Source organism: Bos mutus, chromosome 24 (assembly GCF_027580195.1).
Source record: "Bos mutus isolate GX-2022 chromosome 24, NWIPB_WYAK_1.1, whole genome shotgun sequence".
Lineage (NCBI taxonomy): Eukaryota > Metazoa > Chordata > Mammalia > Artiodactyla > Bovidae > Bos > Bos mutus.
The window spans coordinates 50,420,324-50,564,502 of NC_091640.1; the positions used below are offsets into that span (position 1 = coordinate 50,420,324).

The 144,179-nt window shown below is 40.9% G+C and overlaps 2 protein-coding genes across 4 annotated transcripts; both read left to right on the forward strand.

Annotated features, from left to right (window-relative positions):
• Positions 1-46,120: 46,120 nt before the first annotated feature.
• Positions 46,121-104,414, forward strand: ME2 (malic enzyme 2). 2 transcript variants are annotated; one of them, XM_070361509.1, is made up of 17 exons: positions 46,121-46,624; positions 48,806-48,958; positions 56,959-57,078; positions 63,878-64,011; positions 66,600-66,749; positions 69,130-69,205; positions 70,831-70,992; positions 71,291-71,394; positions 73,993-74,102; positions 74,200-74,297; positions 74,594-74,707; positions 77,086-77,200; positions 79,719-79,861; positions 87,021-87,123; positions 95,741-95,811; positions 96,358-96,456; positions 101,593-104,414. In XM_070361509.1, exons 2-17 carry the CDS (start codon positions 48,860-48,862, stop codon positions 101,758-101,760), a joined length of 1,866 nt encoding a protein of 621 aa, XP_070217610.1. In that variant the 5' UTR covers positions 46,121-46,624; positions 48,806-48,859; the 3' UTR covers positions 101,761-104,414. The 2 variants fall into 2 exon arrangements, with proteins under 2 accessions (XP_070217610.1, XP_005896971.1); XM_005896909.3 differs by lacking the exon at positions 48,806-48,958 and having other exon boundaries at positions 46,124-46,624.
• Positions 104,415-112,924: 8,510 nt separating this feature from the next.
• ELAC1 (elaC ribonuclease Z 1) lies at positions 112,925-130,856 on the forward strand. Of its 2 annotated transcripts, none has more exons than XM_070361510.1 (4): positions 112,925-113,061; positions 119,623-119,787; positions 125,661-126,128; positions 127,762-130,856. In XM_070361510.1, exons 2-4 carry the CDS (start codon positions 119,631-119,633, stop codon positions 128,226-128,228), a joined length of 1,092 nt encoding a protein of 363 aa, XP_070217611.1. In that variant the 5' UTR covers positions 112,925-113,061; positions 119,623-119,630; the 3' UTR covers positions 128,229-130,856. The 2 variants fall into 2 exon arrangements, with proteins under 2 accessions (XP_070217611.1, XP_005896972.1); XM_005896910.3 differs by lacking the exon at positions 112,925-113,061 and adding an exon at positions 113,087-118,085.
• Positions 130,857-144,179: the final 13,323 nt, after the last annotated feature.

Genomic DNA, 144,179 nt, shown 5'->3' on the forward strand with positions numbered 1-144,179 from the left:
CCGCTAACCTTGTCCCGCTTTGGCTTTTGAACAGCTGCACAGCCAGACCACACTTTCAATTACAATAGGAAACAATAAATGTTCATTGTTGTTGTTACAGTTATTAGCAATTATGAGAACTGGTGAAAGAGTAGGACAAGGTAATTCAGACTAAGACAAATGATAGGGAGTTTATAGACATGTGTCCTTACTTCAAAGTAGAAATTAAATTTACTGTATTTCAGTGTATCCTACTTGTTTGCTTGTACACATGCCAAAACCAGAGACACAGCACATCATACAGTGGAAAGAACATGGACTTCAGGGTCAGACTGTGCTCACATCCCCGTCTTTTACTTCCTGAAACATTTGGGTGAATCATCTAACCTCTCTGAGCCTCAGTGTGCATGTGTGCATAGTTGCTCAGTCATGTCCAACTCTTTGCAACGCCATGGACTATATAGCCTTCCAGGCTCCTCTTTCCATCAGATTTTTTAGGCAAGAACTCTGGAGCGGGTTGCCATTTCCTCCTCCAGGGGATCTTCTTGACCCAGGGTTCGAACCCGTGTCTCCTGCCTCTCCTGCATTGCAGGCAGATTGTTTTACTGCTGAGTCTTCAGGGAAGCCCCGAGCGTCAGTGCATTCATCTACAAAATGGAGTCATAATAAACTTGTACGATTGTGCTGAGGATTTAAAAAAACCCCTCTCTTCTCCTTCTCTCGCAGGCTGACACACTCTCCCATGCGAACAAACAATTCTTACCCTATAGGAGCCCTTATCACGTTGTACCATATTATCTCCCCCACCATAGTGTAAACATCTTAATTGGAGCGAGCCTGTTTTGTTTGCCTTTCAATCTCTGGTATTTAGTGAGGTCCTTGGACGTAGCTGGTGCCCAGCAAAAGCTTGCTAGCTGACTGAATGAATCACTGAAAAGGCAGAAAAATACAGTTGATAGGAAAACAAAATTCATTTACTCCCCATCTTCCAAAACAAGTTTAGTATCTCTTACATAAGCAAATTGTGTTGTATGTTGAGATTTTCTCACTGTAGGAGATGGAATCTGATTCGTGCTTCATCTAAATCTTCACGATAAGTGGTATTACCATGCATCCCACTATATTCCAGTGTCCTCTGGGTTCTGTGTTATCTGACCTTGCTTCTAAACTTTCTGCTGAATGGAAATCTTTTCTTAAATTATCATTACACAAATAACACACAATCACAAAAAATCATAAGTCTGAAAAAGTTAAACTAAAAATAAAACTAAAACACTCCAAATTCTACCAATAAATTATTATTAATATTTTAGGTATAAGCTTCTAAGATTTTTTTTACACAACCTTATTGAACTACAATTCATTACATTGTTGTATTAGCATTAGTTTGTATTGCTAATTGTATTCTTGTATTAGTTTGCTAGGACCAGATATCAGTTAGGGTTCTCCAGTGAAACAGTAAAGGGTGTGTGTGTGTGTGCGCGTGTGTGTGTGTTTGTGTGTGAGAGAGAGAGACAGAAAGGGAGAGATTTGTTGATTAATTTTAAGGAATGGTCTCACACGATTGTGGAGGTGCAAGTCCAAAATTGACAGGGCAGGCCGGCAGGCTGGAGACCTGGGGAAGAACTGCAGCCCAAATGCAGTCTTCTGGCAGAACTCCTTGCTCAGGAAGGTCAGTCTTTTGTTCTATTAATGCTTTGATTGACTGGATGAGACTCACCCACATTAGGGAGGGTAAACAGCTTTACTCAAAGTCCACCATTCAAATATTCATCTCATTCAAAAACACTTTGACAGAAAAGTCCAAAATAATGTTTGACCAAATGATTTTATTTTGGGGGGTTCCAAAATCACTGCAGATGGTGACTGCAGCCATGAAATTAAAAGACACTTACTCCTTGGAAGGAAAGTTATGACCAACCTAGATAGCATATTGAAAAGCAGAGACATTACTTTGTCAACAAAGGTCTGTCTAGTCAAGGCTATGGTTTTTCCTGTGGTCATGTATGGATGTGAAAGTTGGACTGTGAAGAAAGCTGAGCACTGAAGAATTGATGCTTTTGAACTGTGGTGTTGGAGAAGACACTTGAGAGTCCTTTGGATTGCAAGGAGATCCAACCAGTCCATTCTGAAGGAGATCAGCCCTGGGATTTCTTTGGAGGGAATGATGCTAAAGCTGAAACTCCAGTACTTTGGCCACCTGATGCAAAGAGTTGACTCATTGGAAAAGACTCTGATGCTGGGAGGGACTGGGGCAGGAGGAGAAGGGGACGACAGAGGATGAGATGGCTGGTTGGCATCACTGACTCGATGGACATGAGTGTGAGTGAACTCCGGGAGTTGGTGATGGACAGGGAGGCCTGGCGTGCTGCGATTCATGGGATTGCAAAGAGTCGGACACGACTGAGTGACAGAACTGAACTGAACTGAACTGAAATATACGGGCACTGGCTGTCCTGCCAAGTTGACACTTAAAAGTAACCTTTGCAGGCAGCCATGACAAAAATACCACAAACTGGGTGGCTTAAAGAATAGGGATTACTTCCTCACAAATCTGGAGGGTACAAGTCTAAGACTAAGGTGTTGGCAGGGTTGATTTTTTTCTGAGGCTGCTCTCCTTGGCTTGCAGATGACCGTCTTCTCCCTGGATCTCCATATGGTCTTTTCTCTGTGTGTCTGTGCCTTAATTTCCTCTTTTTAAATAGACACCAGTCATATTGGACTAGGCTTCATCCTAGTGACCTCTTTTTAAATGAACTGCTTCTTTAAAGACCCTCTCTCCAAATATAGTCACATTATGAAGGGCTGAGGGTTAAGATCTCAACAAATGGCTTTTGAGGGGGACATAATTCAGCCTGTAGTGGTACCATTTTGAAACTGGGCAGGACCCTGTGGGGCCCTCCTGGTACAAAAAGACTTTCTGTGTCCCCTGTTTATTGTTGGCAAAGAAAAGGCTTCAGCCTCCTAGACCTTCCCTGAGTACCAAAAGGCAGATTCAAACAGTTGTTAACCAGGAACTGAGGGGATGCAGAAAGAAAGGAAGAGTCGTCAAGAAAACAGTAGTGCAGCAGTAAAGCAGAGTCCTCTGAACTGTGGTGCTGGAGAAGACTCCTGAGAGTCCCCTGGACTGCAAGGACATCCAACCAGTCCATCCTAAGGGACATCAACCCTGAATATTCATCGGAAGGACTGATGCTGAAGTTGAAGCTCCAATGCTTTGGCCACCTGATGCAAACAGCTGACTCATTGGAAAATACCCTGCTGCTGGGAAAGATCAAAGGCAGGAGGAGAAGGGGATGGCAGAGGGTGAGATGGTTGGATGGCATCACCGACTCAGTGGACATGAGTTTGAGCAAGCCCCATGAGATGGTGAAGGACAGGGAAGCCTGGCGTGCTGCAGTCCATGGGGTTACAGAGTCAGACATGACTAAGTGACCGAACAACAAAGCAGAGTCCTAGTTCCTCCTCAAGCAACATACAACACATCTCCAAGTTCTTCCACAGGAACTGAGGCCCCCACCCCTACTTGGTGGAGGATGGTAACCACATGCTGAGACCTCAGACCAACAGAGGGCTGATGGTTGGGATTCCTAAAATCCCATTCTGTTACTTCAGGACCAACCAATCAGAAAAATTCACATGCCCTGCAGCCCTCCCTGAATATTTTGCCTATAAAACTCTTCCTGGAAAACCATCAGGGTGTTTGAACTTTCTGAGCATGAGCTACCCATTCTCCAGGCTTGGCCCTGAGATAAACCTTTCTCTTCTCCAAACTCGAACAATTTTGGTTTGCCTGGCCTCATGGTGCATCTGACACACGAATTTGCATTCAGCAACAATTCAGTTCACTCACTGAAAGTGTATAATTCAATATTTGTTTTTTTTTTTAACATATTCACAGAGTTGTACAACTGAACTCTGGTCCACTCCCCTGCTGCACAGCAAAGTCAATGAGCTGACACTGGATTGTAGTGAAGGAGAGTACAGCGTTTATTTGTAGGGCACCAAAAAGCCCAGACACCCTGAGATAAATTTCAGGGAGAGTTTTTTTTTTTAATTAATTAATTAATTAATTTGGCTGCACCAGGTCTTGGTTGCAGCATGTGGAATCTAGTTCCCTGACCGGGGATTGAACCTAGGCCCCCTGCACTTCGAGCTCAGAGTCTTAATCACTGGACTGTCAGGGAAGTCCCCAGGGAGGGGTTTTTAAAGGCAGCATTTGGAGTGAAGGTGGCAGCTCATGGACTTCCTTTTGATGGGTTGGTAGTGAGGTAATGGGGTGATATTTGGGGAATGATTACCATCATTCCCCATTCTTCAAGAAAAAAAAGATAACCTTTTTCTTCCAGTTTGGTCTGGTGTCTACGTGCTTCTGGTCGGCAAATAGTCACCATTCTCCACTTGGGTGGGTGGTGGGGGGGTCTTAGTATCTGCAGAACAGCACAAGGATATGTATCATATTGCTATGTATATCCCTCAAGGTGGAACTAGGACTCTATTTCATTGCCAAATGATTGTCATTTCCTTTTTTGCCTAACTGCTTTTCTTTGGTCTCTGTGTTCCCTCACTTTCCTAATTAGTAACAGACGTGCCTGCTCTTTGGAACTCAGGGAAGTACTGGGAAACTAAAACCTTTTTCCTACAAACGAGAAACAGAGGCACTTTTGTATCTGGGAAGGCTCCATGGGGTCCTGTTTGGTTTCACAACCATCACCGTAATCAAATATAGACCAGTTTTATCACCCCCGAAAGAATTCCCATACCCATTAATAATTGCTCCCCATTCAGCACCCCCAGTAAAGGAAGAATCTAAAGCTCTATTCATAATTAAGGAAATGGAGGCCTGGAGATTAGTCCAGGGCTAGAATCTAGCTGAGGAAAACCACAGGGCTTCCTCCCAGGGAGGAATTTGAGATACTGATAGACAGCCACCTGTTCAGTCATACTCATTTTTCTAAGTGCCAAAGTGAGAACTGATATTCCCAAGAATTTTCCCATCTGTCAGTAAATCCCACGGCTATCCCAGCTGTATGATTGTGGAACTAGATATCTGCTTCTTGTACTCATGTTCATCAGGGTGTTACAGTCTTTTGCTTAAGCATCTTGTTTATCCCCTCTTAGAAGCAGGTACAAAGTGCCCTTCTCAGAGAGTAAAGAGCCATCCAAGTCTGAAGCACGAGCTACCCACACACCTAGGGTTTAGTTCATAACATGGATGTCAGCAAAAAAAAAAAAACACATGATATTAATTGTTCAGAAGTGCTGCCACAATATCCCCACTTGAAAAAGGCAGCCAATTAGTTCTCTTTACATTCTTTAGAAAGGACGATGGGAAATGCCACAATAAATTATGTCATGGGTTACACAGTTTTTTGGTTGAAAAACAAAATACAAGGAAGGGGGATTTCCCTTCTAATGATGTGCATCCCTAAGATGCTAGTTTCTTTAGACTTTTTGTCACTTTTCCTTACTAAAGTGACTTCAAGCACTGCACTTAGCAGCCCCATCAAACTTCTAGCCCCATAGGCTTCAAGCATTATCTTCAAAGACGTGCAGTTTAAAGATTCCCACCTAGTACACTACTGTTTTATAAAACGAACAAATAAGTAAAATTATTCTGGGGTGATGGGGTCTCTATAAAAGAAAGCATGGTAGGAGACAAGTTTATATACTCTGTCCACAGTACTCTGTCCACAGTGGGGTGGGGTAGGTACCAGATTGCAAAATAGCTTAATAAACCCAGAATCAGCTCTGGTTTGATGGCCAAACTAGGCTAAGGCCGAATTCCTATCAGTGAGCTAGGCTTATAGACACTTGCTTGGATTTTGCTTTGCAGTGTAAAGATATTTCAGACCTAAAATCTGATCTCTGGCCCAATAACACTGTTTTTTTTATGACCATGTGGCAAGCAAGACTTTAGTTCCCCTACCAGGGATCAAAGCCCTCCACAGTGGAAGCTCGGGGTCCCAACCACTGGACCACCAGGGAAGTCCCATCAATTTTGAATCAAAAGTCAGAGCATGGTCAAAGTTGCTGATATACTCCTGTTTCAATTCATGCCCCTTTTAGTGTGACAAGCCAGTCCACATCCAGATTTCTAGCTCTTCAGGTCCAAGAATAGAACTGGAAATGTGCACCACCCTCAATGTAGAAAAAGACCAGGATTCTACAAAGGTATACAAACTCTGCCCAGCCATATACCTCTCCCTCAGCCAAAACAAAGAGAGCTTGTCAATTTTTGAGATGTAATCAAAAAGGATAATCCAGAACTTACATGCAGATTACGTGTTTGCTTCTCTATAATGTAATTATCTATTAGTAATAAAATAAGTTACCATTAGCAGCATTAATTGACTTTCATATGAATTCATTGAAATATAAGACCCTGAATGTACAGACAGATCCAGGTCAACAAGAAGAATTACAAGGACCCAGAGTTTCTTCCCTTCAACTTAGGGAAAAGGTTTCTTTCCCAACACCCCTAGCTTTGTTGTAATGCCATTACCTATTTCTTAATCACTTAAAATTCCAAAAGAAGTACCTTTGACCCACTTTTCTTTCTTTTGTGGCCATAATCCCTTTAGTCATCAATTTCCAAGCATTATTTCCTTGAAAAGTCTCACATCCTCCCTTCTTTGGTCCTCAGTCAGGGCAGGTCCTCAGTAACTACATGCTGCTCACGTCTTGCCCCAAGCTCCTCCCCATCTAATCCGCTTGGTACATCCATACCAGAACCCCTGTAATGCCATCTTCATTGAGTCATTCCTCAGCACAAACACATACAATGGTGGCCCCCTGGCACCTCCAACTTCAGCCTGTAATCCCCTACCAGGTTTTTGAAGTCCTTCACAAACAAGATTCCTCCGCTAGACTTGCTACTCTTGGATGGCAAGGGTGGTCTTAACGATCCCCCATTGAAACACAGAGTAGGCAGGGAGAAAATTCCAGCCAAATGAACCACCAACAAACCTTGAAGTCCACAGAGTAGGTCATACCACCCATTTGACCATAATTACTGGGACAGAGAGTTAATGAGTAGTGTGGAAGTTTTGCGTTTATACCGGTGAGAAAGCACAGGAAGGGCATTTTGACAGGTCAGTACTTTGCCTGGTCTTGTAAGCGCTTGCAATCCTTCTCTTGAGTGCAGAACAATAAAACACAATTATTTCATGAGTACTTTTAAATGGTAGTATAGGCTCAGAAGAATTGATGTCAAATATTTCTTAAAGTTGACTGCAATGTGGTGATTTATAGGAATAATATATGTTTGGTCTTTATCCACAGCTCCCCAAACCCTTGGAATTTCCTGAGCAATAAGAGCAATGGGATATTTGGTCTCTTGTCTTCTGCTCCTGGAAATACTTCAGGGAAGTTGACATTTAGATCCCACTCAAGCATGGGACTGGCTGCCAGGAAAACTGACCATGCGTTCAGAGGGTTGGAACTTTCAGTACCACCCCCATCTCCACTCCACGTTTCTCATTTCTGGGGAACATGGAGGGGTCAGAGGTTGAATCACTTGCCTTTAGTCAATGATTTAGTCAATCATGATAATGCAATGAAGTCTCCATAAAACCCCAAAAAGGACAGCTTCTTGATTATTTTGGGGGGAGCTTTCATGTTGGGGAACCAGAAAACTTCTCTGTCCCCTGAGCCAGACCCTAAACACGTCTATCACAGAAGCTCATTTGTTCAGGACTTCTCCTTATGTATTTCTTCATCTGGCTGTTGATTCATGTCCTTTAATATCCTTTTATAATAAACTGGCACTCTAGCAAGTAAAATGTTTCTCTGAGTTTTGTGAACCATTCTGGCAAATTAATGGAACCCCAGGACGGGGGTGTGGGAACCTCTGATTGTATGGCCTATCAGTCAGAAACACAGGTAACAACTTGGACTTGCTCCTGGCTCCTGAAGTAGGGGGCAAGCTTGTGGGACTGAGCCCTTTACCTGTGGAATGTTATTCTATCTCCAGGTAAGACAGTGTCAGAACTGAGTTGAATTGCAGGACACCCCGCTGCCGTCCACGACTTGCTCGCTGGTGTGGGGAAATCTCCAAGGACTCTGGATGGAACTGGGTCCAGAAACCCTCTTCATTTACTGCACAGAATTCAAGGCTGTGGTGAATACCCTGTCTGACCACAGAACACTGTTTTGTTTGATCACATACCCTTTCACACAAATCAGATATACTATAAATAGCACCACTTGAAAATATAAAAATAAAAGAACACATCACTGGGGAGATCACTTAACATTTCTAGGCCTCAGATTCCTTATCTAAAATGAGTTTGTACAAACCGGATGATCTCTGTGTTCCCTTCAATTTTGATGTTATTTGATTTCATATGCTAGACAACCATCTTCTGCTCCATAAATTAGTAAGTTAATTAGCTTGAGCATTTAGTTTTAAGAGCACACAGGCCAGTAAACTCCTGTATCTCCAGTATATTTCTATGGAATATTCAGAGGGTTGGAAACTATTTATTTTGATAAGGGAGGAGGTTTTTTTTAATTTTGAGCACAACCATGCTGCCAATCATTACCATCATATCATTTTAAGAAGACATTTTAAAGCCAAAAATTTAGTCTCTGGATAAAAGATAAACCTTATGTTTAAAACATTTATTTTATTTTTAAAAACTCATTGCAACCTCTTTATTTGTCTCATTTCACCACAGACTAAGGAAAACTTAGTCACAGACTGATATCTGTTGTCATCCTGACATCATTTCTTTTCCTCTGTGTGACCTAGAATGTATTAAATCCAGCTTCCCCATCTGCACATAAGGGTACAAGTAAATCCACCATTTCATCATCTATAAATATAAAATATAAAATTTTGGCATTGGAAGATGTATTAAATAGAAGAACCAAAAGACATATTCCACCCCAATGTTTATAGCCGCACTATTTACAATAGCCAAGGTACAGAAGCAACCCAAATGCCTATCAACAGATGAATGGATAAAGATGTGGTATTACACTGGCGCAAAAGTAATTATGGTTTCGAACCTGAATTTGAAATCATTATAACTAGGCTCAAACACACTTTATTAATCAAAATAGGAGCCATTACAATCAACACATTTTTTAAAATTTAATTTAATTTTATTTTTAAATTTTACAATATTGTATTGGTTTTGCCAAATATCAAAATGAATCCACCACAGGTATACATGTGTTCCCCATCCTGAACCCTCCTCCCTCCTCCCTCCCCATACCCTCCCTCTGGGTCGTCCCAGTGCACCAGCCCCAAGCATCCAGTATCGTGCATCGAACCTGGACTGGCAACTCGTTTCATACATGATAGTATACATGTTTCATGCCATTCTCCCAAATCTTCCCACCCTCTCCTTCTCCCACAGAGTCCATAAGACTGTTCTATACATCAGTGTCTCTTTTGCTGTCTTGTATACAGGGTTATTGTTACCATCTTTCTAAATTCCATATATATGTGTTAGTATACTGTATTGGTGTTTTTCTTTCTGGCTTACTTCACTCTGTATAATAGGCTCCAGTTCCATCCATCTCATTAGAACTGATTCAAATGAATTCTTTTTAATGGCTGAGTAATACTCCATTGTGCATATGTACCACAGCTTTCTTATCCATTCATCTGCTGATGGACATCTAGGTTGCTTCCATGTCCTGGCTATTATAAACAGTGCTGCGATGAATATTGGGGTACAGGTGTCTCTTTCAATTCTGGTTTCCTCAGTGTGTATGCCCAGCAGTGGGATTGCTGGATCATAAGGCAGTTCTATTTCCAGTTTTTTGAGGAATCTCCACACTGTTCTCCATAGTGGCTGTACTAGTTTGCATTCCCACCAACAGTGTAAGAGGGTTCCCTTTTCTCCACACCCTCTCCAGCATTTATTGCTTGTAGACTTTTGGATCGCAGCCATTCTGACTGGCGTGAAATGGTACCTCATAGTGGTTTTGATTTGCATTTCTCTGATAATGAGTGATGTTGAGCATCTTTTCATGTGTTTGTTAGCCATCTGTATGTCTTCTTTGGAGAAATGTCTATTTAGTTCTTTGGCCCATTTTTTGATTGGGTCATTTATTTTTCTGGAATTGAGGTGTAGGAGTTGCTTGTATATTTTTGAGATTAGTTGTTTGTCAGTTGCTTCATTTGCTATTATTTTTCTGAAGGCTGTCTTTTCACCTTGCTAATAGTTTCCTTTGTTGTGCAGAAGCTTTTAAGTTTAATTAGGTCCCATTTGTTTATTTTTGCTTTTATTTCCAATATTTTGGGAGGTGGGTCATAGAGGATCCTGCTGTGATGTATGCCGGAGAGTGTTTTGCCTATGTTCTCCTCTAGGAGTTTTATAGTTTGTGGTCTTACGTTTAGATCTTTAATCCATTTTGAGTTTATTTTTGTGTATGGTGTTAGAAAGTGGTCTAGTTTCATTCTTTTACAAGTGGTTGACCAGTTTTCCCAGCACCACTTGTTAAAGAGATTGTCTTTTCTCCATTGTATATTCTTGCCTCCTTTGTCAAAGATAAGGTGTCCATATGTGTGTGGATTTATCTCTGGGCTTTCTATTTTGTTCCATTGATATATTTCTGTCTTTGTGCCAGTACCATACTGTCTTGATGACTGTGGCTTTGTAGTAGAGGCTGAAGTCAGGTAGGTTGATTCCTCCAGTTCCATTCTTCTTTCTCAAGATAGCTTTGGCTATTTGAGGTTTTTTGTATTTCCACACAAATTGTGAAATTATTTGTTCTAGCTCTGTGAAGAATACCGTTGGTAGCTTGATAGGGATTGCATTGAATCTATAAATTGCTTTGGGTAGTATACTCATTTTCACTATATTGATTCTTCCAATCCATGAACATGGTATATTTCTCCATCTATTAGTGTCCTCTTTGATTTCTTTCACCAGTGTTTTATAGTTTTCTATATATAGGTCTTTAGTTTCTTTAGGTAGATATATTCCTAAGTATTTTATTCTTTCAGTTGCAATGGTGAATGGAATTGTTTCCTTAATTTCTCGTTCTATTTTCTCATTATTAGTGTATAGGAATGCAAGGGATTTCTGTGTGTTGATTTTATATCCTGCAACTTTACTATAATCATTGATTAGCTCTAGTAATTTTCTGGTGGAGTCTTTAGGGTTTTCTATGTAGAGGATCATGTCATCTGCAAATTTTGCCAATAAGAAATAAATTTGTTTATTCCTGTAGCAAAAAAATCCATGCCTCAGGATTCAATGAACTCTTGGAAAGTATTTTCTGTGTGGAAAATGTGAAAGTATTTTCCCTGCAAAAAGGTGTTGAGATGCTTGAAGAAGTGGTGGTCAGTTGGCAAGAGGTTAGGTAAATATGGCAGATGAGGCAAGCCTTGTAGCCCAATTTGTTCAAGTTTTGAAACATTGATTTGCAACGTGCAGTTGGGAATTGTCACGGAGAAGAACTGGGCCCTTTCTGTTGACCAATACTGGCTGCAGACCTTGCAGTTTTTGGTGAAGCTCATCCATTTGCTGAGTATACTTCTCAGATGTAATGGTCTCGCTGGGATTCAGAAAGCTGTAGTGGATCAGGCCAACAGCAGACCATCAAACAGTGCCTGTGACTGCTTTTGGCGTAAGCTTGGCTTTGGGAAGTGCTTTGGTGCTTCTTCTTGGTCCAACCACTGAGCTGGTGGCCATTGGTTGTCATATAAAATCTGCTTTTTGTTGCACATAACAATCCAGTCCAGAAATGGTCTGTTGCTGTTGCATAGAATAAGAGAGGATGACACCGCAAAATGACAATATTTTTGATTTGTGGCCAGCTCATGCAGCACCTACTTATGGAGATTTTTCACCTTTCCAATTTGCTTCAAATGCTAAACGACCATAGGACGGTTGATGTTGAGTTCTTCAGCAACTTCTCGTGTAGTTGTGAGAGGACCACCTTCATTGATTGTTTCCAGTTGGTCATTGTCGACTTCCAATGGCTGGCCACTGCACTCCTCATCTTCAAGGCTCTCGTCTCCTTTGCCAAACTTCTTGAACCACCACCGCGCTGTATATTTCTTAGCAGTTCCTTGGTCAAATACATAGTTGATGTTGTGATTTGTCTCCTCTGCTTTATGACCCATTTTGAACTTGAATAAAAAAATTGCTTGAATTTTCTTTTTGTCTAACATCATTTCCATTGTCTAATATATATATATATAAAAGAATTAGCAAGTAATAATTCATTAGCAAAAAAACATAAAGCAAAAAATGTGCATTAAAATGATGTATAACATAACCACATTTATTTAAGAATGTATTCCAATATCAAATGTGAAATTTCAACAATGCAAAACTGAAATTATTTTTGCACCAACCTAACATGTATACAATGGAATATCACTCAGCCATAAAAAATGAAACAATGCCTTCACAGCAACATGGATAAATCTGAGACTATTAAGCTTAGTGAAATAAAATACTGCATGATATCACTTAACATGTGAAATCTAAAAAAATAATACAAACAATTGTATATGCAAAATAGGCTCACAGATGGAGGAAAAAATTAGTGGTTACCAAAGGGAAGAGAGAACAAGGGACAGGCAAATTAGGAGTATGGGATTAAGTGATATAAACTACTGTATATAAATAGATAAGCAACAGGAATACAGAACAGAGAATTACAGCCATTATCTTGTGATACACTTTTTTTTTTTTTGGCTATAATGAGTAGATTACTGCCTCGCAAAGTCCATAATTGAGGTCCTGTTAACAGTAGCCTCTGTAAACTCATTTCTTTCTAACCTGCAGCTGATATAGAAAAAAAGGAGGATGTATTCTGTCCGTCAGCATAAGCAGAGACAGTGGAGACCATGTTCCAGCCCCAGTGGCTGCCAGCAGACTGGACACCTGCATGTGATGAAGGGATGGGGTTCCAGGAGGAGCTGAGAGGTGCGTTACATGTTCAGATTTGAAAAGCATCAAACCACCCCTCCAGCTACAAAAACACCTTTGAAAAACATGACATTATCTTTTAGAGTAAAAAAAAAAATTGTCATGCAGTCACTCAGTCATGTCCTTCTCTTCATGATGCCAAGGACTGTAGACAGCCAGGCTCCTCTGTCCATGGGATTTCCCAGGCAAGAATACTGGAGTGGGTTGCCATTTCCTTCTCCACTGTGATAGGTTTAAAGAGAGAAAACCTCTTTTACAGAGTAAACTCTGTAAAAATACTGAATCACTGTGCTCACACCTGAAACTAATATGATGTTATAAGTCAACAATGTTTCAATTAAAGAAAACAAGCAGTAAGGTTAATTGGGCCCATCCATCCATCAGAGTGTGTTCGCATTCTTTCTGGTGCACCACCACCAGTTATCCTAACAAACAGTTGACAACTGGGCTGTTCTCGGATTCCCAAAGTAAGAATGGAACCATAACCACAGACAACCCTGAAAAACGCTTATTTACCATCAGCTTCCCTGTTACAAATCCCACATCTGCTTTCTGTACTCTGAAAAGAGACTGAGAAACATAAACTTGGTTAAGTGTATGCATTCGGTCTAACACAGAGAGAGGCCCCATCTGCACACGCTTCAGTTCAGTTCAGTCCAGTCACCTAGTCGTGTCCAACTCTTTGTGACCCCATGGACTGCAGCACACCAGGCTTCCCTGTCCATCGCCAACTCCTGGAGCTTGCTCAAACTCATGTCCTTTGACTCGGTGATGCCATCCAGCCATCTCATCCTCTGTCGTCCCCTTCTCCCCATGCCCCCAATCCCTCCCAGCATCAGGGTCTTTTCAAATGAGTCAGCTCTTCACATCAGGTGGCCAAAGTATTGGAGTTTCAGCTTCAGCATCAGTCCTTCCAATGAATATTCAGGACTGATTTCCTTTAGGATGGACTGGTTGGATCTCCTTGCTGTCCAAGAGATTCAAGATTCTTCTCCAACACCACAGTCTAAAAGCACCAATTCTTCAGCACTCAGCTTTCTTCACAGTCCAACTCTCACAACCATACATGACCACTGGAAAAACCATAGCTTTGATTAGATAGACCTTTGTCAGCAAAGTAATGTCTCTGCTTTTTAATATGCTGTCTAGGAATTATAAAAGACGCTTACTTCTTGGAAGAAAAGTTATGACCAACCTAGATAGCATATTCAAAAGCAGAGACATTACTTTGCCAACAAAGGTCCGTCTAGTCAAGGCTATGGTTTTTCCAGTGGTCATATATGGATGTGAGAGTTGGACTGTGAAGAAAGCTGAGCACTGAAGAAGTGATGCTTTTGAACTGTGTTGTTGGAGAAGACTCTTCAGAGTCCCTTGGACTGCAAGGAGATCCAACCAGTCCATTCTAAAGGGGATCAGCCCTGGGATTTCTTTGGAAGGAATGATGCTAAAGCTGAAACTCCAGTACTTTGGCCACCTCATGCGAAGAGCTGACTCATTGGAAAAGACTCTGATGCTGGGAGGGATTGGGGGCAGGAGGAGAAGGGGACAACAGAGGATGAGATGGCTGGTTGGCATCACTGACTCAATGGACATGAGTCTGAGTGAACTCTGGGAGTTGGTGATGGACAGGGAGGCCTGGCATGCTGCGATTCATGGGGTTGCAAAGAGTCAGACACAACTGAGCGACTGAACTGAACTGACTGAGGATGGTCACAGCTTTTCATCCAAGGAGCAAGTGTCTTTTAATTTCATGGCTGAAGTCACCATCTGCAGTGATTTTGGAGCCCAAGAAAATAAAGTCTCTCACTGTTTGCATTGTTTCCCCATCTATTTTCCATGAAGTGACGGGACCAGATGCCATGATCTTCTTTTTTTGAATATTGAGTTTTAAGCCAGCTTTTTCACTCTCCTCTTTCACTTTCATCAAGAGGCTCTTTAGTTCCTCTTCACTTTCTGCCATAAGGGTGGTGTCATCTGTGTATCTGAGGTTATTGACATTTCTCCCAGCAATCTTGATTCCAGCTTGCGCTTCATCCAGCCTGGCATTTCACATGATGTACTATGCATATAAGTTAAATAAGCAGGGTGATAATATACAGCTTTGCCCTACTCCTTTCTTGATTTGGAACCAGTCTGTTGTTCCATGACCAGTTCTAACTGTTGCTTCTTGACTGGCATACAGAATTCTCAGGAGGCAGATAAGGTGGTCTGGGATTCCCATCTCTTGAAGAATTTTCCATAGTTTGCTGTGATCTACACAGTACATGTTTCACTTGTCTCTAATTTTCAAGGCTTAATTCAAATGTCCTCCCCCTCCAGGAAGTCTTCCCTACCCCTTCCAACCAGAAGCAATCTGCCCTTTTTTGAATTTCCTCAGTCTTGTTTCATACTATTTTATCTCACTTTTCAGTTTCTTCCAACTTTGTATTTAGTATTATAGTGCTATGCTATGCAAGTTGCTCAGTTGTGTCCAATTCTGTGCGACCCCATGGACTGTAGCCCACCAGGCTCCTCTGTCCATGGGATTTTCCAGGCAAGAGTACTGGAGTGGGTTGCCATGCTCTCCTCCAGGGGACCTTCCCCATCCAGGGATCGAAACTGCATCTCTTAAGTCTCCTGCATTAGCAAGCAGGTTCTTTACCACTAGTACTACCTGAATATTATAGTAAAAGATGTAAAAAAAATCTTACTTGCTCTAGTCAGTTGTAAAGTCCTTGGTGTTGAGAATAAAGTCTTTGGACTTCATGTGTAGCTAGGCACATGTAGCAGAAGATCCTACAGGAAATGGATTCTCAGTAAACTCAGGGAAGAATGAAGCAAGGGAAGAAGGAAAAACAACAACAACAACAACAAACAAACAAACCTTTAAGTCTGTAAGCTAAAGGAGAGGACTTTCTACCTGGAGAAGTCCTCTAAGGGAGTATTCAAGAGAAAGTGAAGAAGCAGAAAAGGAAAGAGAGTTGTGTTAAAAAGCCAACAGATGAGAGAAAGAGATTATGTCTAAACAAACAAGGGGCAGAGAAAGTGGGGGAGAGGGATGCAGCTGGGAACATTTTCTTAATGGAAGATACTTTGTTTCATGACCTTCCCTTCTCTCCTCCTGCTTTTCCAGTCTGCTTGCTCAATGTGTTGACTTACTACCAGAAAGAAGTTAGAGCTAGGCATGTATATGGGCTAACTGCAGACAGGCTTGCACTCTGAGAAGCCAAGTTAATTCCTTGCCTAGAATGTAAGGACTACTCCTCTGAGAGCAATCAACTGACTCACTCAGGAATTTTTCTCCACTGCCAATGAGCAGATTCGTTCCTACAAGGAAATCACTGGAACATCTTGTTCAGCCAAATCATTTCTTCTTCAACAAAGTCCAAGCCAGTTCTCACAATGCCAGGCTGTCCCTTGCTCACCCGGGATTTTGTCTGGATAGATCATCTTAGCCTGGGTCAGCAGGGGGTAGGACAGAACCTTCTGTCTTAGATAGAGGCATATCACCCACATACTGCTATGGGATCATCCTTGCCAACTCAGAGCTATATCCATTTGACACTAGCTTCGTTTCAACCATTGAGCCTATCAGTTCAGGTCTGGTCTTAGAGCCCGCACCTCAGACTCAAGTATCCAGAACAGAACCCTTCGCCTTTTCATGCATTGTTTGCTTTTCTTCCTGATTCCTCAAGCCTTGATTTAACATCACTCTCCCAAGTCAGGAAGCCTTCAGATCTATCTACTAACCAGCCCTAAAGGCTCTTTCTCTCTTGGGCCTAATAAGATATCAGGATCTCCACCCATCTCTGCTGTAAACTCCAGAGATGAAGCCAGAGTTCCCCTCCTTATGCAAAAGTTGCCACTTAAGCCAATATTAAGTGAAAAAAAAAAAGGAAAAAGAAAAAAAATCACACCTACCATATAGCACTGGGAGCTATACTCAGTGTCATATAATCTACAGTGGAAAAGAATCTGAGATAGAATATATATATATATATCTACATATTTACCTGTCTATATATCTGAATCATTTTACTGTATACCTGAAACTAACACATTATAAATCAACTCAGTTCAGTCGTTCAGTCATGTCCAACTCTTTGCAAACCCATGGACTATAGCACGCCATGCTTCCCTGTCCATCACTAACTCCCGGAGCTTGTTCAGACTCATGTCCATTGAGTCAGTGATGCCATCCAACCATCTCATCCTCTGTCGTCCCCTTCTCCTTCCACCTTCAATCTTTCCCAGCATCAGGGTCTTTTCTAAGGAGTCAGTTCTTCACATCAGGTGGCCAAAGTATTGGAGCTTCAGCTTCAGCATCAATTCTACCTCAATAAAAATTTCTTTTAAAAAAAGATAATGACTATTCACCTGACACAAAACAAAACAAAGCTTAAGCAATTTTTCTAGGAAGAGTTTTATAGCCACTCCCTTCACAGGAACACTAACTATCTATAAATAAACAGTGCATAGTTTCAGTTCAGTTCAGTCACTCAGTCGTGTCCAACTCTTTGCGACCACATGAATCGCAGCACGCCAGGCCTCCCTGTCTATCACCAACTCCCGGAGTTCACTCAAACTCATGTCCTTCGAGTCAGTGATGCCATCCAGCCATCTCATCCTCTGCCGTCCCCTTCTCCTCCTGCCCCAATCCCTCCCAGCATCAGAGTCTTTTCCAATGAGTCAACTCTTCACAGTGCACAGTTTACAGTGTTCAAAAGTCACAGCCTTAGGGAGCTCCCAGGCTCTGTTTCTAGAGGCAAAGCTCACCACCCAGCCCCTTCCTCTGGCTGGATCTTCACCCCAGGAGTGGACAGGGCTCACAGAATAGTTGAGCTGTCCTCTATCAAGAAGTGGTTTGCATTTCTAAGACTCTCCTGTTCCATGTCTCTGACCAAAGAGTGATCACTTTCCTTTTTCTTAGGTCTATTTTTTTAGCTAACTAGTCTTAAAATTTAGAATCATTCCTCCATCTCCCGCAAAACTGCAAGCTCTATCCTCTGTCCCTTCCTTTCCATTCCATCCCTATTGTCCTGGTTTAGGTTCTCTTAATATTAATAGGTTAACTAGTCTAGCTTATCCCTCTGCCCTCCTAACTGATCACTTGATTTCTGATATCATCCCAGAATGATACTTCTGAAGCACATTTTCATTATGTGACTACTTTCACTCCATGCAGGTATGACCTCTCCTAAAATGCTCAGCAACTCCATTGCTTACAGAACAAGGACACGATTACTGAGCAAGGCTTCCACATTTGAGCCCCAACCTGCCGCTCTTATATTCTCATAGTCTACATTCTGGCTACTGGAACAAGATATAAGACTTCAAATCTCTCTCTCTGTCTGGAATACATTTTTACTTATCAAAGTCCTAGCAATCCTTTACACAAAACCCTGCACATGGGTGTTTTATAGCAACTTTATTCCTAACCAGGGAATCTTGGTTTGGGCCCTGGCTAGGGGGTCCTTTCTCTCCTACCAGTGGTGTCGTGAAATATTACTGGCTTTTAATCTGTTTTCCATATATAATGAAACCTCTTCCCTCAAACTCATTATGACTCACAGCAACTTGGTAAATTGTAACTTGGTAGGCAAAACTGAGACATTTATCTTTTCAGTGTACCCAATCCCTCCAGAAATTGGAAACTTAGGTTCCCAGCAGCCTTAGGGTGAATAAGAAAGGTCACCACCTGACAGCTGCAGGAATCTCAAGAGATTTGGGGGAACCTGAAAAGAGATGGATCCACCCAAATCTACAGAACCTGGAGGCAAAGCCCTTGGCATGGCTTTTGAGAGGCCTTTTAAAAGTTCAGTCTGAGCAAACAAGTTAATCTTAATTTGGCTATATTTGGCAAAAAATGAAGGTAATTTTAGAGAGAAAAAGATTATGTTTCAAAGGATATTAAATTCTAGTTTTCTTAGTTGGGGTCCATATCTAAGACTCACCTCCCAGCTAATTCTTTGTTATGTAACACAATTGTAAAGTTTAATTATTAAAAGATAATTTGTTTCTAAATTTGTTTCTGAAGCTTATCACAACGATCTATCTTTGGATAAAAATCAGATGCCCCACAACCTGCAACCAGGAGATTATGCATACTGGAAAGGGCATAATTTGAAGAACTGTCTCCATCCTAGCTAAAAGAACCCTTACTGGGAGAAGGAAATGGCAACCACTCCACTGTTTTTGCCTGGAGAAACCCATGGCCAGAGAAGCCTGGCAGGCTACAGTCTGCCGTGTGCAGGTGTCACAAAAGAGTCAGTCACGACTTAGCTACTCAGCAACAACGACTGGGTACTCTTCACTAGCTTATTATGAATTCCCAGTAAGAAAGGGCCTCTGCCCTGGGCTGGGCTATAGAAAGGACTGCTGACCTGAAATGACACCCGTGTCAGTGGAAGAAGACAGCAGCGGTAGGGAGCTGAACCCGAAACCCAGACCAGGCCTGTAAGACCCATCCTCCCAACTCAGCTGAACTGTTTCCCAAATGTTTGTCACCCTGTAACATTGAGTGGTATTGCTTTACTTCTAATCTTACTGTTGCCCCCAGTGTTTAGGATAAAAAGAAAATTCTCTAGTCACAGAATGTGTACTACTCATGACATGAATCGCTGCTTGCTTTAAGTCCACTGCTAAAAGCCCACGTAAAACGTTTGTGTTATAATCAGGTACAATCGATAACATGCATAGCCTATAAATTAGCATACCTCTGAGCTTCTTCACAATGTCTGATTGGTTTTCCCCTAAAGTGGATAACTACACAAATGTGTAAACACACACACACACACACACAAAGAAGACCTACCTAGCACCAAGGGACAGGATGGACACGGGACAGGAAGTAATCACCCTGGGGTCAAGGGATAAATATTGAAAGATTTGCAAACAAAAGGGGAAATGATAGAAGAAATACTCACATTCTGAAGTATAGGGAAGTCCTTCTAGTTTAACTTGAACTTAATAATGACCAGAGCAGCCTGTTTGGTGGCCCACTGATCATGCTTTGTACATCTGCTTTGGCTCTTGAGGAAGGGAATGCATTTGAAAGTCAAAATGGAGTGGCTGTGGTTCAGGCATCCAAAGTGGGGCTGTGCGGCCACTGTGGGTAAGATTTTGGACGCATTGTATGGCTGAGGACTTGAATTTTCTGAACACTGTTGGACTTGGGCACACTACCAGTTGCTTTCAAGCAGTGTCCCCTGGCAGCTGGCAACTGAAATGAAACCTTATGGTCTCAAAGTCTCCTCGTATAAGTATTAAAATTTTTGCTTTAGATTAGATTTCAGCATAAAAATAAGACATATGTGTAATGGCCATAGCTCCTGTTATGTGTATAATACCACTTCAGAAGTTAAAAGCTAGTTTAGATAAAATTAGGCAACTGACGACCTGGCTACAACAAAATTTCCCCAGAAACACCAGGTCCAGATTGAATTTCAGGCTTATTTTCCTGAATTCCTCAGGGAACGAGATCTGTTTTCCCAAGATTTATTGGAGTTTGTGTTGTCACGCTTCCTTCTCCTTTTAACTGGGTCTAGTGCACCAGAACGGTTGACCAAGGTGCTCAGATCTTAAGCACACATTCTCCCTGCTCGGCGTGCACAATACACACTACTTTCCTTCGCCACAGCCTGGTGTCAGCCAGTTGGCTTTGCTGCACCGTGGGCAAGTGGATGCAAGTTCAATTCGGCAACAAAACTAACTGCATAACATCACAGTCATGGATAAATGTTACTCATTTGCACAAACCCATAGAATGTACAACCACCAAGAGTGAGCCTTAATGTAAACTATGGACTTCAGGTGAAAACGATGTACTGACTTTGGTTCATCAGTTGCAACAAATGGACCGCTCTGGGGTCCGGGGATGTTGATCTTGCATGTGCTGTGCAATGCGTAGGGTCAGAACGTATGGAAACATTGTATCCTCCTCTCTGCTTTGCTGTGAACTTGAAACTACTCTAAAATAAACAAAGTCTATTAAAAAAACAAACCTGAGCAATCCTTCAAGGCTCAGAAATAATGACGCTACTTCCCAAGCCTTCCTTGATTTTCACTACCTGAAAAGCTTTCTCCCTGCTCTGTGCTCACAGCATTTCCACACACCTTCTCCAGAGCACTCACCTGTTATTTGTATTACAGTAACATGTTCACATCCTATTTCCTCTTCCAAACCACAAACTCCAAAGGCCCAAGAAAGAACTATTCATTTTTTTTTTTAAATTTATTTGACTGCTCCAGGTCCCAGTTTCGGCAGGTGGGATCCTCGTTGCCTTATGCAGGATCCTTAGTTGAGAATCAGGATCCAGGTTCCGGACCAGGGATCTAACTGGGACCTCTGCATTGGGAGCACCGAGTCCCAACTACTGGACCAGGGAAGTCCCTGATTTTTATGTCTTTCAACGTCTAACACATTTCCTTACATAAATTTCCTTAAACACTATTTGTTAAGTCCTTTAATACACCAATGTTGAGTTTCATCAACAACTTTGTGTGTCAATAAATAGCTTTCAGTTCAACCTACAAACACTGGGACTTTTGCCAGGAATTATGTTAATCATTTCTCATATAACTGTACTCTCAGTCTAAAGGTTAATCTATACAAAGATAAACTTAAATAATAATAAATCCAAGTACGTTCCTGATAACTGTATGCTTATCTGGCATTTTACATAAGAACTGGTTCTTTTGTATTCCCTGAGTCAGAGAAGGAAAGGAAACCAGACAGATAAGGAACAATTTAAGGTCCCAGCAAATGAAGGATGAGATTAGATTTAGAATTTTGCAGGGTTGAAGGAAAGGTTCTTGCTGAGCTCCCTGGTGTGCCAGCTGATGAAGCAGCTGACTGAAGGTGCCGATTGATAAACAAGGTGATTTGACCAGCATCTTGCACATAACGCTAAAGAAAGGTATCTAGCGGGCAGACGACTGTCCCAGCAGTATGGTACGTTCTGGGTGAGTTCTGGCCCGGCATTCAGAGGAGCTGGGTGTTAGCTGGTCCTCACTCACTGAAAGGGCTTCAGGGGACACATTTACTCACCTGTCTGAGTCTCACTGCATCTCCAGAGAATGATGATGGCAGACTGAGCATTAGATCGCTCTAATGCTGCGATCTGGAGCAATCCCTTTGCTTGACCAGGTATTCTGAGTGAGTGACTTTGTTGCATCTATGGGAAGTATGAAGGGAGACTAAAACTAACACAGTTGAAAAAAATTAACAAAGTGGGGGACAGAATAGGGAAGAAACAAAATAAGCTCCACTCATGGAGAGTCTGGAGAGTTGGGCTATAAAATCTGACCTTGATACAGGAAAGGGGAAGAGGGCAGAAAATACTGGACTTCAGACTTTTACAAAACCTCCCTTATCTCATCAGATCTTCACAGTAAGCACCCTAAGAGTTGTGTGAGATAAAGGGACGGTAAGCAGGTTCATTTACAGGTGAATAAAATATTTCAGGACCCCACCCCAACGATAAAGTCCTTGAACAAATCTTGACAAGCCCCCTTCTGCACCTTTAGGCTCCTGTAATTTGTACTGGCTTGTTGCTGGTGCTGGCTTTACTCTGTGACTGCCTGGATTCCAGAAAGATGAAGAATCAAAAAATAACAAATAAAATATTTGCTAGACTTATGACTTGAAGTTGATTGCTTCTTCCCGCTACTCTGACATGGGGACATAATGTGACAAAAGTGTTATTTTTTGAAAGATAAATTAGACAACCATTAGTGAGATGGAAGAGCTCTGGAAGAGAAGGGAGACAGAAATGTGACCAGCAAATGTGACCAGGTAGGAGTTGTGGCAATTCCTGAAGGCTAGAGAAGGCAATATAAAGAGAAGGAATTGGGTCTTGGTGATAACTGGATTATAGGAGATGAAGGAAAAATATTCAGATTCGACTGTTATCTATTGAGCATTGATTATATTTCTTGTTTTATAGTTGGGTAGGTGCTTTCACATGCCCATTTAATTTGCTCTTCAGAATGACCCTGCAGAAATAAGTTTTATAAGAGATATTGAGGAAATCACCATGGTCTATGGCTAGGAAAGGATAGAATTTGAATCTAGATGTCTTAACTCCGAGTTCCATGTTCTTTTCAACACATTATGGATCTATGGGACTTCCCTGGTGGTCCAGTGGTCAGGCATCTGCCTGCCAGTGCAGAGGACATGGATTCTATCCCTGATCCCAGAAGATCCCACATGCCGCATGGCAACTAGGTCCATGTGCCACAACTACTGAGCAATCTGGAGTCCACGTGCCACAGCTGCTGAGCCTGTGTGCTGGGACCACTGAAACCCACGCAGCCTAGAGCCCATTCTCAGTAACATAAGGAGCCCACGCATCGCAACTAGAGAAAGCCCTCACATGCACAGAAGCAAAGACCCAGTGCAGCCAAAAATAAAAAGCAAATAACTTTTTATAAAAAGACATTATGGATCTAGAGAAGCGGGATTTACAGAAACAGCACAGCTGGAGGAGCGCCCACAGAAGGGACACACACTGGGTTTGATTCTGGATCCATGAATGTGAGCCATGGTGGGACATCCTGGAGATGTTCAGTGCTGACCTGGCTCACAGTCTTGCTTTCCATCCCCATTCACTTAAACGCAGTCCCTCCCCAGAGCCCGGGCCTGCATTGCACCTCTTCCCCGGGTCACACTGGATTCAGCCATTTCAAGCAACTGCTCCACCCAGTTACCCTAGCTGCTGCCCATGACTGCCGAGCCTCCCAGGTTTGCGGTTTTCTCATTCCCATTCAGTTTAGTTCAGTTGCTCAGTCGTGTCCAACTCTTTGTGACCCCATGGACTGCAGCATGCCAGGCTTCCCTGTCCATCACCAACTCTGAGAGCTTGCTCAAACTCATGTCCATTGAGTCAGTGATGCCATCCAACCATCTCATCTTCTGTCATCCCCTTCTCCTCCTGCCCTCAATCTTTCCCAGCATTAGGATCTTTTTCTAAGGAGTCAGTTCTTCACATCAGGTGGCCAAAGTAGTGGAGTTTCAGCTTCAGCATCAGTCCTTCCAATGAATATTCAGGACTGATTTCCATTAGGATGGACTGGTTGGATCTCCTTGCAGTCCAAGGGATTCTCAAGAGTCTTCTCCAACATCACAGTTCAAAAGCATCAGTTCTTTGGTGCTCAGCTTTCTTTATAGTCCAACTCTCACATCCATACATGACTACTGGAAAAACCATAGCTTTGACTAGATGGACCTTTGTCAGCAAAGTAATGTTCCATTACATATGCTTTGACTTTCTGGAAATGTTGGTCCCTTGCTCTTTCTAATCTATTTTTCTTTTACTTTTCTTGGCGCCTCCATCTCTTCAAATGGCCCCAGACTCCTCGGCTGATCATTTAGATCCTGCTCTTACCAACACCTTTTATTCCCTTGCACCCTCTTCCTCTGTAGCATCTCAAACAACACTGCAAGCCTGGCTCAGTGTTACAATCTGCTTTGCTGCTTACTTAATTACTAGAGAAAAATGTCTTAATCTTGCAGAGAACACTTACAAATCCTCCAGCTTCAGCTGCACCCTCAGCAACTACCTCAATCCTTTCCCTGTCTGGTTTCCCTGTCAATTGTTGTTGTTATTTAGTCACTAAGTTGTTTCAAACTCTTTTGTGACCCATTGGACTGTAGCCCACCAGGCTACTCTGTCCTTGGGATTTCCCAGGCAAGAATAACTGGAGTGGGTTGCGATTTCCTTCTCCAGGGGATCTTCCTGATCCAGAGATCGAACCCAAGTCTCCTGCATTGGCAGGTGGATTTTTCACCACTGAGTCACCGAGGAAGCCCCTCCTTCTCTCTTGCCTCCTGTGTTACAGAGAAAACCTTAAGAGCACCTTTCATGCTCTCCCTGTCACCCTCCCACCTAGAAATGTATCAACACCCACTCCCTTCCTTACTGCGTTTCCTCCCATGACAGAGAATGGACTGTCCCTTCTGCCCAAGGCCAGCCCCCAGCCTCCTCTGCTCCCTCACAAGCTACACGCCATCTCTCTTCCTCTGCCGGCTCCTTTCTTTCAGCTTCTAAACGTGCTCCAGCTTCTCCTCCTAGACCTCCCCTGCCCTCAACATCCCCTTAGCTGTTGCCCAACTTCTCCGCTGCTCACCCAGACTGCTCGAGAGTCAGTCTCCACTTCCTCACCTCACACTTGCCCCTCACCCTGCTACAGCCTGACTTTCACCTCCAACCAGCTCATAAAACAATGTTCTGAATTGAGAGAGTTTTTATCTTCCTGGACCTCTCTGCTATATTCTGTGTGTGTGTAGCAAAACACGCATAACATAAAAAGTACTGTCTTACCATCTTTAAGTGTGTAGTTCAGTAAGTAGTAAGTATATGCACAGTATTGTGCAACCATCTTGTAAAACTGAAACTCTGTAACCGTGAAACAACTCCCCATTCCCCTCAGCCTCTGGTAACCACTATTCCACTTTCTTTAAATCTGACAACTCTAGAGAACGTATATAAGTGTCGGTGTGTGTGTGTGTGTGTGTGACTTATTTCACTTAGCATAACGTTCTCAGAGTTCATCCATGCTATAGGATGTGTCAGAATTTCCTTTCTATTTAAGGCTGAATACCATTTCATTGTGGGCTTCCCTGGTAGCTCAGACAGTAAAGAATCTGCCTGCAATCACAGGAGACCTGGGTTAAATCCCTGGGTTGGGAAGATCCCCTGGAGGAGGGCATGGCAACCCATTCCAGCATTCATGCCTGGAGAACCCCATGGACAGAGGAGCCTGGTGGGCTACAGTCCATGGGGTTGCAAAGACTTGGACACGACTGAGTGACTAAGCACAGCACAGCACACCATTTCATTGTATGAAGAGACCACATTTTCTTGATCCATTCATCTGTTGATGGACATTTCAGTTGCTTCGACCTTAGACTACTGTTTGCTGCAAACACATGTATGAAAATCTGAGACCCTGCTTTCCATTCTTTCCGATGCCCAGAGAAGCGGGGTTGCTAGATCAGATCATCTGCTCCGTGTTTAAAGCCCATCTTTTCCTCCTTCCTAAAGCTCTCTGCTCCACTGTTTCTGTGGACACCGTCCTTGTTGTCACATCCAGTTCTCTTTGTACCCCGCTTTCTCCATTTCCTTTCTGGCTCTCCCTCTGCCTGCCCTCGGGGTCTGCGCCCATCAGGATCCATTCAGAAAAACAGAAACTGCCTTTCAAAGAGAGGGTCTTTGATGCAGAAAGTCGGTTATAGAGTCAATGGAAAGTTGGGAGGATGTGAAGGGGGATGTCAAGGTAGCCCAGCTCAAAAGCCACAGGAAGCCACTCCCACTCCCAGAACTGGGGAACAAAGGAAGAGATGAGGTGAACCCTCATCGTCGTTGGGGCTCAGGGTGGGCCTCCCAGAATTTGCCACCGTGGCATATTATTTTGAATTAAAATTACTTAAGAAACAGGCTATGGGGACGTCCCTGGCGCTCCAGTGGTTAAGATCCATGCTTCCACTGCTTGCAGGTTCTACCCCTGTTCGGGGTACTACAATCCTGCCTGTTCCAAGGTGAGGCCAAAACAAGAAAGGAACAGCCTATAAGAAAAAGACACCTGGGCACTCCTCCCTAAAAGCAGGAAATGAATCTCCCCTGTGAAAGGTGCCCTCCTTGCACCTGGAAGAAGGACGCCCTCGTTGCCAGAGCTGGGAATTCAGGCAGACAGGTCTGTATCCACAAACCCTGTTACTTCTTTAATGTACCACCCCAAGCCCAAACTCTGTTTAGATTCTTCGCTAATTACATACCCAAAGTCTAGGTTTCTTTGTCCTGTCAATTCTTCACAAGTTTATCATTTATCTAAAAAGTATAAACGTGCTTTGACCATGTCTATAAGACCTCCATGCATAAATTGAACCTGTTTTGGTTTTTTTTCCCCCCTCCTATTAAACTCTGTTATATCCGTTTTAATTATTAGGCCAGCCAAAAGTACACAAGAAGGGGGAAGTGTCCCCTCCCCCACATCCCCAAGGGGCGACTAGAAGTTCTCAGAAGGCCCCTTCCATGCAGTCCAGCTGGTACCCGGACGCTCACCCAGGGTGCTCAGTGCTGAGACTTGAGTAATAATGGTAACAATTAAAAGCAGAAACTCCATTCGGCCCACTTCATGCTTCCCTGTCTCCCTTTAGTGGGTCTCACTGGCAGAAGCCAGCAGGAATCCAGCTGGTAAGGGAGGCGGAGGCGGAGGCGGAGGCGGAGGCGGGGGGTGGGAACCGGAAGTCCCAGCTGCAGGCTCAGCTAGCACAGTCTAGAGGGCAGATGTGGAGCTGGAGACATTGCACAAGCGCTGAGCCTGGGCTTCGAGCCTGGGCCCACCATTCTCACTAAACACACTTGAGGGGAGGCTTTTCACTTTTCTAGGAGTAAACTCTTACGTGCTGCCATGCCAAGCTAAGTTGCTTCAGTCCTATCTGACTCTTTGCAACCCTATGAACCTATAGCCTGCCAGGCTCCTCTGTCCATGGGATTCTCCAGGCAAGAACACTGGAGTGGGTTGCTATGCCCTCCTCCAGGGGCTCTTCCTGACCCAGGGATCGAACACGCATCTTTTAAGTCTCCTGCATTGACAGGAGGGTTCTTTACCACCAGCCCCAGTAAACTCTTATGGTGACACCCAAACTTGTCTCTTTCTACTGAACTTCAGACATGTTTTTTCCTTCAATTGCCTGCTAGAAATCTCCAGTGCAGTGGCTCACAAATTGAACAGGCTACAAACTGGACTTGTCATCTTTCCTCCTCAGCCTGCTTCTAACCCTGTTCTTTGTCTCTACCAGGCCCCACCTAAGCCCATTAGCTCATCCAGAAGCCTGCAGTCTCCTCCTCTCAATAGCTTCTTTGCCTCTCAGATATCTCTTCAGATCCTCCCTCCCTTCTGCTCCATCTCTGCTCCATGGTCCCAGTTTGGGCCCCCATTCGGTTCCCCCTGGAGGATTCCATAACCTCCTCAATGTTCTGTTTCTTCTTGCCCCCCTTAAACTTACACAGTTGCCTAAGTGGTCCATTCAAAACCCATGTCTCTCCCTTCCTTTAATAAACTCTTTGGGGCTTCCCTGGTAGCTCAGAGGTTAAAGTGTCTGCCTGCAATGCGGGAGACCTGGGTTCGATCCCTGGGTCGGGAAGATCCTGTGGAGAAGGAAATGGCAACACACTCCAGTATTCTTGCCTGGAGAATCCCATAGAGGGAGGAGCCTGGTAGGCTACAGTCCACAGGGTCGCAAAGAGTCGGACACGACTGAGCTACTTCACTTTCTTTCTTTTCTTTCTTTCAGTGGGTCCCACTGTCCTTCCCTCCTCTGGCCCTGCCTCTCCTCCCCAGCATCATCTCTTGCCCCTGCTCCCCCATCCTGTACTCTGCTCCAGCAATTCTGAATTGCCCGAGCTATGCTATTTCTTCGGAGAAGGCAATGGCACCCCATTCCAGTACTCTTGCCTGGAAAATCCCATGGATGGAGGAGCCTGGTGGGCTACAGTCCATGGGGTCGCTAAGAGTCAGACACGACTGAGTGACTTCACTTTCACTTTTCACTTTCATGCATTGGAGAAGGAAATGGCAACCCACTCCAGTATTCTTGCCTGGAGAATCCCAGGGATGCGGGAACCTGGTGGGCTGCCGTCTATGGGGTCGCACAGAGTCGGACACGACTGAAGAGACTTAGCAGCAGCGGCAGCAGCATGCTATTTCTTGGGCTTCCCAGGTGGTGCTAGTGGTAAAGAACTGCATGCATGCTATTTCTCATCTTTTGTTTGCTCTGCCTGGAAAACCTTTCCTCCTCCATGGCCCCTTGGAGCTAATGCTGTGTGGCATTAGGGAGCTTAGTTTCCCAACCAGGGCCAGAACCTGTGCCCCCTGCATTGGGAGCACAGAGTCAACCGCTGGACCATTAGGGAAGTCCCTTCATGAATTTCTAAGCCAGTTTACCTCCCCATCTTAAACACTCTCTGGGACTTTGTGCTTCTCTCTTTGGAGAAAATATCTCAATTATAAAATTGTATGATTGTTTAATGTCTGTTTCTCCCACTTAGTAGCTGACAAGCTCCACAGAGGCAAGGACTAGGCTTGTCTCGGAGTCTTAGTGCCTGACTTGATAACCAGCACATAGTAGGTCCTTGCTATGGTTTGTTTCTTGCTATGGTTTGTTGAATGAATGTCAATTAATGTTTGAATTAAAATTAATGTTTTCCTTTAATTTAATCCCTATATGAGAGGATGGATGTTCATTAAACTTATTGTGGTAATCGTTTCATGATGTATGTAAGTCCAGTCCTTATGCTGAACACCTTGAGTTTACACAATGCTGTGGGTCAATTATATCTCAGTAACACTGGAATAAAAAATAATATGACACAATTAAATGAAAGTAATGTTTCCTCACCCTTATCCCAGATGGGTTAGGTGTGTCCTCTCTGTGTCCCCATTATACATGGTTCTTGTTCAGTCGCTCAGTCATCTCCGACTCTTTGTGACCCCATGGACTGCAGCACACCAAGCTTCCGTGTCCTTCCCTGTCTCCCTTAGCTTGCTCAAACTTGTGTCCATTGAGTCGGTGATGCCATCCAACCATCTCATCCTCTGTTGTCCCTTTTTCCTCCTGCCCTCAATCTTTCCCAGCATCAGGATTTTTTCTAGTCCGTGGGATCACAGAGAGTCAGATGTGACTTAGTGACTGAACACGCATGCAGGCACTCAAGAAAAATGTTTACTGAATGAATGGAGCCTCTTGAGGGGAAAAGAATAGGATCAAAAGTGGGAATTCATCGTAGGACCCAGATTTGTGCATCATCTCAATGGGTTACATTTAAGATTGAACTTTTGGGGTCAACCATCATTGAGGGGAAGGAGGGAGAGGAGATAGCAAAGGCAAGGCCAGAGATCCAGAGGGTTACTGTGCCAGGGACGTTAAAGAAAAAAAAAAAGAGTTTCAAGAAGGAAGGACAAGTCTGCTGGGTCATGTTTTGCTGAACGAATAAGGAAGTTTAGGACTCAAAAAAAAAAAAAAGGGTTTAATTCCCCTAAAAAGAGGAAGTTCTGCACAGTTTTTAAAAACACTGTGGAAATGGAAGCCAGATTTATGAAAAAGAAGAAGGGAATGGTTTCCCAGGAGAGAGCAGAGACGTGGACTGTTTCTTGAAAGGGCTTGGCAGCGTGGAGGCGAGGCCAGCTCCCCTATTTGGATAAAGTAAAAGGAGCTCCCGAATACTCCCTCTCATGTTTTCTTCTCACTTCTCCTTTCTGTCCTTAGAAGTACAGAATGGGTTGAATTCATGACAGAGAGTTCAATTTCCCATTTCTTGCTGTTAGCATATTGTTTATTGAATACTATTTTCACTGCTGGCATAAAATAACATTCTCTTCCTTCCCCAAACTTACATAAGGACTCTGGTGACTTTTCATGTCTATTCAGAAATTGTGAATGAAATCTAAAAACATAAAGTCTTTTTTTTTTTTTTTTTTTCACAAAAGGTGCTAACATACATTTTTCTACCAAGAAAAAGAAAATTGAAAATGCTTTTAAAAAATATCTTCATGGACTCTCTAAAAAACATATTCTAGAGCAGTTTTACTCCAAGAGTAAGAATGTGGAGAATAAATTACTTTCTTAACATGTCTAACAGTATGTGCCTCTGGCAACAGGGAGAGACGTGAACAAATGCCTCTTAAGAAGGATCAGAAGATGACAAACAGGAGTTTTCTAAATTAAACACCTTGGAGGCTGGGAAATCTAGCCAAGTTTCAACCTGAAAGCAACCTCTGCAATGCTGGCCAGATAAATCTGCCTTTGAGTCATAAGGCTGAATCACCAGAGTGAGGGAAAGCCCAGGCAACACTGTCCCAAGCAACGCTCAACAGGTGACAATGGAGGGAAATTTACTGAAAGTCACCAAAGACCTTTTGACAGAGAATGTCTCAACATAACTGTGAAATTGGAGCTCTGATGAAAGAAATTGCTACAGGAGACTATTTTCCAGTAATGAGAGTTGAACTCATAAATTGCCAACAGGTGGAATGAGGTTCCTAGCTGAACTCATACAAAGGCAGCCTTACTGGGAGTATGTGAACTCGGACTGAGAAAAGTTTATTCATTTTCAGCAAACTCTACCTGGAATTTAGCATTCTTTTCAATTATGGATGTAGGTAACAAACTACTAGGATTATAGAAACCATGAATTTTTGTACCGCCTTCCAGCTATTGCAGGCACTATGTAACATGATTTACACTCATCATTACTAGTTATTCAGCCTATCACTAGATTTTTATTTAATGCATTATAAAGTAGCATATGTATCATAATGCCAGAAATTTGAGGTTTAAAAATATTTTGTAGCTTTATTTCATTATAATTAGATCTTCAGTGACTCCATGTATTTCATTTTATGCATTAAAAAAAAAATTCAGAGGAGTCTGTAAACTTCACCAGACTCTCAATGCTGACCATTACACACAAAAGATTAAGTACCCTGGCCTAGTACTTTATGAATAAAGCTTATGGTTCATCATTTCTAGTTTCAGGCACAAAGATATGGACAAGATTTATACCATTTGGTGCCTTAATAAGTTAGAATCCAGATACAATTTTTGCAAGGTTGTGTTGCTTAGGACTGGTCATTTACTCCATGTTGTTCTGTGCAACTTAATTTTGGTTCAAGTGTAATAAAGGAAAGATGTTCTACCTCCCTTTGGATGCCTGTTAAGGCAGAATGTTCCCAGTTAATTGCTGGAACTGGTGTAGACCCTGACGTGAACCATCAGAATGGAATCAAATCTCCAGAGTGGTCCTGGGGTCCCCCAGACATTCCTAAGGCAATGAATGGCTATGGAAAGAACACCTAGAATTCCCAGGCCAGGAGTGCAGCTTGGTGCTGGTGGTGATTCATTCTGGGAAGCATTTCAGAATGCTAGTAAGTCTAAGGTCAAAGAGCACTGGAGGAGAGGCAGCTAGGTTTCCTTTGTGGTTAGACCACATCTTGTTGATGTAAAAAAAAAGGTGAAATATCCAACTTAACAATGTCATAGCTGTTTTAGGTTTCTGATATTCCATGTACCAAGCATTCATCATTTATTGTTCAGTAGGAAAACATATTGGATAATCAAACTCTCTTTATGAATTCAGGTTCTGTAGTTACCCTCTTGGCCAGAGAAATCTTCAACACTTTATAGAAATATGTCCCTGTACTGCCCCCAAGAGATAGAACCGCAGAGCTAGCTTTTCATCCCATGTAGTCAGAGAAACATGAAGCCTGCCTGGTCTATTAAGGACCTGTATACAGAATTATACTCAAGATACCAGGAACACTATTTGGATAATCAAGGCTAACATTCCTAAGATTTTGTTCCTAGACATCACTCAGACTTTGCATGCATCCTATTCCATGCAAACATTCCACCTGGTGCCTAGCTCATAATTACACATCTGGAGAATTAACAAAAAAATTGCACTGCTCATGATTTAAGCATTACAAATCCTCACTATGAGAAGGAAAGACTAATTGCGTTTTCCCTGGCTCAGGAAATATTTGAAGGTATATAAAGTAACACTGGCTTATTATTCTATACTTAGAAATGATAGAAAAGCTATGATAAACCTGGGCTTCCCAGGTGGCGCTAGAGTAAAGAACTCACCTGCCAATGAAGAAGATGTAATAGATGCCAGTTTGATCCCAGGTGGGGTAGATCCCCTGGAGGAGGGCATGCCAACCCACTCCAGTATACTTTGCCTGGAGAATCCCATGTTCAGAGGAGCCTGGCGGGCTACAGTCTATAGGGTCGCAAAGAGTCGACATGTCTGAAGCAACTTAGCTCACATACATTCATGACAAACCTAGACAGTATATTAAAAAGCAGAGACATCTCTTTGCCAACAAAGATCCATATAGTCAAAGATATGGTTTTTCCAGTAGTCATGTATGGATGTGAGAGGTGGACCATAAAGAAAACTGAGCACCAAAGAATTGATGTTTTCAATTTGTGGTACTGGAGAAGAATCTTGAGAATCCCTTGTATTGCAACGAGATCAAAACAGTCAGTCCTAAAGGAAATCAACCCTGAATATTCATTTGGAAGGTCTGATGCTGGAACTGAAGCTCCAATGCTTTGGTCACCTGATGCCAAGAGCCAACTCATCGGAAAAGCCCCTGATGATGGGAAAGATTGAAAGCAAAAGAAGAACGTGTTGGCAGAGGATGAGACGGTTAGATAGCATCACTGACTCAATGGAAGTGAATTTAAGCAAACTCCAGGAGATAGTGAAGGACAGAGGAGCCTAGCATGCTACAGTCCATGAGATTACTAAGACCCCCCCATTCACAGCAACGTGAGTTCACAGAATCTAGGACTTCAGGAGTCTACTGTGCTTCTCAAGTGCCAATGTGCGTGGAGCCACCTGAACCTGTTCTAACAAGCTCCCAGGTGATACCAAAGTTGCTATTCCTGGAGCCCTCCCTTAAGGGTTTATAGACAATGATGGTGCCAGGACTAGGATTTAGAATAAGTAACACTTAGCAGCAGCAGCAGCAACAACACCAAGCAACCAGCTCAGGAAGATCTTAGGGGCAGCCTTAGCAAGACCGAATCACTTTGGATCACTTAGAGGGTATTTTCACAATGACAATGACAGTAGTAAATTTTTGCCTTACTCTTTCCAGGTTTCTTGAAAGTCCTAGAGAAAAATAAATTGTGATGCAATATCATCCATAAACATCAAAATGCTACTTTTCCTTGGGGGTAAAGTTTCTTCTATTATTAATAAGCCTATGATATTAACCTCTCTGTTCTTCACAAAGATTTCCAGAACTTTCCTTAAAATATTTTGGTAATGATGCTAAGTCACTTCAGTCGTGTCCAACTCTGTGAGATCCCATAAATGGCAGCCCACCAGGCTCCCCGTCCCTGGGATTCAAGACACTGCTTATTATGGTATTAGTTGACTCTTTCAGACAGTCTGCAAAGTTAGATTTATTTTAATTATGTAAGGAGTTGTTGTTAGCACTTTTTTGGAGGTAATTATCATCATTAGCATGTCATTGTATTTTGGGAATAACAAAAACATTATTGTTTCTTAATGATAGTATTTACCTTCAGCAAACGTTTTTATGTCTCACTCCCAGACTAGGCTAACAGGTTTGTTGCTACAGTGTCTAACACAAATATCTTTTGTGTTATACTGTTTACTTTCTCTTGTATTTTTAAACAGTTTGCATTTTTAATAACCCTGATTTATTGAAGGATAACTCCCAGTGCCACAGTCAGAATTCATTATTAATACTGCCTATTCTAAGAATTGTATTTATACAACTCTAACAAATAGAGTTGTATAAATCTAGTGATTAGGACAGTCTGTTTTTGCTATAGATAATGTGCCAACCTGAAACCAATGATGCTGCTCACATATATTCTCATTACAAAGAGACTGACCTTCCATAATTCTCTGGAACCTCAACAATATGGATTTCCCTTATGGAAACATGGGCTTCCCTGGTGGCTCAAACAGAAAATAATCTACCTGCAATGAGGGAGACCCAGGCTCGATCCCTGGCTTGGGAAGGTCCCCTGGAGAAGGAAATGGCAACCCATTCTAGTACTCTTGCCTGGAGAATCCCGTGGACAGAGGAGCCTGGCAGGCTACAGTCCACGGGGTCGCACAGAGCCGGACACGCCTGAGCGACTGACACTAGCGCTATGGAAGCACACTGCGGTGCTGGGGTGCAATCCAGCTGCTCCAGAGCGCGCCCTGGCAGTCCAGGGTGTCCAGTGCTGGGGCCGGGCTCATCCCCGGTTGGGGAAGAAGCCGCTTGGCATGGCCTAAAAATAAGGAAGTAAATCAAGCCACTCTATTTCCATGGCATGTTTTTCCAAGCATTTTTCACTGATCTGGAGAAAGTGGGCAAATGTGTATCCATCTCAAGACAACTGGCTACACACCTCCTTAAACTGTGCCTCAGGAAGAGTTTTACAGGAAAGTCGTGTAGCTAGGTGTACACCGCAGCCTGACCCTCATAGCTCCTCCCGCTTCACAGGTGGACCAGCCAAACCAAAGGCAAACCCAGAGATCCCAGCCTCTATTCCCAACAGCGCAGGACTCACACAACCATTCCCCACCCGTGTCCTTTTCTATTTGTTCTGCGACGTGCCCCAATTACCTATTTCCTCCTCCTTGTTTGCTGTTGATTTGGGCCTTGGCACCTTGTTTTACCTGATCATCTGCTTTGTGATTTACCCTTCCATGAAAAGCTTGTGCCTTCTTTCCAGGCTCAGCATCTCTTCTATTTTCTGCATGACTACTTTTTTTGGCTGCTCTGCAAATCTTGTGAGATCTCATTTCCCCTACCAGGGACTGAACCCAGGCCAAGGAAGTAAAAGCATGGAATCTTAACTGCTAGGCTACTAGGGAACTTCCCTGCATGGCTATTTTGACAATCCCACAAGGCCTGGTGAGCCACATTCTGGGCAGCCAAGAATGGTCCCTTCCTTTTTCTTAGTGTGTCTAGTGGACGACAAGGAAGAAGCCTAGAAGAAAGGTATTAGATCCACAACAGTTTCCACAGGGAATGTCTGCTCCAAAAGAAACAGCAATGCATAATGCAAATAGTTTATTTTATGATCCCCCGGAGAAGGCAATGGCTACCCACTCCAGTATTCTTGCCTGGAAAATTCCATGGACAGATGAGCCTGGTGGGATACAGTCTATGGGGTCACAAAGAGTCAGGCACAACTGAACTACTAACACTTTCACTTTCATTTTTTCAAACATGTATTTGTTGGAGTGGATATAAAATTCGTGCAGTAAGGTGTATGAGTTATGTCACTGAAATCTGACAAATGTTTATACTTGTATACACTTGTGTAGCTCCTGTCCAGACTGTGGTAAAGAACGTTCCCTTGTGTCTCTTTTCAGCCAACCCCCCTTAAACCTGTTTTACTGACTTCTATCATCAAAATTTCTCCTTAAGGAATTCCCTGGAAGTCCAGTTGTTAGGACTCCACACTGTTCCCGCTGTAGGCCCAGGTCTGATCCCCAGTTGGGGAACTAAGATCCCATAAGATGCATGGTGTGGCCAAAAAGATTAAAAAAAAAATTCTCCTTAAAAGCTAATTTCTTTTTCACTCAGTCATTTCTGTACTCATAGCACCAAGTAAAGTGTCATGATTGTCTCTCACACACACTAAGTCTAGCTTTTTAAGTATTATAATAAGCAGTATTAAAGTAAAAAATTATTTGCTTAATCCCAGAAAAATCAAAATTAAGAACTACAAACAGCCTTTCCCTAATTTTTTGTTCTGTAAGAAGGACTGTACTTTGGGGTGATACAAATGGATCTTCATCACAGCTGCTTGGAGCCAGCTGTGTTTCAGAATCTAGAAACTTTGGGATTTGGGAAAACATTCCAAGGAGCATACACTGTATGTTTTATAATGTCCTCAGTGGGATCTGAGGTAGTGCCATAAAAATATTCATATTACTAAAGAGAAATATATGAATACTTACATCATGTTGGGAAACAAAGACTATAGACAGATGTGACAATTTCTTATTTGTCATCAAATAAACTCTGACACCACCAAAGTAACAGAATCCCCCCAGATGGGGAAAAAAACATTTTGGGTTGTACAATTATGGATAAGAGTTAGTGAACTTGTATGTAATATATTAAAAAACTTCTCTGCTTAAATCAAGATTCGCTCTTATGTTGTATCCTCCACCAAGCCTTCTAGGTAACATACGTTGAAGAAATAATTACTTCTGGGAGTACCTCTCTGCTTGCCAGATGAGATGCTGCTGGGATTCATGAATAAAGCCGATTAGATCTTCTAATTTACTGTTAAATTTTGTTTTTTTCTTAGCAGATTGGAGACAGTGATGGGCTCCAAAGTGAATTTCCAAAGGCCTTTGGAGACAAGCAAGCAGAAACATATGAACGGCACCCAAGAACTCTGAGTTCACTGTATTTTTCACCATTCATGAGAGTTGTTGAATGAAAACATATTTCCTAGTATGGAGGAAGCCGGGCAGCAGTGGGAGGCAAGAGGCTGTGCGCAGGGTGCCATGGTTACCCTCAGAAGCTTCTCACACTAGCAGCCTATCTCTCCCATCAAACTAAGTCAGCCCTGCATGCATGACCTCTACCTGACCATACAGACACATGCAAGAGATCTCATGATTGAAGATGCCTGCTCTAGAGCTATATTGGGCTTCCCTAGTAGCTCAGAGAAGAGTCTGGAGAGGCCCTTGGACTGCAAGGAGATCCAGTCCATCCTAAAGGAGTTCAGTCCTGGGTGTTCATTGGAAGGACTGATACTAAAGCTGAAACTCCAATACTTTGGCCACCTCATGCGAAGAGTTGACTCATTGGAAAAGACCCTGATGCTGGGAGGGATTGGGGGCAGGAGGAGAAGGGGACGACAGAGGATGAGATGGCTGGATGGCATCACTGACTCAATGGACGTGAGTCTGAGTGAACTCCGGGAGTTGGTGATGGACAGGGAGGCCTGGCGTGCTGCAATTCATGGGGTCGCAAAGAGTTGGACACGACTGAGCGACTGAACTGAACTGAACTGAGTAGCTCAGACAGTAAAGCATCTGCCTGCAATGCAGGAGACCCAGGTTCAATCCTTGGTTCGGGAAGATTCCCTGGAGAAGGAAATGGCAACCCACTCCAGTCTTCTTGACTGGAGAATTCCATGAACAGAGGAGCCTGGCAGGCTACAGTCCATGGAATCGCAAAGAGTTGGACACAACTAAGCAACTAACACACACACACACACACACACACACACACACACACACACACACAGCTATATTACACAATTCCATCTAATCTGATTTAGGTGATACGATGGTAATGTTGATGAAAATAATCAATAAACAATCTATGAGAAGAACGAAAAAGAACTTCATCTGAGCCAAGCCGAAGACTATAGCCCAGAGACAGATCTAGTGGAGGTGATGGAATTCCAGTTGAGCTATTCCAAATCCTGAAAGATGATGCTGTGAAAGTGCTGCACTCAATATGCCAGCAAATTTGGAAAACTCAGCAGTGGCCACAGGACTGGAAAAGGTCAGTTTTCATTCCAGTCCCAAAGAAAGGCAATGCCAAAGAATGCTCAAGCTACTGCACAATTGCACTCATCTCACACGCTAGTAAAGTAATGCTCAAAATTCTCCAAGCCAGGCTTCAGCAATATGTGAACCGTGAACTTCCAGATGTTCAAGCTGGTTTTAGAAAAGGCAGAGGAACCAGAGATCAAATTGCCAACATCTGCTGGATCATGGAAAAAGCAAGAGAGTTCCAGAAAAACATCTATTTCTGCTTTATTGACTATGCCAAAGTCTTTGACTGTGTGGATCACAATAAACTGTGGAAAATTCTGAAAGAGATGGGAATACCAGACCACCTGATCTGCCTCTTGAGAAATTTGTATGCAGGTCAGGAAGCAACAGTTAGAACTGGACATGGAACAACAGACTGGTTCCAAATAGGAAAAGGAGTTCGTCAAGGCTGTATATTGTCACCCTGCTTATTTAACTTATATGCAGAGTACATCATGAGAAACGCTGGGCTGGAAGAAACATAGACTGGAATCAACATTTCCGGGAGAAATATCAATAACCTCAGATATGCAGATGACACCACCCTTATAGCAGAAAGTGAAGAGGAACTCAAAAGCCTCTTGATGAAAGTGAAAGTGGAGAGTGAAAAAGTTGGCTTAAAGCTCAACATTCAGAAAACGAAGATCATGGCATCCGGTCCCACCATTTCATGGGAAATAGATGGGGAAACAGTGGAAACAGTGTCAGACTTTATTTTTCTGGGCTCCAAAATCACTACAGATGGTGACTGCAAGCCATGAAATTAAAAGACGCTTACTCCTTGGAAGGAAAGTTATGACCAACCTAGACAGCATATTAAAAAGCAGAGACATTACTTTGCCAACCAAGGTTCATCTAGTCAAGGCTATGGTTTTTCCTGTGGTCATGTATGGATGTGAGAGTTGGACTGTGAAGAAAGCTGAGCGCCGAAGAATTGATGCTTTTGAACTGTGGTGTTAGAGAAGACTCTTGAGAGTCCCTTGGACTGCAAGGAGATCCAACCAGTCCATTCTGGAGGAGATCAGCCCTGGGATTTCTTTGGAAGGAATGATGCTAAAGCTGAAACTCCAGTACTTTGGCCACCTCATGTGAAGAGCTGACTCATTGGAAAAGACTCTGATGCTGGGAGGGATTGGGGGCAGGAGGAGAAGGGGACGACAGAGGATGAGATGGCTGGATGGCATCACCAACTCGATGGACATGAGTTTGAGTGAACTCCGGGAGTTGGTGATGGACAGGGAGGCCTGGCGTGCTGTGATTCATGGGGTCGCAAAGAGTCGGACGCGACTGAGCGACTGATCTGATCTGATCTGATCTGAGTTGTGTTCTGCCAGACTACAAAATGGGGGAGGCTTATAAAAGGCAAAGCCCACAAAACTGATTAGTTGTTTGTCAACAATTAGGATTGGAGCTGGCAAAAATTTAGTTTGCTTATTCAGCGAGGATTGGTTGGGGTTCAAAATGGTGACATAGTTATGGGGGAGGCATTGAAACCATAAAGTTGCAGCTGCTAGCAGCCATTGTTTTGAGAAAAGCTGGTGGTGTCCTTGAGTCTGATTACAGCTCCAAAAACTCAGGTTCTCAGTAACGCAGGAACGTGTCTGAAACCACATCCACAATGGCCATCAGAGTTTGTTTTGAATGCCTGAACCACAGTTATCCCATTTTGAGTATTCAAATGCATTGTTTTCTTTCATGGTTATAGTATATGTGCAATGCACGTTTAATAGGCCACAAAATAGGCTGTTCTAGGTAGCATAGGAGAAGGCAATGGCACCCCACTCCAGTACTCTTGCCTGGTAAATCCCATGGATGGAGGAGCCTGGTAGGCTGCAGTCCAGGGGGTCGCTAGGAGTCGGACACGACTGAGCAACTTCACTTTCACTTTTCACTTTCATGCACTGGTGAAGGAAATGGCAACCCACTCCAGTGTTCTTGCCTGGAGAATCCCAGGGACAGGGGCGCCTGGTGGACTGCTGTCTATGGGGTTGCACAGAGTCGGACACGACTGAAGCGACTTAGCAGTAGCAGCAGTAGCAGGTAGCATAAGGTTTAAATTAAATCAAGTTTAAGACAAAATGACTTTCTCATACCTCAGTGTGAACATTTCTTCCATCAGTAACAAAAAGGAAATATTTTTTAAAGCTTTTCACTGTGTTTAGATTGATGTGGAAGCACTTCTGTTTAAATTTATTATAAAAGTCTTCAGAAGGGAAGTCAAATGATAATTGCCATTGCAGAAACAAAGACTGCTGGGATTTTATATTTTGGAAAACCTAGAGAAGCAGGAAAAGAATTTTAAAATGTTCATTTTGAGTTAACATCTCAACATTTCAGTTTATGAGGTCATAAATGCAATTAATGAAATAAAAGAAGTAATCACTTCTTCTGAACTACTACAATGCTTTGAGCTTATTCTTTACATGTTGCCTTTAAATTTTTTATAAGGAAATGTTCAATTATACACAGAAGTAGAGGATATAGTATAATAAGCCCCCTTAAAGACAGGACTCAGTCTTAACAAATGGTGGCATTTTGCTAATCTTGTTTCAACTATCATCATTTTCCTCCCTAGAACAATGTAAAGGAAATTCATGACATCATGATTATGTCATTTCATCCATAAATACATACCTAACAACAAACTTCTCTTTGAATTCACCCATGTGAAAAAATGCTTTATCTCCATATTACAAGGTAGACTCCTTGAAGACAAGCAGTTTATCTTTTTCATTCCTGTTTCCCAATTAGCTCATCTCAGAAGAAACTTTTTAAATTTAATTAATTAATTTTATTTTTTGGCTGCACCAGGTCTTCACTGCTGCTCTCAGGCTTTCTCTAGTTGCATCGAGCAGGGCCTACTCTCTAGGTGCAGCGTACAGGCTTCTCACTGCCGAGACTTCTCTTGTTGCAAGCACGGGCTCTAGAGCCTGCAGGCTTCAGTAGTTGAGATGCGCAGGTCTAGTTGCCTTGAGGCATGTGGGATCTTCCTGGACCAGGGGTCAAAACATGTCCCCTGAACTGGCAGGTGGATTCCCAACCACTGGACCAACAAGGAAGTCCTCACCAGAAACTTTGATATACACACAAAATAAACTACACTCTGAGGATTGCTTAATGAACGCACGGCCTCAGACAGTGGTTCTTAAACTTCAGTATGTATCCAAATCAACAGAAGGACCTGGCAAAACACAGATTACTGGTCTCCAACCATGGAGTTTCAGCTTCAGTTGGGTCTAGGGTGGGGCTTGACTATCTGCACGTCTAACAAGTTCCCAGGTGATGATATGACCATCCAGAACCACGCTTTGAGAACTCTTTCATTAGAACAAAGAAGACGTCAATAGTCTAAACCTGCCCACTAATTATTCAAACATTAATCATATGTGAGGACTTAGGAGGAATACAGGGAGAAATGATTTTTATAAACCCCCACTTTCATGAAGCTTATATTGGATGAGAATTACTTTAAAAAGAAATACATGCACGAGAACTATTAAGAAACACAGGAGCTGAAGTCTCACATCAAAAGATTCTTATGTAATTGGTATAGTGACCGCAATGCATTGTTTTTAAGCTCGAAGGTAATTCCAGTGTGTATTTACATACTATTACACTAGGGTTTGGGCTTCCCCAGTGACTCAGCAGTAAAAAAAACCCCACCTGCAATGCAGGAGATGCAGGTTTGATTCCTGGTCGGGAAGATCCCCAGGAAGAGGGCATGGCAACCTAGTATTCTTGCCTGGAGAATCCCATGGACAGAGGAGCCTGGCGAGCTATGGTCCATAGGGTCACAAAGAGTTGGACACAACTGAAGAGACTGAACACGTACGCACGCACGCACGCACACACACCAGGACTCACTGAAGAGATTAGAGTTTGAGTTATGAAAGAGATTTTAATAGTTTAAGTGGGGAGAGGCTTCCCATTTCCCAGGCTAGGGGTGGGGGTGCCATTAGTTCCAGATGCTCTTTCTGGTCTTTCCAAGACAGTGAACTGCACATAAAAATACTCAAAAGTATTCAGAGTGTACACAGCATAATTTGTTTCTCTCTTCCACTTATTAGTGGTACCCTTGGGCAAGTCAACCTGTAACTCCTTTTGTAAAATGGGGATAATAATTATACCTATATCATAGTGTTAAGACAATTAAGTCATTTTAATATATACACAGGGAGACTCAGAGCCATGCTTAGCAGATAATAAGTGTTCATTGCATAATTATTTATTGAGCATCATCTACATGACTGGCAGAGAGACTGAGTGAGAATGCTTCACTTGTATCTGTATTCCTTTAACTTTACAAAGCCCTTGCTTATTTTTCATCACATTTCCTCCTTTCAAGGGCCTTTGATACAGGAAGGGGGATTTAATTTGGTCCACCTGACAGGAAAAAGATGTTGGGTGATTTTTCAAGAGTGTGATAGATAGAATCGTGTATTCAAACCTCCCAAAGAGTACTCTTTCTTTTGCTATAAATAAGCAAACAAAAACAAAAAAATTGAACTGAGGAATTTGTTCAACTCCTTTGCAGATATACCTTCCTATATACACATACATGTTCACAGGGATCTCGACCATCTTCTATCATTCCCAGATGATCTATAAATGGGATGTCTAATCTATCGATAATCTATATTCTACTTGGAGTTGTATTTCTCATTCAGCTGTATTTCCAGTCAAGGACTGTCAGCTCCTAACTCCATTTTCTGAAGAGAATTCTACATTTCAGAGAGGTCCTTTCATTCTCTCAAGGAAATTCACAAAGTGGAAAATGTAAAACAAGTTTGAGTAAGAAAGTCCTCTTCTGCAACATACCCATGCATACCGAAAGTTAATATAGCAACTAACATGTTCCTTTCATGTCACAGGTACTTGGAGATAGGTTACATAATGAAAGCATAGGAAAAAAGACAGATATAAGGAAAACATGAGTAATCATTAACAGAGACATAAAATCTAAAACCTTCCAAACTTTCTCTGATGGTTTCTATTAGCAAGGACCACTCCAAAAGACACAACTCCTGTAATACAGTGGTTGTTATTCTGTAATACACTGTAATACAGTGGTTGTTATTCTGCAACCAGTGAGGAATTTTCTGTATGATTGCAAACAAATATGTGGAAACTCATTCCAACACTTTAAACACAATTCTCTTAAGCTTTGAAAAACACTGTACTCTTTTGAATTTACCTTTTTAGCCTCTATCCAAAATTCTTGCTTGAATTGAGCTATTTCATCTGTAAGTGATGCTATTTTGATACAGTAATAATTAAAGTGAGACACCAAGATGTCTCAGTTCAAAGTTAAAAGGCTAAGTGCGATCACATACCACATCCCTAGGTCTCCAGAAATAATTTAAGCATACAAACAAATTTCAAGTATAGAATTATTTTTGAATGAATTTAAAGGGCCAGTATCTAATATAGTAGGTTAGTGGCACACAAAATCAAAGCAGTAATATTATCATTATTAATACAGTAATAAAATTTTAATATTAATATAGTAGTAAGTATTAATACAGTAGTAAAATAGCAACTTTAGATCTGGCATCCTTAATTTGACCTAATGGGAATTATGAGCTATCCTAAAGAAACAAGTATAAAATTAAAATAATATGAGAAGATTTCTGTGCATTTTAACAGTAACTGTTAGATGTCATTGTTAGTCCAAACAACAGAAAACCTTATTTGAGGTGATTTATTCAAGCAGAGGTTTATTTCACAGAATAAGAAATATGGAATAAGAATCAAGGTGGACTGTGGCTCAGTAATACTACTGGGGATCCAGGTGCTTTGATCCTGCCAATATACTTATAGGCCTTCATCTTCTTGCTTTTCATCCGATGGGCCAATAATGGGTGCCAGGACTTCAAGCATCTCTGGTAAGAAGTGGGATGTGAAACAAAAGGTACATGCCAATTGAGTCTTTCTTAAAAAGCCTTTCCTTCTTTTAAAAAGGCCTTTTCCAAAGTTCCATCTAACAGCTTCCATATATGTGGAAGACTTCAACAGGGTCCTCTTAGACCAGCACTGTCCCACTGAAATATAACGTAAGCCACAAACTGGAGTTGTACATGCAATTTTAAATTTTATGATAGCCATGTTAAAGAAGTGAAAAGAAAGAGATGAAATTAATTTAAATAATATATTTCACTTAACCCAAAATATCAAGATATTATTTTTACATGTGATCAATATTTTTAAAATTGACATATTTCACCTTTTTTTTTGCACTGTTCTGGAACTCAGTGTGTATCTTAATTTAGAGTTGCCATATTTCAAATGCTCAATAGCCATATATCACTGTACTGGGAGGAAGCCTCAAACGATTCCCCAAAGTGACTAAGAAGTGAATTGGGATGGACCAGCAAACCAGCACTGTCTGCCTCTTTGACATGAACAGATATTTCATTTACTAAGGAATGAGCTGATCTCAATTTAACCGAAAGAAATCCCATCCATGATGAGCTCTCTGCAACCCTTCAAGTTGGGATGATTCTACTGTAGGACGGACTGTCTTTCAAAGACAAAATAATTTTACCTCTACTAATGAAGCATTTATAATGACACATAATTTTTAAATTTTCTGTTTTCAGCTTGAAGCATCTTGACAGTTTCTGGCAAGCAGGGTTATTTGAGGTCATGCGTATTTTTAAAATACTTTTATTTATTTATTTTTGGCTGTGCTGGATCTTCCTTGCTGTGTGCAGGCTTTCTCTAGTTGCAGAGCAGGAGCTACTCTGTTGCAGTGCACAGGCTTCTCACTGTGGTAGCTCCTCTTGTGGAACACAGGCCCTAAGCACTGGGGCTTTAGAAATTGCAGCAGGCAGGCTGAGTAGTTGTGGTCCGAAGGCTCTAGGGAATGGGCTCAGTAGCTGTGGCACACAGGCTTAGTTGCTCCAAGGCATGGGAAATCTTCCCAGAGCAGGGACAGAACCCGTGTCCCCTGCATTGGCAGGTGGGTTCTTACCCACTGCTCCAGCCAGGGAAATCCCATGTTTTTTCTAGTCTCTCTGTTCCATTGGTGGTTACTACAGCAGCCATAGTCACCATTTATCCTGTAACTACTAGGAAATGGCAACCCACTCCAATATTCTTGTCTGGAGAATCCCATGGACAGACAAGCCTGGCGGGCTACAGTCCAGGGGGTTGCAAAGAGTCAGACATGACTGAGCCGCTAAGCACACACTGTTTCCCCAACATGCCCCACCCTTGGATGCTCAGACAGGCATGGCTGCTCCAAATTTTACAGGATCGTCAGAGTTTAGGAGGCTAGAATCCACTTTTCTCTACTTCTGCTCAATCTTCTCTATCCTACATTTCCATCACTTCATGTTCTCATTCCATTTGCTTTGCCTCTTCTTCACCCTTTACATCTTTAAAATTCTATTACTACACTTTAAAAGCACACAAACTCCATTACAGCAAAGCATTTTCGGTGGCCACATTTTCTGAAATAAGGATGAAGAACTATCCTCCAATATCATAACCATGGGTGAATTATACATATATTAAGGTAGGGTCGCACTACTTTCACCATGTCCATTTAGGGTGCCAGTGCTTTTTTCTGAGAGAGAATATTCGAATATCTACTTATGGGGATGGTGATGACAGTAAATTCCCTGCGGGTCAAAAGTTGTGTCAGCCCATGGTTGATTCATGTGAATGTATGGCAAAACCCATTACAATATTGTAAAGTAATTAGCCTCCAATTAAAATAAATTAATTAATTTACAAGAAAAAAAAAAAAAAAAAAGCTGTGTCAGTAACCATGGAGAGCAGCAAAGAATTTGGCAGAAGAGCAACTCGAAGGCAGACAAAAATTGCTCAAAAACATAAAGTTGTTCCTCAAGGGCAGAGGCTTCACATTTCCCAGGCCCACTTTCTTCTGCGTCTCCATTCTCCTGGTTGGCATCCTGGTCTTCGAATCTCTGCTTTCCTCTCCCTGCCTCCACAGGCAGTCCAGGAGCGGCCCACACGCCCAGCCTTCGTCGCTTCCCGCGTTCGGGTCCTGGTACCCGCCGACAGGTCCCACCCCGCCCCATCCCCGGCCTCGCCCGCGCCTGCGCAGAGCCTCTTCTCGCGCGAACGCGCGGCCATCTCCCCCGACCTACCCCAGCGCCCGTCGCCGGGATGGGAGGTCTGCGGTTAGCCAGCCCCGGCTCTTTCCGTGGGGCGGCAGCTGTCCTCTGCGTGTCCGGACTCCTCCCACCCTACACGCCTGCGGGCTCACTCCTGGCGATCGGGCCCATAAGGGCACCTGCCAGGCCCCCAAACAGTTACCTCAGGCTACCGGGCAGAGGAAGGTCCTTGGAGGCTGGGACCCGGGCGCCGGCGGCGAAGCCCCTCCCCTTAGGGCTGGCTTCCTGCCTCCGCATTGGCCCGCGCGCCCGTCAGTCTCACCCCCTTCGTGGGGCCGCCGCGGCGGTTCTCCCCGGTCAGTCTCCTCGCTGCGCGGGTGTACTGGCTGCCTCGGCTCGAGTCCAGCAGAGCCGGCTGGTCGGAGCCTGAGCTGGCGCCGGCTCCCTCCGGGAAACCTCGGGAAGGGGAGGGCCGCACTCGGCCCGAGCTGAGCATCGTCCGGGTGGCCTGCGGGGCCGCGGCCTCTCCGCCGGCAGCACCACCTGTCGCGGGGCAAGAAGCGGGGTAAGGGTTTCGCGCGGCGCGCGGCCGCGGGCCCCCGGGGCCGGGAGTTCCGGGATGCGAGCGGGCGCCGGCCTTCTCACCCCGGTGGGCGGAGCCGCGCGTTCGGCCCGCGAGGACCCGCTGGGCGGATGGGAGACCCGGGTGGAGGGAAAGGAGCTCGCCGAGCCCGGGCTGAGAGCTCGGGGAGCGGTCGGGGAGCGGCTACACCCTCTCTGACCGTGGACACCTCTTCCCTTGCGCACGGTTTAGGAACGCGACTTAACCGAGCGAGATTCGCTGGTCCAGGGCGCCCCCCTTCCCGACCCGGAGAAAGGCCCGGTGGCCTCCGTAGCGCGAGCATCTTTTCTACCTTATATTCCTGCTCCCCTTAAAGACCGATTTTGTGGCTCTGTATCCCTTTGTCAAATAGTTCTCATTTTCTGCAGGGATGGATTAATGGCAGGAGTTAGACACTGTGTGTGTGTGTGTTTGGATCGTTTCCTCGCTTTAAAGGAAGTTTGTCGCAGGCTAGAAAGTTCCAAGATTGGAACGATTCTGACCATGTGAAACGACATCTGTGGACTAGCATTGGCAGGTGTTTCTTTGACGCAGGTGATATCCATTTTTGCCTGTGTGATGTTACACAGTGAGGTCCTGGATTTGACTTTCTTGGTCCGGAGATAATTCTAGAAAATTTACTTTGCCATTTGGTGGGAAGAAGCTTAATCCAAACAACGAATCTCAACAGAAGTGCTTCCTTACAGAACACTTTGTCTCGTATCTGTTTATCTTCTTAATGTTTATGGCAATCACTTCAAAACAAAGCAGTTGATAGCACTGTAATTTGTTTTAGTGTTGCAATCGATAACAATGGAAGCACGGCTTAATGTGGCACCCCACTCCAGTCCTCTTGCCTGGAAAATCCCGTGGACGGAGGAGCCTGGTGGGCTGCAGTCCATGGGGTCGCTAAGAGTCGGACACGACTGAGCGACTTCACTTTCACTTTTCACTTTCCTGCATTGGAGAAGGAAACGGCAACCCACTCCAGTGTTCTTGCCTGGAGAATCCCGGGGACGGAGGAGCCTGGTGGGCTGCCGTCTATGGGGTCACACAGAGTCGGACACGACTGGAGCGACTTAGCAGCCCCAGCAGCAGAGGCCGGAGCGCTGTTTCCTGCAAGAATTATCTCAAAATAATGCCCTGAGATTGTTATTCTTTATTATCTCCGGTTTAGAAAGAGAAGGGAAGCTGGTGGCCTAGTGGTAAAGAAGCTACATGCCGATGCAGGACCGCAGGAGACACAGGTGCCATCTCTGGGTCCAGAAGATTCCCTGGAGTAGGAAATGGTAACCCAGTCCAGTATTCCTTCTTGGAGAATCCCATGGACAGAGGAGTCTGGTGGACTCCTGTCCATGGGGTCACAAAGAGTCTGACGCGACTGAACATGCATGCATTACAAAGGAGGATTAGGAAGGTTAAGTAACTTGCCCAAGATCCCAGGTTTTAAGTGGCAAAGCCTGGATTCAGATTCAGGTAGTCTAACTTAATAGCTTCAACCTCCTCTTAACCTTGTATGCTCCTTAAACATTGTTCATGTTGTAAAGCTAATTGCAGTGTTGTGCTCCTAAGTTTTGATCTTTAGTTGCCAAGCTTTCTGGATATTAAAGAAGAAACAGCCGTTTCCTTACCCCTCCCATATACACACATATTGTAGTAGTTACACAGATGCTAGGTAAATATATATTGTGTAACTACTGTAACAGTTAGGTTACATGTTACATTACACGGTTTGCAGAAGTAAAGGGAAAATAGTTTAGCAATTTTCTTCTAGTAGTGGACCTTTAAATAGTCAGCTTTGAGCGCTGCTTTGTAACCTGTATCTGATTCTTTTATGGTAGCAATAAAGACTTGAAAGTTAAGCATAGAGGGAAAAAATGCTGATATAGCTTTACCATATGTTAGAGAAAATGTTGGGCTATGCTTTTGTAGAAGTTTTGCATTTTCTTGAGAACTAAAACTTCCTCAATGGTAGTAGTTTAGTTGATAAGTCGTATTTGACTCTTGGCAACCCTATGGATTGTAGCCTGCCAGGCTCCTTGGTCCTTGGGATTTCCCAAGCAAGAATACTGGAGTGGGTTGCCGTTTCCTTCTCCAGGAGATCTTCCCAACCCAGGGATTGAACACTGGTCTCCTACATTGCAGGTGTATTCTCTACCACCTGAGCCACCAAGGAAGCCCAGTAGTTATTCTTGCTCAATGCCGCTGCTGCTACCGCTGCTGCTAAGTCGCTTCAGTTGTGTCCGACTCTGCCTACTCTGCAGCCTACCAGGCTCCTCCGCCCATGGGATTTTCCAGGCAAGAGTACTAGAGTGGGTTGCCATTGCCTTCTCCGATTCTTGCTCAATAGTACTCCTAAAAGAGAATTGCTTACAGGTCTCACTTTTATAAGGTGTTTATGTATAATGTTTTTGTCTTTCAATATATTTGTTATGAAAACACTTTAAAATTCATAAAAGAAATACCCATTTACCACTTGAGAGTATCTTTTGTAAATTAACTCTTACTATGAAGCTGTTTGTGCATAAATTGTATTTAATTTCATATAAAAAGTAAGCTATTTTAAACTGCATTACATTTTATATTAAAGTAAAATTATAATCTGTTTTGGTGAATTTCAGGCCAACTCAACAACCATATTTTAAAACATAAATAACACTAAAATGTGTAGTTGTTTACTAAGGATCAATATTGGAGAAAATTCATACTAAATATCAAAGTTACTCCACATATGATTTAATGAAATGGTAATCATTTTATTAAAAGCTAACTAATTGAAAGTAACCATTTTAATTATTATACCTGCCTATTACACCTGCCCTGATCAATATATACAAATTTTTAAAGTTATGAAGAATGTATTGATTATATTGTTTAGGATAACATTTGATATTTGCCTGGATCTGTATGCCATCCAAATTCTCATTCTTGACCTAATGATTTCAAATCATTTAAATAAATGTTAGCCATGATTATCCTCATAGCCTCATGTTTTTAAAGTTATATAGGGGTTCTTTTTTTAGACAAATTTTTATTGAAATATCGTTAATATACAAACTTTGTAGGCTCTTAAAATGGATTTCACTTTGGAAGATGATTCAGAAACAGCCTTTTAGAAGGCACCTTCTGACCTCCTTAGTTTATTACTACTGATAACAATAATACTTAAATAAATAACATAGAGCACTTAGAGGGCACTGTGATAAGCATCTTACATGGATTATGTGATTTTAATCTTAAAATGGCCCTATTTAATAGGTCCTGTTGTTTATCATCCCTGTTTGACTGCTACTCGAGGAGATTGAGACTTAACTGTGACCTAGTCAGGATCATGGAGCTAGTAGTGTCTTAGGGGCAAAGCTAGAATTTAAGTCCCGTGATTTGATCATAGAGCTTACTTTCGACCACTCTGCCGGATTGCCTGGATGTGGATCTTATTGAATGAACCAAGTGAAGTAGTCAAGCTCTTTGTGATGATGATAAAGCTTTAAGGGGTTGATGCTACCGCTGCTGTTTAGTCGCTCAGTCGTAGCTGACTCTTTGCAACCCCACGGACTGTAGCCTGCCAGGCTCCTCTGTCCATGGAGTTCTCCAGGCAAGAATACTGGAGTGGGTTGCCATTCCCTTCTCCAGAGGATCTTCCTGACCCAGGGATTGAACTTGGGTCTCCTGCACTGCAGTCAGATTCTTTACAGTCTGAGCCACCTGGGAAGCCTTGAGGACTTGATACTATATTTAAATATCATCATAACTGCACACAGCTGCTTAATAGGTTCCCTTCCCTTCCCTATTTTGTTGATGAGAAAAGTGAGACCTTCAAGTTAGGGGTTCCCAGACTTTTGGACTTCATCAGCAAGTTTAAAAAAAATAAAGTGTGTGTGTAGGTGGGCAATTGGGATCAGATGTAAGGTCCCCAACTTTTAGTTCCATCGACGTTATGGACCTTTTTTAGAACTACTACAATCTACCATCCCCATCCTTTAAAAAAAAGTTTGTTTTTTATTTTTAACCACCAAAAAGGGAGGAAGATGATAATTACGACGTGGAAACAGACAATAAATTTAGTGTCATGAAAAACTATATTGTCCTAGTTTTTCTCATTTGGTTATAGGTCAGTGAAAAATGTGTTCCAGACTGATGCCAATTCAGAGACCATTTGGGAATGCTTGGGTGACACAATGATTCCAGACTGGTAATTAGCTGAGTCCAGATTCAGACTGAATGCCGAGCTTATGCTCATTGCACCTGGTCATAAACAGGAGAGAGGGTATGCTCAATTGTGTCCACCTCTTTGCGACCGTGTGGGCTGTACCTGCCCAGTCTCCTCTGTCCATGAAATTTTCCCGGCAAGAATACTGGAGCAGGTTGCCATTTCCTACTTAAGGGGATCTTCCTGACCCGGGGTCTCCAGCCTTGTCAAGTGAATTTTTGACCACTGCACCATGACTTCTCTCCAATTGACGTCTCCATTTCATTGAACTTCTGCTTTCTATCCCTAGCTAGGCAGCTGGGGAGAGGAATCTTCAGCAGTCAGTGACCTAGCAGTTTCAGTCCCAGTTGGGTTTAGAAATACCACCCAGAGTGTGAACTCACTGCCCACCCGCCCCTCCCTGCAAGGCAAGGTGAATGACACACCAGAGGAAGAAACCACAGGCATACCTCAACATCCAGGAAACTCGAGTAGTAAGCAGCTTCATTTTCCATATTTATTCAAAATGGGAAGCCCCACCTTCTTTTGTTTCCTGTTTTTACTTAACTCATTTTTACAGTTCTTTCATCCTGTCTTATAATATGAGGAGTTCAGGTGTGCGTTTTCCCCCTTTTATCTTGTTGCCTCCAGCTGGTATTAAGCCTACTGTCTGTCTCTCTGTCTCCTTAGTCCTTGGTTCTATTTTTGGCAGAAATGGGATTTTCTCCTTAAATTGTTTTTTGACTGATGCCTACTTGTTTTAAAGACATTATTAAAGTTACTTTTATTTTTTTATTTTACTCTCTATCACTTAGTAATAAAGTAATAATTTGAGTGCTGTGACACCACTTCTATAAGTCTTTAATATTTTTCTGCATCTGTTCTCTCGTTTGATCATTACAATTATCTATGAGGTAGATTTGACAGGTAGTCTTTATTTTACAGAATAAATTCAGTATTTGATGGAAGCAAATTTATAGCCAGGAACTGAAGATAGAAGATTTTATGTCAGAATGTTGATCTTAAGTACTGAAAGGAAAAACTTGTTTCTTCCTACTCGCAGGCTCAGTTCTTTTGGCCACCAAGTGTGTTTTTTCCCCACACCTAGTTCTCCCCTTCTAGGCAGACACTGCCTGGGTGTGCTTCAGCTGAATTCTAACACTCTACCTGGAGATAGCTTCCAAGCCCACAAGTTAAGGACTCACTTCAGAAAGACTGCCCTCACTTCAGATGCCAGTCAAAAGTCCCAGGTTTTGACCCATGCTTCTGACCAACTGGTTGTAGATCAGGGCTTCCCACACCGCCCTCCTCAGGTTAGATAGTTTGCTCTTCTGGCTCACAGAACTCAGAGAGACACTTATTTGCAATTACTGGTGTATTATAAAGGGATACATCACAGGAACAAATGGATGGAAAAGATACATAGGTCTGGGTATTGGGGCTGGATGCAGGAGGGCATGGCACTTCTTTATCCTCTGGGCTTGTCAACCCCGGACACCTAGATGTGTTCACCAACCTGAAAGCTCATCACCTCTCCTTGTTCAAAAGTCTTTATGGATCTTCATCTGTATTGGTCCCACCCCTTTTCCCTAGGGACCTGGAGTGGTACTGCAGGGTTTCCACTCTAATAATTACTTGATCTTTCTGATGATCAGCTCTGTTGTGAGGTTATGCAGTGGGCTCATCCTAAGTGAGTTCAGTGAGTTCAGTAGCATAAACTCAGGTATGGTCAAAAGGGTCTCCCTATGAATAGCAAAAGATACTTCTGTCACTCAAAATTTCAGTGGCTTTTAGGAGCTCTGTGCCAAGAACTGGGGACCAAGACCAAATATATTTTATTATACTTGTGGTATGACAAAATGTTGCTTTTTTTTTTTTCAGATAGTCTTTGATTTTAAATTAAAAAGTTTTTCAAACTCTTTTTTAGATTTGCCTACGTCACCACTAGACTACAATACTAATCCAGTCTTTTGGTACCAAAGTTTTAATTGTGATAAATAATGCTTTCTCTCCTGGAAGACCCATTGAAACATGATCAGCACTACAGTTTCAATTTCTGTCTTTTCAAAATTTATTTTGAAATACTTTGAAAGACTTGGTTGTATACATTATATTTCATTATACTTCATTAATTCTTCACTGTGTATTTTTAGAACAGGGATACCTGTAAATATGGTTATCGAACTCAGAAAGTTTTAAAGTATACAATACTTATAAAGTTATAGTAGATTTTCTAGTTATGCCAGTTATCCCCAATCATGTCTTTGATAGCATTTTTTGGGATCAGATTTTGCATTTAGGTGTCTTGTCTTTTTAGTCTTCTTTGAATTGCAGTTGTTACTTAGTGTTTTTCATGACATGAACATTTTTGAAGAAAACTCGTCTGTTATTTTATGGTATGTCTCTCGTGATTTTTTAAATTACTGTTATTGAAATATATTTAACATAAAACACTGTGAAAGTTTAAGAGGTACAACATTAATCTGATACATTTATATATTGTAATTATTGCCATTGTACTGATAATTAGCACCTCTGCATGTTATATAATTATAATTTATCTTCAGTTATTGGAATAATTAAGCTCTAGACTCCTTGCGAGTTTGATTGTAATACAGTATTGTCGCCTGTGTTCACCAGGCATTAGATCTCTTGGACTTCTCTCTTACGACTCTTGTTGGAAGAGTCCGACGTTTGTACCTTTAAACAACATCTGTCCTGTCCCTTACCCTCATTCCCATCTCTCATGATTCTCGATCATTTAGATTGCTTGATTCTGCAGCCATATTTAGATACCACATTTATATAAAATATCCAGAATAGGCAAACTCAACACAGAAGGCAGATTGGTGGTTGCAGGCACTGGGGTAGTGGGGTACACCGCTTAATGGGTGTGGTGTTTCCTTCTGGGATGATAAAAATGTTTAGAAACTAGATAGAGGTGGTTGTGCAACATTATGGATTTTCTAAATCCCTCTGAATTGTTCATTTTACGTTATGTGAATTTCTGTTCCATAAAAATTAACTTAAAATCCTAATGTAGATGATTTTGCTGCACCCCCATATACAGCCTGGATTTCTCCTCAAGTAGAAATTCCATTAAAAGCTGTTGCGTGGAGGTTTCCCTGGTGGCTGGCTCAGTGAGAATCTGCCTGCCAATGCAAGAGACACAGGTCTGATCCCTGGTCTGGGAAGATCCCACATGCCGCAGGGCAGCTCAGCCCATGTGCCACAACTATTGAGCCTGTGCTGTAGAGCCCAGGAGCCGAAAGTGCTGAAGCTCGAACCGTCTAGAGCCTGTGCTTTGCAACAGGAGAAACCGCCGTAGAGAGAAGGAAGCCCGTGCATTGCAACAGGAAGGTAGCCCCTGCCCACCGTAACCAGAGAAAAGTCTGCGCAGCAATGAAAACCAGCACAGCCAAATAAATAAAATCATGTTAAAAAGCTGTTGTATGATAATTACGATGGTTTGTGATGATTAAAGACATGAGCATTGTAAATTGATTTTTAGTGGAAGAATTGATACACAGAAGAATCCATTATATATTCTCATCAGTAAATATTTAAGATTTAATATGTAGTTTTCCATTTTGAAAAATTCCCATAATGTTTGTGATGAATGTGAAAGGACAAAAACATGTTTTCTAGCCAATTTGCATGATTTTAAAATAGTAATAGCTTTTCTACAAACAACGTTTTAGTACATTGAATGTAAATATTGACTTTATTAGTACCTTAAAACTTGAAGTCTAGATTAAGAATCAGATAGTTTCTCTTCCTCTGAATGTATGTATTCCAGGCTTTTTTCTGTTATAAGTCTCCCACACAATGTTTACATTGAACCTCAGTTCAATCGCTGAGTCATGTCCGACTCTTTGCGACCCCATGAATCGCAGCACGCCAGGCCTCCCTGTCCACCAACTCCCCGAGCTCACCCAAACTCATGTCCGTCGAGTCGGTAATGCCATCCAGCATCTCATCCTCCGTTGTCCCCTTCTCCTCCTGCCCTCAATCTTTCTCAGCATCAGGGTTTTTTCCAATGAGTCAACTCTTCGCATGAGGTGGCCAAAGTACTGGAGTTTCAGCTTCAGCATCAGTCCTTCCAATGATCATCCAGGACTGATCTCCTTTAGGATGGACTGGTTGGATCTCCTTGCAGTCCAAGGGACTCTCAAGAGTCTTCTCCAACACCACAGTTCAAAAGCATCAATTCTTCAGCGCTCAGCTTTCTTCACAGTCCAGCTCTCACATCCATACATGACCACTGGAAAAACCATAGCCTTGACTAGACGAACCTTTGTTGGCAAAGTAATGTCTCTGCTTTTTAATATGCTATCTAGGTTGGTCATAACTTTCCTTCCAAGGAGTAAGTGTCTTTTAATTTCATGGCTGTAGTCACCATCTGCAGTGATTTTGGAGCCCCCAAAAATAAAGTCTGACACTGTTTCCACTGTTTCCCCATCTATTTCCCATGAAGTGATGGGGCCAGATGCCATGATCTTAATTTTCTGAATGTTGAGCTTTAAGCCAACTTCTTCACTCTCCTCTTTCACTTTCATCAAGAGGCTTTTTAGTTCTTCTTCACTTTCTGCCATAAGGGTGGTGTCATCTGCATATCTGAGGTTATTTCTCCCGGCAATCTTGATTCCAGCTTGTGCTTCTTCCAGCCCAGCGTTTCTCATGATGTACTCTGCATATAAGTTAAATAAGCAGAGTGACAATGTACAGCCTTGACATACTCCTTTCCCAATTTGGAACCAGTCTGTTGTTCCATGTCCAGTTCTAGCTGTTGCTTCCTGACCTGCATACAAATTTCTCAAGAGGCAGGTCAATGGTCTGGTATTCCCATCTCTTTCAGAATTTTCCACAGTTTATTGTGATCCACACAGTCAAAGGCTTTGGCATAGTCAATAAAGCAGAAATAGATGTTTTTCTGGAACTCTCTTGCTTTTTCCATGATCCAGCAGATGTTGGCAATTTGATCTCTGGTTCCTCTTCCTTTTCTAAAACCAGCTTGAACATCTGGAAGTTCACGGTTCACATATTGCTGAAGCCTGGCTTGGAGAATTTTGAGCATTACTTTATTAGCATGTGAGATGAGTGCAATTGTGCAGTAGTTTGAGCATTCTTTGGCATTGCCTTTCTTTGGGATTGGAATGAAAACTGACCTTTTCCAGTCCTGTGGCCACTGCTGAGTTTTCCAAATTTGCTGGCATATTGAGTGCAGCACTTTCACAGCATCATCTTTCAGGATTTGAAATAGCTCAACTGGAATGCCATCACCTCCACTAGCTTTGTTTATAGTGATGATTTCTAAGGCCCACTTGACTTCACATTCCAAGATACCTGGCTCTAGGTGAGTGATCACATCATCGTGATTATCTGGGTCATGAAGATCTTTTTTGTACAGTTCTTCTGTGTATTCTTGCCACCTCTTCTTAGTCTCTATGCTTCTATTAGGTCCTTACTATTTCTGTGCTGCATTGTGCCCATCTTTGCATGAAATGTTCCCTTGATATCTCTAATTTTCTTGAAGAGATCTCTAGTCTTTCCCATTCTATTGTTTTCCTCTATTTCTTTGCATTGATTGCTGAGGAAGGCTTTCTTATCTCTCCTTGCTATTCTTTGGAACTCTGCATTCAAATGCTTATATCTTTCCTTTTCTCCTTTGCTTTTTGCTTCTCTTCACAGCTATTTGTAAGGCCTCCCCAGATAGCCATTTTGCTTTTTTGCATTTCTTTTCCATGGGGATGGTCTTGATCCCTGAACTTAACATTCGCTGTTTAGATGTTTCATACCCTGCCACACTTGTGTGAATTACAGAAAGGGTAAGTATTTGGCTAACTGTAGTAGGTAATGTGTAAACAGTAGCAATGATTATTGTCATCGAAGGACTTGAACTGTTGTCAGAAAAAATAAATCTTTGCCTTCACACTGTTGCTTACTCTTTTATAATCCCTTCTATCTATAGAAACACAAATGTACTTTGAAAACCTTTTCATTTGTGGAAAGTGAAGCTTTCTAAATCTGCTTTTGAAAACTTGTCCCTGATATACCTACAGTTCTATAATAGGTTTCTCATTATCTTTATTTGCTTTGTTTTTCCCAGGTGAGAAAAAAGATGCTGTCCAGGTTTAAAATAGTCGCCACTCCTTGTTCTCTGGCATGCCGCCATTTGCACACAAAAGAGAAAGGCAAGCCACTTATGCTGAACCCAAGAACAAACAAGGTTAGTAACATTAACACTATCATACATTTTCTCTCTTCCTGGTAAAGGTTTGATATATTTTAGATAGATACAGTATGAAAGATTTGTATTGTGTGGCTTTATACTAAAACTATTCGAAAGTGGGTTTTTTTTTTTCTTGCATGAACTTTTCTCTTTTCAGCGTTGCTTTATACCTTCTAAATTTCACCATCTCAATTTCTACCATCCAGAAAGAGTTGACTTTATTTCCTAGTTCTAGCTTAAAAAAAAAAAAATCCAAGAATAGCAGATAGGTCAAGAGTTTTGGCCAGATGCAGTATATTTAGATTGACTTCATTTAGTCATTTTATTGCTTTTATAAATAAATGAATAAATGTTCTATAATTTCCTAATCCCTGATGGATCATTCATTCTCACTGTACTTGGACGGAAAGAAATAGAAGAGGCCTTTTCTTTTCCCCCTAGTATGCTTACCTGCACAATGAAGAGTCTAGTTAAGGGATTTTTATCAATATTGTGTCTGAAGGAAGATAACTCAGGATCAGCTAAAGTGGGTGCACTTCTGTGTAAATCAGGAGGGCATTGTTGTGTCCACGAGCAGAAGACAGGTTTGTGAAACAAGTGGTGATGGAAGACAGAAAGGAGTAGAAGGGCAGGTGAGAGGAAGGTTGTTTCTGCTTTCAGGGCATCCGTTTTAGACTATGTCACGTTCACTTACTAACTCCAGGCCAGCAATTTAAGAATTTTATCAACTTTTATTATAAATGCTCAATACGTAAAATTATTTCTTTAATAACCATTTTGATTTCTCCTGCGCATTATAAATAATGGTTTTGAGTGTCCCTTAAATCTAGGGACAGATTTAAGGTAGGAGATAGGCAGTAAAACCTTGTGTGGCCAACTCATTTATCTTTAGCAATAGGATAAGCATTTTTAAATGAACTGTGTAGCTTATTAAATGAACTACACAGTTCATTTAAAACTACATAAAAACTCAGGGTTTTAACCCCTTTACATTTCCCAGTCTTAGATAAAATCTTATAAAGAGGAACATGACACACAAAGAATGTAGTGATTTGACTTTTTTTTTTTTTTTTCATTCTAAAGGTTCAACAGTTTTATAAGGTCTTTTCCAGAGAACTAACTTTTGGTTTAATTTTTAATTTTTCAGTTTTTTTTTTCTGTTTTCTATTTATTTTCACTCTAATGTTTATTATTTCCTTCCTTTTTGCTTCAGGTTTAGTTTGTTCTCCTCCCCCGCCACCCAGTTTCTTAAAGTAAAAGATTAAATAATTGATTTGAGATCATTCTGCTTCTTTCCGCTACATCTACAGCTACAAATTTCCCTCTTAAAATTATTTTCACTGTATCCTATAAGGTTTGGTGTGTGTGTTTTAATTCATCTTAAGGTATATTCTAATTTGCCTGTGCTTTCTTCTCTGCCCACTTGCTTTTTATAGGACTGTATTAAGATTCCCCAAATATCTGTTTATTTTTATTTATTTTTTTCCCTTTATTTTTAATTTCTAATCTTGTTACACTGTGGTTGGAGATCATACTTCGGAAGACTTAAAACCTTTTAAATTTATTGAGACTTGTTGTATGGCCTGACAAAGGGTCTGTCTATCTGTACAAGGAGAACATTCCTTGTGCAGATGAAAAGAATGTATATCCTGCTTCTGATGAAGGAGCATCTGCTGGGTCTAGTTGGTTTATGGTGCTCTTCAAGTCTTCTTTTTCCTTGTTGATTTTCTGTCTAGTTGTCTTCTCCATTATTGAAACTGAGATACTGACATTTTCAGCTTGTTGAATTATCTTTCTCCCTAATTCTGTCAGTTTTGCTTCATGTATTTGGCCCTCTTTTGTTATCTTACAAGTACGTTTATATACTTAATGGAGTGTATCTTCTTAACTGGAGTGACCCTTTCAGCAAAAGGTCCTCCTCTAGTAATGTTTGTTTCAAAGTCTGTCTTCTCTGTTACTAACGTACCTCTTCCAGCTCTGTTTTGGTTACTGTTGGCATCCTGAATCTTTTTCCATTCTTTTACTTTACACCTATTTGTATCTTTGAATCAACATGTGTCTCTTGTAGTCAGCATGTAATTGGATCATGTTATTTTATCAGTTCTGCCAGCCCTTTTAATTTTAGAATTTCATCCATCTACATTAATATAATGTCTAATAGGGTATGATTTATGTCTGCTATTTTGCTATTTGTTTTAAAAGTCTTATGTGGTTTCTGTTCCTTGTGTTAAATGTTTTCCATTATACTATTTAAATTCCCTTGTCTTTTACTGCCTATTTCTGAGTTCTTTTCTCAGTGGTTTGCCCTGGGGACTACAGTTACTGTTTTTATCATAGTCTAGTTCAGTTTGATACTAGTTTAATTAAATAGTTCACCAGAACTTTGCTCCTGTAGAGGTCTATCTCCTTTTGTGCTGCTTTTTTGTACAAATTATATTTTATACATTGCATAACCATCAACACAGATGTATAGTTATTATCTTACATAATTGTCTTTTAAATTGAGTAAGAGGCAGAAACCTACAAAAAATATATTTGCACTGTTTTTTATATTATGCAGTCATCTCACCCATGTTCTTTATTTCTTTGCATGGATTTGAGTTACTGTCTTGTGTCTTCCATTTAGGCCTGAAGGATCCCGTTCAGTATTTCTTGTGAGATAGGTCTGTTAACAATGGATTCTCTGTTTTTATTTATCTGGGAATGTCTTAATTTCTTCATTTTTGAAAGATAGTTTGTAGAATTAGGAAGTTCTTGGTTGACAGTTGATTTTTCCTTCAGCACCGCCTATGGCTTCCGTGGTTTCTGATACCTTAGCTGTTACTCTTTTTCAGAATCCCCTGTATGTGATGAGTCACTTCTCTTTGCTTTCAGATTTCTCCTTTTGTCTCTGGCTTTTGACAGTTTGAATAGGATGTGTCTGGGGTAGAGCTCTTTGTGTTTTTCTTGATTGGAGCTATTGGGCTTCTTGAATGTGTGCATTAATGCTTTTCATAAAATTTGGGAAGTTTTTGCCCATTATTTTTTCAATTATTTTTTATCCTTTTCTCTCCTCACCTCTGGTACTCCTGTTATGTATATGTTGGCACTCTTGATGGTATCTTTCAGGTCTGTTCATATTTATTCCATATTTTTCCTTTCTCAGACTGGATTATCTCAGTTGACCCATGTTTAATGATTTTTTTTCTTCTACCACTCAAATCTGCTTATTGAACCTCTTTAATGAAATTTTTATTTCAGTTGTATACCAATTTGAGAATTTGGTCCCTTTTTATAGCTTCTCTGCTTATCAATATTTTCTGGTTAGTGGGAGGTTATTCTCATCCTTCCCATAGTTTGTTAGACAATGGTGTTTTTTAGTTTTTTTGATGTATTTAGAGTAACTAACTTTTTTCTTTTTTTATTGAAGTATAATTGATTTACAGTGTTTCAGGTGTATAGCAAAGTAATTCATGTTATGCACACATATATATACTTTTCCAAACTCTTTTTCCTTATAGTTCCCTGTGCTATACAGTATGTCCTTGTTGTTTATCTACTTTATATATAGTAGTGTGTTAATTCCAACTTATTTATCTGGGAAACAACTAGATAAAAACTAGAACAACTAATTAAAAATCTTTGTCTAGTAAGTACAATATTTGGACTTCCTTGGGGGCAATTTCAATTAACTGCCCTTTTTTCTTATATACGAGTCAGACTTCGTGTGTTTTTTGTTTGTTTGCCTTTATGATTTTTTGTTGAATAGTCATTCCTCCCAGGGTTTGTAGTGTTGCTGTTGTCTATTTAGTATCATTTCTGAATTCTTTCTTCTTGTTATATTTGCCTACTGCAATCTCTGCTTTGTTAACTTAGTAATCAGGGAATGATTAAGCAGAAACTTAAATACCTGGAACCATTCTTTGCCAAGGAGCTCTGTGTATCTGTGGGGGTGTGCCTTTAATTTTCTTTCTTGCATTCTCAGTTGTGTCCGACCCTCTGTGACCGCATGGACTGTAGCCTTCCAGGCTTCTCTTTCTGTAGGACTTTATTAAGGCAAGGGGAGGGTACCCCAAGGAGACTCTTCCAGGGGATTTTCCCAACCCAGGGATGAAACCAGTGTCTCTTGCATCTCCTGCATTGGCAGACAGATTCTTTACCACTTGAGCGACCTGGGAAGCCTGGGGCGTGCCTTTAGTACTCAGCTAAGCAGTTTACAGGGCTTCCCAGGTGGCGCTGGTGGTAAAGAACTCACCTGCCAATGCAGGAAACAACCAGGTTTGATCCCTGGATTGGGAGGATCCCCTGGAGGAGGGCATGGCAACCCACTCCAGTATTCTTGCCTGGAGAATCCTATGGACAGAGAAGCCTGGTGGGCTACAGTCCATGGGGTCACAAAGAGTTGGATACCACTGAGGTGACTTCTCTGAACTGTGGCGTTGGAGAAGACTCTTGAGAGTCCCTTGGACTGCAAGGAGATCCAACCAGTCCATTCTAAAGGAGATGAGCCCTGGGTGTTCTTTGGAAGAAATGATGTTAAAGCTGAAACTCCAGTAGTTTGGCCACTTCATGCAAAGAGTTGACTCATTGGAAAACACTCTGATGCTGGGAGGGATTGGGGGCAGGAGGAAAAGGGGACAACAGAGGATGAGATGGCTGGATGGCATCACCGACTTGATGGACATGAGTTTGAGTGAACTCCGGGAGATGGTGATGGACAGGGAGGCCTGGCGTGCTGCAGTTCATGGGGTCACAAAGAGTCAGACACAACTGAGAGACTGAACTGAACCGAACTGAACTGAGGTGACTTAGCACAGCACAGAAGCAGTTTACAACTATGTGTCAGCCTTCACTTCCTGTTTACACAGAGCCTCAAGGCTAGCCAGAGGTGGCTCAAGTCTTTCCTGGACATGCTTACAGCTATGCATATGACCCTCTAGGTTCTTAAGAATATGTCTCAGCTTTTCAAAGATCCCCCTGAACTTTTCAGTTTTCCTTTTCTGTTTTTTGGTTAACCTGTTGTTTGCCCCATATGTTATCTACTGCCTTGGGGAGATGCTGCGTTAAATAATTACCTCTGATTGTTTACAACAAACTGTTCTGGGGGCTGGGGGAGAAGGCTATTCACGCTGCCCGAGCTGCAAGTCAGGTCAAATAAAGACAGCCTTGTAGATAGGGTCTTCAGGTCTAACAATGACAGTTACCTGGATACTGGGCTTTAGAAGAATCTCCGACCCTTCCTGCCTTTCTCCAATGACAGCCAAGCTCTAATTTTCAAAGTGACTGCTTCACAGTGTTTGCTTTTTCAAGGTTACTGTGGAGCTGGGGAGGGGAGAATAGGAAGAAGGAAAGTTAAAATGCCATGAAGCTTTCTGTTCTTACTGAAATTCAGCAGTTTTTCTTGAATAAATGATCTCCAATTGCTGAAACCTTTGGTTAGTTTCCGGAATTCTGAACTTTTGGCCAGGGTTCTTGTTGCTTTTATGAAGGAAAATATTTTTTTAGAAGTCACTGACATCTCTTTGATAACAAAAAATTTAACCCATAGCTGAATACCAGAAATTGAAAAAGTTTATTACATAGGTTAATTTGTCTTAAGTATCATTTCTTCTTCCCTCTTCCCTCTGTTCAACCTCATTCCTGTCTAGTCATGGTAACCTCTTAGTTTGGTTTGTATTCTTTCAAACTGTCTGTTGCTTTCATTTTTAATATGTGTGTGCATCTGTATATAACATGTAGTTTATGGGGATTTTCTAAACATAAAATAGGGAGTTTGTTTTGATTTTCAAGTTAACTTTTTTTCCTAACTGTGTATCTGGCAGGTCTTTCCACTATACACTTAACAACATATACAGATATGTTTATCTGTATGGAAGTGTCATAGGTTCGTAATTCTTCCATAATTGATGGACTTTTAGTTTGAAATAGGAGAACTAGAAACAGTGCTACAACTAATCTCTTCGTATGTACCTCTTTGTTTATGAATATTTCTCTAGAATAGGTAGAAGTAGAATTGCTATATGTGCATTCAAGATAGGGAAGCAATCTCAGTGTCCATCAACAGATGAATGGATGAAGAAGATACACACACACACACACACACACACACACTAACAATGGGATAGCACACAGCCGTCAGAAAAGAATGAAATTCTGCCATTTGCAACAGTATGGATTGACCTAGAGTATTATGCTTAGTGAAGTAAGTCAAAGACAAATGCTGTATGATATCACTTATGTGTGGAATCTAAACAATAAAACAAGTAAATGGATGTAACAAAACAGACTCACAGATATTGAGGACAAATTAGTGGTTACCAGTAAGGAGAGGCAAAGGGAGAGGGACAAGGTAGGGATAGAGAATTAAGAGATACAACTACTTTGTATACAATAAATAAGCTACAAGGATATATTGTACAGCTCAGGGAAATATAGTCATTGTTTTATAATGATTTTAAATGGAGTTTAAAGAAATTGAATCTCTATGTTGTATACTGGAAACTAACATATTGTAAGTCAATTATACTTCAGTTAAAAAAATAAAATATGTGCATTAAAAAAAAAAATCTAAGAATACTTTAAAATTGGCTTTCAAAAAGCCTAGAGCAATTTATATTCCCAGCAGTGGTATGAGAGTAATTCTTTTATTATATTCTTACCAGTACTAGATATGATCAATCTTACAAATTTTTGAAAGTCGGGGCCAAAATGTTATCTGGCTGATCTTTTTATGTTTAAATTACATTTGGTAGGTTACATTACATTTGTTACCCCTGTAATTAATAATTTTTAATTCTTTTATTTTTTTCCTTTTTAGGGGATGGCGTTCACATTACAGGAAAGACAAATGCTTGGTCTTCAAGGACTTCTACCTCCCAAAATAGAGACACAAGATATTCAAGCCTTACGGTTCCATAGAAACTTGAAAAAGTTGAATGGCCCTTTGGAAAAGTGAGAGTTGATTAGACGTTTTATTTTTTTTTTTAATTGATGTTTTGATCAAAAAAATTGGGAGTACTATTATGATGGCATGAGAAATAAGTCTCATAATGAAACTTGTATTTTAGTTGATTTATTTTATAATGATTATATTTCCTTCACTTCAGTGAATAATTCCCTTATTTTCACTGTAGTAAAATTCAGCAGGAATCAGTTTTTTATAGTTAAAATCACAGAACTTTAAGGTTTGAATTGAATGGTAGAAGCAGAGATACCCATTCTCTTCAGCTTTTATTGATCACCTACTTTGTGTGCTGTTGCTAGCCACTGAGGATATAAAATGAGTAATAGACAGGGTGGCCATATAATATATCATCCAATCCAGGACACTTTGGGGAGTGAAAAAGAGGTAAATGAAACTGTCCCAGGCAAACTGGAATGTATGGCCACCCTGGTAACTCACAGCCTGCCTTCTAGGAGCTCATCCATACGGAGTTATGCTATGACCATCATTGTAGCTGTACTGCAGTGTGCAGGACAGCGAGGAAGAGGGACGTGCAGAGTACATTCTGAAAGCATGAAGACGGATGCCTTCTGCAGCCTGGGAAAGCACTTCCTGGAGGAAGTGATGCTTTAGTTGAATTTGAAACAGTATGTTACAGGGAGCAGGCAAAATGAGAAAGAAGGGCAGGGTATTTTGGGTAAAGGGATCAGTCTGACTATAGGACTAAAATATTCATTTGGTTTGTAAAGCATAGGGGATTATTGGATATTGGTGACAAGTGAGACTGGTTTCTTTGACATTATGGGGCATAATGTCAAATGAGTGAGTGAGTGAGAGTTATGAGTGAGAGACTACGCACATATACATACATATACACATGTGTCTGCTGTGCTTAGTCACTCAGTCATGTCCAATTCTTTGTGTGACCCCATGGACTGTATCCCACCAGGCTCCTCTGTTCATAGGATTATCTAGGCAGGAATCCTGGAGTGGGTAGCCATTCCTTCTCCAGAGGAACCTTCCCAACCCCAGTCGCCTACATTGCTGGAATCGTTACCGTCCGAGCCACCAGGAAAGCGCATATACGTACGTACGTACATATGTACGTGTGTGTGTGTATAGTCTCTCACTCATCACAGAGGGGAAAGAAAGTCAAAAAGTGGTGTGAGGGTCACAGAAGGAGTAGGGTGTTATGGGACCTGAAAATCGGAAAATCTAAAATGTATGTATGTGTGGTGGGGGATGGGAATGACCGAAAAAGACAGCAGAGAGTGCGCCACCTCCGCTGCATTTGGAGAGCATGAGTAGAGAGGACTCTGCCTGAGTAGAGGGTGTTCCAGGCAGCAGGTGCGTCGTCGTGTGCTGCAGTGCCAAGGTGAGAGTTCTGGTGCGTTTGAGAAACTGAAGCAAGTTCAGTACAAAGACGAGGCTGGAAAGTAGTCAGGGAAATCTACTTAACTATTTTAAGAGCTTACGGCTAATAAAACTGGTGTTTGAAAGCCATTCAAGGAGAAGAGAACTGATCAGAGGTATGTTTTTAAGAGAATAGATTGGAGCAGGGGAAGTTGTTTGTATAGAGACTTGTTAGAAAGGGAGGAAACAACTGTGTGAAAGGTATTTAGCAGATAGTCTCTGTAGGACCTGTGGATTTATTAGGTTGGGATTGGGGAGGGTGGGAGAGGAAGAATTCAGGAATGGACTCCAGATGGATTCCCATTTGATCAGATGGTAGCAGGAGGAGGAACAAAAGAGAGGAAAAAACGAGTCTATTTTATATTTAATTCAAGGTGATAATTGATTTTTCAGCCCAACATCTCCCAATTTTCTAAACTTTATTCTTTAAAAGCTGTTATTTATAGTTTTATATGAATTAACCATTGCCTCCTTCATGCTGCTTCTGTGCACTATAATAGACTTAAAATGCTTCTAAGTTTCCTGGATTATAAACTCCACGAGAACAGGGGCACTTCTTACATCTCTGGAGTTTACGATAGTGCCTGGCACATATTTAGTATTTAGTGAATATTTGAATGAATGCCACTTTATTTTGTTTTCTTGTTTACATGTCAATCACCTTGAAGATTAGCTCCTTAAGGGTGAGGTGGTGGTTTAGTTGCTCAGTCGTGGCCGACTCTGCGATCCCTTAGACTGTAGCCCACCAGGCTCCTCTGTCCCTGGGATTCTCCAGGCAGGAATACTGGAGTGGGTTGCCATATCCTTCTCAAGGGGAATCTTCCCAACCCAGGGATTGAACCCAGGTCTCCTGCATTGCAGTCAGATTCTTTACCGGCTAAATTACGAGGGAAGCCCCTAAGGATGGGGGCCTCATGGTAATTTTTGCATTTCCAGTGCCTGGTTCAGAGCCTGACTCACAGGGCTCAGTAAAGGTTAGCTGTTGCTTCTGATTCTTTTCATCATCATCATCTACCATTTAAGTGCATTTTTATTTTTTAATCCTGGGTATTACATAAGGATATATAGGGTTTTGTTTTCCAGGGGGAGGGGATCCTCAATTGTACATGTTTAAATTTCATTTCAAAGGCTAAAATCTTTAATGCTGTCTGATGTAGACATTATTTACTGTGCTCAATTTCAGATACATCTATATAATGGGAATACAAGAAAGAAATGAGAAATTGTTTTACAGAATACTGCAAGATGATATTGAAACTCTAATGCCAATTGTGTATACACCAACAGTTGGCCTGGCCTGCTCCCAGTATGGACACATCTTTAGAAGACCTAAGTAAGGCTTATTTTTAAAATATTTTTGCAAATTAACTATTATATAGGAAAAAAATCAGCACCGATTACATTTCTATTTTTTGTGTTGCAGTCTTATCCAACCACAGTTCCCTTCCTTAAAAACTTTTCCCTTCCACAAAAACTTAATTTGGACAGAAAGGGATTCATAAAAATCTAATATGTCATATTCTTCATTTTGTGGAAATAGCATCATTCATTCCTAACCTTCTTTAAGTTTTGATTGTTAGAGAAATTGTGCATTTTTGTACCGAAAAAATAAGTATTCTCCTTTTTGGTAGCATATTCTGCAGAATAATCATAAAACTTTTTGACAATCTGGCTGACTAAGAGAGTAAATCTCATTTTTTATCAGTTTTATTTCTATTGCTTGTTGATTTTTATGATCTTACACAAATTTTAATTTCACATAGTTCAAGCACTTCCAAATATTTTAAGTGGAAAGGATGCTGGGGTGAGCGTTGGCTCAAGCCTTTGAGTAAGTAAGTTACTTTATCCCTCTGAATCCATTTATCATAAAATAGGGATTTCAGTACCTTTAAAAGAGCTGCTGAGAAGGTCAGATGAGGAAACTGATGTGACAGTTCTTTATAAACTTTTAAGTGTTGTGTAAGTGCTATTTTTACTTAATTTGAGTTTTCTTGTCTTGTTCCTCTAACCTGTAGTCATTTCCCACCATCCTTATATCTTTCCAATGTCCTGCTTACATACTGATACAAATGTAGAAATTCAAACACCGTGTGACAGCATTTGTCCTCAGTCTCCTCTCCTCTAGTCTGGTGGCTCTCAAACTTTAACATGCATATGGAAACATCTGTGGGACTTACTTAGTGTTGATCCTTGCCAACTTTTCCTCTCCTTCCTATTCCCAAGATTCTGATGAAACAGAGAAAGGTCTGGAGGTCCGGATTGTAATGAACACCGTTGGTGATGGTGTTACAGGTATTCCCCGGAAGACACTTTTGAAAACACTGTCTGTTCTGTGCTATCAGTTAATGTGTCTAAACATTTCTGTGATATGGCCCAGCTCTTGAGCTCTTTTATCGTTTCATTTTCTCTTAGAGTAGTAGTATTTCTCAGTTCAGATAAAGGGAAGATAAAGGGAAAACAAAAGGATCCTGATGCCCTGCTCCCCTCCACCATACACACAGAGGTTCTGATTCCTTTAGTGTAGAGTTGGGCCCAGGTACTACTGTTTCATTAAAGCTCCTGGTGTGATTTTGTTGTGCACCAGAATTAAGAACTCACATGAAACATAAAGAGCTTTTGGATGAGGGCAGATACTATGTATCATTTATGCAGTGACAGTGGGTTTTTTTTTTTTTACATAGGAGATGGTCGGTGAGTCTTGGTTGGTTAACTCCAGGCCAGTTAAATCAGAATCTCTGGGGTAGAACCCTGGAATTTTTAAAAAGCTCATCAGATGATTCTACTGTACTAGGTAGCTATGGTTGAGAAACTGTTTAAACTGCTTTGAGCTAGGATAGTAATGCCAGAGTTAAGATGTCAATGAGAAGAAAGGATAAACAAGATCCTACTGTATGGCCAAGGGGACTATATTTAGTGTTCTGTGACAAGCCATAATGGAAAAGAATATCAAAAAGAATGTGTGTGTGTGTGTGTGTGTGTGTATATATATATAAAACTGAATCACTGATGTACAGCAGAAATTAACACAACATTGTGAATCAGCTATACTTCAATAAAAAAAATTTTTTTAAAGATATCAATGAGAAAGTTAAATATAAGAACCTATTGGCCCTCATTTCTACTTGCCCTGTTGTCCAGAACCTATGTTTCTTTCTCTCTCTTTCCCTTCTCTCTTCCTTTTTTGAAACCTGGATTGATTATCTCAATTGGATAACAATATACTGTATTTAGAATAACTTTTTCCTTTTTCCTAATGCTGCAAGGATGTATTTTTTATTTGAGATTACTGTAGTTTTCTTCTCTCCCTTCCTGCTTCTTCAGATTTCAAACTCCAGTGACTTTTAACAGTAGTTTACTTAGTGGTTTCATGTTCTGTTGCATTGATGGGATGTCTTTATATTGATTTTTGGAGGTATTTTATGGAGGTATATTGAGTTTATTTGAGCAGGAGATATGGATACATTTCTTCTTGGGTAAAATGATTGTATCATTTAATAAGAATCTTTGTTGCAGCTACTGTGTGAACAATGCAATTACAGCTTCAAGTAGCTGAAAATATTTGAAAATAAACCAGTGTTACTTAGATCTGCTTGGAAACTACACTGTGTCTTGATGTTTTTATTAAAATATCTAAATATTCCAATTATGAACAAAAACTTAGGAAAAAAACAAAAACTGTCATGAAATGCAAAGGTGTTTTTGTTCTGTTGCAGGGGATTATTTATTTCAATCTCAGACAGAGGTCATGTTAAATCAATTGTGGATAACTGGCCAGAAAATCATGTTAAGGTACTAATAGCACAACCTTCCTTTCACAATGTTTTTTCTTCCTATGTAAGTTACCTCTCAATTTCCAAGAACAGTTTTTTTCATTGTTGCTCTGTTTTACTTTATACTTACATACATGCAGATTTAGTGCTCTGAGAAAATCATGATCGTCTTTACAAAAGGGGATGGTATAGAGTTTGCCGTGGGAAAGCAATTGCAGTAAGGTGAGCCTGCTCACTTCAGTACCACTGGTACCTCCTGCCTTCAATTAATATTGTTCTAGGTAAAGAAAATACATTAAAATGCCCTAAAAACTTCTATTCTGGTGGGTGATGAGGAGGATTCATTATGTCTTTTTTCTTATAAATCCAAGGTAGATTTAGATTCTTAATCAATCTGGCTGTCTTTCACAAAACAAAAACTAAGGACTTATTTAAGATCTTTTTGTAGGCTTTTGTGTTTATTATAGGCAGTAATCTTGCTTGCCTTTGTTGCGTGTCTTCCTCACCAAAATAATCTTTGAATTATCATTTGTTCAAAGAGCCTAGAAAAAATTCAGTCAGATCATTAAGTTCATAGTATCATCTTAAAACTTTGTAGGTATATTTTTTATTTTACATTTTTTTCACCATTGCTGAGATTTTTCTTGTTTGGCTTCACTTGTTGTTTGGAGTAGCATGTGATTTCTAAACTCCAGATGGCAACACAATCCAGTATTTTTGCCTGGAGAATCCCATGGACAGAGAAGCCTAGTGGGCTACAGTCCATAGAGTCGCAAAGAGTCGGACACGACTGAGGACTTCACTTATTTTTCTCTTAGGATTAATCCTTATCAGCAGTTTGTTCCTCCCTACCCTGTTTAGTCATTTGAACATATTTAAGTTGATCCTCTAGTCAGGGGGCTTCCCTGGTAATTCAGACAATAAAGAATCTGCTTGCAATGCAGGATGTCCAGGTTCTTTCCTGGAGAAGGAAATGGCAAACCACTCCAGATTCTTGCCTGGAGAATTCCAAGGACAGAGGAGCCTGGTGGGCTATAGTCCATGGGGTCACATGGACACGACTGAGCGACTAACATTTAACACTTTCTAGTCAGAAGCATTCTACTCCTAAACCAGAGACAAAGAAATCAAAGCTAGTTAATTCTCCTTTTTACATCTAGAGTTTAGAAATCCTCGAATTTTAAATATTCTTGGGTGGTTTATTTTAAAAGTTAGTTAAGAAACAATTTTATTTTTTAAAGTGAGAGTGAAAATATGTGAAGAAAATATTTTTTAAATTTCTTTTTTATTTAATAGCTTTTCTGAGATATGATGCACAGACAATGCAATTCACCAGCTTAAAATGTAAATTCAGTAATTTGTAGTATATTTGGAGTTGTACAGCCATTATAATTTAGAAGACTTTCATCACAGCTCCCTCATCCCGACCTGCCAGAAAAGCCCTGTACCCATTAGTGGTCATTCCCTTCCCCCCAGCCCTAGACAACCACTAATGTACTTTCTTTCTCTGTAGATTTACGTATTCATGTGAATGGAATAATAGAATACGTGCTATTTTGTGATGAAGAGAGTCTTTTTTAAAAATGCTTTTGTTTAGTGCTCCATTTTGGAAAACTTTTAATTGGTATTTTTTTTGTGATTAAGGCTGTCGTGGTGACTGATGGAGAGAGAATTCTAGGTCTTGGAGATCTGGGGGTCTATGGAATGGGAATTCCAGTAGGAAAACTTTGTTTGTATACAGCTTGTGCGGGAATACGGCCTGATAGATGTCTGCCTGTGTGTATTGACGTAGGAACTGATAATCCTGTGAGTAAAATTACTTTCCCTCTCTGATCCTTCTCCCACAGCTTTATTGCATCCCTCTTTTAAAGATAAGAAGAGAAAATTCTGTGATTAGATGTTAGCCTTTTTCTTAAACCTCTTTTAATATCTATATGAATAACAATAGATTAATACTATTAAAAGTTTTTTAAGAAGAGCAATATAGTTATATTGTTATAATAATTATTAACTTTTTTATACTTTACAGTTTCTATTTTACAGAATATGTTTACATTGGTTACGTAACAAAAAACTTCACATTTATGTTTGTTCTGTTTTATAGGCCCTCTTAAAGGATCCATTTTATATGGGTTTATATCAGAAAAGAGATCGATCACAGCGTTACGATGACCTAATTGATGAGTTTATGAAGGCCATTACTGACAGGTATTTTTTCTAAAGTTTGAGTATATGAAAGCATCTTAAAAAAATAGAACCACTGTTTTGTTTTCCTTTATCTTTTGTGAAGATAGAGGAGATTAAACGTTTGAGAACTTTGGTTCTTTCCTGCCCAGTTTGATGTACTGATATGTGGTAGTAATGCTCCTGCTTTGCTTTCCTCAGTTATCTGACATCCTGAGCACACTGAAATCTTGAAGTCTGTACTCACTGCTCCTAAGTAATACCTTCACTGTGCAGTTCTTTCAACCCTCAGCATCCAGGCTCACTTCACCATTTCAGTGAAATTCTTGTGCAGCTTTCATATTTTAAATTTTGGTCTTTTCTCTCCTCCTGTCTGCAGCATCTGACCAGGTTTTCCACTGCTACATCCTTGAAATTTTCTCTTCTCTTGAACTAAAAGACTTTCCTGACTTAATCTTTCTCCAGCCGTTTTTGTTTCCTTTGTCATCTCCACTGATTTTTTTCTTGTTCTCTTCTGGTAAATGTGGGTGAGTATATAGTTCTTTCCTCTTTTGAGTCATGTAGCCTGTGACTTTTATGCTTGTGATTCTCAGCCCATGAAAACCTATCTCTGTAGTCCCACCTTCCTCTGAGGCTTGCATTTCCAATAGCTGGAATCCTCCCTCTAGAGGTTTTGTTGCTATCTCCTTCCCTTTCTAAATTGTCTGAAAGTGAAAGTGAAGTTGCTCAGTCATGTCGACTCTTTGCAACCCCATGGACTATAGCCTACCGGGCTCCTCTGTCCATGGGATTTTCCAGGCAAGAGTACTGGACTAGGTTGCCATTTCCTTCTCCAGGGGATCTTCCCTACTCAGGGATTGAACCCAGGTCTCCCGCACTGCAGACAGACGCTTTACCTGTTGCCTATCTTTAATAAATCTAGCCTCTGTTAATAGCAGTAGCATGTACCCTCATCACCAAACCTTTGATCTTGTCTAATCTTTGACTCTTCCTTCTCTTCTGTCAAACCCATATAGTGTCATTCAGTCCTCACATCCAGTTGGTACTACCCCGTACAAGCCTCAGAAATGCATCTTTTCTTTTCCATTGCCACAGCCTCTTTGCAGATCCTCGTGTCTCTTTTGGATTCTTCAGAATCTTCCTCTAGCTTCTCTCCTCACCGTTTCCTCTCCACCTTACCACCAGATTAGTCTTTTAAAAACTACTGTTTTTAAACTACTGACATACTGTTTGTTATGTCATTCTTTGGCTTAATTTCCTATTGCTGAAGGGTAAAGTCCAAACATTTTATGATCTAGCCCTGCGCTACCTTTTTTTTTTTTCCTGGCTGCCCCTGGTGGCATACAGGATCTTAGTGCCCCAGCCAGGGCTCAGACCTGTGCCCCTTGCAGTGGAAGCATGAAATCTTAAACACTGGACTGCCCAGGAAGCTTTCCTGCCCTGCCTTTTAGATTACTGGTACATGGATGATCCTAAAAATTAACTCCTTTTCAGAGTCAAAGTTGTTGCCATATCTAAAACTAAACTTTTTATCATCCCAGACATTGCCACCTCTTCCCCTTCCCCTTTTTAGTCATCCAGGTGGCCTTGGCATTTCAGTTGCTTTTCCCTCTTCCCAGGTGTGGTCCTCATCATCAAGTTCTGTTTGTTCATTCTGATGTCTCATAATTATCCCTTTCACTTCCTGTGGCTTCTGCTTCACGTCTTCTTGTTTTCGTGCCTCAGTACCTTCCTGATTATTTTCCCTTCTTTCTCATCTCTCTGTGCATTTGATATGTGCTACGCCTCACTGGCAGCTTTATCCTTCCTCCAGGGAGTCTTAGATGAATTTTTCCCTTCTCAAGCCTTCAGTGATTCTATATCAGACACAGAAAAAAGTCCCCTTCCCCAGTTTTGCTTTCAGAATTCTCCCTTATCTGGCTCTAACCTCCCTTAACCAACTTCCCCCTTATACTTTTATATAAACTCTGAAATATGTAGCCAGATTTGAAAATTCAGGAACAGCAAAATAGACCTTGTATTTCTTCCTACCACTTTACTTTCTGTTCTTTTGGAACCCAAATAAAGTTCCACCTCCTTTCATGCCTCCCCATACTTTACCTCACCAAGATGACTGATATCTTTTTTTGAAAGCCAGTGAACTCATACAGCAGTTTTTTTTAAAACTGCTTATTTAATATATACTTTACTGTGTTGCTGTTAACTGTGAACGTAATGAAAATTCACATATCAAACACATACTTTTTGAGACTCAGAGACAGAAATCTCTTCCTTTTTAGGAAGTTGTTTGTGTATATATGTGCTGGGCACCCCCCTGAAAGTGAAAAGTGAAAGTAACTCAGTCGTGTCCAACTCTTTGCAACTGCATGGACTATACAGTCTTTGGCACTTGAAAATAGTTTGTACAGATTAGTATCCCTTTGGTCCATCATGGTGCTACATTCATTTTAACCATCCCACAAATTTTTCTGAATAATAGATTTTTCTATATGTTGAGTCTAGTCTTTCACAGACTCTAAAAATTGTTAGTGTGGCCTTAAGTGAACTAACTTAGTATATTATTTTAAAAATGTTTAAAAGTGGTATTTCATCACAACCATAACGGGCTTTGCTGTTTTTTAGATATGGACAGAACACACTTATTCAGTTTGAAGACTTTGGAAATCATAATGCATTCAGGTTCTTGAGAAAATACCGAGAAAAATACTGTACCTTCAATGATGATATTCAAGGTAAAGCAAAAACAAAAACTTAGGTTTTTTATTCCTGCTTAAACCTTTTTTGTAGTGTGCCCACTTTTCACTGTACCATGTTTTGCCTCTCTTACAGGGACGGCTGCGGTGGCTCTGGCCGGTCTGCTTGCCGCGCAAAAAGTCATTGGGAAACCGATCTCAGATCATAGAATCTTATTTCTTGGAGCAGGAGAGGTAAGTTTCTGTGAGCTTTTAAGTTTGAAAACCAACACTGTGCTTTAGACTGGAAAATGGGGCATAATGAACTTCTAATTTTGTTGAGATAGAGGGCATAAATTCAAGATCTCTGTTGTGAAATAGGTAATTTAAAATCTTCGGAAAAATATCACAAAGAATCAAGTTTTGTGTGCTTCATAAGGGAAGAATAGATCCAGTATTTCTCATACCATATAATTCTCATATATAAAGTAACTTATAATATCGCATCACACTCTAATCTTTGTTTTTGAAATTTCTGTTTTGTTGGACAGGCTGCTCTTGGAATTGCAAATCTGATAGTTATGGCTATGGTTGAAAATGGCCTCTCAGAAGAAGAGGCACGAAAGAAAATTTGGATGGTTGACAAGTTTGGTTTATTATTTAAGGTAAGGTATTCTAAACCTTGGAGAAGCAAAAGTATGTTGTTATAATGATATTTTTAGAGTTTTATTTTCATATTCAAATCATAATGTCTGTGTTGGCACCAGATGTATTCTTTCTTGCTTTGTTTTCTGACTCCTGACTCTTTTAAACCTAGTGGCTTTTAATGGGAAGTCAGAAGTTCCTAATTAAATTGTTAGCAGGACATCTGATCATTTGAACAGAAATCCTTTAACTCTTTGGAGATCACAGTCTCTTGTAGCAATCTAATAGAAATTTATGGACCTTTTCCCCAGAAAAAGGCATGTATTCCTAAGGTGAAATGATGGATGACAGGTTTATCCCAGGTCAACTTGGTATCCTTTATTCTTGCCCACCTTCCTATCATTGATCGCCATTTCTAATAGCTCAAGAAATGCCTTGTATCCTATACTGTGTAACACATCAAAGAATAGGTAAACTGTTTCATAGTTGAGCTTATGCAGTACACAATGCTGTTATATTTCTGTGGTGTTTATTGATATTTATAAACTACTTGTCATTTACATCTTTGGAGCAAGCTTATATCATTTACTTTACTCTAGTTCCTGAAATCTTTTCTTAATTAGTAACAGTATTCTATTAGTACAAAAAATGAAATAAAAAACTGAAGTATATGAATGAAAAATCTTGAATGTTTAAATTTTAAATAATTTTTTAAGTATTTAAAAAGTGTATCACACATTGTGATTAACTTATTTAACCTTTTTTTTCCCAATCTCATTTGATCTTATCAAAAATTTTTTGAAATTTTACAAATGAGGGAAGAGGTTTAAAAAGGTCAGGTCATTTTTCCAAGCTTGTAAGTCATGGAGGTGGAATTCCACCCAAGTAGCCTGACTATGAATCCTATGCTGTTAGTCATTCAACTGTGCCTCCTCCCAAAGCTATAACTGCCATATTTACTTGTATGTCAGATGTAAGGATTATTGAGACCTTGTACCTGGAAGACCATTGGAGAGTGTATATATTTTTGCTAGTACACAATGAGTTTGGTGCTTCTGTTTGTGATGTTTGTTTTCATAAATGTTTTGGTTCTTTATCATGTTTGCAGTAATCAAGTCTAGGATGATGTATGTGCATCTGCAAGTTCAGGGTATGTTTTTCCTTTAGCATGAGTTTTAGGCTTTGTATCTCTTCTTGGAACTCAAAACACTGCCCTCTTTTTTGAGACTTTGAGAGTTTCCGATTGAAGCCCTCATGGAAGAGATGTGGTCTTCTTGGGAGCAAGCATGTGAAGCCACTGTTCTGAGAACTTGGATCTACTGAGGCTGTATTTCAGTCTTTTAGTTAATTCCCCAGCCAAGTGATGATGGAGTTTTGCTTTTCCAGGCCCCTGCTTGTCATCACAGACAAGCTGGGGCTTGTCTGGAACTCTGATGTAAAAAATCACCTTTGCCGAGGGAGGTCTTTTCTTTTGCCGAAATAAGGATATGAATTTGTCATCCTGGTTGGTTTTTGCATTCAACATGTTTTTGTTTGCTTTAAACTATTGAGAAATTCATCACTGTTCTAACATGTCAGTGGTATATCTCCCACACTTGTGACACGACTAAGGAGTTTATTTTTAATGGGTTTTGACCTGGGATTTGGTGAGGAAAGCATATTACTTCATTCAGCTCTTTTAAACCAGAATTCCCCTTTCCTGAACTCTTGGTAGTATAAGTCCATAATGTCTATCTAAAATTCTGAAATCCCTGAGTTTTTCCTGAAATTCATTTGGTAATAAATCTGACAGACCTGAAATTTATGCTAACTTTAGTAGCAAGACCAAAGATGATATTTCTAATTTTCACCTTTTGTACTTGATGTGACTATTCATAACTTCCGTTCAGTTGTGGAGTGCCCACTGAGAGAGTGTTTGTGATAAATTACACACCCTAGTATTCTTGCCTGGAGAATCCCATGGACAGAGGAGCTTGGTGGGCTATAGTCAGCCCATAGTCCATGGGATCGCAGAGTCAGACACGACTGAGCAACTAGCACTTATAATATATTATCATAAGACATTTCTGAAATATGAAATTCTAAGCTCTAAAATGCAGCTAGCTCACATAAGGAATTGTATGCCTTTGTGCCCTGTTGGATTTAGGAAGACTTCACAGAGTAAATGAGTTTTTGAAAGGGATTAGAAATTTTTGGTTATAATGGAATTTGATGCATGTTTTATATTTGGGTTTATGGGCAGTATGAAGAAAGAATTGGAAGATAATGAGTTGAAGAGAAATGTAAATGAAAAAGAAACATTCTTACTGTAGTAACAATATGTGACTTATAATGATGTCTTCTCAACTAATCCTCAATAAACATTTACTAAAAAATTGTATTTTATCTAAAAATTCAGGGGCGGAAAGCTAAAATAGAAAGTCATCAGGAAGCATTTGCTCACTCAGCTCCAGAGAGCCTACCTGATACTTTTGAAGAGGCAGTAAATATACTTAAGCCTTCAGCTATAATTGGTGAGTAAAGTTGTTGCCAAGTCATTCTGTTACTTACCTGTATAATGCCAGGCCTAACTTGCATGCAGGATTACTAAAAGTAAGACATATTTTACCTAGCTTTGAGCATATATGTTTCTGTGGTAGCTTTGTTTTTAAATTGATCTTTATTGGAGTATAGTCACTTTACAATGATGCATTGGCTTCTGCTGTACAGCAAAGTGAATCAGCTATATGTATGCCTATATTCCCCCTCTTTTTGGATTTCCTTCCCATTTAGGTCACTATAGATGTGATAGCTTTTTTTTTTAACTGAAGTATACTTGATGTGCAGTATCATATAAGTGACAGCTGTACAGTGTAGTGATTCACAAATTTTAAAGGTTGTACTCCATTCATAGTTATTAAAAATGTTGGCTGTGTTCCCTGTGTTGTATGTGATAGCTTTTAGGTACAGTGTATACAGTTCTGTTAACAGATGTTGCTTGTACTTTTAACTTCTAGAAGCTGTTTGATTGCTCATGCTTTGCTTTTAGAGTTGGTATGACTGGTGGGCTCAAAACCTGAAAAAGACCAAGGTTATTTGACAGACTGTACCAAGAAAATCCCTTGCAGAGTCAAAGATTTTCATTGACAACAAAGCTGAAAGCTTTTGGTATGTTTTAAGAGTCAGGCATTTAATAGCTGTCATCAGACTGTGTAACATAGCATTAACAGAAAATGTAAAGAGTATTTAAAAGAGGGACTATTTCATTTCCTATACAGCTATGATAAGATTTGTATATATATATCATTATATATGTATCATTTTATATATGTATCATATATATATACATCATATATATATATATACATCATGTATATATACACACACATATATATATCATATATATACACACACACACATATATATGTATCATTTTTCTTATATTTTACCAATTTCTTGGAGGAGCCCTATGGAATTTTAAATAGTAAACTGTTTTAAGTCACCAACAGTTTTTATGGTTAGGAAAAGGATATTAGGTTCTTTACTGATTGAAACTCACAATTTTTTAGAGTGGGAAGTAATGTTTAAGATTGTGAGTGCATTTCTCTCAGAACTCAATTTTTTGTTGTTTAGTTGCTAAGTCATGTCCGATTCTTTTGTGACCCCCACAAGACTATAGCTCACCAGGCTCCTCTGTCTATAGGATTTCCCAGGCAAGAATACTGGGGTGGGTTGACTCAATATGGAAACCTAAGAATCTGTCCATTGACTCCGGCCCTGGAGGATGAAGGAAATGAGAAAAAAAATGTTTCATTCTTTTAGAACTCATGGATTCCTAAGAATATGTCCACATACCCCATGTGACCACATGGGAAAACACTGAGTATACATTCCTTTTTCACATGAGGAAAACAAGCGCAGAGTTATTAAACAACTTGCCTGAGATGTTGTGAGTATCTCATATAGCCAGGAGTGACAGAGGAAGCACTAAAATTCTGGTCTCCAGATCAGTATTTCTCTTTATTACATGTCAGTTTATAAAATGGAATTTAAACTTTCTTTGACTGTTGAATGTAAGTCTTTTCATTGGATGAACTACGTAAGCGTTCAGCTGAGGTGCTCCTTGTCATCCCAGTTCCCACTCTGGGCTGAGTTCTTCTTTGAGCCATGCCTCTGTGCGCTGCACACTGAGCGCCCGGGACTGGTCTTCTGGTTTTCTCTTTACTCTGTTGTTTTCTCTCTCAACTCCTAAGCTGCCTGCATTATACTCACTTTTATATCCCAGTGACCTACATACAGTGTCTGAGACATTGTCAGAGCTTACTAAAAGTTCATTAAACTGATCTCTATCAAGAAAGTGGATGACTATAGTCAAGAAGATCTTTTTTTCCCTTCTAAACTCCTATTATTTTATAATGAGTACCACAGAGTATAACAAGTTAACATTTAGAGATGCAACTTTTTCATTTAAAAAAGAATTTTAATTGTGGTAAAACATATATAACTTAAAATTTGCCATCATACCCATTTAAAAGTATACAATGAGGTAGTGTTAAATGCATTCACATTATACAGCCAGTTTGCGGAACTCTTCACCTTTTAAAACTGAAGCTCTGTGCTTATTAGACAACAATTAAATGATGGAAGTAGTCTTTTTTTTCTTTTCCCTGTTGCACCATGTAGCATGCAGAATCTTAGTTCCCTGACCAGGGATCAAACCTGTGCCCCCTGCATTTGGGAGCATAGAATCCTAACCACTGGACTGTCAGGGAATTCCCTGGAGGTTGTCTTATACTCTTTTTTTTTTTTTTGCTCACAATTTACTATGTCTGGGGTAGATAATAAATATTTAAGTAGAAATTTTAGTGTTTTTATTGTTTCTCTTTTCAGATGTAAGATTGGAATTATCTTAGCAATGCAAAATTTTATCTTTGTAATGGGAGTTTACCTGTGCTTTTGTTATGTTAAACCTATTGTAGAAATGCTGTTGATGGGAATGCTGTATTTTACTTGTAATGAAGTTGCTTTTTTTTCCCCCTTTATTTATGATAGGAGTTGCAGGAGCTGGCCGACTTTTCACTCCTGGTGTAATCAAAGCAATGGCTGAAATCAATGAAAGGCCTATAATATTTGCATTAAGTAATCCTACGGCACAGGCTGAGTGCACAGCTGAAGAAGCATACACGCTTACAGAGGTATTAATAACAATATGAAATGGTTATGTCTATTATTTTCCCTCTATTAAGGAGAGTTTAAATTTTAGTTCTTTTGAATTCTTTGCCACTGCCACTGGTTTATATTCCAGTTATAAATATCTGCTTATATACCATTGGAACAGTTGGATTTTCCCCTCCTATTCCATAGGGATATAGTTGTAATCTCCACAATGTAATCCCTTTCTGTATTGTTCTTGCAAGTGACCTTTAAGAGGCTCTAGGAAGTAGGTTTTTTCTTTTTAATTTGGGTACAATATTGTGTTAGTTTCAAGTATACAGCAAAGTGATTTGGGTTTGTTTTTTTTTTCTTTTTTCAGTTTTTTGTATTCTTTTCCATTTTAGGTTTTTACAAGATATCAAATGTAGTTCCCTTTGCTATACAGTAAATCCTTACTGTTCAGGAAGTGATTTTTAAAACCTTGTTTAACAGTGATATATAGCAGTAATTATTGAGACATGGCCTTAAGAATAATTCATATGTCTTAATTTTTAGTGTTCTATCTCTATTAAAAGTTGTTTTATTATGGAAAATTTGAGGTATATACAAAAGTAGAAAGAATGATATAATTTAACTCCCGTGTACCAGTGTTTTTGTTATTTAGTTGCTAAGTCATATCTAAATCCTTTGTGACCCCATGAACTGTAGACAGCCAGGCTCCTCTGTCCATGGGATTTTCCAGGCAAGAATACTGGAGTGGGTTCCCTTCTCCAGGGGATCTTCCCGACCCAGGGATTGAACCCAGGTCTCCTGCACTGTAGGTGGATTCTTTACCAGTGAACCACTGGGGAATCCCATCATGTACCAATATTCTGCTTCAGAAGTGGTCAGCTTATTGCCAGTCTTGTTTCTTTGACATCCTACTCACCTTAGATTAGGAAGCCAGCCTCAGGTGTATCATTTTATTATTAATATTACAGTATATCTCTCAAAAGTTAAGAATTCTTTTAAAAATATAATCACAGTATCATCATCACACCTCACAGGTTTTTTTATTTATTTTTAATTGTGATTATTTCTTTATTTTTGGTTGTGTTGGGTCTTCATTGCAGCTCATGGGCTTTCTCTGGTTGCGGCAATTGGGAGCTACTTGCGGTGTGCGGGCTTCTCATTGCTGTGGCCTCTCTTGTGGAGCACAGGCTCTAGGTGCATGGCCTATCACACTTCACAGTTTTAACAATTTTTGAATGTTTATTTGATGCTTTTGTATAGCTCTTGGTTCTCTACTAAAATTTTGTCTTGGCATTTAATTTCTTGAATACATGAATTATAATTAAAGTAAGTATCTGATAGTAACAAATATCTTGCTCTCTATCAATCCATTTCTATTATGTGTTTTGTTTTCTTCTTGGTTATCCAGTTCTTGTCTTCGTAAGCCGACTTTTGCTTTTCACTTCTTTGTTGACTGCTAGGTAGTGCAGATAAAGAACTGTAGCAATAATTTGAGGCTCAAGATGAAGTTAGCTTCCTCCACGGGGACTTTACCTATCCTTCTGGAGACTGGGGTGGTGGTGGTTGGTGGTTTAGTCACTAAGTCATGTCCGGTTCTTTGTGACCCCCTGGGCTGTGGCCTACCAGGCTCCTCTGTCCATGGGATTCTCCAGGCAAGAGTAGTGGAGTGGGTAGCCATTTCCTTCTCCAGGAGATCTTCCTGAACCAGGAAGTGAACATGTTTCCCCTGTGTCTCCTGCTTGGCAGGCAGATTCTTTACCACCAAGTCACCTGGGAAGCCCTCTTTTCTGGGGTAATCCCCCTTAAGTTCATCAGGATGTAGTCCATGAGAGGCCTCATCTGTGTTCACAGTTAACCTTTTCTCTGGAGTATAAGTCAAAAACCCTGGAGTATTTATTGGCACCTCACCCCTACCCCTAGTGGTCTATAAACTTTACCTTTTTTCCATCATCATGGGACTTGTGACACTTTGGCTGTTCAGGCTCTCAGCCACAGATTTTCCTTTTGAAATCACTCACCTGAAGGAGGAGAGCTTCAAATGCTGAGTTCGAATGTCTTTTTCTCCTCATTTTTTGAATCTTGACCATCTCTACCTCCAAGCCCTCCCTATCTAGGTTGCACTCCTATTTCCTTGAAACATATGTTTAATATATTTTATAGAGTTTTTCTCACTGTTACCAAATGGAGAATTGGTGTGAAGCAACGTAGAAGACTATTCGCAAAGTAGAACTCTGTCTCAGAACTTTCCGAACTTCATATTCATGCTTTTGATATATTTAGCATTATTTTTCTCGTTGTTATAAATTTTATTTTGACACATATATTCTCTCAAAATTCCTTCTGAGTCTATATTGCCATTTTGGTTCAGTTCAGTTCATTTCCTCAGTTCAGTTCACTTCAGTCGCTCAGTCGTGTCCGACTCTTTGCAACCCCATGAATCGCAGCACACCAGGCCTCCCTGTCCATCACCAACTCCTGGAGTTCACTCAGACTCACGTCCATCGAGTCAGTGATGCCATCCAGCCATCTCATCCTCTGTCGTCCCCTTCTCCTCCTGCCCCCAATCCCTCCCAGCATCAGAGTCTTTTCCAATGAGTCAACTCTTCACATGAGGTGGCCAAAGTACTGGAGTTTCAGCTTTAGCATCATTCCTTCTAAAGAAACCCCAGGGCTGATCTCCTTCAGAATGGACTGGTTGGATCTCCTTGCAGTCCAAGGGACTCTCAAGAGTCTTCTCCAACACCACAGTTCAAAAACATCAATTATTCAGCGCTCAGCCTTCTTCACAGTCCAGCTCTCACATCCATACATGACCACAGGAAAAACCATAGCCTTGACTAGATGGACCTTTGTTGGCAAAGTAACGTCTCTGCTTTTTAATATGCTGTCTAAGTTGGTAATAACTTTCCTTCCAAGGAGTAAGCGTCTTTTAATTTCATGGCTGCAGTCACCATCTGCAGTGATTTTGGAGCCCAGAAAAATAAAGTCTGACACTGTTTCCACTGTTTCCCCATCTATTTCCCATGAAGTGATGGGACCGGATGCCATGATTTTCGTTTTCTGAATGTTGAGCTTTAAGCCAGCTTTTTCACTCTCCACTTTCACTTTCATTAAGAGGCTTTTTTAGTTCCTCTTCACTTTCTGCCATAAGGGTGGTGTCATCTGCATATCTGAGGTTATTGATTCCAGCTTGTGTTTATTCCAGTCCAGCGTTTCTCGTGATGTACTCTGCATATAAGTTAAATAACAGGATGACAATATACAGCCTTGACGTACTCTTTTTCCTATTTGGAACCAGTCTGTTGTTCCATGTCCAGTTCTAACTGTTGCTTCCTGACCTGCATACAAATTTCTCAAGAGGCAGATCAGGTGGTCTGGTATTCCCATCTCTTTCAGAATTTTCTACAGTTTATTGTGATCCACACAGTCAAAGGCTTTGGCATAGTCAATAAAGCAGAAATAGATGCTTTTTCCGGAACTCTCTTGCTTTTTCGATGATCCAGCGGATGTTGGCAATTTGATCTCTGATTCCTCTGCCCTTTCTAAAACCAGCTTGAACATCAGGAAGTTCACGGTTCACATATTGCTGAAGCCTGGCTTGGAGAATTTTGAGCATTACTTTACTAGCGTGTGAGATGAGTGCAATTGTGCAGTCGTTTGAGCATTCTTTGGCATTGCCTTTCTTTGGGATTGGAATGAAAACTGACCTTTTCCAGTCCTGTGGCCACTGCTGAGTTTTCCAAATTTGCTGGCATATTGAGTGCAGCACTTTCACAGCATCATCTTTCAGGATTTGGAATAGCTCAACTGGAATTCCATCACCTCCACTAGCTTTGTTCGCAGTGATGCTTTCTAAGGCCCACTTGACTTCACATTCCATGGTGTCTGGCTGTAGGTCAGTGATCACACCATCGTGATTATCTGGGTCATGAAGATCTTTTCTGTACAGTTCTTCTGTGTATTCTTGCCATCTCTTCTTAATATCTTCTGCTTCTGTTAGGTCCATACCATTTCTGTCCTTTATTGAGCCCATCTTTGCATGAAATGTTCTCTTGGTATCTCTAATTTTCTTGAAGAGATCTCTAGTCTTTCCCATTCTGTTGTTTTCCTCTATTTCTTTGCATTGATCGCTGAAGAAGGCTTTCTTATCTCTTCTTGCTGTTCTTTGGAACTCTGCATTCAGATGCTTATATCTTTCCTTTTCTCCTTTGCTTTTCGCTTCTCTTCTTTTCACAGCTATTTGTAAGGCCTCCCTAGACAGCCATTTTGCTTTTTTGCATTTCTTTTCCATGGGGATGGTCTTGATCCCTGTCTCCTGTACAGTGTCACAAACCTCGTTCCATAGTTCATCAGGCACTCTATCTATCAGATCTAGGCCCTTAAATCTATTTCTCACTTCCACTGTATAATCATAAGGGATTTGATTTAGGTCATACCTGAATGGTCTAGTGGTTTTCCCTACTTTCTTCAATTTAAGTCTGAATTTGGCAATAAGGAGTTCATAATCTGAGCCACAGTCAGCTCCTGGTCTTGTTTTTGCTGACTGTATAGAGCTTCTCCATCTTTGGCTGCAAAGATGTCTTTTTTTGTTTTTGGTGGAGGGATGTTTTGGTGTTACTCTCACTCCCTCTGCTGCTGAGTGAGAAAAATTCTTTAAAAATTTTTTTTCATATTTTATTGGTCAGTTAGTTGCTCCTAGAACAAAGAACTTCTACTGAACATGGACTTCAGAATGAGACTTCTGTTAATAAGTTCTTGCCACTATAGGTTGATTATGAAAGAAGAATTTTAAAAGGATGGCATGGAGAAGATGAACTGCAGTTGAATCTTGCCATTCTAGAGAAGATGCCCAAGATCTTTCTAAATCTCCAAATTTACTGATGCCATGAGGACATAACATTTTTCCCATGAAGAGCTATATTGTATAGCCCACTTAATAAATCTATTAAAATTAATGGTGGCACAAAGATAACCTATATTACACACATTGTGGTAACACACATGGCATTAGCCATGAACTAACCCTTAATCTGGCTTCCCTGTGGCTCAGCTGGTAAAGGATCCACCTGCAATGTGGGAGACCTGGGTTCCATCACTGGGTTAGGAAGATGCCCTGGAGAAGGGAAAAGCTACCCACTCCAGTATTCTGGCCTGGAGAATTCCATAGACTATATAGTCCATGGGGTCACAAAGAGTCAGACACGACTGAGCGACTTTCACTTTCACAACCTAAATTTTCAAAGAAAAAATTTTTTGTCACAAATAAAGCTGTACTTAGAACAGGTAGAGAATGGGACTGGCTACAGCTGTCTGGATTTGTAAGTCCAAGACAGTCACCTGGGCCCAGCACTGGCACAGTTGACTTGTTTCTGTACCTAAACCTGAGATCATTTTGAAACTGCAAGTATGTCTTGTAAAAGTAATAATTACTATACACAGTAGATCTTCAGAGTGTCCAAAGGGTCAAATTCTTGAGTACTAAATCCACTAGGGTCTACTGTCTTTCAAAGGACACTCACTCTTGGTATAATACACATGTTTGCATGTGCTCGTGCTCAGTCATGTCCGACTCTTTGCAACCCCGTGGACTGTAGCCCACTAGGCCCCTCTGTCCATGGAATTTCCCAGGCAAGAATATTGGAACGGGTTGCCATTCCCTCCTCCAGGGAAATCGTCCCAACCCAGGGGTTCACCCCACGTCTCTTGCACCTCTTGCATTGGCAGGTGGATTCTTTACCACTGTGCCACCTGGGAAGCCCAGTGCACATCTTTTGATGTAGGGAGAAGCAGACAAAGCATTATCTAAACACTTAACGTATTATGGACTTCCCTGGTGGCTCAGTCGGTAAAGCATCTGCGTACAATGTGGGAGACCCGGGTTTGATCCCTGGATCGGGAAGATTCCTTGGAGAAGGAAATGGCAACCCACTCCAGTATTCTTGCCTGGAAAATCCCATGGACAGAGGAGCCTGGTAGGCTATAGTCCATGAGGTCACAAAGAGTTGGACATGACTGAACAACTTCACTTTCACTTTTAATGTATTACATGACATTTCAGAGCACAGTACTAAAATTGATGGATACAACAATTTTGGAGACTTCCTTTTCTTTAGAAGACAACATGCCATATATTTTTGGAGTGACTGGTTACACCATATGCCTTTTTTATAAACTGGGGGGCATTGTAGCATAATAGAAAAACCATGCGTTTTAGAGTTATGAAAACCTAGGTTCAAGGTTAATGGCTACAGTTGTGATACGTGACTTTTTACAAAGTATTTGGAAATATTTAAGCCTTAGCTTTCTGAGATTTTAAAAAAAATACATATTAGTGAAATGAGATGATAATCTTATAAGCCTTTTGTGTGGGTTAAATTAACTGAGTTAACACATATAACGGACAAGGCAATGGCAACCCACTCCAGTACTCTTGCCTGGAAAATCCTATGGATGGAGGAGCCTGGTAGGCTGCAGTCCACTGGGTCGCTAGGAGTCGGACATGATTGAGCGACTTCACTTTCACTTCTCACTTCCATGCACTGGAGAAGGAAATAGCAACCCACTCCAGTGTTCTTGCTTGGAGAATCCCAGGGACGGGGGAGCCTGGTGGGCTGCCGTCTATGGGGTTGCACAGAATCGGACACGACTGAATCGACTTAGCAGCAGCAGCAGCAGCAGCAACACATATAAAGCACTTGGTACAGAGCCAAAAACAGCAGATGTGCAGTAAATGGTAGTGATATAATTTTTGATGTTCCCCCCTCATTCACAGATGTTTATAGTAGTCCTCATTTATTATTAGGGATGATATTTTCTTACCATCTACATTTTTAAAGTTTTAAAGGAAAGAGGAGTGTCAGGTTTTGAATTTATTAATGGACATTTTTCAACTTTATTTGAATGTATGCTGTGCATATAACAAACCTCATTCTAATAAGGATTTTAATAAAAGGATGGGGAACACATGTATACCTGTGGCAGATTCATTTCGATATATGGCAAAACTAATACAATATTTTAAAGTTTAAAAATAAAATAAAATTTAAAAAAAATTTAAAAAAATAAAGTAAACTGTGCCTTTTGCAGGTAATATGTTGATCTACTACAGATTTTAATTTTGTTTTCATTCACCTTAATTGTCTAGTCTACATAAAGTGACAAAATTGAGATTATTTCATTTCTCAACAGGGAAGGTGTTTGTTTGCCAGTGGCAGTCCGTTTGAGCCAGTGAAACTCAGTGATGGGCAAGTCTTTACACCAGGCCAAGGAAACAATGTATATATTTTTCCAGGTAAGTGCCATCATTATGTTAGAGTAATCATTAGTTACAGTAAAATTCTTCTTGAAATTCTTTAGAAATTAATATTTGAAAAACAATAGTATTTACAGGATTTTGCTACAAATGTACAGGAAAAGTCAAGGAATTAAGCAAATCCGTTGTGCTCTATTTCCCCTGAAAATTTATTTAATCATACTGTTCATTAAATTTGTTTTTATTACAGAAGTAAAATAGTACATGGTTCATAAAAATGCAAAAGGAACAGAATGTTAAAAAATTAATTAACCGTGTTTATCTCCCCTTGATACCTCCTTATCATACTTACAAGTTATAACCACTGTGGTTTCCTTTGAGTCTTTGTGATGGTTACCGTCATGACTGGCACACGTATCTCCCCTTACCTTGATTCTTCTAACTCTAGACTGATACATGTGAACTTCCAACTATGACATCTAAGTAACAGTCCACACATACCTCCTATTACCTTCCTTTGTCTCTACTCTCAATTTCTGTTACTACTTTTAGTTTTCCTAGTAGTCAGCTTTATCTCTACATAATGAACTTAAAAGAGCTTTTGTAAGCAATTTAAGATAGTTTTATTAGCTTGCCACAGTGAAAAATGAAAAAAAAATCTGGTATTTAGCTTCCTTATCTCTTATTTCATCTCTCAGCTATAGTTAGTTAATATTTCTGTTGTAGAGAAATTCTTGAAATTTACACTGTATTTTGTTGTTTTCCATGTTTTGTCTTTGGATTGATTCTGAAATTAACTGATGATATGTTATTCATGTCTAAACAAGAGTGTGGTTTGATAAATACAGTAGAACATGCAATTCTATATCACAAAATTTTTGACATTCAAAGTCTTTTAAGTGTCAGGTGTAATGAATCCTCCTTTAATTTCTTGCTTGCTTTCTTCATTTCATCTAATCCTACCCCACAGTAAATCATTTCTGTGGTGGTTCTCTTGCCCATGTACACTATTCCTTTGCTGATGTTAGCCTGAGCTATTTAAATTCCACTTGGTTTTCTTTTAAATTCCTTTGTTGTTGTTCAGTCGCTAAGTTGTGTCCTACTCTTTTGTGATCCCATGGACTGTAGCCTACCAGGCTCCTCTGTCCATGGAGTTTCCCAGACGAGAATACTGGAGTGGATTGCCATTTCCTTCCCTATGGAATACATCTTTGAATAAGTTTTTGTTTTTAATAAAGCGTGGATGAAAACTGAGTTTTTATGTATATGAAATGTCTTCATTTTTTTCTCTGTTGGTTGGGTGAAGATTTGCAGATTCAGAGTCTTCTTCTTTTTAGTTGTGCCGTGTGGCTAGCTGGGTCTTAGTTCACTTCCCCGACCAGGGATCGAACCCAGGGCCCCAGCAGTGAGAGCACTGACTACTAACCACTGGACTACCAGGAAATTCCCTCAAAGTCATTTTGTCAGACCTTTGAAAACATTTCTCCATTCACTTTTAGTGGCCAGTGTTGCTGACAGAAAATCTGGTGTTGATGAGATTCTCATTCCATTGTACATACTAGTTTTGTGTCCCTGAAAATGTTTCAGTGTTCTGTTTCTCTTTAGGATTTCTGAAAGATAGGTAAAATGCATTCAGGTTTGGGCTTTATTTCCATTTATCATGCATGTCTGCAAGTGGGCCAATTTACTGTATCTTCTTTTCCAAAGGATTTTTTTTCCTGTTTTTATTTTCCCCCATTAATTTCCTTCCATTATTTCTGTTTTTTCCTTATGGAACTTGGGTTAGACGACCATGGTCAAATCCCTCTGTTGTCCTTGACTTGTAAATTTTATTCATGTTTTTGCCTCTTATCTTTTTTGTTCTGTAATATTGGGGATTTCTGTGGTGTTCATTCATTCATCTGTATCTATTTTGGTTTTTAGCACTTCTAGTATATGTTTTGTTTCAACAGTCTTCTTTCTTTTTATTATGGAAAATTTCAAGCATATACAAAAGTAGAGGGAAGAATGAAGTCCCGTGTTGCCTTCTCCCACCTTTTGGCAGTTATCAACTGGTAGCTGATATATTGGAGAAGGCAATGGCACCCCACTCCAGTACTCTTGCCTGGAAAATCCCATGGACAGAGGAGCCTGGTAGGCTGCAGTCCATGGGGTCGCTAAGAGTCGGACACGACTGAGCGACTTCACTTTCACTTTTCACTTTCATGTATTGGAGAAGGAAATGGCAACCCACTCCGGTGTTCTTGCCTGGAGAATCCCAGGGACGGGGAAGCCTGGTGGGCTGCTGTCTCTGGGGTCACAGAGAGTCAGACACGACTGAATTGACTTAGCAGCAGCAGCAGCTGATATGTTTAATCTATATTCCCACCCATTCCACCTTCACTGGGTTATTTTAAAGCAAATCAGAGACATCATATAATTTCATTAATAAGTACTTCTGTATGTGTCACTAAAAAAGTGAAAACATTTTTTTACTTAAACATAACCATAGTACTGGTATCACATCAAAGAAAATAAACGATAATTGCTTAATATCATATCAACTCAGTAGGGTCAAATATTTTTTTTTTTTATTCCCAGTAACCTTCTATTCATAGAATAACTCTTTAATGGCCACTTTTCTTTTTAAAGCTAGCAGTGTCCTTTCAGCTCTCTTCCTAGAGTTAGTAAGACTCTTTTAAATATTTCTTCCTTTGTGTTGTTTTATTTTCCAGCAGTTTCTGGTGATCCTTCATTTATTTGTTTTAATGAAAGAATCATGTATAGTAAAATAGTGGCTTGGCATGAGTTTCCTTTGTACTTGTGTCTTTTCCTTGTGGGCCTCTCCCTGAGCAACCGCAGCCAACTGTAAGATTTTATGACAGGTAGAGCTATAGCATGCAAAGGCTGGCATCAAGGCAGCATGTTATTACAACTCTTGTTAAAATAAAGATTTGGGACCTGTGAATATCCTGGTGCTCTTTCCTCCTCTTCACCCATGTAGTTGTGATTGTCTTAGAGTTCCACTCTGCTTGTCTCTTGAGAGATAGCATCTGTAACAGAAATTCTCCCATCATTGACTATCTCTTTCTAGAACTTATAATGTTCAAAATCAGTCTGTCCCATCCGACATTATTTCTCTAGCATAAAGCCTTAAAAACATGAATACTTTTCTGTTGACTTACCAAAGCCATTTTTAATATTGCATTTGACCAATAGAGCACTTGACAGTTGATTACTTTTATATAACACTTCCCTGTCCAAACTTAGCAATAACAGTTATTAGGACTATAAATATAGACATAAAAATGACTTGGTAGCAGAGGTTAAAATGGATTTAAAAACAAGATTGGCCAAAAGAATGTTCATGAAGCAAGTAAAAACTTAAGGCTCTGTTTGAATTGTGTGCTGTAATAGTTATAATTGGATGAACAACAGAAATAAAACCTGAAAAGGGACTGAGGTTTCCTAATGAGGAAAAAGTGGCCGAGAGGTAAAGCTGTGCTTCTCAGCAAGCGAGGACAAGAGTTGGAGTCTGGCGCCTGTGGAGGGTGGGCTGCTAGTGAACCGTCTCCTCCTCTAGGCTGAAACCCTGAAGGACTGTACTTTGGAGTGTGGGGATAGTTTACCCTTGAAGTTACCTGTAAAACCTCAAGCGTTTGTTTTGGCCTGCCAGTGCCCAGAAGTGCTCAGCAGAAACAAAGAGAGATCTTCTCTGGTACAAGACAACAGTATCCTGCTCCTCAAGTTACTCTTACAAATAAATCTTCAAATTCAACCCCAGTTAAGAAGTAAAAAAGAAATGAGGCACATGAAGAGACAAGACAAACATAAGCCAAAAGTAACAGATACAATAACAAATAACCCTCTGGAACTCTAGATATCAGACAAATGCTCTGAAACAAATAACTTATGTTTGAGATAAAAGCATTCAGCCAAGTAACACTAAATTCTAGAATTGAAAAATACAATGTTAACTCAGTTAATGAGGCTTATAGAGATTAGACCAAAGAAAATTAATAAACTGGAAGATAGACCAGAAGAAACAATCAAGAGACCAAAAAAAAAGATATATTAATAATTATATTAACATATTAATTGAGGTACATTTAATTGAGGTCCAGAGGAAGCTGAGAGTAAGAATGAAGAAGAGGCAATATTTACAGGCTTCATGGCTGAGAATTTCTTAGACCTGACAAAGGACATCAATACACAATATTCAGGAAGCTCGGTGAAATCCACATCTAGGGACATCATCATGAGGCTTCAGAAAATGACAACAAAGAGAAGACTATGCATGCAGCCAGAACAAAAAGGTTTCCTTCAAAGGAACAATTGTTAGACCAACAACTGACTCCTCAACAGCAGCAAGATGCCAGAAGGCAGTGGAGTGATCTGTGTAAGTGGCTTTTACAAAATACTTGTTAAGCTTAACTCGTTACACAGTGTAAAGAACTTTCAAGAATGAAAACAATGAAGACTTTTTAGAAGGGGGAAAAAAAAAGTTTTCACCATCTATCTGCAGACATGTAAAAATGTAGAGTAAATTCTAAAGAATATTCCTTAGACAAAGGAAATATAATTCCAGCTAGAAGTGCAGAGATGTAGGAAAGAATGAAGAGTAAAAAAGCTGTGATTATTTGAGTTAAACAAAAGGAATGTCATATATATAGGGGAAAGCAATAATGATATATGGGATTTTGAAAAATACATAGACAAAATACACAATAATAAGAGCTTATTGGTTACACAGAGTTAAACTGTTAAGGAGATACTTCCATTGCCTGGCAGGAGGGTAAATTAAAAATTAGCATGAAACTTTTAACCAGGATGTATGTTACAAATTTGAGGATAACCACTAGAAAGCTAGGAGAAACTTCTAAGCTATGATAAGAGAATATGAGGGAAGAAAGTAAAATGATTTTTTTTTAAATTCCAAAGGCAAGAAAGAGGAAAGGGAACATGAAACAGACAAAACAATATAAGAAGACAACAGATCTTGCCCCCAAGAAATTTCAAGGAGAGAAAAGAAAAAAGGAGGGAAGGAAATTATCGAAGACTGTTAACATTTCCCCAGATCCAGATTTCCAGATGGAAAGGGCCCACCTACCACATGCCAGATATGGTGGGTGAGAGTAACATACCTCAAGGCACATCATTGTGAAATTACAGAACATTAGATACAAAAAAAAAAAAACAAAACAAAGATCCTATGTCATTCCAGAGAAAAAAAAAAAAAAAAGATAATCACAGGAAAAGTATCTGGAATCACATTGTCACCAGACTTATCAACAACAATGCTGGAAGCTGGAAAGTATTGAAATAATGTGTCACAATTCTGAAGGAAAATTACTTCCAAACTAGAATTCTAAACCCAGACAAACTATCAAATAAGTGGAAGGTAGTAAAAGTGTGCGTGTGCATGTGTGTTGAAGGACCAGTGAGAGCTCTTCAAAAATGCAAGATTTAAAAAAATGTATCTCCCCTGTACTGTTCTTTAGAAAACACTGGAGAGTATAGCCTACAAAAAAAAAAAAAAAAAAAGAGAGGAACAAAAATACTAGGAAGAAGTGAGATTTAGGAAATGGACTCAACTTAGAAGCAAAGGGAATCTGTATGAAGGTGAAGAGTTTCCGGGAATAGCTCCATATCCAGGATGGAGAGCAACGAGGCCAGATTGGAGCTTCAGCAGATTTATTCTGGGGGTGAAACGAGAGAAATGTGAGGTTGTTGAAATTGCTAGATGATTGAGACAACTAAATGAATTTTAAGTACTCAGAAATCAAAGGAAAAGCAAAAAAGACAGTAACTTCGAGAGAAATAAAGTTATGCAGAAGAGGAAAAGTTAAGATACAGTGTTAATACACTGTTAATAGCACTTAAGAAGGAAGTCATAATAATATAAACACTGAATATTGATTCAACCAAAATTATGCTCTAACTCTATTGGGAAGAAGGCTGGAAATGTGCCAGAAAGCTAAATATTTGTTTGCCACAGGAATGAGTCCATGATCTCCAAAACTAAAAGTCAATCAGAAGAAATAGAGGCAAGCTTTGTGAGAGAGAAATGTTATTAGGTTAGTGAGAAAGCAATTGCAGTTTCGGACCATGGATTTTAAGTCATTGTAACTAGGTTCATCATGACTTCCTTTATGGCTCAGCAGTAAATTATCCTCCTGCAGTTCAGCAGACACAGGTTCAAGCCCTGGGTCAGGAAGATCCCCTGGAGAAGAAAATGAACCCACTCCAGTGTTCTCGCCTAGAGAAGAATCCCATGGACAAAGGAGCCTGGCGGGTCACAAAGAGCCGGACACGACTGAGTGCACATGCACATAACTAGGTTCAAATACATATTTATTAATCAAAATAGAAACCGCTACAATGAACACATTTTGCCAATGAGAAGTTTGTTTATTCTTGTAGCATAAAAATCCGTGCTTTCAGATTTGATGAACTCTCAGAAAGCATTTTCTGCCTCCTGCTGATTATGGAAGCTGGTTTTCTCTGCAAAAAGTTGTTGAGATGCTTGAAGAAGTGGTAGTCAGTTGAGAAGAGGTCAGGAGAACATGGTGGATGAGGCAAAACTTTATAGCCCAATTCATTCAATTTCGAAGCGTTGTCTGTATGACGTGCAGTTGGGCATTATGAGAAACATTGGGCCCTTTCTGTTGACCAAGGCTGGTTGCAGACGTTGCAGTTTTCGGTGCATCTCATTGATTTGCTGAGCATACTTTTCAGATGTAATGGTTTCACCAGGATTTAGAACCCTATAATAGGGGCAGCAAACCACCAAACACTGACCATAACCTTTTTTTGGTGCACGTTTGGCTTTGGGAAATGCTTTGGAGCTTCTTCTCTATCCAAGCACAGAGCTGGTCATCGCCTGTTGTATCAGTTCAGTTCAGTTGCTCAGTCATGTCCTACTCTTTGAAACCCCATGAACCGCAGCACGCCAGGCCTCCCTGTCCATCACCAACTCCCGGAGTTTACCCAAACTCACATCCATTGAGTAGGTGAGGCCATCCAACCATCTCATCTCTGTCGTCCCCTTGTCCTCCTGCCCTCAATCTTTCCCAACAGCAGGGTCTTTTCCAGTGAGTCAGCTCTTCACATCAGGTGGCCAAAATATTGGAGTTTTTCAGCTTCAACATCAGTCTTTCCAATGAACACCCAGGACTGATCTCCTTTAGGATGGACTGGTTGGATCTCCTTGAAGTCCAAGGGACTCTCAAGAGTCTTCTCCAACACCACAATTCTAAAGCATCAATTCTTCGGCGCTCAGCTTTCTTTATAGTCCAGCTCTCACGTCCATACATGACCACTGGAAAAACCATAGCCTTGACTAGACGAACCTTCATTGGCAAAGTATTGTCTCTGCTTTTTAATATGTTGCCTAGGTTGGTCATAACTTTCCTTCCAAGGAGTAAGCGTCTTTTAATTTCACAGCTGCAATCACCATCTGCAGTGATTTTGGAGCCCCCCAAAATAAAGTCAGTCACTGTTTCCACTGTTTCCCCATCTGTTTGCCATGAAGTGATGGGACCGGATGCCATGATCTTTGTTTTCTGAATGTTGAGCTTTAAGCCAACTTTTTCACTTTCATCAAGAGGCTCTTTCGTTCTTCTTCACTTTCTGCCATAAAATCTACTTTTTGTGACATGTCACAATCCAATCGAGAAATGGTTTGTTGTTGTTGCGTAGAGTAAGAGAAAGTGACACTTCCAAATGACTATGTTTTTTCATTTTTAGTCAGCTCAGGAGGAACCCACTTACTGATCTGTGTTCACCTGTCCAATGTGCTTCAAATGCTGAATGACCGTAGAATGGTCGATGTTCTTCGGCAACTTCTTGTGTAGCTGTGAGAGGATCACCTTCGATGATTGCTCTCAGTTGGTTGTTGTCGACTTCTGGTGGCTGGCCACTATGCTTCTCATCTTCAAGGCTCTTGTCTCCTTTGCAAAATTTCTTGAACTGCCACTACACTGTACATTCGTTAGCAGTTCCTGGGCCAAATGTATTGTTGATGTTGTGAGTTGTCTCTACTGCTTTACAATCCATTTTGAACTCGAATAAAAAATCACTTGAATTTGCTTTTTGTATAATATCATTTCTGTAGTTTGAAATAAATATAAAATAAACAGCAAGTAATAAGTCATTAGCAAAAAAAAAAGCAAAAAATGTACATTAAAACTATATATAACATGATCACATTTACTTAAGAATGTATTCCAATATCAAATGGCAAAATTCAACAATGCAAAACTGCAGTTATTTTTGCACCAAACTAATAAAATAATCAGCTAAGAGAATTAAAAACAGTCACCTCTGTAGAGCAAGAAATAGAGGATTAGAGATGGACTGGGAATTAATGTTTTTGTAACAACTGTTGATGAATTATATACATTTGTAAATTTGATAAATGTGAAAACTAAATTGCGAAAAGCCATTTGATATTTCTAAAATTATTTTTTCTAGTAAATGAGAATTGTAATAGTTAAAGATCATTTGATTTTAGTACTCAGATTTCTGTTTTCTCTTGGCTGCTTTGTTTTTTCAGATAGGTTGTTTGGGGGAGGGATGCCTTACCATTAATTTGGTTTAAATCTAGGAATTTTATTTCACTCCTTTCATAATTTGAAGTGACCTTACTAAAAAAACTATTTTAAATGTATTCCAGGTGTGGCTTTAGCTGTTATTCTCTGTAACACCCGGCATATTAGTGACCATGTGTTCCTGGAAGCTGCAAAGGTTAAGTGTTTTAAATATTGTTTGGTTATTTTATAAAGGATGAATTATAAAAATGAATTTATCTTAAAAACAGAGAATGAGTTAAATCTGCCTTATGAATGAAAAGGAAATGACTCATCCATTGTTTTTTTGATATACCTTCTTCTTCTACATAAAATTAATTTACCATGATTTTTCCAGTGTTTAATTGCAAGCTGTGAATCCTTTCATACATACTCTACCTGTATTATACATATCTGAAGGTTACATAAGTGATAGCACAGATAAAATGTCTCTAAATATGATTAAAAGTCTTTGCTGCTGCTGCTGCTAAGTCGCTTCAGTCGTGTCCGACTCTGTGCGACCCCATAGACGGCAGCCAAATCTAAATATTTACTGTTTAGTGGAAAGCAGTTTTAATTTCTGCAGTGGATTAAGTGTATTCCTGCTAGAAACAAGAATAACAGAGAATTATTCTCTGTTCCCCCAACCCTTTTCCCATTTCATTTGTCCTTATTACTCTGTTATTTATGCAAACAAAAATGAAATTATTTTCTTTCTCTTCAGGCTCTGACAAGTCAGTTGACAGATAAAGAGCTGGCTCAGGGGAGACTTTACCCACCACTTTCTAATATTCAGGAAGTTTCTATTAACATTGCTATTAAAGTAAGTAATAATTTATACCTCTTCACAGAAATTTTAATGGTGTTTTTACACAACTAACACAGGTTCGAGAAAAATTGGGAACATTTAGAGAGGGCAAACAAGAAATTTTAGGTTGCTCATATTCTTACTACCAGAATGTAAGTCGGCTTTGATGCCTTCTAGTCTTTTTTTCCTTCCCACAAACATATAAAATGCACACATGTGTAGTCACCTGTGCCTGTTTTTAAAACTGGTTCCTCACTGCTTTGTTTCCACTTAATATATTGTAAGTATAGTATGTAAATCAATAATAATTCTTAGGAGCACTAATATTTGTGGAATTCTCTTTGTTGTTAGATCATAATTTGTTTAACCATTTCTCTGTTTTGGGGGACATTTAAGCATCTTCTGTTTCACTAGAAATAATATTATAGTGAATATCCTTAGATGATATTATAGTGAACATTCTCAGACAATATTACAGTGAACATCCTCAGGTAATATTATAGTGAACATCCTTAGATAATATTACAATGAACATCCTTAAATAAGTCTTTATATGCATTTGTGATCATTTTTTCTTAAGGTAAATTTCTCATCATAAGAACAAAGGATTGACATGTTAAGGCTTCTGATAAACATTGCCAAATGATTTTTCAGAAAAAAAGTATTGATTTATACTGCCCTGTTAGATAGGAATGTATTCTGCCAATACTTAGAATTACTTTTTTAATTGCACATGTTACTTTCATTTAAAGCATTTACTTTATTAAATTGAATATTTTTGTTTTTATTGAACAATAGTATTCCTTCTGTATTTGTCTTCTACTTTCTAACAGTAGGCTCTTTAAACAGTAAGGGTAATGATCCTTCTGTTTTCTGTGCTGTAGGTATTTTCCCCTTTGTCATTTACTTTAACTTAGTGCCATTTTTCACACTTTTTTTAATGGAATGATCCGTTTATGGATTGTTTTCTTACCTCCTGTGGATGTTGATGCTTTCTCCCTCTCCAAAGTCATAAACGTCTACCTGTATTTTCTAATAACATAAAACTTTTTTTTTTTTAACATAAAACTTTTTAATCCCTCTGAGATTTTAGTGTATGATATGAGACAGAGAAACATTCTTTCCTGAAAAGTTAACCAGTTGTCTCAGCACCAACTGACTGGGAATGCTACTCTTGTTAACATAAAAACAAACATTGGTTCCTTTACTAGAGTCTGTTGTGACCATATTTGCCTATTATTAGGCACTGTTTTCGTTTAATAATGTTTGCTATTTGATACTACCCATTATACATATGAAACCATCATTATGGTTTTTTCAGGATTTTCTTTCTATTCTGACCTTTTTATTCTTTTGGATGAATTTTTGAGTCAGTTTTTTTAATTCAAAACCCTTCAAACTGAGACTATGTCACATTTATAAATTGGTGAAATTGGGTCTGTCTGTATTGACTCTTCCCTATTCGATATCTCTCTCTCCATTTACTAAGGTTTTTCTCTAAGTTTTTCAGTATAATTTTGTTGTTTTCTTCATTGAAATGTGGCATGTTTCCTATTACTTATTTTCATAGATATTCAAAATTTTCGTTATCCTTTAAAATAACATTTTCCCTTTCCATATATATTTCCTCACTGGTCATGTCTAATATATAGGGAAGGTATTTATTTGATAACAGGGTTCTTTGTTGAACTAAGTTAATTCTTTTGCAATTGTTGAGTTGTGAATTATCTGAAAATGACTGTTTTTTAATGTATATAACTCACTTTTTCCCTATTTTACTAAGTCACTTGCTATGTAAGAGCAGTTTTAAATAATTGAGTTGATAAGGGCACACATCCTAGTATTTTAATAAGGATTGAAATAAGTACTTTTAAAATCTTTTTGAAGAAGTAGGCTTATGTTCCTACTGTTTACTAAGATTTTCTTTTTTATTTTTGGCTGCTCTGCATGGCTTGTGGGATCTCAGCACCCCAACCAGGGAGTGAACCCAGGCCTCTGTTCCACTAGGCCACCAGGAAGCTCCCAGATTTTCATAAATATCAGGATTAGGTGTAGAATTTATCAATTGCACTTTCAACTTAAATGCTGATGATCGTAAGATTTTACCCCTTTGAGTATTAATGTTATTGTTGCATTATATTAATACTCATAAAATAAGCAAAGATTGGAAATTGATAAAGAATGATATGCCTAGGAAATAATCAATTCAGTTGACCTGGAGTCTAGAATATAGATGGGAAAAAGGCATTAGGTAAGATTTGAAATTAAGACTGGCTGTACAGATGCACAAACGCCAGGTTTAGGACTCTGAATACTATTGTAAAACAACTGAAGAACTTAGAGCCCAGCATTTAGATGAATAGAGTTCAACTTTAGAGTGTTATAGGTGGGACAGATTTTGGAAGATACCAGTCAATTAGATTACTAGTATGTGCACATGAAACGTAATATATAAGGAAGAAGATCTGTGCTTGGGGGTGGTATGGGAGCAGAGCCCCCAGGATTGTGTCTCTTCCCCCTCTTCCTCCTTCTGTGTCCTAAGGTTTTCCTTTTATGGAGCCAGGGGATCAGGAGAGTAGACAGTGCTTTGTGTCTATCCCCCAATGCTACCCAAGGCTACCGGGCAGCTCCACATAGCCACTGGTCACCTGTTGGATATCTGTGCAACCTCCTTGGCCCTGCCCCTAGTCTTTCCTGTGAATACAGACATGTTTCCTACAAAAGACTAGACAATACAGGTGACCCTTGAACAATGTGAAAGTTAGCTGCTGACTCTCTGCGCAGCTGAAAATCTACATATTACCTTACTGTTGGTCCTCAGGGTCTGAGGTTCTGCATCCACAAATTCAACCAACTGGGAATCCCGTGGTATATATTTAGTAAAAGAAATTCACATATAAGTGGACCTGTGCAGTTCAAACCCTTGTTGTTTGAGGGTCAGCGGAATTTGACACATTTTCCATCACAAAATATCATGAGAGTGAGCTCCTAAGACCAAGTTCAGTTCAGTTCAGTTCAGTTCAGTCGCTCAGTTGTGTTCGACTCTTTGCGACCCCATGAATCGCAGCATGCCAGGCCTCCTTGTCCATCACCAACTCCTGGAGTTTACCCAGCCTCACATCCATCGAGTCAGTGATGCCATCCAGCCATCTCCTCCTCTGTCGTCCCCTTTTCCTCCTGCCCCCAATCCCCCCAATCCCTCCCAGCATCAGAGTCTTTTCCAATGAGTCCACTCTTCACATGAGGTGGCCAAAGTACTGGAGTTTCAGCTTTAGCATCATTCCTTCCAAAGAAATGCCAGGGCTGATCTCCTTCAGAATGGACTGGTTGGATCTCTTTGCAGTCCAAGGGACTCTCAAGAGTCTTCTCTAACACCACAGTTCAAAAGCATCAATTCTTAAGCATCATCCTAAGACCAAGGATTACCTTTAATAACCATCATTTTTCCTTAAATATTTCTTTTAGAAAACTGAAAGAACTAATAGTAATCATCATTTAGAATGAAAATTAGAGGAGGAGACATAATTGTTTGAAAAAAAAATTTTTTTTCTATCATGTATCACTACATTCTTTTTAAAGTTAGACCATAACTTCCGAACTTATCTATATGATAGACACTGTGCTACCCTGTGAGGAAGCTTTTTCATTCTGCCTCATTTTACAACATAACTAAGACTCAGAGGGTTTATCTTTACCACCAGTCATGGTGTGTGGCTTGCTACAAAGATCAGAAATTCATTCAAGCCAGTTTAGGTATGAAGTACCTAACTTAACTTTTTAGGGTGGTCTGCGGTCTAGTCTCAGAATGCTGTGGGCTTGAAACATATTTCTCACTTTAAATACCTTGGGCAAGTTACTTAAACTCCTCAGACTTTGTTGTTCTCATGTATAAAATGAGAATAATAATAACAGTGGAAACAGTATCAGACTTTATTTTTTTGGGCTCCAAAATCACTGCAGATAGTGATTGCAGCCATGAAATTAAAAGATGCTTACTCCTTGGAAGGAAAGTTATGACCAACCTAGACAGCATATTCAAAAGCAGAAACATTACTTTGCCAACAAAGGTCTGTCTAGTCAAGGCTATGGTTTTTCCTGTGGTCATGTATGGATGTGAGAGTTGTATTGCGAAGAAGGCTGAGCACCGAAGAATTGATGCTTTTGAACTGTGGTGTTGGAGAAGACTCTTGAGAGTCCCTTGGACTGCAAGGAGATCCAACCAGTCCATTCTGAAGGAGATCAGCCCTGGCATTTCTTTGGAAGGAATGATGCTAAAGCTGAAACTCCAGTACTTTGGCCACCTCATGCGAAGAGTTGACTCATTGGAAAAGACTCTGATGCTGGGAGGGATTGGGGGCAGGAGGAGAAGGGGACGACAGAGGAGGAGATGGCTGGATGACATCACTGACTCGATAGACGTGAGTCTGGGGTGAACTCCGGGAGTTGGTGATGGACAGGGAGGCCTGGTGTGCTGTGATTCATGGGGTCACAAAGAGTCGGACACGACTGAGCGACTGAACTGAACTGAACTGATAGGGTTCTTGGGAGGGTTAAATGAGATACCCATGGAAAGCACATAAAAACATGCCTGACACTCAGTGATGGTGGTGCTGAGTTATTACCATGTACAGGTTCCAGTCCTTACTTTACTTGACCTTATAGTTCTAGTGTCCAACACCTGGTTTGTAATAATTTCTGTGTCCTTTCATCGAAATTGTAGAGCAAAAACACCTGGCTCACTTGGGTTAGATTTTCACCCTAGCCCCGTCAGCTGTGACCAGGAAGTCGAGTCTCCCACACACATCTCAGCAGGGCTGTGGGAAAGGACATAGGCAGGGCAGGCTACCCAAGCAGGTCTGCTGGACCCGTACACGATAAGCGGAAGGTTACTGCAGTGTCAAGGAAATGTTGATATTTCAGGGCAAGGGGAACTTTAAAGTCACTTTAAAGCATATCAAACTTATGGTAAGAGTGCAGATATTTTTAATCTTCTAATAGTTTCTGAATGTTTTGAAGTGAGTCCAAGTAATGTTATTTTTTCTTTTGAAAAAAACACCATCCTTCCAAATTCATTACTTTGTGATTTAATAATACCTTTTCTTTTAAATAGGTTAATACTCAGAGCCATACAGTAATCTTATTATTTTTCAGGTTACAGAATACCTGTATGCTAATAAAATGGCTTTCCGATACCCAGAACCTGAGGACAAGGCCAAATACATTAGAGAAAGAATATGGCGAAGCGAGTACGATTCCCTGCTGCCCGATGTGTATGAGTGGCCAGAGGCTGCGGCGCACCCTCCCCCCATAACAGAATAGAAGCACACCACTGATACTTTCCATGCATCAGGGAGCTCCTTTTTTTCAGACAGAAAGAGAGAATGTTCTTAAATTCATGCTTTTTTCTGTTTAACTCCCCCCTCCACTTTATTTTTGCCCATGAATCCACACTTCTGTACCAGGGTGGATGTGTTGACTACTCTGCCCACCTGCACCCTGCAATCAAATGACCATAATGCTTTTACTCTCGTTTGTAGCTCACGTCATATCAGAGATATTAAAAATGTTCTTGTGAATGTCTTCACTTGTGCTCTTGTTCACTCTTAGCAAAATATTTGCTAGTTACTACTACAGCTAAAAATCCCTTGTCCAGTTCTTGTAGGGCTACTAAAATAGAAATTTACTTCTGTGGATATGAGTACAGAATTTTGAGAAGAAGCCAAATTTAACCAAATTCTAAGGACAAGTTGTCAGCATCTAAAAATATCTTTTTATATCTGCTTTATTTGACCTTCATCCTCTGAAATGCCTTTCCAGTAGACAGATACAGAAAAATCTACCCTATTATTTATTTTCTGGGACTAAACTGAAGCTTAATTATAAAGTGAAACAGGAAGTATTGCTGCCTTTCGACAAATTAAATAGTCATTGTTTTCAACAGTGTGTGAAAATCACAGTGTAATTTTGTAAAATAAAGGTAATATCTTAAATTTAATTGCTTTAATTATGATATTTTTATTGCATAACTAGAAATTTAGGTTTGCTTATTATGAAGAACACATTTTCATTTTCTCCTGATTCTAAAGAACAGGGTATAGGTAGACTTCATAAATTATGATTTTTGACAAGTGATTTTTAACAAATTGACCATGTGTTTCCCATCTAAATGAGTCACATTTAGACTCATCTACGTGAATCTATACCCTTATTCCAGTAGTGATGGTCTTTATTGAGATAATTTTGGAATGTTCCTATGATACGTTCCTTTAAATATCATTAGTAGTAATAACTAACTCCTTCTCCATTGAAGATGGATTTAATTTTTTGAAATCACCAAAATTAATTTAGAGCTAAGTGGGAGTGAATAGGTGTTTAGACCAGTAAATGTCATTTTTAGTCCCAGTGACATGGGTAATAACTACCTAGTCAAATCAATTTTTTTATGTGGCTTATACATTGGAGAGTTCTAAAGGAAAATCCCAAACATTTTGAGAAGTAGTCTTGCTATATATAACCCTAACATAGTTGCTTTGGGGCAACAAACAAAACTTTAAAATGCCCATTTTACAAGATAAACTATAAAAAATTATTCATGGCTGCATATCAATGTGCACATTGTTTGAAGTTTCCCTCCATAGTCCTTGATACGTTAGATGTAATATTCTGGAGGGGATAGAAGGGCTTCATTTTTATGTTCCTGTTTCCTTTTACCTAATAGGTAGAGATTAATTGAGTCATAGTAATTGTGAATGTAATTCAATGTTTTAAGAATGCGGCATTGCCATTTTGAGTATGGAAAAATGCAGTTGGTTAAATATACTTAACAGATGAGTAAAATCAGGTATGTTTTATCTGTTTGGTAAAATAAACAGTCAGATCACTGTTTTCCTCAATTAAAGATGAAAGGCTTATGGTTATCATGTTACCTTTGTCAAAATCATCCACAAAAATATTCTCTGTGAAATCTTGATTTTAGTTTAACATTACAAGTAAAATAATTACAGACCTGTTTTTTCAATCAATTCTTCTTGAAGACAGGAAAATGCAAAATTAAAGTAATTTTACTCAGATGTTTGCTTATTCAAATGTGTCTAATACAGTATACATGGAAATATTTTAAGGAGAAAGCAAGGCTAAATGGCATATAGCCTGCTTATTCAAATAAGACAGAATAAAAGCTGCCTACTCTCATTATGTGTTATTTACGAACCAGAATTTCAACACATAACAATTTTTGGATGTAAATTAAAATGTTTTATTATTTAAGCCAAGAATACAGGCAGGAACTATCATCATGGTGGTAGGGGGAGGGGTGGCATCATGGCAACAAATTGGAAAAGAACCATTTGAACCTAATAGGAATGGACAGTTATTTTCGTTCTTTTGAAGAAATTCTGTAGATCAGGCTGTCAAATTATTTAGTAGGGAAAAGTGAGAATGCATGTTTTTCGAATCTGGAATGACCTATCACCTGTACTGTGAAACAAATTGGATAGCGAGTGAGGGTAAAGGTTTATTGACTATAATGGGAAAATGTCAAAGATTTTAGTTAAAAAAATTTTTAAGGGATGGATTCTTAACCAGGAGTGGCCACCAAATTACTGTGAAGTTTTAAAATGCAGATGCCTCTGGCCCCTCCTCTAAGGGCCCTACACCACCAGCACCAGGAGCTGGGTGGTCGCGGGGAGCTAACCGACCCTCCTGCTGACGCAGCGGGCCTGAGATGGGGCCTGAGATTCTGCACTTCAGATAATCTCCCAGGGGTGCCCATGCTGCTGTGCAAAGGACATGTGTGTGACACTGCTCCTGAGTCCTGAGTGTAGTGTGTGTTTAAGTGCTCAGATAGTATATGCTGTCTCTGGAAAAGAAAACTGAAATTCTGTTCTTAGACCAAATTTGTTTCATCTGCTTTTGTTATGTATAACCTATATAGGATGTTCATAAGAACAAAAATAAAAAACTTTTAAACAGCTGCTTCTGAAAATATGTAATTAGAACATTGTTCAGTTCTTAATTAGATTAATATACTTTGTTAAGTAAAACCTAGCAACTAGTTTTTCACTTATAAAAGATTATCAAGTAGATATTTGTTCTATTATTATTTGTTTTATGATATAACTTACCCTATCTTTTGTCTTTTCTTTCTCTAAATTATCAGCCTCTGGAGAAATAAGATTCCACATTTTCCTTTGCAAAGGAGTTGCTAATGAATTAAGACCAAAGCATAATAGTTATTGAGGGGCATGGAGCATTATTTACTCTCAGATTACTGAAAAAGCCCAAGGGGGATGGCAGGGTAGTGGGAAAACTCTTGCCTTAGGAAAAGCATTTCATCTGGACGCTGCTGTTGCTTTTCCCAAGCCCATTCAGTATGCCTCAAAAATAACCTCTTCAAGCCCAGAACAGCTCCAGGGTTCTGTTAAATTGACCGAATCAGAATCAGCTCTGCTGAGCATACAGAATACTGGAGAACATTAATATAAAGCTCAAAGCTCTCTACTGGGATTCCACTTAAAGGGACTGTCCTAGTGAAGTAGCACCAATATCATATTTCCAGCCAAGGTAGGTACACGTGTATTGCTGACTTTATAGAAAACGGCAGAGATACTCCTTGTCTACTTCGGCTCTCAACCGATGTATGACTGGCATTTCGATGTTCATCCAGATTTTAAAAATATCAGTCCTCCACAGACAAGCTAAATAAGAGTAACATACATAATATTTAAAATGATCAAGACAGTTTTACTACAGAAACCTTACCCCTCATCTGAAATCAAGAATAGAAGTGGAGAAAAAGCTCAATGCTTTGTTCCGAATTTTATAAATTCAACTGGGCCTAATTAGGACACGATTCTTATTGCATAATTCCCTTAATCCTTGCCAGGAGTTACTCAGATAAACCAGTGATTAGATTTTAAAACAATAATTATTTTCCTTACATGGATACGGAAGACAGTGCCTCTCAAGGAGAAAAAGGTCTGGAAATGTGTGCATAGTTCAGTGACATAAAATACACAAATTTAAGTCACGTGACTTGGATGCTTTGCATCTTTCTGTAACAGCTTTTTGCCAGTAAACTCACTCTTTCTTTGATGTGGCTATTTAATCAAGCCTGTTTTTCCCAGATAAAGATGTATTTGCTACTTTGCTTTATGGGAAATTACCCCTACAATCAGCACACTTAAAAGTTTTAAGACAAAGGGGAAATTAATGGGTATTTATTCCCCAGTTTTCAGTATGTCCTTTTATGTTCTGGGAGAACTGTTCTCCTTGACTTTCCTAATTTTAAGTGTCATTCTAGCAAATCGTTGATTCCTACATAGTCACTGAATTATCACCAACACATCAGGTATGTTCAGTTAGCAGATGATGATAAACTAAATTTTATGGATAGCACCTAGTCTGCTGGTCACTGTTCTAAGCATCTTACATGAGGCAGCATACTTAATCCTCATGACCACCTTCTGTCACTAGCCTCTCTCAGAGAAGGACACAGATGCACAGAGAGATTAAAAGATTTGCCCAAGTTCTCTGCTGGTAAGAGGCAGAGCTATGCCTTACCTCAGCCCTTAGTGGGGAAGAGGGGCCTCTGTGACAGGCGATTTTATCTGGATCTTAAATACCTTACTTTTAGGAACTGTTATTTCAAGTGAAAATTTTTCACTTGTTCTCGTAAGATTAGTCTTAGGTCCTTTTTCATGTGGTTTACTGGTTCATGTGATTTTTTTTTTTTACTTTGTTCCCATTTATAATTCAAATACAGTATAAACCTATTTAATCCATTAGTCTTAAGCATTTTAAGTACTGAATGTAAACAATAGATCTGGTTTTGAATTTAGTAAATTACACTAAAACTTCCAGATCACTAACATCTTTTGATCTGGTAATCTTCAAAAATTACCACAAAAGGGCTTCCTTTGTAGCTCAGCTGTTAAAGAAATCTGCCCTCTATGCAGGAGACCTGGGTTTGATCCCTGGGTTGGGAAGATCCCCTGGAGAAGGGAATGGCTCCAGTTTTCTGGCCTGGAGAATTCCATGGACTGTATAGCTCATGGGGTTGCAAAGAGTCGGACAGGACTGAGTGACTCATTTTCCCTCACATTTTCAGCTGCCAATCTTCAAAAAACCACCAACCGCTATCACTGTTTCAGTAGCACTTAAACACTTTGTATTTTGTTTTAACTTTCTTTTTTAAATTATAGTTGCTTAACAATGTTGTGTTGGTTTCTGCTGTACTACATTTTGTATCTTGACATCTGCCAATGTCAACGTGAATTGGGAATTGTAAGATGTATTTTTAATGATATCTATTATATGCATGTCTATAACTTCTTCCATTAAAATGTCATAATGGAAAATATTGATAGTAGCATCAAATGTATGCAGAATAAGGAATTTAGGAATTTCTGAAGCCTATTTTAGTTAAGTATTTGACACAATAACATTTCTGCCTAATGTTTTATTAAACTTTGTCTAATCACCTTTAAAATTAACTGAAATTAAAACTGTGTTTTTGCAATTGATATTGTATTTCCTTTGGTAACATGTGAAGCATTCATTATTGACTTGAAGGGAGTTGCATGTAGCAAAAGTCATTACCCTTTCTCACCTTTGTATTTGGAATAAGCAGTGTTGTGGAAATAGCCTATGGAAATACCAGTTTAAGGGGAAAGCCTTGTGTAGAGTGTATTATACCAGATTGACATATTCCAGATGCTTCCAAGAGTCAGTCTAAAAACTTCCTAATGGTATGAACTATTTTTTCTCATTTGTGATATATAAGTTCTACTGAAATGTGTGTATTTTCTTTTTTTAATGGAAGTATATAGTTCATTACAACATTGTGTTAGTTTCAGGTGTACAGCACAATGATTCAGTTACATATACATATATTCTTTTTCAGATTCTTTTCCCTTAGAGGTTATGACAAGATATTGAATATAGTTCCCTGTGCTATACAGTAGGGCCTTGTTGGTTATCTATTTTACATATAGCAGTGTGTATACGTTAATCTAAAACTCTGAGATGTGTGTATTTTCTTAATAAAATTTTGCTATGTATCAAAAATGTGTTATGATCTTGTTTTTAAAGGCAGCTGTAAGGTATTATCTTGGTATTATCTTAAAACACACGCACTTGGTATTAAACCGTAAACGCATGCCAAAATACTTGATCCCCTGAGAATATGCTGTTAGACTGAAGTTTGCTGTAGACCTAGTGATTCTGCTCATCTTTTCATTTCCTTCTGTCTGTTTCTTTACCCTCTTTCTCTCCTTATTTTGTTTAATCAGAGGAGTAAAGGAATGATTTCTCACCTCTTCTCCCACCACATACACCTTCCCAGACCTTAGTGTTAGAATACTAAAGCAGAAAGACTGTATGTTGATTCTGTGATTAAGGGAGAAGATGGCATTAGAGCTCATACTTACTGAGTGCTTCTTCAAGCCAGGCCCTGTCCTAAGTACCTGATACTTTTTTACTCATTCAAGCATCACAATGAACTTCTGAAGTGTTGACATTTCCCCCATTTTACAGATGTAGGATCTGAGGGGGTCACATAGCTACTAAAATGCAAAGCCACGATTCAGAGCTCTTGTGACATGTTTGTGACAGAAACTTCAGTCCCGTTTAGACTCCCCTCTTAAGCACAGCCCGCCCTGCACAACAGGGCAGCTGAACATCACGGTCCTGCTGTCTCAGCGAGTCAGAATCACGAACTTCAAGACAGCCTCAATGCTCCTGGCATATCCCAGTCCGGTACTCCGGTACCTTCCCTTCTCTCAGATCCCTGATGTTCTCCTGCATCCTAGCTCTCAAGACAGCCTTGCTTCAATCTCACAGAGAAATGGGACGATCAGAAGAAGGTGTCCCCAAGCTCCCCTTCCCCTCATCTCTCCAGGAACCTTGAGAAAGTGAAAAGCGGCAGCTCTCAACTTCCAGGAGCTGACCTGATACTAGGAACTCATGGCTGAGCTCTCCTGTTGAATGGGATACACTCACTGACACCCAGAGTTCCCCCCGTGAGCTGTCCCTGCGGCAGTGAGTGATGGATATCTCACAGGACATTGACAAGGCGACTGTGACCACAATGGATTAAGACAAAAACAAGGTCACTCCAACATCACGTCTTGTTTAGTCACTCAGTTGTGTACAACTCTTTGTGACCCCATGAACTGCAGCATGTCAAGCCTCCCTGTCCATCACTAACTCCCAGAGTTACCCAAACTCATGTCCATTGAGTCGGTGATGCCATCCAACCATCTCATTCTCTGTTGTCCCCTTCTCCTCTTGCCCTCAATCTCTCCCAGCATCAGGGTCTTTTCCAATGAGTCGGTTCTTTGCATCAGGTGGCCAAAGTATTGGAGGTTCAGCTTCAGCACCAGTCCTTCCAATGAATATTCAAGGTTGATTTCCTTTAGGATGGACTGGTTTGATGTCCTTGTAGTCCAAGGGACTCTCAAGAGTCTTCTCCAACACCACAGTTCAAAAGCATCAATTCTTTAGCGCTCAGCCTTCCTTATGGTCCAACTCTCACAACCATACATGACTATTGGGAAAATCAGCATTGACAATACGGACTTCTGTTGGCAAAATGATGTCTCTGCTTTTTAACACACCGTCTAGGTTTGTCATAGCTTGTCTTCCAAGGAGCAAGCGTCTTTTACCTTTGTGGCTGCAGTTACCATCTGCGTTGATTTTGGAGCCCAAGAGAATGAAATCTGACACCATGTAGACCGTCACGTCTACACACGGGCAAAACCTGAGTATCATCCAAACCACAGAAATGACCTCCCTTTGCACCCAGAGTTATCCTTTTGTTAAAAACTAATAAACAGGGGCTTCTCTGGTGGTCCAGTGGTTAAGACTTCAAGCTCCCATTTCAGGAGGCCCTGGTCTGACCCCTGGTCTGGGAACTAGACCCCACATGCCACAACTAAGACCTGGCACAGCTAAAGAAATAAGTAAGAAAAAATATATATATTTTAAAAAACACATTGAGGTATCATATTTTAGAATTTGTTGTTCAGTCACTAAGTTATATCCAACTGTTTGTGACCCCATGGACTGCAGCATGCCAGGCTCCTGTGTCCTCTACTATCTTTGCTCAAATTCAAGTCCCTTGAGTTGGTGATACTATCTAACCATCTCATCCTCTCCCACCCTCTTCTCCTTTTGTCTTCAATCTTTCCCAGCATCAGGGTCTTTTCCAATGAGTCAGCTCTTTGCATCAGGTGGCTGAAGTATTGGAGCTTTCAGCTTCAGTATCAGTCCTCCCATGAATGTTCAGGGTTGATTTCCTTTAGGATGGACTGGTTTGATGTCCTTACAGTCCAAGGGACTCTCGAGTCTTCAGCACCACAATTTGAAAGCATCAGCTCTTCAACGCTCAGCCTTCTCTATAGTCCAACACTTTCTCAACAGCCATTTTTCACCTTTCAGAAATCTATCATCAAAAAAATCTCAAACAACAAATGTTAGCAACAGTGTAGAGAAAAAGGAACCCTCCTACACTGTTGGTGGGAATATAAATTAGTGCAGCCACTGTGGAAAACACTAAGAAATGTTGTGAGAAAACAGAGTTTTCTCAAAAAACTAAAGAAAGAACTACCATACGATGCATCAATTCCACTCCTGGTATTGATCCAAAGAAAAGTAAAATGTTAATTAAAAAGATACATGTATTCCTTCAATTAAAAAATAAATTAAAAAAAAAGACACATGTACTTGTGTTCACAGTAGTACTGAGAAATCTCCATATTGCTTTCCACAGTGGCTGTATCAATTTACAATTGCCAAGATATGTAAGCAACCTACATGTCCATCAACAGACGAACATACAGAGAAGATACGGTATCTATATGATGGAATATTTGTTGTCATTTAGTGTCTGACTCTTGTGACCCCATGGACTGCAGCCTGCCAGGCTCTTATGTCCATAGGATTTCCCAGGTAAGTATACTGGAATGGGTTGTGATTTCCTTCTCCAAGAGATCTTCCTGGCCCCAGGTTCAAACCTGCATCTCCTGTATTGGCCAGCGGATTCTTTATCACTGAGCTGCCAGGGAAGGGCCACTCAACCATAAAAAGAGATGAAAGTTTGTGTTTGCAACATGGACAGACTTGGAGGGCATCATCGTAAGTGAAAATATCAGAAAAGACAAGTCATGTACGATATCACATGTTGAATGTAAAAAAATAAACTAGTAAATATGACAAAGAAGAAACAGAACTCACATATATAGAAAACTATTAGTTACCAAGAGAGAGAGGGGATGGAGAAGGAGTGAGATAGGGTTAACAGATTAAGATAACTATGTATAAAATAAATAAGTTACAAGGATATATTGTATAACACAGGGAACAAAGCCAGTATTTTATAATAACTGTAAATGGTTAATTAAGGGCTAGGTTATATTTGCAGGGGCAGGGTTCTAAGTGAAAAAAACTGGACATAATAACTATTGAAGATGAATGATGATTCTATATAGAGGTTCATTAAATGTTTTCTCAATTTTTGTGTATGTTAAAAATTTCCCATACATTTTTTAAATGAACATAAAGCACTGTCTAGAACTCTCTAAAGCTATAATAACCTCTGAGAAAAGCAGTTGTAAGAAATCTTGATTGGGGTGGGCATAGGGGATGGTAGGTTTAAGCCAGGAACCTCTGGAATGGGCAGATCTATTGGGGGCACTGCTACAGGGAACCCCTAGCCGAGTTGTGGTCAAGACCTAGTTGTAGAATGTGTCTTCCTGAGCATTTCTCAGCCAGGCAAGTGTCCGAATAAACAACGTTCAAGGTCCTGTTTTTTAAAATGTTGATAAACCAGTTCCCGCTTGAACAAATCCACCTTATTTCCTTATTTTTCCATTTCCAGGAGATTAATCCAAGTCTCAACCTTCCCACAAGACCCAGCTCAAGTCTAACCACCCCCTGCTTTTTTTTTTTTTTGCAAGGCAGTGAGGTCTTAGTTCCCTGACCAGGGATTGAACCCACCCCTGGCAGTGTAAGTGCAGAGTCTTGATCACTGGACTCCCAGGGAATTCCCTAACCCTTCCTTAATTTAATGATCTCCCTATTTTTGTCACTGTCTGTTTTCTCCTTTGCTCCCTCATTTTATTAGTGACTTTCTGCTACTTCTTTTTCCAACCTTGGTGTATGCTCCTAAAACCAGGAACCATGACATATATTAAAAATTCATTATCAAAGTCGGATTCTCTCTCCACAAAGGTGGAGCTTAAGTAACGCTTGCATAAATAAAATCTTTGAACAGGCCCAAAAGTAAATGATCCCACTCTCCAAGTAGTGTTAAAAACCCTCCATCCACAGCACTTCTAACCTTGTTATAGAGCTGCTGGATACTTTGACCACCTCCAGCATGTAAGCAAAAATCAGTACATCTGACACTACGCAAGAGTGTGAAGCTTTGAAAGCTGGAGTTTGACCTGAATCAGTTTTTCCACCAGGGCCACGTGCAGTTTCGGCCGGGGCTCCTCACCCACGTGTCCAGGAGGCGATGCTGTGGCTGTGCGCTCCGCTCAGCAAGTGAAAACACCGGCGACCCTGCTGCGGGCACAGCACCCGCAGCTGCGAATTTTTCAGGAGACATTCCGCGGTATCCCTGGAAGTGCAAAGTAGAATCGAAAGAAGACTTGGGATCTAGAGTAAGTTCTACTATGAACTCTGATTCCAAGGCACCGCACGCTTCCGTTTTTAGTGCTTCAGATAGATTCATCCCCATAAAATCACAGACTTTACGCAAATATGCCAGAGCAAAGCATCTGGGAGAACGCTCTTGTTTGAAAACGTTCAGTTCAGTACAGTCGCTCAGTCGTGTCTGACTGAGCACGCCATGGACTGCAGCACGCCAGGCCTCCCTGTCCATCACCAACTCCCGGGGTTTACCCCAACTCATGTCCATTGAGTCAGTGATGCCATCCAACCATCTCATCCTCTATCGTCCCCTTCTCCCACCTTAAAACTGTCCCAGCATCAGGGTCTTTTTAAATGAGTCAGCTCTTCGTATCAGGTGGCCAAAGTATTGGAGTTTCAGCTTCAACATCAGTCCTTCCAATGAACACTCACGGCTGATCTCCTTTAGGATGGACTGGTTGGATCTCCTTGCTGTCCAAGGGACTTAGAAAAGTCTCCACACCACAGTTCAAAAGCATCAACGTTACATGGCAAAAAAAAAAAAAAAAAGCCATACAGTAGGGACTTCTCTGGCGGTCCAAGTGGTTAAGACCTTGGGCTTCAAGGGCAGGGGGTGAGGGTCTGATCGCTGGTTGCAGAACTAAGACCCCACATGCTCCCAAGCAGTGGCCAAAAAATAAAAATAAAAAAGCAACCCACACAGCAGACATTTTTCACTTCAGGCGCTCTGGTCTTCCCGGGATACCGCAGCCCTCTTAGGGGCAGTCCCACTCCGCTCCGCGGGACAGAGCGGCGGACCCACAGCTCAGCCTCACGCCGGGGTCGCGCTCCGCGGAGAACCACCGAGCGCGGACCTCCGGCGCCTCCTAGAGCGGTGGGTCGCGGACTCGGCCGGCGGCGCACTTCCGTCCGCGCGCGTCGCCGCCCCGCGGACGGCCGGGCCTCGCCGCGGGCCTCGGGGAGTGGGTGAGTGGGGCACGGCGCGCCCGAGGTGGGGGGCGGGCCGGGGTCTGCGCCACCGAGGCCTCCCCCGCGCCCGCCAAACCGATCGAGCGCTCGGGCGACCCGCGGAGTCGCGGGCTGGGCCGGAAACCGAGGACCCGAGCCGGGGAGCTAGGACGCGCCTTGTCCACCCACCGCCCCTCATCGCGCCTGCTTACCCCGACCTGCGGGCCGAGGACACCCTGCCCCGCGCCTCTGCCGCCTCCCACCCTCCTTTTGCTCGATAGGCGTGGAGGAGCTGCTGGGCCGGCCGGCGGTCGGAGACCCGGCCTCTGGCCACAGCTGGCTAGGCCTTGGCCTCGCAAAGGCCACTCTCTGTGCAGAGGGCCTCGGCCCTTTCATCTCTAAAATGGAGGATGACAGGACCTGCCCTGCCTGCACCGCTTGGGTGGATTGCAGGCTTGGCACCGCCTCTGCCTGAAAACTCCTTCGGAGCCCGACAGTCTTTAGAATCTTCCGGGGAGCTTCCCCAGTGCTGAGAACCCCAGAACCACCGGGCGATTGTAGTCTGCAGCCAGGACTGAGAGCCACTAGCCCAGAGTGTCAAGTGACCCTACTGAGCTCGATCGTGTGTTGTATTCTCGCTAGGAATGTGTACTATCAGAAAACAAACGGCTGAGTTTTGTTTTGTTTTGTTGTCCAAGTAGACAAGACCCAAAACCTGGTTTGCTTACTTATTTCCTAGTGGTGCATAACGCGCACCAGTGATTAAATTTCTGGTTACTTCCCGACCTAATGGAAGAGTTTTGGTTATTTGGCTTGCTTTTAAACTTTTTATTATGGAAACTTTCAAATCTATACAAGAACAGAATCGTGTACAGAATGTACCAACTCATGTACTAATCGCTAATTGATCTAGTTGCATCTGGCACCCTCACCCCCACTGGATTATTTTAAAGCAAATCAAAATGTACCATTTCATCCATTAAATACTGGCTTATGTTTATACAACACAGTAACTCCTTGAACATAACAGCATTATCAGTCTCATAAGAATCTCCTGTTACTCTCTGGTGAAGTTTACATTTCCCCTGTGCTCTCAATTTTTTCCCCCTCCCATCATCTGGTGGTCCAAATCAGGATTCAGACAAGCTAGACATGTTACGTTTGTTTGATGGCTCACATCTCTTTGTCTCCTTCTCTCTCTCAATTATTATTTTTCCTAGTATTTAGGTTGTTGAAGAAGTCAAGCCATTTGTCCTGTACTGTTTCTTACACACTGATTTTTGCTTTTTCCTTCGCTGTGGTGTGCTCTAATAAACGTGTTTAGAAGACAGCCTTTTCCAGATACACGTTATATTTTTTGGCAAGAAAACCTCATCGGTTACTGTGTGCTTCATATTGCATCACGTCAGGAGTTGGATTAGGTCGTGCCTCTGTGGTGTTAAGATTGATCACTGGCTCTTTTCCATACAAATTGTATTGCAGGGTGACTGATTGATCAGGGAATTACAGAAGGATACTAATAACTACAGAAGGAATGAGAGAATATCACCTTTTGACAACCCCTAATGAAATAACGTTTCCTGGAAAGGATCACTAATGGTTGCTAACATCAGAAAAAGAGAGACAGTCAGACAGCTTGTGCTCCCTGGTGGAACTTCCCAATACCACTTGTTACATATTCTTAGGTGGTAGATGGGGGATAAAGAGGAAACAGGATTGACCTTGAGTTGATAATTGTTGAAGCTCAGTGTGACAGTACGTTATACTAATCTCTCTCCTTTTGTGTGTGTTTGAAATTTTGCATAACAAAATTTTTTTTTTTTTAATTGACTTGTTGACTAGTGAGTTCAGTTCAGCCTGATCCATCCATTGTAGTTCTCCACTAGCCTTTCACTAACTGGTTCTCAAAACTGACTGCATGTTAGGATCACAGGGGAAGAATTTTTCTTATTCAGTTCTAAAACACATGTCTCTTGCGGAATTTCCTGTTGATTCTGGGATGGAGCCCAATGGTTGATGTTTTAAAAGATCTCCAGGTGATGAGTACTTCAGGATTCTGTATCACTGGCTTAGATCTACTATCAGTTACACATGCAAAGTGTTTATATTCTATTACACCCTCTGCATTTATTACCTTAAATTTTTGACTTTCTGTATTCACTTTACTCTTGTGGCTCTTGCAAACTGCAGTCCAATCAGAAAGCCTTTGCAAATTAAACTATAGAGTTATCAGAAGAAGTCTTGATCTTGGAAGTGAAAATGTGGAGTAAGGCATGGAAAGGTCACTAGCAATAACCTAAAAACTCATGTGTGGGGTGGAGAGATGTACCACCCACCTGCTGTGTGAGGTGTGGGGCCGGGGTGGGGAGCTGACTGTACCCCCAATGGAAAGGGAGATGAGGTGACACATAGTCAGAAAAGCATGTTTAGCTTTATGACACATTTTTTTTAAGTCATGAAGTAAATTAAATGCAAAATAAAGTCAAATAGGTAAATAAAATGCTGCTTATTGCAACCAAAAACAATTCAAGGATTTTTTTAAAAAGTTAATCTCCACCACCATCATTTTAATCACCCCCGAGATAACCATTGTAGCAGTACGGTGTATATTGTTCCTCACCAGACTCTCTCTGTCTTGTATAACATAGATGTTTGGGCATTGTTTTAAAAATGAGATTATGCCATAGCCATCTGTAACTTTTCTCATTGTCATCCCTTCAGTGCAGGAGTCACAGACCTGGCTGAGCTATAGAACAGATAGTTCATGATATGAATGTACAATAAAATACTCAGTTGTTTCCATATTTATATTTATCTATCTATCTGTATATTCAGATGGTTTCCAAATTTTAGCCACCTTAAAAGTTTCACAGTAAATATCATTCATGCTTATTGGCCCTTTGGATTTCTTTTGTGAATTTCTAGTGTATATTCATTGTTTTAGTTTCCTATTTTGTACTTTTCTTTTTTAATGCATTTGCTTGAACCATTTCTTAGGGGCATTAAATAGTGAAGTGAAGTCCAACTCTTTGCGACCCCATGGATTGTAGCCTACCAGGCTCCTCCGTCCGTGGGATTCTCCAGGCAAGAGTACTGGAGTGGGTTGCCATTTCCTTCCCCAGGGGATCTTCCTGACCCAGGGATCAAACCTGGGTCTCCTGCATTCCAGGCAGACGCTTTAACCTCTGAGCCACTAGGGAAGCCCCTTAGGGGCATTAACCCGTTATCAAACAGTACAGTTTTTTCCAGATTTTTTTTTTTTTTTGGCAGGGGGAGGTCCTTTGACATTAAGAGTCTTTTGATATATGAAAATTTTTATGTAGTAAAAATGTCTTTTTAAAAGCTTTGTGTTTCATGTCTTGCCAGTAAGGGATTTTCATCCCCAAATTTGTATACATATTCTCCTAATTTTTTTTGAACACTTTTGTTTGGACCTGAAAGGTCCAAATTTAAATGTGAAACATTTAAATTTCTGAACCATGTGGAATGTATTTTTATATAGGATGCAAGATAAGAATCTTGCTTCACTTTTTCTGGGAAAATAACCAATTATGTCAGCGTCATTCATTTAAAAAAGCCACTCTTTTTACATTTCTGTTACATATTGATTTCTGTGTGTACCTGGGTTTATTTCCAGACTATCCCTTCTCTTACTTACAACTTTATGTTTGTGGCCAATAATGTATCTTTCCATTGTGCGTGATTAGTGTCATGTTACTACCTAGAAAAGTAAATCAGTACTCACTACTTTGTATGCTTTTCTTGCCCATTCTCAGACCTACTTTCTTTCTTTCATGTGATCTTTGGGTTACGTTTGTTCCAAGATGAATCGCACTGGAAATCTGATAGAATTTGCATTAAATATACATGCATTAATTATGGAAAGAGGCATTTCGGTGATAGTAAATCTCCTATCAGAGAAGCTAATGTATTTCTCTCTTTGAGTCTTTTAGGGCCTGTTCCTTTCTCGTTAACTTTATTTCTAGCTATAAGACTTTTTTTTTTCTCTTGTGACTGAGGGTTTTTTTCATTTTTGCAAGGACTGAGAAAAGTTTCTGATAGGTTTCTTTCCCCCTGTAGATAGTATATTTATCCAGCTCCCTGTCAAGTTTTCCTGTTTTAGTAGTTTTTCTTAAACTTACATGTTTGTTTCCTTCCTTGCCATCCATGTGGATAATCTATAATTGGTTATATATAACTTTGGCAAATAGATTCGGAAACAGTGGAAGCTGACTTTATTTTTTTGGTTTCCAAAGTCACTGCAGATAGTGACTACAGCCATGAAATTAAAAGAGACTTACTCCTTGGAAGGAAAGTTATGACCAACCTAGATAGCATATTAAAAAGCAGAGACATTACTTTGCCAACAAAGGTTTGTCTAGTCAAGGCTATGGTTTTTCCTGTAGTCAGGTATGGATGTGAGAGTTGGACTCAAAAGAAAGCTGAGCACCGAAGAATTGATGCTTTTGAACTGTGGTGTTGGAGAAGACTCTTGAGAGTCCCTTGGACAGTGAGGAGATCCAACCAGTCCATCCTAAAAGAGATCAGTCCTGAGTGTTCATTGGAAGGACTGGTGTTGAAGCTGAAACTCCAATACTTTGGCCACCTGATGTGAGGAACTGACTCATTTGAAAAGACCCTGATGCTGGGAAAGATTGAAGGCAGGAGGAGAAGGGGACGACAGAGGATGAGATGATTGGATGGCATCACCGACTCAATGGACATGTGTTTGACTAAACTCTGGGAGTTGGTGATGGACAGGGAGGCCTGGCGTGCTACAGTCCACGGGGTCATGCAGAGTCGGACACAACTGAGCGACTGAACCGAACTGAACTGAAGTTTGGGTTTATTTTACTTGATGCGTATCTCCTGTCAGAGAACTGTATCAGAGGGGTTTCCCTGGTGGTCCAGTAGTTACGAATCTGCTTGCAGTGCATGGGGCACCGCAGTGAGAAGCCTGCACACCAAATGAAGAGTGGCCTCCTCTTGCTGCCGCTAGAGAAAGCCTGAGTACAGCAGTGAAGACCTACTGCAGCCAAAAAGTAAATCAATAAATCTTTTTAAAAAGGAACTGTATCAGAGATAGATATGCCCAAAAATAGTGAAAGGAACAAGAGATACCAGGAGTTGGCAGAAGTCTACACACTCCGCAGGTTGTTGCTGATCACCTGTGAGAGCAGAAGCCCAAGCGCTAACCCCTCATGGACCCTCTTATCAGGGGAGTGAGACGTTCCCTCAGCGTTACTGTGTGTTACTCACATTGCTGTCGAGTGTTGTAGCGTTTTGTTGTGGTTTCTGATGGTTCAGAGAAAGGGCTGCTCACCATGAGCTGCTCACCAGAGAGAGATCACTTAGTGAGCATAATTAAGTTCCCTCTCCTGCCCAGAACCTCACTAGAGCTGTTTATTATTAGAAGGATTTTCAAAAAAATTAATCAGCAGGAAGTACAGAGTCCTTATATACCCACTCCCCACCACTGCCCCTCATCAGATTCCCCTAGTGCTGACATCTTACGTTAGTGTGGTTCAACGGTGATGAGCCAGTATTGACCCACAGTTTACATTAGGGCTCATTCACGTTTTGTGTTGTATATACTATGGGTTTTGACCAATGTATGATGTGTCTGTCTTTACTGTATCATGCAGAATAGTTTTACTGCCCTAAAAACCCCATCCCTCCCTCCCTTCCCCCCCAAACCACTGTCTTTTTACTATCCCCATAGTTTTGCCTTTTCCAGAATGTTGTGTGGTTGGAATTCAACTACAGTTTGGTTACATATATATATATATATATATAATTTTTTGTATTTATTTATTTTATTTTTGGTTGCGCTGGGTCTTCGTTGCTGCACAGGCCTTTCTCTAGTTGAAGCAAGCAGGTTCTAGTTGCTGTGCACAAGCTTCTCATTCTGATGGCTCCTCTTTTTTCCGTTCCCGGGCTCTAGAACACAGGCTCAATAGCTGTGGTGCACAAGCTTAGTTGCTCCACAGCACGTGGGATCTTCCCAGACCAGGGACTGAACCTGTGTCTCCTGCGTTGGCAAGTGGATTCTTTACTATTGAGCCACCAGGGAGGGCTCTCCAAGTGGCTCAGATGGTAAAGAATCTGCCTCAGTGCAGGAGACCTGGGTTCTATCCCTGGGTCAGGAAGATCCCCTGGAGAAGGGCATAGCAACCCACTCCAGTATTCTTACCTAGAGAATTCCATGGACAGAGGAGCCTAGCGGGCTACAGTCTATGGGGTCACAAAGAGTTGGACACAGCTGAGTGACTAACACTTTCAGTTTCACCAGGGAAGCCCTCAACTGTAGTTTTTAATTAACTGAGTTTGGCTTTTTTTTTTTTTTTAATTTATTTTTATTTGCGTGAGCAGTCATACAAGGTTTGGTAATTTGTAGCTTTTACTGATTAAGAGTTACTAAAATCTTTCTTTAGATTTCTGCGGAAAACTATTAGAGAACAGGAATCCACACTGTTCTCAATATATAGAAGTTAGATAACCGTGAAACTCACAAGAACCTGTTTTCGGTGATTTTGAGCAGTGATGTGTGATAATCCCTAAGTGACCTTCTCGTTGCAGGGTGGAAGATGTCTATGGATGTGACATTTCTGGGGACAGGTGCAGCATACCCATCCCCGACCCGGGGTGCCTCCGCTCTGGTCCTTCGGTGTGAAGGCGAGTGCTGGCTCTTTGACTGTGGGGAGGGGACCCAGACACAGCTTATGAAGAGCCAACTTAAAGCAGGTGAGTATACGTTCTACTTTCTAATTAGGGCTGTCTCTTGCTCGTCTTCATTTTCTCGGCTCTCCTTGGGCCTTCTACCCAGAAACAACCCCAGCAGTTGTACCCCATTTCAGTGCTGGAGCCCTGGCAAGACTTGGAAGGCATTCAGGCATCTGGCCACACCCAGATGCCTAGATGAACTAGCTGAATGACTACCCAACTTACTTCCTCCTTCTCCTTCCTTCCCTTCAGTCCTTCACTTTTCATTCTTCCTGTAAATTGAAGAGGAAGGATGTACATAGGCTTAGGGCATGGAGAATGGAGTGGGATACATCAGACACGTTAAAAAGACACTGCTCAAGCACGGGAACATGCTTACTTCCCCCAGGAGGTGGGTGTAAGTATCATGAGAGGGAAGTAGGTGTTCTGAGGAGTGAGTGGTTCTTTTCTGCTTGGGGTCATCAGCGAAGACATCTGAGAGGGGGTGATATGTGAGTTGTTGAAGGAGGAGGAAGGGCTCCCTGGGCTGAGGAGAAGAAGGGCATTTTGGCCAGAGGGAACAGAGCGAGCCTCGCCCCAGGCCCACCGAAGGGTCCAGTGTTCACAGAGCCTTGGCCCAGAGTTGGGTAGACCAGTATTCCAGTCCCAGCTGTGTCTCTGCTTATCACCTTAGCAGACCAGCAAGCTTGAGTTTTTCTTCTCTCATCTTTAAAATGGGGTTAAAACCCCCCTATCAGGGCTTTCCTGATGGCTCAGCTGGTAAAGAATCTGCCTGCAATGCAGGAGACCCCGGTTCAATTCCTGGGTTGGGAAGATCCCTTGGAGAAGAGATGGGCTACCCACTCCAGTATTCTTGCGCTTCCCTTCTGGCTCAGCTGGTAAAGAATCTGCTTGCAACGCAGGAGACCTGAGTTCGATCCCTGGGTTGGGAAGATCCCCTGGAGAAGGGAGAGGCTGCCCACTCCAGTATTCTGGCCTAGAGAATTCCATGGACTGTATAGTCCATGGGGTTGCAAAGAGTCGGCACGACTGACTCACTCACTTCACTTAAACCCTCCACTTAAAAGGGGTGATGTAAGAATTGTATACAATAATCCCTTCTCTGTGTGGTTGTCTACTTCTCATCAGTTAAATCTCAACCCAAATGTTGTCTCCTCAAAGGCTTCCCCCAAACTTCTTGGGTTAAGTAATTTCTCCCTCACCCCAGGCATTCTCCTGCTTTGTGCTGGTTCTCCTGACTTTTTAGCATCATCAGGGTCTAAAATTGTGTTGCTCAGGAAGTTGTTTCTGTGTTCACTGTGTGTTCCCTGTACGACTAGACTCGCTGAGCATGTGCGCACCTAGGGGATGCCTGGTGATATCTGTTAATGCGTGAGTAAGATGTTCAGCTTAGTACCGGGCCTCTCACTTGTTAGATCTTGATAAGCGGTAGTTACTGAAATTATTCCTACGGCTCATCACAGCACCTGGCATTTAATGACTAAAAGAAAGATAGCTCTAGCATCCGAGGATCCCTTGGTCTAGTGGTGGAAACTGACGTGCAGACAGTCATGGTGAGATGTGACAAGTTGGAATTAAGAGGTGTTTTCTAGCTACTTTTGAAGCACAGAGGAGGAGGACACTAACTGTTCAGAGAAAGCGACTCAGAGATAGTAACAGTCGGGCGAGGATATAAGAGATGAATAGACGTTTCTCTGGGAGGAGAAGCAGGGATGGATATTCAGGGAACAGATGACAGAGTGAGCAGGAAGTAAGGGAGTTTCCAGAGACATGACGTGTTTGGGGAATCCTAAGCCATCCAGCACTCTGAGTACTTGACTGCAGAGATGAGAGACAGGAATGCTTAAAGTGAGGGCCGGCTGTGAAGACTTCGGTGGTATTCTAAGGTATCTGGGCCTTATTATTTAGGCTGTTGTCAACAAGAAATAATTAAATACTTTTTAATCCAAGAAATGACATGGTCTGATTTGTGTTTTAGGACAGTTTTCCAATAGCAAATGTATTGGGACAGAGAGTGGCATCAGGCCCAAGGCAGTTGCATTCACCTGGTGAGAGAGAGAAGATGAAGATGCTGGAGCAGAAAGTAGGAATAAGGATGAATTTGAGAGACTCAAAGAGATATGTGTAGAGCCAGCAGGAGACGTGACTGAGTGAATGTCTTAGGATGTGAAGAAGTACAGAATTACTCCAGGTTATAGGTGGTGATGTCCCAGACCTAGATAGAGGGTTAGGAAGAGAACTGTTGGAGGAAGGAACCAGGCATATCACTTGGGACAGGTGTACACAGTTCAACCCTAATCACATACTGTCTTATGTTGAAACCCTGTGGTCAGAGCAGTGTTATGCTTTAGTTCCCTGGGATCACACAAGGCTTCCTTTCACGAGACCTGGCAGGGTAGGCACACGCCAGAGTGGTGGCTGTAATATTTAGAGAGTAGGAGTTGAGGTGGCAGGGTAATTAAAATAGAAACAAGTGACTGTTGTATTAAGAGGTTTGGGTTTAGGGATAAGTCTCCAGTTTTCACTCAGTACCTGTGTCAGTTATCTAATTCTGCACAACGGATTAAAAATTTAGTGGGTTACTTGCATTTATTATCTCATAGTTTCTGTGGGTCAGGGACTTCAGGCCAGGCTTAACTGGATTCTCTGTTCCAGGATCTCAGCAGGCTGCAGCCCAGGTCTTGGCCAGTGCTGGGGTCTCATTTCAGAGCTCACTCAGGTTGTTGGCAGAACCTTCTAGGTGCTGAACGAAGGCTGCTGCGGCAACCTGAGGCCTGCTGTCGGTCCTGGTCATGGGGGTTTCTGCTGCAGGCTAGCCTGCTTCCTTTTACTGCCTGGAAGGGAGAAGGAGACTTAAGAGCAAGTCTGCCAGCAAGATGGACTCTTAGAACATAATCGCAATGCATCCTTGTGCCGTGTTTCACTGGTTAGAAGCAAGCGCCCAGTCCCACCCACACTCACAAGGAAGGAATTATAGAGGGATGTGGACAGCTGGAGGCAGGGGCCACGGGTACCGCCTTAACTCTATTTGCCGTAATACCTTTCTCTCATGTTTTATATTTTACAGTTATTTTTCAACAGATCACAAAGCTCAAGCTTTTTAAAATAAAAGTTTGGCCAAAAAATAATAATACTAAAATAAAATCTAAAGGAAACTTTTAGCTTATTAAATTTTTATTGATTTAAAAAAAGAATTCCTGGCCTCAGGGAGGAGATGATATGGTAATCCCTGAACATCAGCAAAGACACTCTAGCACTTCTAAAGCCCCAATCTCAACCTGGAATCCTCAATACATCTTGGTTTCTCTCAGTAACCAAATATGGACCCATCACTGTTGGAATCTTCGAAAGCCTTTTAGCTTATACTACCTCCTGGGGTAATAATATTTTATGGGTTTCATAAGGAAGTACTTTCTGTCTGTCTAAATATACTTCTTTCAACTTTCCATGGTCCTGATATCCAAGCATCTGATTAAAAAGTGTGCGTTTGTCATATCTATTTTTTTTCATAATTTTAAAGGTAAGCTTAAGCTTTTTTTCCCCCTCAAAAATGATTACAAAAAAGTATTATACAAGTATAATTTTAAAATGATTATAATAAGTATACATGTTCATTGTAAAAGTTTAAACAAAACAGAAAAATATAAATAAGAAAATCCCAAATCTCTCTCTCTGGTCAGTGAATTTTCTATACATATAGTTATGGTAGTGGTGCAGGTATATTTGTGTGTGTGTTTGTATATAATTTTGCATAAATGCAATCAAACTATATTTGGTATTACTTTTTTTTTCCAACTGAATATAGTATGTATCAATAATGTAGACATTTTCCTACTGCAGTAAATATCAGTGCATCATTCCTTTGGGCGTAGAGGATGCTTAGTCTTCTACTCCTATATGGATGACATTTTCCCTGGTAATTTTCGTGTTCTTAAGTGAAAGGGAACTCAGGCATTTTTCTTTTTTCATTTGATAGCTTCCTCTTACCTTTGATAATTGTGGTTGCCATTCCTTCTCCCACTGAAATCAAGTTTCTTAAAAAATGAAATGTCTGTCTTCCATGAAACTGTGATAACTGTGGAAGTTACTTTTTCTTACCTAACGTGTCTCACTTGCTTTGAGTTCACTGATTGTTTGGTATTCAGCTTTGGCTGTGCTTTGCAGTAAATAGGGAGAGGCCCGGAAAGTCTGACTTGGCAGTTTTGAGGTCAGTGTGAGACCAGGACTCAACAACTGATGCAGTTCTTTTGTCTGCTGATTCTTTAGGTCCCACTTGGGAGGGTGGGGGGCTGTTGGCAGCCCAGACAGCAGAAAGGGGGAAATGAAAGCGTTCCAGAAGTAAAAAAACAGCAAAAACAAAGACTAAACCAAGACAACAAAAAGGAGCATGTTGGGGAAACTTCTAGTGTGCCTCCTGGGGATTCTCAAGGTTCAAGATCAGCCCCTACCTGGTCCATTGTTCTCTGCTACAGTGCCTGGCTTGATGTAGTAACACTGAGAAGACTCGCTTGGAGCACACTGTTACCTGGATGTCACAGGACAGATCCCATCACAATAAACTAAATAGGCAGGTCATGAGCTATATTAAAAATATGTTAATTGTGATTGTTACTTTCAAAAGGCTTTGTGGTGCATCTCTGAAAAACGTTGATGTGGCATCCTGCCACGTACCAGGAGTAGATTCAGTTTGTTGTTCAGTCACTCAGTCATGTCTGACTTTTTTGTAACCCCCATGGACTGCAGCCCGGAGGGTGTTTCAGTCCATGGAATTCTCCAGGCAAGAATACCAGAGTGGGTTGCCATGCCCTCCCCCACGGGATATTCCCGACCTAGAAATCGAACCTGCATCTCCTATTTTGGCAGGCAGATTTTTTACCTCTGAGCCACCAGGAAAACCCATACAGTTTACCATTGGCTAAATCAAGTTACAGCCTAAGTCAATATGCACTGGAAGAGCTGCTGTATTAGTTCAGACCGAAAGGAAGGGATGGACCCACGTGCCTTTACGAAACACCATGGGGGGTTTACCCTCGGATATGCACTCCAGCATCTGTTGCCTCCTCCTCCGTGGTCCTTCATCTCTATCCCTTTCTCCCAACCTCCTTCTGCCTCCTCCCTGTCCTCCCCTCCCTCATCCCCCTTGCTTTTTCCTCCTTCTCCTTCTGTCTCATCCAGGCAAGCAGGCTCTGGCTTGGTTAGTTAGTCTTTGGCCATTGTGGAGTCCTTAAAAGGCAATTTTGGTTTCAGGCACTGGTCCAGTCTGTTGGAGCCAAAGGAACGTTTGTTAGCATGCTGGGAGTACATACTTGCTGTTCTGAGAGGGAGCAGCAGGGGGCAGTGTAACTGCCAGATACTTTCGCACTTGAGGCCTAGCTGATTACTGAAGTGAATCATTTTGGTACACGTTTTCCTTTTTTCTTTTTTCCAGTGAGAGAACTTCCCTGGTGGCTCAGATGGTAAAGCGTCTGTCTACAATGTGAGAGACCTGGGTTCGATCCCTGGGTTGGGAAGATTCCCTGGAGAAGGAAATGGCAACCCACTCCAGTACTCTTACCTTGAAAATCCCATGGACAGAGAAGCTTGGTGCAGGCTACTATCCATGGGGTCCCAAAGAGTCGGGCACGACTGAGCCACTTCACTTCACTTCACTTCTTTCCTTTTCTCATTTTTCCAGTAAGAGGATGTATAGGAAAATACTCTTAAAACTGTAACACTGTATAATTTGAAGATGTTTTATGAAAAAAGTTGTATCTTATTAAAACCTTCCAGTGAAATAATACTTGTCTTTCTTGCTTCTGGAATCATGTAGAAAAATACATGCATGTTTCAAGCAGCTTTGTGTGGGTTTTATTTCTGAAAAATTCAAAAATTTGTTTTTCTGCTTCAATCAAAAGGGAGAATTACCAAGATCTTCATCACGCATCTTCATGGAGACCATTTCTTTGGCCTTCCTGGCCTCCTCTGCACAATCAGCCTGCAGAGTGGGTCCATGGTCACCAAACAGCCCATCGAAATCTATGGCCCTGTGGGGCTTCGGGACTTTATCTGGCGAACCATGGAACTCTCTCACACGGAGCTGGTCTTCCCTTACGTGGTCCATGAGCTGGTGCCTACAGCGGATCAGTGTCCTACAGAAGAACTGCAAGAATCTGTGCAGGTGGATAAAACAGACAACCCCCCCAAAGAGGGAGAAGGACGAACTATCCTGTTAGACTCAGAAGAAAACTCGTACCTCCTGGTTGATGACGAACAGTTTGTTGTGAAAGCGTTTCGCCTCTTTCATCGAATACCCTCCTTTGGATTTTCAGTCGTGGAGAAGAAACGCCCAGGTAAACTCAACGCACAGAAACTGAAAGATCTGGGTGAGTGTTTGTTTGTTTTCTCCTTTCTCCTCAGTTGAGTTGTGAGCTGAAACAGTTAGAAGTGTCATAGAAACCTTCCTTTCTTGTTTCCCAGGCCTAACACTTAAACATTTTCTCCACTTACTTCCTTTTCCTGAAGTTTGTTTATTAAGGGAAATCTCTAGGGCCAGAAGATGCTATTCAGAGCAAAAATGAAGTATGTATTTGAAGTCTCTCTTCAGCTCTCTAGAGGCACATTCTTGATCTGCCTTATCTTCGGCTTTTCCTATCTTGGTTGGTGGGGTGATGGTGGATGTCTCAGGTCTGGGCTTTTTTTTTCTCATGTCATCTTTTTGAAGTATGTTTGAGTGGCATCTTTGGTCAGATACTTTTCACCATAGTTCTCAACCATGCAACTGCAACTAGCTGCTTTCTGAGTTTTCCTTCTTCATTGACTTGGCCTAGTCAGTCAACTTTGATTAAGTTATTAGTAATTTGGTGTTTGGAACACTGCCTCAACCAGTTTTATTTATTTATTTATTTTTTGACTGTGCCAGGTCTTAGTTGTAGCACGTGAGGTCTAGTTTCCTGGGGAGCGAACCCAGGCCTCCTGCATTGGGAGCATGGAGTCTTAGCCACTGAACCACCAAGAAAGTCCCTCAACCAGCCTTATATACCTGGGTTCATCACACTTGGAAGCAAGCATTCAAAGATTGGCTTGGGGCCCAGCCAAGGCCTCGTACCTTCTCAATGCTAGGCCATCACACGCCCAGGTCCCTCAGCACCTCTCCCAAAGCAGCGCCAGGCACATCAGCCCTCTGGTATCACCGCCTTCCTTGCCATGCCGACGACAGAACCTGTGAAAAGCATGGCAGTGGTTTTTCATGTGTTCTTTCTCTTTATTTACACAATCTCTTCTTTCTTCCCCAACTAAAACAAAGCACTAAGTAATGAGGAAAACTGCCTTAGACCAAAGATATTTTTAATATCTACAAACCTGTGAGAATACCAGTGTGTTGGGAAACGGTAAACATGATCCATGTTGGAATTAGTGAACGTACTCTGTTTGCACGTATTGCCCAGAGTGATCATCAGGTGCTATTCTCGATTAATATGAGATTGAAGCCCAGTTCGGTAAGCATGGAACTGCCTCTGTTTAAAATGAAGATTGATTGTGTGTAACTACCTGAAATTCTCCTCGATGTTGTGATCCAAACAGTCCTCTAACAACTTTTTATTACGTTAATCAGTTTGTCGGTAACTTGTCATTTAAATGGGCTCTTTAATTTTACCTGAAGATAAGCTTATTAAATGCAGCACACAAAAACTTATTCCCATGCACAGCAGAGGATCCCAGCTGTTACCTTGACTATAATAAGGTTTTAGGGGGACTTAAGAGCTTAAACTTATCTGAAACGTGTGCTTGGAAATGTTTTCAGTACTTGGACATTGCTAGTATCAATAGCCAACAGTGAACTTTTAAAAAATGTATAAATATCCCAGTTTCCCACAAGTAATAAAATATTTATAACAATTATGAAAAGAATTGGATGCCTTTTCCATTTGCTATTTGCAGTGCTGTTGAAACAGACGCTCTTTAACAAGTCATAAATTCCATTCCCGTGATGTTTTGGTATCTGCCTCCATCTTTTAGGTGTTCCACCAGGTCCTGCCTATGGGAAGCTGAAAAACGGAATTTCTGTTGTTCTGGAAAATGGAGTTACAATTTCTCCCCAAGATGTCTTAAAGAAGCCTATTGTTGGAAGAAAAATCTGTATTTTGGGTGACTGTTCTGGGGTTGTGGATGATGCAGGAGTAAAGCTGTGCTTTGAAGCAGACCTGTTGATCCACGAAGCGACCCTGGATGACACCCAGATGGACAAAGCAAAGGAGCACGGCCACAGCACGCCACAGATGGCGGCGACATTCGCAAAGCTGTGCCAAGCAAAGAGGCTGGTTCTGACTCACTTCAGTCAGAGGTACAAGCCAGTTGCCTTGGCCAGAGAAGGAGAAGCAGATGGGATTGTAGAACTTAAAAAGCAAGCTGAATCAGTGTTAGACCTCCAAGAAGTGACTCTTGCAGAAGATTTCATGGTGATCAGCATTCCGATCAAGAAGTGAAACCAGTATTCCTGACTGCATTCTGATGTGTCTGTAAATATGTTATTGAACCAACAGTCACATTTGGTTTTTTTGTTGTGGTGGTGGTGGTCATTGTTGTTTTGGACTAAAGTTATTTGAGTCCTCATAATCCTGAAAAGGATGGAGCTGCATTGCTGAACTAACTCAGCATTGAGAGGGAGCAAGCTTTTTGATAATAAATCACTTTAAAAAGAATGAAACCAGCATCCTTCTTAAAGTCCACATTTGACAAAATGATAGGCTATTCAGGTATACATGCTTTGTGGCTGCTGCTTCAGAGATTAGCCAATGCACCATGCAATCCTGGGCTTAGCTTCTATCTAGCTTTATTGCTGTTGTTGGCAAAGTATGCAGGACTTGGCCCTTCTGGCTAAAAATGGTATTTTGGCAGTTTGTGTTGAATCTGTTCATGTTATTAACAAAAGAGAAATGTAATGAGATATTGGATATGCAGAATTGAAGCTGGCACGTTAAATCTTGAATTCTTTGCTAGAAGACTGAAGGCAGGGTCAGGATAGGTGTTTAGCCTTCAATTAATATTTTATTAAACTTTGCAGTTTGCTCTAAACCCAGGGTTCTCGGAGGTGATGCTGCTCCCTTAGATGGAAGTTTGAAGTTGTGGAATGTCTCTTGTCAAAACTAGAAGGGGTTACTACCAGCAGTTAGTCAGTACAGGGCAGGATGCTAGATCGTAGAGAATTCTCGTCAGTCCTAAACAATGAAGAATTATCTCATCCCACAATACATATTGCAGGTCTATTGAAATACACATCAGGATAAAACTTATACTCCTACTGTGAACATACTTTATAAAAATTCAATGACATAGGAGTTCAGGTGTTTTGGGGGCATGAACCACCAGTCTCCTTGCATGGTCCTGCAATAAACCTTTCTCTGCTCAAAAAGAAAAAGAAGAAATAGTGATGTAATGAGTTGAACTACGAGGTAAGTCAAATTCTGCAACAAGTCCTAAAAAGCTAGCTAAGTGAATGAATATATTGGAATGTCACATCAAACATTATTTGTCAGAAATGAGCTAGGAGCTGGAGCTTGCGAATCTGGAGGTTAAAAAAATGACTGTCTGTCCAACTTGGGTTTAATTTATGTGTTCTGATAAATAATTCTTTGAACACCATTTTAGTAAAATGTTCTTTCTAGAATAGCTTTTCCTGCTGAGTTGCTTCCACATCCCTTCTGTCTGTCATGGGGTATCTCTGACTCATTTGCCCACAGTATTTCTCAAAATGTATTACATGGAAAGGTAGTCTCAAGTACTGATTCAGTCAAAAAGGTTCCCTAATCAAACTGGTTTGGGGAACCCTGTATACTGTGGGTCCCTCTGGCAGAGCTGTAATGCCCACCAATGTATTAATAACAGCACTGCTTCAGTGATCACCAGTGCCAGTCTGTGATGCCAGAAAGACCTGATTCCAGAGTCCCATTCTGCACCTCACGACGGTCCCTGTGTGCTCTGAAGCAGGGTCCTTAGATCTGCTGATCTTTAGCTTGCTCATCTCTAAAAGTGAGGAAAATAATAGTAAGACCTACCTCTAGAAGTGCTGTAAAGATTAAATAAAAACAGTGTATAAAAGGAGCATAGCACGTTGCTTCAAGGCACGAAGTCCTAAAGTACAGAGGCTTGTCAACTTGAGCCCCTTTCTAAAGTCCTATTTCACCATATACTGTCCGTTAACATCTTAAGAAGCTAGAGAGTTTTATAGTGTACTTATTCAGAAATACTGTCATGGTGTATAGTACACTATTGGATTCCTCTGGTCCTGGGGCTTTTCTAGTAAAAATTGACTCCCGGAGGGGTCTGGCATCCCTGAAGTAGTGATGGTCTAGCTACTCAAGATCTCAGTCATTCTGAAGCAGCCTCCAGAATGGGCTGATTCAGCCCTACTTTAGGCTCCTGGCCTGCCAGAGTACCAAAGTGGACCAGAACTAATGCATATCTTGATTTCTGAACTCAAGTCAAACCAGCATTTATTAACCTACTGTGTGCTGAATGGGCTTCCGCGGTGGCTCAGCAGTGAAGAATCCACCGCAGGAGATACGAATTCAATCCTTGGGGTTGGGAATATCCCCTGGAGGAGGGCATGGCAACCCCCTCCAGTATTCTTGCCTGGAGAATCCCATGGACAGAGGAGCCTGGCAAGCCATAGTCCACAGGGCCGCAAAGAGTTGGGCACGACTGAAGCGATATAGCACACATGCACTCAACGTGTGCCCAAACCTGTACAAGAGGGAATGGCTAGTACTAGTACTTCTGATGCCTGGAGCTCTGGTGTGTAAAGGTTGTAGTTTGGTCACCTCTACATTCTTGGAAATACCCACCGATACTATGTCCTCAGAAATGTGTATGGAATGAAACGAGACCACAAAATTTAAGACCTAAAGTTTAGAACCTGTGCCTAGCCCATTTTACTGCTGGGTTTGTCCAAAACTGTAAGTGCCTGATTGGTGGTATTCCATTTACTGTGTTGGGAGTAAATGAATACAAGACAAAATTTCAAGCTCGCTGTCTCAGTGGTAGAGACTAACAGGAAAACCCAAAGTGAATATGCAGTTCTTTCAGATCTTTCTGATCTTACAGCCTATCACTCAGTTTTGCTGTTCCTGAGCATTATTTGATAGCTGACTTGAGCTGTGCCTTTAGAATCAGGCTCTATTAATATATATGTGGGCTAAGCCCTCAGAGAACACAGGAATGTGGAACAAATTGATGTGTTGGATTAAGTGTGGGGTATCAGTTCATGGCGAGAATTCTTTCTTGGACCCTCTTCTGGCCTAGAATTTGATCTTAATGGTAGGACACATTCTAAGAATTTGTGGAGCTAGAATTGAGTGAATGTTTTTTTTCCCCCTGTTAGGCCGGGCCATGCAGCTCGAGGGATCGTAGTTGCCCACTCAGGGATTGAGCCAGAGCCATGGCAGTGAAAATGCCAAGTCCTAACCACTGGCCTGCCAGGGATTTCCGAGTGAACCTTAAGTTGGACTTCCCGGAGCCTGTAATTTGTTCACGGTTATATGACTCTCTAGATTAGAATATGTGTTGTGCCTCAAACTTATTTGATCACTGAATCCTCTTTTGCCAAGGAGCATCTTATAACATGGAGAAATGGTGTTCCTTAATACTATTGAAAGTATTAACAGTCACCAACTATGTCCATCACCGACTTGATGGACATGAGTTCGAGCAGGCTTATGGGAGTTGGTGATGGACAGGGAAGCCTGGCGTGCTGCAGTCCATGGGGTCGCAAAGAGTTGGACACGACTGAGCGACTGAACCGAATACTGTTGAAAAGCATTTTATTTATATTTTTTACCTGCAACTTTACTGAGGTAGTAAATTCCATGTCTACACCAAATATAGTATTTTTTTTGTCTTAAGCCAACTTTCCAATTGTCAGAAATTCATACTCCTGCTTATTTAGATAAAAAATAGGCACTTTTCTGTTTCTGTTTTCAAATACTCATGCTTCATTAGTATACTTTTAATAAACTTTTAAAAGCAGCATATGCCCAGTGATTTTTAAAAATAAAAAGATTTCAAGAAAATAAGATGGCTACTCACAATTCTGCAGGAGGCTTCCCAGGTGTTGCAGTTAGCAGGAGATGCAAGAGATGTGGGTTCCATCCCTGGATCAGGAAGAGCCCCTGGAGAAGGAAATGGCAACACACTCCAGTATTCTTGCCTGGAGAATCCTATGGACAGAGGAGCCTGGCGGGCTGCAGTCCATGGGGTCGCAAAGAGTCAGACACAACTGAGCGACTGAGCATGCTCACACTCATAGTTCCACCAATCCAGAGAGTGATCCTGAAACTGAAATGTGAGTCGGCATCACTCAAGGTGGTACACAGGTGGACAAGTGTGCATAGGCAGACACAGATCCTTGGGTTCTAATTCCAAGACTAATTCAGTATGTCTGGGGTAGAACCCAAGAATCTGCATTTTTAATAAACTCCCCCTAGGTGATTCTGAGGTATGTGAGTGCTAGGCCACATGCGGAGAAAAAGCTGTATTTAGGCACTTAGAAAAACTGAGGTGTACATAAATATATTTTATGTATTTAAACATGCTTATAGATGAACGTATATTACACACAGCATATTTTTACATGTAGGTTGACCTCAACTGTTTTTCTCATTTAACATGAGCATTTTCCCACAGAATTAACTGTTCTTTGAGAGCATGAATTTAATGATTTTAGATTATCCCATTCTATAGATGTAATATATGTTTTCATACTTTTGAGGCATTCGAGGTTGTTTTCCATTGTTATAAATAATACTGTCGTGAATATTCTGAGGCATAAATCTTTGTTTCTCTGAGTATTTCCTTAGCATTGATTTCTCTGGAGGTCAAAACATCTAACTTATTTTTCTGGACTCTGGTCAAGAATCTCTCACTTGTTTTCTAGCTCACACTGCGCAGCTGCAGGAGAGAGGCCTGTTTTGCTGCTCCATTGATAGATGATATTGAATATCTTTGATCAATGACCTTTCTAACACTTCTCTTCCCAGACATTTGTCTTATAAAGATTATTTTTGCCTGCTAGTGAAAACAATTTTATTATGTCTTGCAACTAGCACGTATAATTCAACTGTGATTTCCTTGAATATTCTTATGTCACCTTAAAAATGCAGTTTTTACGTAAAAGGTAAAAATCCTTACTGCTTCAAATATGCTCATGATAGATGTACAGTGAAGGTACTTTTGTCTTCCCAAAGTTATATATTATGGTGAAATATATTGATCCTGTCCTCACTGATTGATGGATTTTTTAGGTACTGAATGAGTATTTTTTTTTTTAACATGGGAAAAATAAAAAGGAAATGCTGGTGATGCTCATTCTTTGGCAGGACAAGGATAGAATTTGAGGGGGCTGTGGTGGGATGTAAGGTAAGATTGAGGAATTCTTTTAAACAGCGTTTAAAAACTAAAAAATAGCACATTAACCACACTACATTTTTAAAGGGGGTGGGGTGCGGGATGATAGTGAATACCAGATGAATGGTTAAGAGTAGAAGAAGGGATCCTTAGCAATCGCTATGGGAAGAACTGTGACGAGGACTGTCTTATACAAGCCTAATGGCGCTAGTGGCTTCCCTGGAGGCTCAGACAGTAAAGAGTCTGCCTGCAATGCTGGAGACCTGGGTTCGATCCCTGAGTCCTCAAGATCCCCTGGAGAAGGGAATGGCCACCCAGTCCAGTATTCTTGCCTGGAAAATCCCATGGACAGAGGAGCTTGGCGGGCTACAGTCCATGAGATTGCAAAGAATTGGACACAATTGAGCAACTAACACATGTGGTATTTTGAACTATTTGTGTGTGTGTGTGTGTGTGTGTGTACATGTTCATTTAGTTTAAAAATTACATTAAAATACCTACACAACAGATGAAATGCTGCTCCAAATAAGTATGTCAATTGGGGTTTCCTTATGGGTGCTCCAGGCAGTTAACTGTTCCTTTCAAGACTTTTTAACATTCCACTCCAGTCCCCATACTGCAAAGAGGTTTTTCAAAATGCAAATCTGAACCTAGTACCCAGATCTGAATGACCTTGCCCTATCCCCTTTCCAAGCTAATCTTATTCCGCTATTTTTGCAGCCCCAGCCATGTGGGCCTTTTAGTCCTTTGTCAGAGATTTCTGTTGTTGCCCAGTCTTGGCACGGACCGCTCCCTGGGCCTGGACCCTGCTCCCTGGGCCTGGAATGCTTTCTCCTCTCCCCAGGTTAACCCTTCCTGAGCCTTCTGCTCACAGCTCTGCAGCCACATCCTCCTGGAAGCCTTCCCAGACTTCCCCACTAGGTAGCGTGTGACTGGACCCCACGTTCCTGTTGCTAGTCACTTCGTATTCTCATTTTGTTCCTGTGAATATCCAGTTGATGTTTCTCTTTGCCTCCAGCACTGTAAGCTTCACAAGAGCAGAACTGTGTCTGCCTGTGCTTCCCTTTGGGCCCCAGCTTCTAGGCCAGTGCCTGGAATGTATTAGGCACTCAATAAGTAGTGGTGACTGGTTCCATTTTCCTTGCCTTCCTATTATTCTATACCATGCTCTCCTAGGGATTTTTCCTGATTAATATTAAAAACAAAAAAGCAAACATCCTCCCTTTAATCTCTAAACTAAAAACCAGGAGGAAGAGAATGGTTGCCTATAACCTTCGTGATGGTAGTTTAGTTGCTAAGTCATATCCAACTTTTGCGACCCCATGGACTGTAGCCTGCCAGGCCCTTCTGTCCATGGGATTCTCTAGGCAAGAATACTGGAGTGGGTTGCCATTTCCTTCTCCAGGGGATCCTCCCAACTCTGGGATCGAGCCCACGTCTCCAAATCAGGCAAATTTTTGTAAATACTAATTTTAAAGCTTTAGCTTGGTGTCCTAAGGAATGCAGGCAGATACCTAGAATTGGAAAGGGCTGGAAAAAGGAGTTTCTCTAAGAAAGTGGGATGTTGGCTTTCACTATGCAGAAGTGTTATAGCCACGTGTTCCGGGAAACAAATTCACTCAGGAGGACAATGCAGATAGTGGAATGCAGTCTATTACACCGGCGGGCCCAAGGCAGAGTCTCTTCTTAGCCAAGGACCCTGACCAGTTTTTGTGAAAACCTTATATACCCTAAGTGTACGTGGCCAAACCCACCTCCCCAAATTCCCTGAAACTAGTCTGAACAAAGGAAAAGAAAGATACAATCAAAGTTAACCCGTGATTCATATGCCTTAAGCCTAGGTAGTTAACAGGGGACAATTATCAATAGGCCTGTGGTCATACCCCAATAAACATGGTTCTATTCAGTTACACAGATAAAAATTAGGGTTTTCTTTTAGGCGGAGAGTCTAGGTATGAGCCTAGACTAAGAGCCTAGACTAGATATGAGCCTAGACTAAGAGCCTAGGCTCTTCCTTCAGGGGGCCTGGCTTTCCAGTTGGTATGTTGTTTCCATAAGTACTGGGCATAGAGCTCAAAGTCCACAGTCTGGCCCTAGATGGAGTCCTGCTTTCAAGATGGAACCTGTTCTGTCTGTTTCCTCCTTCGTAAGAAAGTCAGGAAATAAAGAATGAGAGGAGAAGGCCAAGCAAGCCTATGCAGGAGTCTGGAGCCCCGTGCAGGGTAGGGAAATGGTGGGATAGCCTTCAGAACACAGATGTCTGATGTTCAATCTTGCGGTGGCTGTGTGGATTGAAAGTGAGTCCCTCTATTTCCCTCAAATTTTCTTTGAAGTCTGCTGGACACTTAGGATTTCAGGATCTCTCCTCAACCCTTGACACCGCCAAACAAGAGGAGGTCCTGAACTCCATCACTGGGTTGACCTGGTTGGGAAATGGGCAGCAGGAGTGAAAGAATGAGACAGCCCCAAACCGATACGGTTCAGAGCCGTGGAGTCGGGTGACCACAAGGACCCGTCTCCCAGGAAGTTTCGGGAGTCTGTAAGGAGGGCACTGACCCCATGTCACCCACCAAATGGGGAGGTAATAAGGACAGAGTAACTCTAGGTGATGCCTCGACACAGATATTTATGTGCCTTGACATATTTTTAAGGATTAAAAAGCTGTCATATTTAGGATAAGGAAGTTGAAGGGGGGTGCCTAAGTTTATCCAAAGTAACAAATATTTCCACTCCAAAATAAAGCTAGCTGAGAAACACTGTCGCTCTGATGTCAGCATGCTAATTATACTCAGCAGACATGGCAGGTACAAAGATTAAATTCACCCATGAAAAAGTAAAAGGGGAAAAGGGAAGGATCAAGTTTCCCTGCTATATAAATCCCCCTGTAACTGACAAAACCGTGAGGCAGACTCAGATAGAGCTAAGGCACACCGAGCTCGGTGTCACGAAATGAAACCGAGGCTATTTTGTCTAGCTCATTGTTGTGGCTGCCAGATAGGCCTGTCTGAATGACGCCGTATCTCTCAAACGTCCTGGACTAGATCTGACCTTGTAGACGTACCCATGTCTGGGGCAGCAACCCAAACGCTGTTCCTGACTGGCTTACAAAGGGGCTTGTGTGGAACACACCGTCATACAGCGAGCAGACACTGGAACATGATTGATCCCCTCCCTCACATGCCTACACTGAGAGGCAGTATAGCCTACTGCGGTAATCTTCAAACAAGCGTATTTGTGCCCCTGAATAGCTGCAAAGACTTTTCTAAGGATATACAGGCATGCTTTCACATGAAATGTTTCTTAAAACCAATCTCCCTGAGCACTAGCATAGGCAAAGTGTCTTATTGGTTCCATCGTACCATGCTCCAGGATACCAAAGAAGGGGATAATTGAAATACTGGTATTGGGGTGAAAACATGGATAATTAGGTAATAAATTCTTTTCAAGTTGGGTAGTTTCCAATATGTTACTTTGATAGAATTGAAGGAGGATCTAACCAAGTTCAGATCAAGGAGTAGTTATTCTGTCCAATAATAGATTTTAATTGCTTTCTTGAGATATAATTCACATACCACACAATTCAATGGGTTTTCACATATTCATGGAGTCAGACAACTATCACCACTATCAATTTTAGAACACTTACTTTATCCCCAAAAGAAACTATGGTGACTTCCCTGGTGGTCCAGTGGTTAAGACTCCGAGCTCCGAATGCAGGGTGCACAGGTTCCATCTCTGGTTGGAGAACTAAGATCCTGAATGTCATGTGTGCTGTGCCAGCCAAAAAAGGGAAAAAGAAACTCCGTACCCTTTGGCAGTCACTCTCACTTTCATCCCAAACCCCAGAGTCTTAAGCTGCTTTCTACCTGCTAATGTACTTTCTTCCAAGGAGCAAGCGTCTTTTAATTTCATAGCTGCAATCACCATCTGCAGTGATTTTGGAGCCCCCCAAAATAAAGTCTGACACTGTTTCCACTGTTTCCCCATCTATTTCCCATGAAGTGATGGGACCAGATGCCATGATCTTCGTTTTTTGAATGTTGAGCTTTAAGCCAACTTTTTCACTCTCCAGTTTCACTTTCATCAAGAGGCTTTTTAGTTCCTCTTCACTTTCTGCCATAAGGGTGGTGTCATCTGCATATCTGAGGTTATTGATATTTCTCCCGGCAATCTTGATTCCAGCTTATGCTTCTTCCAGCCCAGCGTTTCTCATGATGTACTCTGCATATAAGTTAAATAAGCAGGGTGACAATATACAGCCTTGACGTACTCCTTTTTCTATTTGGGACCAGTCTGTTGTTCCATGTCCAGTTCTAACTGTTGCTTCCTGACCTGCATACAGATTTCTCAAGAGGCAGGTCAGGTGGCCTGGTATTTCTATCTCTTTCAGAATTTTCCACTGTTTATTGATGGACGTGAGAGTTGGACTGTGAAGGCTGAGCGCCAAAGAATTGATGCTTTTGAACTGTGGTGTTGGAGAAGACTCTTGAGAGTCCCTTGGACTGCAAGGAGATCCAACCAGTCCATTCTGAAGGAGATCAGCCCTGGTATTTCTTTGGAAGAAAGAATGCTAAAGCTGAAACTCCAGTACTTTGGCCACCTCATGCAAAGAGTTGACTCATTGGAAAAGACTCTGATGCTGGGAGGGATTGAGGGCAAGAGGAGAAGGGGACGACAGAAGATGAGATGGCTAGATGGCATCACTGACTTGATGGATGTGAGTCTGAGTGAACTCCAGGAGTTGGTGATGGACAGGGAGGCCTGGCATGCTGCGATTCATGGGGTCGCAAAGGGTCAGACACGACTGAGCAACTGAACTGAACTGAATGTACTTTCTGTCTCTATGAAAAAAGAGAAAGTGCAATTGTTAGTTGCTCAGTCATGTCCGAATCTTTGTGATCCCATGGACGATAGCCTGCCAGGCTCCTCTGCCCATGGAGCTCTCCAGGCAAGAACACTGGAGTGGATAGTCATCCCCTTCTCCAGGGAATCTTCCCGACCCAGGGACTGAACCGGGGTCTCCCACATCGCAGGTAGATTCTTTACTGTCTGAGCCACCAGGGAATTTGTCTCTTCTGTACTTTTCATACAAATTGAATCATATGGTATGTGGTCCTTTGTGACTGGCTTTTTTCACTTAATGTTCTCAAGATGTTTCCATGGTGTAACTTAGATCACTAGTCCATCCTTTTTATGGCCAAATAATATGTTATTGTATGGACACACCAAAGTTTATTTATCCATCAGTCAATCCATTAATAGATTATAAAAGTATTTGTTTACAATATGCCTATAAAAGAATGCAAAAGGAGACATTACTACAGATCTTTTAACAAGTCAAAAGAAGATAATATAAATAACTTTAATTTTAAATAAAATTACTAAAAACTTCCTTAAAAACACAACTTTCTATGACTGACTGACACAAGAAAAAAGTATAGGACTATTCATGTTTTCTATTTATTAAGGAAATTGAATTTGTAATTAAACCCTCCTTACAAAAACAACAAACAAAACTCCAGGCCCAGATGGTTTCAATCGTGAATCAGTCTAAACAATTAAAGAAGAAATATACCTTTCTTTCCACAGACACGGCCAGAAAATAGAAACAGAGGGAACACTTCCCAACTCATTTTATAGGATCAGCATAACCTTGATGCCAAAACTTAAGGACAGGAAAATCACAGGCTAATTTCCCTCACAAAAACCCCAAAGAAAATAGCTAGTTGAATCCAGTGACATAGAAAAAGAATAAAACATTTTGACAAAGGGAGTTTTGTTTAACACTTGAAAATCAATGTTATTCACTATGTTAACAAAATAAATGGGGGAAGGTGGTAAAATAATCTACATAGGTGCAAAATTTTCTTTGGTAAAATTGATTACTCATGTGTTAATATAATAAGGACACTTAGTATATTAAGAACAGAAGGGGACTTCTCTGGTGGTCCAGAGCTTAAAAATCTACATGCCAATGCAAGTTTGATTCCTGCTCTGGGAAGATTCCATCTGCCTCAGGGCGACTAAGCCAGTGTGCTACATTTACTGAGCCCACGAGCTGCAACTCCTGAGCCAGAGAGCCTCGGGCCTGTGCTCTGCAACGAGAGAAGCCACCAGAAAGACGCCCGGGCCCTGAACCTGGAGAGGAGCCTCCTCTCCCCAAAACTAGAGAAAGCCTGAGTGCAGCGGTGCTAGCTCCCATGCAACCAAAAATAAACACATACTTTTAAAAAAAGAAAATCAATTTTATTTCTATGTTTCAGCAATAAACAGATTGACATTTTTTAACGTAACACCATTTGCAGGAACATTGAAACCATCAAAAAGCTAGGAATAAATCTAATGAGAGGTATATGAAACTCCTCCATTGAAAACTACAAAACATTGATATTTATTAAAGAAGACTCAAATACACAGAATGGCATACTATCTTAATGAATTTGGAAGATTCAGTATTGGAAAGATATCATTTATTCCTAAATTGAACTGTAATAATTCCAGTCAAAAGCTCCACAGCATTTTATGTGGATATATATATATATGATGGAATTGATAAGTTATTTCTGAAGTCTATATGGACATGCAGAGGACCAAAAATAGCCAGAAAAATCTTGAAAGAAGAAAGAAAATTTAAGAGTTAACACTAGCAGATATCAAGATTTATTGTAAAATTGCAATCATTAAGACAATGTGATATTGCTTTAAGGTGGACAAATCAACAAAGGAGTATTAATAGTATAAAGCCCAGCAAAAAAAAACTCCTCACATATACGGTCATTTTACTCATGACAAATATGGAATTCCTGTGCAATGGGGAGAGGATTATCTTCTCAATAAATGGAGAGTCAATCAGATATCTGTAATGAAAAATATTTACCTTTGATGCCTACATTAAACCACTCTATACAAAAATCAATTACAGATGGATTTTCTATATAAATGTGAAGATAGCATAGAATAGCTCCTTGACCTGGGAAAAGCAAAGATTTCTTAAACAGAATACAAGCACTAACAATAAAGGAAAAGATTGTTAAACTGGACCTTAAAATTAGGAACTTGTAATTATAAACAATATTATCAAAAAAGTGAAAAGGCAAGCCACGGAATGATAGAATATATTTACTGATACCAGCCATGAAATTAAAAGACGCTTACTCCTTGGAAGGAAAGTTATGACCAACCTAGATAGCATATTCAAAAGCAGAGACATTACTTTGCCAACAAAGGTCTGTCTAGTCAAGGCTATGGTTTTTCCTGTGGTCATGTATGGATGTGAGAGTTGGTCTGTGAAGAAGGCTGAGCGCCGAAGAATTGATGCTTTTGAACTGTGGTGTTGGAGAAGATTCTTGAGAGTCCCTTGGACTGCAAGGAGATCCAACCAGTCCATTCTGAAGGAGATCAGCCCTGGCATTTCTTTGGAAGGAATGATGCTAAAGCTGAAACTCCAATACTTTGGCCACCTCATGCAAAGAGTTGACTCATTGGAGAAGACTCTGATGCTGGGAGGGATTGGGGGCAAGAGGAGAAGGGGACGACCGAGGATGAGATGGCTGGATGGCATCACCAACTTGATGGACGTGAGTCTGAGTGAACTCCAGGAGTTGGTGATGGACAGGGAGGCCTGGTGTGCTGAGATTCATGGGGTCGCAAAGAGTCGGACACGACTGAGTGACTGATCTGATCTGATCTGATCTGATAGCTGATAAGGACTTCTTGGTGGCTCAGATGGCAAAGCGTCTGTCTACAATGCGGGAGACCCGGGTTCCATCCCTGGGTTGGGAAGATTCCCTGGAGAAGGAAATGGCACCCCACTCCAGTACTCCTGCCTAGAAAATCCCATGGACGGAGGAGCCTGGTGCAAGCTACTGTCCATGGGGTTGCAAAGAGTCAGACAAGACTGAGCGACTTCACTTTCACATTCATAGCTGATAAAGGGTTTGGATCTAGGATTTAATAGAGGTTATATGTTGCTACATAACCAATTACCCCCAAACATTGTTATTTAGTATCTCACAGTTTGGTAGGTCAGGAATCTGAGCACAGCTCAGCTACGTGCTCCTGATTCTAGATCTCTCCTGGGGTTGTAGTCAAGCTGCCAGTTAGAGCTGCGGGTTCATCTAAAGACAGCTGACGGGGTCCATAGTTCCTATACAAGGAAGCTTGTCAGCAGACCTTGGTCCCCTGCCTTGTGGGCCTCCCCACAGGCTGCCTCATGACAGAGCAGCTGGTTCCCTACAGGGCAAGCAACCTAAGAGAAAGCAAGCACTCAACACAGAAGCATGGTCTTTTTTACAATTCAGCCTTGAAGATGATATCCTATCACTTCTTCCATATTCTATTCAGTAGAAGTAAATCAGTCAAGACCACACTCAAGGGAAAGGCATTATGCAGGGCAAAAATACCAGGAGGCAGGGGTCATTGTAGGGGACCATCTTAGAGGCTGCCTATGACAACAATACATTATGAAACTCTTTAAAGTCTTGTCTTAGACGGAGGTTATATGGCTATGTTTCTGGAGTGTCAGACTTTATTTTTCTGGGCTCCAAAATCACTACAGATGGTGACTGCAGCCATGAAATTAAAAGACGCTTACTCCTTGGAAGGAAAGTTATGACCAAACTAGATAGCATATTCAAAAGCAGAGACATTACTTTGCCAACAAAGGTCTGTCTAGTCAAGGCTATGGTTTTTCCTGTGGTCATGTATGGATGTGAGAGTTGGTCTGTGAAGAAGGCTGAGCGCCGAAGAATTGATGCTTTTGAACTGTGGTGTTGGAGAAGATTCTTGAGAGTCCCTTGGACTGCAAGGAGATCCAACCAGTCCATTCTGAAGGAGATCAGCCCTGGCATTTCTTTGGAAGGAATGATGCTAAAGCTGAAACTCCAATACTTTGGCCACCTCATGCAAAGAGTTGACTCATTGGAGAAGACTCTGATGCTGGGAGGGATTGGGGGCAAGAGGAGAAGGGGACGACCGAGGATGAGATGGCTGGATGGCATCACCAACTTGATGGACGTGAGTCTGAGTGAACTCCAGGAGTTGGTGATGGACAGGGAGGCCTGGTGTGCTGTGATTCATGGGGTTGCAAAGAGTCGGACATGACTGAGCGACTGATCTGATCTGATCTGGAGTGAAAATAATCGAGCTATTCAGTTGTGACTTGGGCATTTTTCTGTATGTAGGTTATACATTAATGAACATTTGAATTATAAGAACATTTTTGAATTATATGTCAACTATATCCAACAAAGGTGGTAAAAAAAGAAAACATTTTTGTTGAAAAACTCAGGCAGAATTCTAAAGACTCTTATTCTCTGGCTATGCAGTCTAGCACCAAACTTAGGCTAAAATGGATTTTGCAAATAGAATTAAAGTCCCAAGTAAGTGGATTGTAAAGTACATATAAAAACTTTTTGTTACAGAAAAATATGATACAGTGATCAATAAAAGTATGAGAAAAGGAAAGAATACTATCAATAAAGGGAAGTAGAATGGAAAACAAGTGAGGGAGAAAAGGAAGAGTGGCGCATTTCACAGGGAGGACCAGTACTGGTGTAGTAGACTGGAACACAAACTCTGAAATCAGACTGTCGTGTGGGCTTGGATAAATTATTGCATCTCTCTTTGGCCCTAGTTTCTTCATCCGCGAATCTGAAATAGTAATAGGATTACCATGAATAAACAGTTATTAAGATGAAATGATTTACCATAGATAAACAATTAGAACTCAAAGTGTTATATGTAAGTTATCATTGTGAAACCTCCAATCTGAGCCTGGGGTGTTCCCTTATCATTCACTTCAGTCTTAATTTCCAGCCCAGAGGGTGGCAAGGAAGTGCCGACAACCCCCTAGTTTGGGAAGGTTGGGGCCAGGGCACGCTACTTTGGACCTGTTTAGGCCACGAGCCGTATGTGCTAGTGAGTACCTGAGATGTGACTAGTCCATTTTGTCTGAAAATATTCCCTGGATTTCAGACAAAATGAGAAAAAGGATGTAAAATATTTCAATCATTTTGATTATGTGTTGAAATGATATTTTGGACATATTAAGTTAAATATAAATAAAGTACATTATTAAAGTTAATTTCACCTGTCTCTTTCGACTGTTTTATATGTGTAGGGGCTTCCCTCGTAGCTCAGTCAGTAAAGAATCTGCCTGCAAAGCAGGAGACCACCTGCAGCACAGGAGATCTGGGTCGGGAAGTTCCCCTGGAGAAGGAAATGGCAACCCACTCCAGTATTCTTGCCTGGGAAATCCCACAGACAGAGGAGCTTCGTGGGCCAAAGTCCATGGGGTTACAAAGAGTCGGACACAACTTAGCAACTAAGCCACAGCCACAATAAGCAATTTCAAATAACATATGTGGTGCTCATTGAATTTCAACTGGATAGTGCTTCTTCACACAGTCCGCCTCAAGGTCAGCAATCAGAGTGATCCTTTAGAAAGATAATTCAGGTCACATTACTACTCTGCTTAAAAATTCCCATAATACTGCATCTCACTTAAGAGTAAATGTCAAAATCTCAGCCAAGGTCGACTAGGTCCTCAGTGACCAGTTTTACCCATTGCCACCTCCAATCCCTCCAGTCTCGGCTGGGACCCAGGTTGTGCCCAATCTGAAGCTTCCACCGTAGGTGAACAGGAGGGAAAGTCAAGAGGGACTCGGGTCTTCAATAAGGAAAAGAATACAAACTACAAATATAAAACTAAGTACAGAATTGAGAGCTAATTTACAGTGAGAGAATAAATCTCAACACTAAGTCCCTCTCCTTTGATATTCCTTTAGACGATTTATCAGACACATGTACATGGAAATGCTTCCAGATTGCAGCCTGGCTCACCACCCCACCTAAAACTCCCCGCAACTCCAAAATCCCCCACAGGAGCAGAGGTCCAGGCAAGTGTTATTGGCCTCACGGTAAAGGCCACTCTGCTCCAATCTCATCTCCTCATATCCGCCACACTCTCTGCCTCCTTGCTGTCCCTCACACCAAGCGTGTGTCCACCTTAGGACTCCTCCACTTGCTGTTTCCTG

Coding starts and splice junctions, on each gene's coding strand:
- ME2 (XM_070361509.1), top strand. CDS start 48,860: ATGCCGCTGCTGCTACCGCTGCTGCTAAGTCGCTTCAGTTGTGTCCGA. Junction 77,201..79,718: donor TAAGCCTTCAGCTATAATTG/GTGAGTAAAGTT, acceptor TATTTATGATAG/GAGTTGCAGGAGCTGGCCGA. Junction 95,812..96,357: donor TGTTCCTGGAAGCTGCAAAG/GTTAAGTGTTTT, acceptor CTTTCTCTTCAG/GCTCTGACAAGTCAGTTGAC.
- ELAC1 (XM_070361510.1), top strand. CDS start 119,631: ATGTCTATGGATGTGACATTTCTGGGGACAGGTGCAGCATACCCATCC. Junction 119,788..125,660: donor GAAGAGCCAACTTAAAGCAG/GTGAGTATACGT, acceptor TTCAATCAAAAG/GGAGAATTACCAAGATCTTC. Junction 126,129..127,761: donor ACAGAAACTGAAAGATCTGG/GTGAGTGTTTGT, acceptor TCCATCTTTTAG/GTGTTCCACCAGGTCCTGCC.